Here is a 140,431-nt window from a genome sequence, read left to right on the forward strand (position 1 = left end):
GAAAGGCTTGTTTGGTGATAGTCGCCCAAGTAAGTCCTGGTTATTTCTCTTGTGAATCAGCTGAAGGCAGCAGGAAAATGTCACCATTGGGGGCACTACCTCCTGCCTGGCAACATGATGAATTGCAGACTCACTAAGGCCTTTCATGCATTGTTATCCAGAGTTTGTTCAGATTTATTGTTGGAAATGAGGGCTGAAATCAAGGAAGGAGACAGAGGAACTGATATTCCTTGAACTCTGCCAAGGGTTTTACCTGTTTTCTCCTTAATTTACTCCTCACAACAGTCTACAAATCAGTGCCACATGTTACAAATGGAATACCTAAGGGCTAGAAAGGTTAAGTGACTTGTGAAATTTACACTCTTAGTAAGTAATGGAGACAGCCACTCTGACTCTCATATCCCCAGAAGCCCCTAAATCATAATGCGGTGACTAAATGGATCTGCTGTATTTCCACATTAAGTTTTTAAAACACAGAATATTCAAACACAAGACAGTTATCTGTTGCTGAATAGTATTTTATTAGCTTAATAATTTGGGCCTGCCCTTAGCATTAATAAGCTTCAGCACTAATCACAAGATTTTCATTCATTGGTGGGGACATTTTCTTGTTTTAAAAAATGCAGTCAGAGAAAGGGCATCTACTTCTTGGGGGCTGCGGTAACAGCAGGCTTCTCTTCACGGGTGATGGGAATGGTGCGCTCAGGGCCAGAGGCCTGCTTCCTTGGTCCATTCACAGTGAGGACCCCATCAGATGACAGGGATGAAGTAATGGCGAGAGGGTCCACATCAGCTGGGATCCGGTATTTCCTGTGGAACTCCCGGGAGATGAAACCATGTTCATCCTAATCCAAGAGAGGAAATGAGGAAATGAGAAAAAGAGAGGTAAGAACAGGAAGTAGCACCAATTGCTGAGAACTCAGACATCCTTCTTCCCCTTAGGTGTGACCATACGCCTTTGCAACAAGAGAGGAAAACTTAACAGCTGTTCTGGTTGGGGCTGAGATAAAGTTGCCTAGGTGGTCACTCCTACCAAGGAGAGTCTGAGAAGTCAAAGAGCAAAACCTTGAAGGCTCTCCAAATTGAGGCATGGATATTTTTATGGGTATTTCCCAAAGGTTTAGATCAATGTTTGTTGGGCCTACAGGATCTAGAATATCGTCCATCATTGAAGATCTGAGTCCCTAGGGAAGCCCAAAAATTGTCCTGACTCTTCAGGAATGTCCCAGAATGTTCCAGACCAAAAGGACTGCTGCTAAAAACAACAACAAGAGCAACAAAACTTCACCCAGGGAGACAATGACCCAAAGTTAAATCCCATAAGCAAAACTGAAACAGCCTGAGGACCTCAAAACTTACTGTCTGATGCACAAGTATCAGAGTTATCAACAATTGGTCAGCAGCTGCCACATTTAAAAACCCTCCCAGAAATTAATGAGAATCTGTTCCATATTCTAGGATTCTGCTAAACACTAGCTGATTCTAATCTTTATACCAGCATGTAGGCAGACAGTCTCTCAATTAAGTGATTTCCACATGGCTGCAGGGTTTTAGCTGCTGAGTGTAGCTCTGAAACTTAGGCAAAGCAAGTTGATGAGCATTTAGATGGGCTAAACATGAGAGGATTCAGGAGCATATGAAAACAACGTCCCAAAGTCAAGGGTCTTCAGGGTACCTGCAATTCATATAGTGACGTAAAGCAACCACATGTCCAACAAATGCTATTCCTAAATCAGTGGTCCTCAACTTTGAATGTACGTTAGAATTACCTAGGGAGCTTCCCCCCACCTTGCCCCTTTAAAAAATGTTGATGCCTGGTGCCCACCCTTAAAAATTTTGGTCTGTAATATGCCTAAGCACTGGAACTTTTTCATTCCCCTAGTGATTCTAAGGTGGCCAAAAACTACGGCTTAAATGGGAAGTAAACATCCCATCTATCCCACCTAAGGCAATCAAATCAGAATGAACAACAAAGATCACTTCTCTGGCCCAAACAACAACAGCAGGTCTGTCCCTGCCCCAGACCTTTCTGGCTTAAGACTGGAGGTTGCCAGACTCAGAGGCTGATGGCAGTGTCTGGCATATAGTTTTCACTGAATGAATGAGAAGGGAAAGCAAGCTACGCACCTGGCGCTCTTCATGTTTGCCGTGCACCTCAATCACGTCTCCCAACACCTTGACCTTCAGTTCCTCTGGAGAGAAGTGCTTCACATCCAGGTTGACAGAGAATCTATCCTTCTCCAGACGCATCTAGAAATGGCAAGGGGGAGAAAAGATGGTAGGAATGTGGATTACACTAGTACAGTCTCATCATTCTGCAGACTTTATCTCCTTTTTTTTTTTTTTTGACTAAAAAAAAATCCCATTTTGAATAAACATGGCTCTCTGGTTCAGGGGAGTCACCACAGTGATACCCAAGGCATAGCACATGGGCATCAGATCCTAACTTTATTTACAGGGACAGGAAAGAAGACAGGCCACCCAGGCCAATCAAAAGGATGGGTCTGGGCAATGTTTCTGCTGCCTCTCTGACCCTGATGCCCGGCCTTGTCATTTGTCCATGAGACAAAGGCCCCTTCTTCTTGCTCAGACCTCTGCCAAGTTTCCCACCCACTCAATCTGGAATGTTCTCCTAGCCCTGATTGTCCTTCCAAAGCCCTTGCTCACTCAGCTCCTGTTTACTCATACTTGAATATTTTTAAACCAGTGTATTATCTGTGACAGCTCTGTTAATCTTATCTGTTCACCCCATTCTCCCACCTTCTTAGGACAAGTGAGGAGGGGCCCCAAGAATTGGCCTATATTCTTTTCTCCTTAGGTGTGGGCCCAGGTCAGTGCCCTGTCACAGCCCTGAGAAACCTGGGAAATCATAGACAAAGGAATTGAAAGGGAGAAAATAGTGGTTGCTGTCTCCAGCTCCATGCAGTGGAGATGAAAAACTCAGCATGAGGCAGGACTGTTTTCCTGATCTGAAACTTGAAGTAATAAAATTTATCAGGAGTATGAGGGATTAGAAGAGGTGAGCAAAGGAGTCTGAAGGCAGATCTTTCCCTGGATCTTTATGAATCAAACCAGAAAGGGGCATCCTACTTAGAAGTTAGGGGATAGAGGGTGATTTTCACAGCACATGGAAAAAATGTAGTAAAGTAGGATACAGAAGAGCATCTGATACAAACAGACAACTGGGTGAAAGAACCAGTAACCCAGTCTTTCTTCCCTGGTGGACACACAAGTGCCTAAAACACTTAGATGTAGCCAGATGTAGGCAAGGAGAAAAAGGAGAGCAGGTGGATAGGTTTCCAGGAGGTTCCAGGAAGAACTCTCCTGTCCTGGCAGAGGGAAACTTACCTCTGAGAGCCCAGTGTCAATCCAGCTGGGTGCCCGCAGAAATGAGGGTGGCCGGAGGTAGAAGGGGCTCAGGGAAGTAGAAGTTGGGAAAAGATCAGACTCCAACAGGTGCTCCCCGAAGAACTGGTCAAAGAGGCGGCTGGGGGAGTGGAAAGGAAAGAAGGGCCGGCGGATCCAGGGGTGGTGGATGGCGATGTCCATGGTGGCTAGGTGAGTGGAGGGGGTCAGCTGGCTGGTCAGCTCCTTCAGCCGCAGCAACAGCCAGCCCCTTATATACGCAGTCTTGTGAAGCTTCTGGAATGGTGATGTCAGGAGTTTTATTATCCCAGCTCACTGCCCGTTCATGGAGACTTGTGATCGGGGATTTGGCAGTGTGACACATACCCAGTACTCACTGAGCTAAGAAAAGAGAAATACAAACACGTCTGAGCTGGCCAGTGACTTGTGCTGGTCTTGTTTCACTAGCTTTCCGTCCACGCCCAATGGGCGCCCCCCCCCCCCCCACTTCTCTGGAGTTGGGTTGAAGTCAGGAATCCTAAGCAGGAGGGTGCTGTGCCCCTCCTCCTCCTCTGCAGCCTAGCATGCCAGGGGAATTGGGCCAGCGACTATCTTGGGCCTGGGCAGGAACTGGAATCTTCCTAGGCTGGGCCTCAGGGACATTAACTCTTTGTGGGTCCCTAGAGGAGAGCAGTGATCACCAACAAGTCAGTGCCAGGCATCTGTGTGGTGCCCGGGGTCTACCCGGGTTCAGGAAAGGACTCTGACATTGATCTGGGCAGGGGGACCCTTCCCTCCACCCCAAAGAAAAGGTGGAAAAGTTTCTTGCATCTCTCACCTTCCATAGCACACAGAACAGTTAAACCAGGAGAGCTTTATGAAGAAGGGTGCAAGGTGCCTGGGAAGGAGGAGGAGAGGAGGCAATGTGGAAAATGTACAAACTGAGGGTTTCAGCGAGGCCTCTCCAGGGCCTCCCACACCAGCCTCCCCATCCCCAGCTGGCTGCCCAGCCAGAACCCCCAGCTGTCCCTTCGGGCAGCCTGTGACAGCTGAAGGGTGTGAGGCGGGGGGGAGAGCACGGGGGTCCAGGCGGGGCTGGTCGCACACTTGTCACTGGCGCTCAGGGCCCCGGTTCCCCGCCCCTCCCCCGCCCCAGGCTCGACACTATTTTGGGTGGTGTAGACCCCGCCCCCACCCCCGACCGAGCCCCGGCTCTCCAGGCAGCTGGAGGGGTCGCTGCACCTCGGACCAGGGCCGCCGACGCCTCTGCAGCCATGTCAGGCCGCTCGGTGCCACACGCCCACCCGGCCACCACCGAGTACGAATTCGCCAACCCCAGCCGTCTGGGCGAGCAGCGCTTCGGAGAAGGTATGGCACAGACGCCACCCCCCTTGCTTCCCACCCCCACCTCCTGAAATTCTGGGCTGACCTCCCAATGGTACTGGCCTCCACCCCACTGCAGGCTTAACTGAACTCCTGGGGCGAGCCATCTCCCACCCCAAACTCCCCCTCCGTCCCCAGCCAAGCAGGGCTCGGTCCCCTTCCTACTGACCTCGGGGCAGACGCGGTGCCCGCAAGGCTCCCATGCCTGTCCCTGACCCCCTCGCTGTGCCTTCTGGTTCCCCTTCTGTCCACCCAGCCCCCTTTTGGTTTGCCCTCCTCCACCCCCCAGTCTCCTTCCCCATCTCAGTCCCCTCTTTCCAGTTGCCTCCTTCCAGTTGCTAATTCCCACCCCCACCCCCACCCCCGCCTCATTTTCCTACTTCTCCTGACTCCTCTCCTGCTTTCCCTGCTCCTCCTCTCCTGATCTCCCCATTTCACCCTTGTTCCCACCCCATTCTCCCTCATCCTGCCTCTTGCCTTCTTTCTCTGCCCCTCAGGCCTCCTGCCGGAAGACATCCTGACCCCCACCCTCTACCACGGCTACTATGTGCGGCCCCGGGCCACCGCAGCTGGGGAGGGCAGCAGGGCAGGGGCCTCGGAGCTCAGGCTCAGTGAGGGTAAATTTCAGGCATTTCTGGATGTGAGCCACTTCACCCCAGATGAGGTGACTGTAAGGACTGTGGACAACCTGCTGGAGGTGTCTGCCAGGCACCCCCAGCGCCTGGACCGCCACGGCTTCGTGTCCCGAGAGTTCTGCCGCACCTATGTCCTGCCTGCTGACGTGGACCCCTGGCGGGTCCGCGCAGCTCTCTCCCACGATGGCATCCTTAACCTGGAGGCACCTCGGGGTGGCCGACATTTGGACACGGAGGTCAACGAGGTCTACATCTCCCTGCTCCCTGCGCCTCCAGATCCAGAGGAAGAGGAGGAGGCAGGCAGAGTGGAGCCCTGAGTGCCCTGGAGCCAGCACCCAGCGAGCCCCTTTCCACCTCCCGCCGCGATAGGAGCAGCTGCCCACCGCCCCAGAGGTAGCAGCATCCTTGGGGGAAGGGAAAAGTGCATGGCCCACAATGTATGGTTTGGTCCCTTGAGACGTGTCAAAGTGTTTGTTTAGTCCTGGGTGGAGCTGAATAAACCCCAATCTCAGGGCCTTGTCTGTGCTTCTCCCTATTCTGTGGCCTGGACGATGGGATGGGCAGGGAGGGAGGAGGTCATAGCCAGCTAGACAAAAAGCTCCTCAGTTAGATGTACCCAACGTCACGGCACCCTGAGCTCACACTTGGATGCTGAGATCACACCCGGAAGCTGACACTGGCTCCAGATCAAATTCCTAGCCATAATTTTCTCACAATGCAACAAAAGAGAGAGTGATCCTGGGAGGGAAAAGGGATATGCCATCCAAACAGCCCAGAGGGCACTGTCTGAGCTGGTGATTAGAGACACAAAAACAAGGGTCTCCAGCCTGTCTGGCCTGTGTTGGGTAGGGGTTGGGGAAATCGTTTGAGGCTGGGGAGCGTTGCCTAAAGCCCTGTTTTCCTGTAGTAAGGTCTGTCTGCTGAAAATGGTGTCTAATTCTGAGCGATGGAGTATGCCTGTGCAGGGCACGGACACAGGAGCCTCTGCCACTCTCACCAAACCACAAAGTCTCTCCAACCTCCGCACAGGGGACACCTTTTGTTTCTAGTCTTGGACCATCCTAAAGAGAGGAATCACTGCATCACCCACCCAATCCGAGTCTAAATACAGGGGGTCTAGGATTACTTGTGTGGTGGTGATGGCCAGAGAACCTTCCTTTGGACGCAGAGTCTTAATACGAGGGATATGCTGTGTTCAGGAAAGCGTGCGTGCCTGACTTCTCAATTCCTCCTTGTAGTTCATTGCATGTGTATGATTTGAGGAGTGTCCAGACGAGCTCCCCTGCCCCCAAAAATATATGTTTTACCAGATTGTGGTGGACACCTCAAATTCTTCCATTACAGTGGTTGATTCTGAACTTTTTTAGGTTACAGACCCGGGTGAGAAATCTAGCAAAAGCAATAGATCCTGTTATCAGAAAAAATATACGTGCTCTCACATTTGCCCTACAATTTGAATAGGTTCACACAGCTCTTGAGATCCACTCATGTACCCCTTCGTAGGCATCTGTGAATTCCCAAGATAAGAACCCTCACTCAAAGAATTCAATTCTTGGTTAAAAGATTACCATCTATTAATAATGAAAGCATGCATCAGAGAAAAAACTATTGATATATTCTTTTGTTCATCCATTCATTCAACAAGTATTTATCAACCCCCAGGATATATACTATGGAGGATGTACATTACAAACATAAAATTTAAAAACTATGCTCTTTTATTGTCTACTCTGGGGAAACTTACATCTAGCTGTGAAGAAAAGGAGATTAGAAAGGATTCTAATTGGACTTCAGCCAAAATGACTTTACAATGATCTATTCTGTAATTGTTATTTTTACGGGAGCTTTATTTAAAAGAAAGGCTTCCTGGGACACCTGGGTGGCTCAGTTGGTTGAGCATCCAACTTCAGCTCAGGTCATGATACCAAAGTTCATGAGTTCAAGCACTGCGTTGGGCTCTGTGCTGACAGCTCAGAGGCTGGAGATTGCTTTAGATTCCGTGTCTCCCTCTCTCTCTCTGCCCCTCCCCGACTCATGCTCTGTTTCTCTCTCTCTCAAAAATAAATAAACGTTTAAAAAAATTATCAAAAAAATAAAATAAAAGAGAGGGTTCCTTAGCTAGAAAAAAAATTGAAATCTCTGATTCAGTCCGAATCCCCACACCATTCAAACTCTTTTATGACCATTAGTCAACTTCTTCCCGGACATTAAAAAAAATTTTTTGTATTCATTTTTGAGACAGAGCATGAGCAGGGCAGGGGCAGAGAGAAAGGGGGGCGGGGCAGAGGATCCTAAGCTGGCTCTGCACTGACAGCAGAGAGTCCAATGTGGGACTTGAATTCATGTACTGAGAGATTGTGAAGTGAGCCAAAGTCGGTCACTTAACCAACTAACTGAGTCACCCAGGCACCCCTCTCTGGGCATTTTAAGTGATGGGGAACTTTGTAAGTTCTTTCTCACAGTTCTTCATCAGAACTCTTTGGACATAATTCTTTTTTTTTTTTTTAACTTTTTTAGCGTTTATTTATTTTTGAGACAGAGAGAGACAGAGCATGAATGGGGGAGGGTCTCACAGTTCTTCATCAGAACTCTTTGGACATAATTCTTTTTTTTTTTTTAATTTTTTTAGCGTTTATTTATTTTTGAGACAGAGAGAGACAGAGCATGAATGGGGGAGGGTCAGAGAGAGGGAGACACAGAATCTGAAACAGGCTCCAGGCTCTGAGCTGTCAGCACAGAACCCTATGCGGGGCTCGAACTCACGGACCGCGAGATCATGACCTGAGCCGAAGTTGGCCGCTTAACCGACTGAGCCACCCAGGCGCCCCTCTTTGGACATAATTCTAATAAATTCTTCCTTCTATTGGCCCAGAATCTTCATTTCAGTAACTTCTGCTTATTGGTCTGGTTGTGTCCAGAAAATCAATGTAATCCTTCTTTCACTTGGAAGCCCCTTTTAGATATTTTAAAATAACTATCCCGTCCTCTTAAAGTTTCTCTCTCCGAAGTAAACATGCCTAATTCTTTTAACTATATCTTACAAAACTTTTTTAGAAAGTTTATTTTTTAAAAAATGTTTGTTTGTTTGTTTGTTTGTTTAAGCCATCTCTACACCTAACATGGGGCTCAAACTCACAACCCCGAGATCAAGAGTCACATGCTCCTCTGACTGAGGCAGCCAGGTACCCCTAAAACTTTCCAAACTATTTATCACCTAGACAACTTTCTCTAGAACACACTGCCTTTTGACAGTGTAACTTGGAATTCAACATGTGGATCAAAATTATTATTCTAGTCATGGACTGACTGATACAGACTTCAGTGGAATAATCAATTCCCTTGTTTATCACTGTAGACTTCTATTAATACTGCTTAAGGTAGATCAGGTTTTCTGGGTACCACAATACACTGTTGGTTCCTTTGGAGTTTCTGGTCATAAAATCTCTTTGATGTTTTCCTTAAAATTTTTCCTTTAAATTAGAGAGAGTGGCTGAAAAGGGACCAGGTTGTTGGAGGGCTTTGAGTGCCAGGCTAAGACGTTCAGATATCAGGATGAAAAGAATACTGTTGATGCTGGCGCATAGAAGGGCTTGCTAGGAAGAAGCATAGCCATGAAGTAAAATGCTAGTGCAATGATCCAGCACAAGATGATAAAGTGAGATGCTTTGCCATCTGACAATTAGCTGAGAAGAAGTGGTAACAATAGGCAGGACTTACTGAAAGCTTCCCATGTGCCAGGCTGTGGACTAGAACTTTGTATACGTTATCTCACGTAATCTTCACCCACTCCTCTATAACTCTCACTCTCATTATGCCCATTTCTCACAAGGAAACAGGATGGGGAGGAAGGAAATGTCCAGTGTACGCTCTGTGGAGTGCAGGGCTGAGTGGTGGGTCCTGAACATCCACAAGGGGCATACAAATAACAGGGCATCCGGGCAGTGTGGGGGTGGGAGCCCTGAAGACAAGCCTTATGGGTTTCGCAAATTCTCCCAGAGCCCACATTTTCTATGGAGGAATTTGCTCGACTGTACCCTGCTCGCTGGTGAGTGCAGAATGCTTCTAACTTTGGGTCATTGGAGGGAGAGTCTGCGTTGAGTTGGAAGCAGAGATTCTGTAGTTCTGTACTGAACATGAGGAAGTGAGCGGTCAAGATGTGCTGAGAGGCCATTCCAGTCATAGAACCATGTGATTTCTGACCAGAAAGGGGATTAGGTAATGAGTGTAGTCCTCCTCTCTTTCACCATCGTGGAAAAAAGTGATCTGCTCACATCAATTCCAAAAGCAAGGGAGGATATGAAAGGAACCCATTTCCCTAAATTAAAATTTCCTAGAGACTCCAGTATTCAAACCCAGATTCTTGACAGGGATAATAAGAAATTGATACTGATTACCTTGAAAGTGAAACTCCACTAAACCTGAGTAGTGCCGGGAAACACAAGGTAAGACCCTTGACTCCATTGTAGAGAATGTATTTCAATGACAGTGTGATGTAGTAGAGAAACATTTACTAAGGAAACCCAGAGCCCTTTGCCATCTCAGGTTTCTTTTCACTGAAGCTTGACGCTCAAAGTTATGGCTTCTTCAAAGCAGCTCCAAATCCCGAAGGTGAGATAGCTCTCACCTGGAGCCCACGTGTGTTCCTCTACCACTTGGCTGGTAAGAGTCACCTGGGAATCATTCCAGCAGGTGGCTTCCAAAGTCCAACCTGCTAGGTTGAAATCTGACACTGATAGAGACTCCCCGGGAGCTCTTACTGAAAGCTAAACCAGGAACCAGGAAATGCACAAGCCTCTTTATGTAGAAAAACAGCTGGGCTCCCTCCACGGCAACAGAGCACCATGGGAAACCGGCTTTGCTGCGGGGGACACTGGTGAGTAGGGGCAGGGGGTGGAGGGTAACATCTCTGTTCGTGGACACGCAGGCCAAGAGAATAAGAGAAAGAGTGCAGCTAGTTCTCTACCAACCTCCCACAGCCACCTCCCTCTGCCTGGCACACCTCCCGGGTGCCAACACCAGAGCATTACCTCTTTCTGTGCTCACGTCTTTCAGAGAACACAGCCAAGCCTGCTGACGGTAGAATGGGCCAGAGCAGGATGGGAATGGTGAATTGGCACGGTTTCTCTCTGTCCTTCTCTTCCTCTCCTTTCCTTTCTCTCCCTTCCCTTCTTCCCCAGATGATGATGATAATTAATTATAGCATTGGCGAGCTTGCTATGTTCCAAGCACTTTTCAAACAATCTCGTTTACTCTTCCCCACAATGCTATGAGGGGAGGTGGCCTTACTCCTCCTGTTTTTACAGCTGAGAAGCTGAGGTTCAGAGAAGTTGACTTGTCCCAAGTCACACGGCTAGTGAGCAAATAAATCAACATTCCAATCCAGGCCTGTCTGACTTCAGAGCCCAGACTTTTAACCACTACATAATTCTGCCCTCTCAAATCAAGGACATCAACTTTGGAGAAATGTTTGTTTAAAGGGGTAGAAGTGGAGAGAAGGAGAATATCCATGAAATATTTGAATATAGCTTTCACACTTGTGTGACTTTCGGCAAATCCTGTAACTTCTCTTTTTCCTCATGTGTACAATATAGATAGCATGACCTATGTTGTTTAGATCATAGGTTTGAAGAGCAGAGGATATGTGAAAGCCTCACAGCAAATTATTCATAGTGTTTTTACTGTTCTTTCCCAAAGTTGTAACCACTCCAAACTCCCGGACCTGGTTTTATCCTGTTCACTGTTTTCTTAGCTATACATTCCAAGCCTGGGTCAGTCTTGAGGATGTCTTGCTTGTGAAAAAAAAAAAAAAAAAAATCATCATTATATTTAGAAAAATAGATAAGGCACATTGAAAAGCACATATGATTTGGAATCTGTACATTGGATTCAAGTCCAGTTCTTATTACTCATTCATTTATCAAACAAGTATTATATTGAATACCTATATATACCACGTATAATGACAGATGCAGAGGTCGTAGCAATAATAGGAAATTTGGCCCCTCCCTCCTTGAGTAAGATACCAAAGTTCTAGGGCCTTAGTTGACCTCTCTGTAAGACAGAAACAATGATAAGTTTCCCAGAATTTTATCAGGATTGGGAGGAAAAAATTCACTTTTTAAACTCTCAGATATCCCGTAGACACAGGACATTTAGGAACATATAAGATTTTCTACAGAAAAGAGTGTAACTTCTTTCACTTTCTTTGTTCCAAGTTTTCATATTCTTCATTTTTAGTTAATTTTTCCTCTGATGGTGGTAATCATAGCAATCAGCTTTCGCTGATGCTCATTATATGTCAGGCACTTAGCTGAGTATTTTACATTAATTATTTTACGTAATTCTTATGACAATCCATGGGGTTTAGGTTCTGTTATTATCCTTATTAATAAGAAAATGAAAGCCTGATTAAGCTAAAAACTTGCTGAAATTCACACAGCTAATCTGATAACATCAGTCTGGCGCTAGAGCCTGGCTAGAAACACTACCCCCCTGATATTCTAACCAAAATATACTTTTTTCCTCTTAAAATATTAGTAGATATTTTAAGTAGATCAATATTAGTAGATATTTTAAGTAGATAAATGTTGTTTCCCTCTGTTTCTCATTATCTCAATAAACTTACAGAGACTGATAGTATGACAACTAAAAAGATTTTTATTTTAAATTTATCATTATTATTATTATTATTATTATTTTCTGATTACAAAAGTAATACATTCACCACAGAAAATTTGGAAAGTATCAAAGAGCAGGAAATAAGAAGCAATGATAAATATACTAAATATATTTATAGCAATCATAAGTGACAGAAACATTTTAGTATATTTCCATGTAATCCTCTCCTTCCTTCCTTCCTTCCTTCCTTTCTTTCTTTCTTTCTTTCTTTCTTTCTTTCTTTCTTTCTTTCTTTCTTTCTTTCTTTCTTTCTTGTGCACCTCACAGTTACATTTATTCATGCCACAAAGGAAACCACACGTCCACAAGTGTGCAGCAATGCTCCATGTTCCCATCTAACAGTTTGCTGAGATTTACAGCCAGACTGAAGCTCCACCTGACGCGTACTCTAAGTAAAGTGGGTTAATGATAACCATGAGCGGGTGCAGGACTGGAAGCTTTCAAAGCTTTACTTCTTTTACCCTGGTCTTATAAACGATGAAGCCTATGCACCCCATTCCTACCCAAATATCCTGGTAAAATTGGGTATAGTAGGGCTTTGTGGGGACCCAAACATTTTTAACAAGAGTTGGAAACATCTGGGCACAGGACCCCCTCCCGCTCCCGCTCAGCCCACCCCAACCTGCACAGTGACTCAGAAAGATCACCTCCATGCAATCCTTCTGAAATGTTTATGTGCACAGGTTTAATCCCAAAACATTATTATCTTTTTACTAACTTGACAAAGATTAAGATTTTCCATGCTATTGGGTGTTCTTCCAACATCTTTTTTTTTTTTTCAAATTTTTGAGAAAGAGGGAGACAGAGTGTGAGCAGGAGGGTGGGGGATGCAGAGAGACAGACACACACACACACACACACACACACACACACACACAGAATCCCAATGAGGGGCTTAAACCCCCAAACCACAAGATCACAACCTGAGCCATAGTCAGACACTTAACCAACTGAGTCACCCAGGGGCCTTTTGCACATCTTTCTTAAGTGGATGTACAATGTTCCATTTATAGAAGATGCCATTTATGTAGTCATTTCCCAATGTTGGACATTTAGGGTATTTCCTATTTTTTGCAACTGTAAATAATGCTACAATGAGCATCCATATTTGCACCTAATTATTTCTTAGGATATGGAATTGCTACATCAGAGGATACACATTTTATGTTTAAGCCTCCTTATACTTCTTGTCAATTGCATTCTTGGAAAATTGAGTCATTTTTTTTCATACTACCAATACAGGAGAGTGCCCATTTAGTTTCCTGAATTCTGAGCTAAAAATAAAATCCTGTCAACTGTGAGTCTAACTGAATATTCCATTTAGGTTGTGTCCAGGCATTATATAGTATCCAACTTGGGAAAAGGCTCCATTCACTAAAATTGGGTCACCCAAATCTGTGACTTTAAAATTTATATTCTCTTCATCCATTTAAGTAGAAGTAAGTAGGAGAACAGTAGCAACAAGGGGGAAAGAATTAGAGGCTAAGATAAGGCTATGACCAGGCAGAGGTAAAAAATAAATTAATTAATAACAAAAATATATAAAAAAAAAAAAAAAGAGGAAGAGCTGAAGTGGCAGAAGCAGAAAATAGAAGTAGAAAGACCTAGAAGTGGTTTCAGAGTTTTTTTCTTCTGAACCACCTGTAAAGTTCCACCACCGATGGTGACTCTATCTGCTCTCAACTCAGCAAGCTGCATTAAAACCAAAAGCCACACCAAAACACAAAGCTCTGTCAGAAGTGTGGGAAAATCCTGATTTTTCCACAGCAGTGAAATGGACATGATTTAGAAGCTTCCCTCTCTCTCTCTTTTTCTATTTAGTCAGCAAAAGAAGGAAATTTCATTAGGGAGACAGAGGTCAGAACAGATAGGGTTGGCGCTGGTGAGAGTTGGAAATGTACTAGCAAGAAAAAGCATCCGGAGTAAGCTTCAAACTATTCAGCCTATTTCCTCAGACAAGTGTTTTTCTCTGGCCATCAAACAGTTGACAATCACGTAGACACCCTGGCTCCACTAGAGACCCCAGGGGCTCAGAAATGAGGTTTGTCCTGCAGCAAGGGCAGGGGAGCTGAGTCACTCACCAAATTCAGAGCTCCCTGTGCTGTGGATGTTAAAGGTTAAATATCTCTCACTTTCTCTGTTAATTAAAAACAAGGACATGGAAACAGGGAGGGAGATTGCCTGTTAGAACAGGGCTTGGAGGGGTCCTAACTAGTTAACCCCGGTTGTAGCAGCTTCTGTGACTCCCAGAATGGGAACCCTATGTTAGCAGAGACTGTGGAACAAGAAAAATAATAAAACACTGCTGTAGCAAGAGGGTCTCTGAATCCAGGAATATCCCATTTTTTGGCAGGTTTCCCTTACCCTCTGCTGGGATTAGCCTGTTAGACAATCCCAGAATAGCCCTCAACCCAGCTATATCCCTGGCGTGTTGTGCCTGATTGCCTGCGGCTGTATTTTGGGTTTGGTTATGTCAGTTGTACCACTCCACCTTCCAGAACCATCCTTGTGGGAGAGATGTGGTACCCCTGATAAACACTTTCTGGCTGGCTCAGGGTGAATGGTTGTTAGAGGGAAGTGAGGGAAGGTCATCCCAGAATGGTAAGGAGGCACAGAACAAATGATAAAGGTGGGAAGAGAGAGGCCAGGACTCTTACACGTGGGTGATCTGTGTTTCACTTCACAGGAGCTGCCCATCAACTTCCCAGAGGAAAAAGAAAATGGGTAACTGGGCTTTGGGGGCGGGGGCTTGGAGTGGTCAAATTAGAGAAGAGAAAGTACTAGAACCAGTGTTTCTGGAAAGGGCATAAGAATGAAAAGGAGTCGCAGCCTTGGAAGGGATAAAGGGAGACAGTACACCAGAGAAAATCTTTTGGTTACTGGGTCCCAGATCAGCTCTGAAATTCTGGGTCTCATTCTTTCTGTTATCTTAGAGTGGCAAGCTTGGTTGTTCATTCTTTCATTCACCCAGCAAAAATTAACTGAACACTTACAGTGTATATGAGGTGCTCTGCTGGGTCCCAAGGAGGCAGAGGAGCACAAGAAGAGCTGAAAATCAAGTCCGAGAGACTTGTTTACACATAAACAAGAACTGCAATGTAGTCTGCTAGTGCTGTAATAGACTCATACTCACACCATGGGAGAATGAGGGAAAACACCAATGTCGAAGGAATAATAGCAAATTCTCAGGCTGGAGGAGGAGCAGAGGAAAGGGTATTTCAGGCAGTGCAATTATCTCATGTAGAAGGAAGGTAGGAAGGAAGGAAAGGAGAAGGGGAGGGAGGAAGGAGAAAGAGACTGACTTGATTGAAAGTGACCAACTGTTTGGTGTAGCTGAGCACTCACACTTTGCACTGTAATAGTCTGTATGATTATCTGTCTTCTCCAGCAGACAGTAAGCTCCCTGAGGCAGAGAAAATAGCCTGCTCATCCTTCATTGCCCAGAATGGGTCACAGAGCCCAGCATACAACAGGCTCTCAGCATATATTTGTTGAACTGTATTAGGGGTGGGTGAAAACTGAGGATGGAAGATATCAGTGGCAGAGTGTGAAAGGAGTTTGGATGTGGGGATGGTAGCAGTGAAAGGGGTGAACCCAGAGGCAGGGGGATTAGTTAGAAGCCCACTATAATAGTTTAACAGACATTCAAAGAGGGCAAGCTCAGGCAGCTCAAGAGATAATGGATTTAAGGTGGATTTCTGCCTCTCAGAAAGCCAAGCAAGACGGACATTGAAGCAGCAGCAGCAGCAGCAGAATGGCACCAAGGTAATGACAGGCCCCCGTCCCTTCCAGGGGGCTGTTCAGATAGAGGATCTGAGGTTCCCGCTTTTTCACCCTGGGATGCATCTGGGTCATCTTGAACCAGAACTTGCTGGTTCTGCCCTACAAAGGAGCAGAGTGAGGGGACAGCAGTATAGCTGACCCTGCTTTGCAGATGAGGGGCAAAAGCAAGCCAAGTACCTCCCTTAATGCTGTCAATTTCTTGCAGGCCCATGACACAACAGGACGTATGTATGAGCAGGTGTTAGAGAAGCCTGCGTCTCAGGAGAGGAGTCGAGGCCTTAGTTTGAAGGAGAACAGCTTACATTACGCAGACATTCAAGTGTACAGCTGTACCCAGCCACGCTCTGCTCTGGAAGTGAAGCATCTTCAGTCAGAAAATGCTACAGAATATGCAACCCTTCGCTTCCCCCAGGCCACGCCCCGCTACGACAGCAAGAACGGCACCCTGGTGTGAGCCTTGGGGAGGAAGGGCCTGTTTCCGTCGTTTCACCACTACTCCTGTGGGGAGACTTCTGCTTTGGGGAATTGGCTGGTGGCCCAGAGATGGCTGCCACGTTTTAAACTTAACTCCAGAACCCCAGTGAGAGTCCCCCATTCTTGCTCTCTCCTCTAGGCCTACCTTTAATTTGCCACCGTGAGCTTGGAGTTGTTTCGGGGCTGGTTAGGGGTGGATGGAGTTCCACAAAAGGAGGGACTAGGAGGAGCATGCCAAAAATTTTTTGACCCCTACCTTTGCTCTTGCTTTCAAGAAAAGTGAAGGAAGAACAGGTTACCTCAGCACTTAAGTTGATTTTGTTAGGCTTAATTTAATGGTGTCTCTTTTATACACCTTAAATCTAAAGCTGAAGAAGAAGTGCTCTGGAAACGCATTCTGAGTTCTCATACCAGCCCCCAGGGCTGGCTTGGGCAATTCCCTCAATGGTTGGGTCAAAGGTCTCAGAACCTAAAAAAGACAAACGAGGGCAGGGGTGAGGCGTGGAGGAAGCAATTCCCTGACCACCGGTTACACGTATTTCAAGTCACTGACAGCACTGCATGACCCGGAAACTCCCTTTGGCTGGACCGTAGGCTCTCGCAGGTGCAAAGTCTCTGGGATCAATAAATCGCATAAGGAACATGCCTGGTGCGTGTTGCGGGGTGGGGGTCTGCGGGCTCTACGTAAGTGCAGCAGGTCTCGCTTAGCCTAAGGGCGGCGGGGAAATCCAGACCCTTCGCGCCCTACTCCACAGGCCTTGGCTGAGCCGGAACTGGGATGAGGTTTGCACGCCCAGGAGGCGGGCTCTCATCTGCGGAAGGGGGGCGCTCCCTGGGCGGGATCCTGGCAGTCAGGAGGCGGAGCTGGCTCGGGCCGCAGGAGGCCGGTCCGGAAGGCAGGGGGCGGGGTCAAGACCGGCCGGGGGTTGTGGTCGGGGACGTTAGGAGGCGGGGCCGGACAGGCAGGGGGCGGGGCCCAGGTAAGCTGGGGCTGGCTCGCGCTGGCCGGTGGTGGGCGGGGCCAGGTCGGGCCCGGCCTCCGCGTCACCATGGCAGCGGGAACGCGGCGGCGGCGGCCCTGCAGCTGCAGCAGGCCGTGCTCAGAAGGGCTGGGGACAGAGATGTTGAACCAGACGGACCGATGAGTTAAGAGGTAGGTGGTAAAAGGTGGGAGGTGCCTGGGAAATAGAATTACCACTGGTTGAGCTTCCAGATCAGAAATGGGGACACACGGAGGCGTGAGATGGAGGCGGCTGGGGGAGGGGGGGGCGTTGAGGAGAAGGAGGCGGAAGTTTCAGGTTCTGAACCGCTCTAAGCCTTACAGGTTCTTAGGATGCCGTTCCTGATTCAGACTTTCAGAGCTTGGAGCCCCGAGTAGTAATGCAAATCCCCTTTCAGTCTGTACGCCATCCTGCCCAAATACCAATGCCCTTCAGTTTATCCCCGAGAGGGATGATTCCTTAAGACTGACACAGTACTGAGAATGGAAGCACAGCACGAGAGAGTTGTTAAATAATAGTACCAACTATGTAGAATGTTTGTAGTTAAAAAGCACTTGGAACAGTACATAGTATGTAATCAAATATCGGCTGCCATTATCATCAGTATCATCATTTTCCCACCCTGTTCTCTGGCACAGACCTAGTGCAAGTGGATTCAGAAGAAGTGACTAGAAAACTTCATCACTAATTGGCAGAGCAACTCCCTAGCCTGCTACTATTAACTGGGGGCAATAAAGTGAACTTTATTTCCAACGGTAACTTACCATGACGGTCAAATGTGACAATGTAGGTGATAAGACTTTGTAAACTTGAAGTACTACGTAAAACATTTCTCCCTTAAAATATAAATGCGGCCTTTCTACGTTAAAACGGAATTCCTGAGGGTGAATAGAAGTGCATGGCAGAAGCTGAGCTCCCAGTGTTTGTCCTGATTGTCTTCAGAATCCTTCCTATGATCGTTGACTGATAAACACAGGGAGGAGGGAAAATGCATCCTTGCTTGACTGATAGGAAAGCATTGCTCTTTACTTTATTACTATTAAGCCTAAGTGGGTAGTTTTTAAAATGCCCTTGGGATAGCTCTGTTGTGATTACAGTATCTTTGGCTGGATTTCTTGCTAACCAGGGTACTATTTCTGAAACTTCTAGATGGCATATGTTGGTAGATTTGGAGCAGGAGCCTGACCCTAATAGATTGGTTTATCTTTGGAATGTTTTTTTCCTGTTCTGTATTTTTGCACATTCTCCCTCTTCCTATTTTAAGGTGGCCCTGATCCGGCTTTTCTAGGCACTCTGAAGATGGGGACTCAAGTGGTTAGGAGACTCTGTAACTCCCTGCTGCCCACAGAGCCCTCTGTAAGTTTCTGGTGTACTGTTGAAAGGAGTGTGATGACATTAATGGAATTTTAGTACAGTTCTACAACTGGGGTTTCTCCATCAGGACTCAGATCCTGGAACAAAATTGTCATATATTTGCTTTCTTCTCTTGCTACCCCTTCTTGTGGAAATTCTAGCTCCCTTGATTCATTACTAATAAAATCAGGAAGATTTTATTGAAAATTATAGCAATTAGAATATATGCATTGTTTAAAAGATTTAAATGTTTGTTATAGAAATAATTCATGACAATTATAGAGCATTTAAGAAATATTGCAAACCATGATTTTAAAAAAAAAACAATAATGCTTCCATCCAGAAGCCCTCAATGTTAATATTTTAGAATGTAGAATTTTCTTCTAGCCTTTTTATATGTATATTACTTACATATTTAAGATTAAATTATGCACACACTTTTTGACTTTTGCTTTTTTTAACTTAATGTTTGTTAATAAGAAATTGTTAAAATGTTTGTTTTAGTAGGTCTACAAATGTTTGGTAAACATTATAATGATTCTAATTTTCTTGACCATTTTTCTGTTTGTTGGACTTTTAGGTTCTCCTCACCCATTGTAAATAATGAATTGATTTCCTCATTTAAGACTTCTTTTCCTTAGGGTTGAGTTCCAGAAGTAGAATCCCTACCTCAAAGAATGTGAACATTTTAAGTAATAAGTTACCTTTTAAAGGAAGAATCCTGGTGTCAAATTATATATACATCCTCCAGAAAGCTGAGAGATAGAAGGCTTCTTGGTAGAAATCTGGCTACCTCTTGCAATGAGATCTTAGGTTCTGAAGAAAGATGATTTCATCATAGTTATGAACCCTAACATATTATGAATGTCAGTCCAGAGGTATGGGGGCTTGTTGTAGTGTTTACACAGTAGAGAAATTCAAGGATTACTTTCAAAATATCCACCAGATGTCGCTAGTCTTAATCTAATTTTTACCCACAGGATTACTAGCAGATAACTTTTGAAACATGAATTTAAAAAATTCATGTAGAATAGATTTGCATGTCTGCTTAAGTACAGTTTATATTAAGCACTAGCATCTGGTGATTACTTTGGCAACATCCTACTCGTCTCTTACCATTCTGTCTCTTTTTTCCTTTTTCTACCCACTCAGTCTGTCACACTCACCCTGTACACTCTGTCCCCACATACTAATATTGGATTCTCAGTTTTAGTAGTCGTCCTTTTACTATTCTTTTTTTCAGTCTTGTTTCTTGCCTCTATGTGTATTCATGTATTTATGTTTAACTGTGAGTTCCTGAATTTTTGTCTAAAAGAATAGAACGTGGCATATAATGACATATAACAGATCCTCAACATATATCTAGTGAATGTTTACTGAAAAAAATGCATTGATGAAGGAGAAGAAAATATAGGAGGATACCAGGAATTATTTATATTTGTCTTGGAAATACACTGAAAGAGACAAAGATTCACACTTCTTTTTTTTTAAATAAATTTATAAATTTATTTATTTATTTATTTTTGATAGAGAGCTCAAGTGAGCAAGAGGCAGAGAGAGAGAGAATCCCATGAGGTGCAGAGAGAGGGACAGAGAAAGAGTACGAGCCCAGAGTGGGGCTTCATGCTTAATGGACTGAGCCACCCAGGCACCCTAATTCACACTTCTAAATTATAATTAAGTGCTAAGTGCTATAATATAGAACACGCTATTAATGTGATTTGAAGTCTGGGTCCGAGAGCAACGGTTAAGAAAGAATTCTTGAGACATTTTTGGTGCTAAAAATGTGTTTTTATTATAGCACAGGGAGAGGACCCTTGAGCAGAAAGAGCTGCCCTGTAATTGTGAGGTGCGACAGATTATATATTTTTAAGTTTGTGGAGGGAGCAGGGGGGAGTATAGATAGCATAGTTTCCAAGGAATTTCTGTATGCTGAAAGCAGGGACTACAGGACCTTGGAGATCTGGCTGTTGTTAAGATGAAGTTGCTTTTAGTCTCTAATAAAATATCAACATTAAGGCAGCCATCAGTTCCTTGATGAATGTCATGCTCTGCATGCCTCAGATATTTATCAGTGGGCTGCAAGTTGTAAGATTTATTTAGTTAAATTTTCTTGCTTTTGTTCTCATCATGATGACTTTTGAATTATATAGACTTTTAAAAAATGCTTATTTATTTTTGAGAGAGAGAGTGTGAGTGGGGTAGGGGCAGTTAGAGAGAGGGACAGAGGATCTAAAGCGGGCTCCACAGTGACGACAGTGATCCCCATGTGGGGCTCAAATACACGAACCATGACATCATGACCAGAGCCAAAGTTGGACACTCAACTGACTGAGCCACCCAGGCACCCATGACCTTTGGATTATAAAAAGAGGAATATTGATTTATTGAGCATCTACTTATGTGCCAGGAAATATTTTTGGTTCTAGAGATAAACCAGTAACAAAACATAACAAAATTCCCTGCTTTCATGGACCTTATATTCTGGGCAGGGAGAGACTGACAATAAGCAAATGAGCAAATAAATATAGACTATAGAGGACAGTGATGAATACTAGGAAGAAAAATAAAAATAAATCAGGCAAAAGAAGTTTGGGAGTGTTGTCATTTTAAATAGAGTGGTCAGAGAAGGCCAAAGAGATAAAGTGATATTTGAGTAGAAACCTGAAGAATGAACCATGGGTTATCTGGGGCGTGGGGGTTCCAGACTGATTAAAATCAGATCCATCCTGATTAAGAAAAACCAAAAGTAGTCACAGGAGTTTCATGAGGAAGCAGAACTTGAGGTAGGCATAATAAGGATTTGAGTAGCAGAAGCGTGGGACATTCTAGACAGGACAGTCGTGAAGGCATGGTAGGCAAAAATGAGCCCTGGAAATGTGGGAGACAGTGAGGAGCCTGCCAACCTGAGCATAGGCAATTTGGGGGACAGCCGTAAAAGCAGGGCATGAGGAATTTATATCTGATGGGAAAAGGGATTATTTGAAAACATTTGAGCATTTGAGCAGCAAGATGAATGCATTGTCTAAGGAAGATTAAGGGGTGTAGACTAGCAGAAAAGCCTGGAGACAAAGAGAGCAGTTTAGGAGCCAGGACACGTTTGTAGCCTTTGCCGGTAGATGTGAGCCCTTTTGTGTACATTTATGCTGATGTCTCTGAAGATAAATGCAGTAGAAATTGTAAACATACATTACTGCCAAGAAACTCGCTAATGTATGAAAGCAGAAAAAGATTAAGAAATTATTTCAGGGTCATTTAAAATATTTCCATTGACAATTTTAATTATTTGTTTATTCAGACTGCCTTTCTGCTTCTTTATAGTCATTAATGATTGCCTACAATAGATGTATTAAATTTACATAGGTATGAATTTCACACATTTTACTTCTACATAGGCAGAAGTCACAGTCAGTATTTTTACCAAATGACAGTTCTGTTTAAAGCTCAAAGTCTTACTTAGGCTAACATGTTATTATCTGTATTAATATAAGTGATGAATGAGTTTGCCAGTGTTTCCTCCACTCATTCATTCATTCATTCATCCAACTAAACACATTTACTGAGTACCTTTTTTCTTTAAAGTTTATTTATTTATTTTGAGAGAGAGAGAGAGAGAGAGAGAGAAACCCAAGCCAGTTCCATGCTGTCAATGCAGAGCCTGATGCAGGGCTCCATCCCACGAACCATGAGATCATGACCTGAGCTGAGATCAAGAGTCAGTTGCTTAATCCACTGAGCCACGCAGGCGCCCCGACATTTACTGAATACCTTTTGTGTGGAAAGCATCATATAAAAGTATTGCATAATGATTAAGCCAGACTTTGGTTTCACCACTTAGCAGCAATAGGATCTGGAGCAAATTACTTATCCTCTAGACCTTTCTTTCTTCATCTGTAAAATGGGGTTAATAAACAATTCCTACTGTTTATGGTAATTGTGACCATCAAGTGAGCTAACATATGTAAGCACTTAGTATTGGGCTTGGCACATAATAAAAGTTCAATTTTGCTATTATTATTGTTGTAGATAGATATTTGTGTAGCTTTTAGTTGGTGAGGTAAGTCTCTGCCATTATTGTTAAAATCATATAGGACTGAAGAGGTCTGGTATAATTTCAGAAATCAGGCAGCATGGCAGAGATATGCAGAAAGCAGCTTGCTTGGACCCTTTGCCTCTCCTCCCAGGCAGAGAGAATGACAAGCCAGCAGTGGTGGGAGTGGTTCCAGCTACCTGGACTGGCTTGCAGTTTTCCCCACACTCCAGCACTATGAGATGCAGATCATTGGCCTAGTTATTCCTGGTTCGTTTAGCTAACCCACTTACTCTCTCAGCTCTTCTGTTGATATCACAGCAGAGTGAGATGGGGGAAGATGGAAGGAATAGTAATTGTGAGTGCTGCTTAGAACAAGCTCAGTTCTTCACCTGGGCTATTTGGTTAGGTAGACCATGATAAATAAGGTGAGCACATCTTCTGAGCAAAAAAACCTTGAGATTACATGCTCTAACAGGAATTTTGTGCTTTTTCCAAGCATGAGAGGCAGACTATTTGTGCAAATATAATTTTTGGAACATCTCATTAGTTGTGTGGGGGAAAACAGAATATTTTGAAATGGTACTATCTAAATTTAAACGAATTAAAATTATGGGGCGCCTGGGTGGCTCAGTCGGTTAAGCGTCCGACTTCAGCTCAGGTCACGATCTCGCGGTCCGCGAGTTCGAGCCCTGCGTCGGGCTCTGGACTGATGGCTCAGAGCCTGGAGCCTGCTTCGGATTCTGTGTCTCCCTCTCTCTCTGCCCCTCCCCCGTTCATGCTCTGTCTCTCTCTGTCCCAAAAATAAATAAACGTTAAAAAAATAATAAATAAATAAAATTAAATGCTATTGAAATTTTAGTTCCACACTTGCAATAGCCACGGTTTTTTTTAATGTTTGGTTTTGAGAGAGAGAGAGAGAGAGAGAGAAAGAGAGGGAGAGAGAGAGTACTAGCAGAAGAGGGTCAGAGAGACAGGGGGACAGAGGATCCAGAGCTGGTTCTGTGCTGACGGCATCCAGCCCTGATGTGGGGCTTGAACTCACGAACCGTGAGATCATGACCTGAGCCCAAGTCAGATGCTCAACCGACTAGACCACCCAGGCGCCCCACAATAGACACATTTTAAGTGCTCAATAAACACATGTAGCCAGTGTCCACTGGCCACTGGATTGGACGTCACAGATATAGAACATTCCCACCATCACATTGCACATGACTACTGTAGAGTATGTGGTTGACATAATTACAGACTTCTAGGGAATAGTGTAACTGTGGACCGAGTGCCCTGTAATAAATCTTGTATCTATTCACCACAGTTCCCTCTAATTCCTCCAGTGTACTGGGGGGTGCAGGGCAAATAGCACAGGGCTGAGCATCAGAGGCATTTGGGTTCAGATCTTAGCGCCCATGCTGATTTGCTAAGTGACTGTAAATAACTCCCCTAGGCTTCATCCCTTCATGAGAGTCAAATGAAACTTCATCTTTTTAGCTTTAAAATCCAGGGATCTAATGAGTCTTTTCCCAGGAATATTGAGCTCACAGGTCCTACTTTGAAAAAGGACTTGTTCTTTGAGAAACAGGGACCTTTTGGTATATAACTATCCGCAGGGCCTCCCTCTGAAGTCTCAATATATTCGACTGTGTAAAAGCATGATGGGCTGTCAGAATCTATTTAGGGACCTACTGACTGAGTGTTTTGGTTTTGCATCACTATGCACATAGATGTATTGCCTACAATTTTACGTTGTTGGAAGTTTCATGCTTCTCTTTTAAAGGGGCCTTATTGCAGTAATATGGGTTAGTCACTCACCTGATGATATTACACCGTGAGCTGTGGTCATGGCAAGGGGAATTTTTGGTAGTTAAATTCCCCAGCTAGTTATGAAGGACGGTGGTCTTCTGACTTTTGGGCCGATCAGGTGCAGTTTGATTTGGAGTCATGGCTTTTCCCCAGCCTTTGCAGAATTGAACACACAGCATTCATTCAATCAGCAGCACCCACTTAACACCTCTGCTGGCCTTCTGCTTCCTGCTTGCTGCCATCCTAGAAGAAGTGTGTCTTTCTCAGAAGTATCTTTGTGTTTAGCAGCTTCAGACATTCAGGCAAGATGATTGAGGATGTTTGGGGTACAGATTTTCTTTTTCTCTAGTGACCTGAGGAGGAGGAAGTCTTAGGTTGAAAAGAGCCATTACTGACTTTTCTTGCTAAGGTACCAATGGGAATTTGGGGAAGGAATGTGGGCCTTCTGCAAAAGCATGAGGGTAGAGCCTAGCTCCTCAAACTGTCTTTGTCGCTGACCAGCTGTGTCCCTGGGCAAGGCCCTGACCTTTTCTGAGCCTTAACATTCTGTAAATCCTTCCCCTCCATCTGGGATCACGAGGTGTAACATAATATGGGGTGTTCTTTCAGCTTCCTGTTTTCCTATAGAAACAAGAATGTGCGCTGAAGAGTACAAAATGACTGGTATTCCTAAAAATAAATAATCAAGGCTGTGACTTGAATAACTAGCAACAGAGGGGAATAGCTCTCTGTTTCATTTGAGCAAGTTTTTACCTAACTCTTTCGAAAGCTCCAGGACATTTTTGTAGTGTTTATTTTAATTAAAATCCATTTAATTCATTTAAAGCTCACTAAAGATATGGGCTTTACCTTTTCGCGTCTATTTTTAAAAGAAAAAAAGAGAGGCTTTTTGGAGCATAGCCTTAGTGATACTTGGTTTTCCCTCGATGTTTCTGTTGTGATCCTGTGTGATTTGTTAAGTACTACTTCTATTAAATGTTTGCTGATACCATCAGTAACTAAAGTTCTCTCTATCCTCTTTTTTCCCCTTTCCTTCTGGCTGGTTTATCTCACTTTTTTTTTTCTGTCCCTTCTGCTTCCCCTTCTTTAGCCTAACCTCACTGCCCAGGCCCCTTGTGGAAAAAGGTTGCTGTTTTTAGCTAGTCTGGGGGAAAAAATCCTGATACACTCCCCTCCCCACCCATCTTGTGGTGGGGCACTTGGCCTTAAATCAGCAGAAAGAGTGTGTGTGTGTGTGTGTGTGTGTGTGTGTCCGCGCGCTCACTCCAGCATGCCTGCCTGCAGACCTGGTGGTATGCTAGTGTGTGATTGCAAGCACATGCACACGCCGGCACGCCTGATGGTGTGTCAACGAGTGTATGTGTGTGCGCTCACGTGTGTGTGTGCTCGCAGGGCGCGCACACACCGGCACGCCCGCCTGGAAGCCTGGTGTGTGTCTGCAGCGTAGGCACACACGCCCGCCCCCAGCCTGTTGTGTGTGTATTGTACGTTGTGTGTGTGTGTGTGTGTGTGTGTGTGTGTGTGCGCGCGCGCGTGCGCCTGCCCGCCCGCGCGCTCCTGTCCGCGCGCGCTCCCGCGGTGCTCCCCCTTACGCACGCGGGGCGGGGGGCTGCCAGCCAGCGCCCCTCCACCCTTTGCGCGCCCAGCTGTTTCTATAGGAACCGCCACAGCGCCCGGGCCCCTCCGGCAGAGGCCCCGGTTCGAGCATGCCCAGTGGAAGCCGCTAGTTTGGCTCCGGTCTAGGTTTCCAGTAAGTGGCCTGCGGGACTCCGGAGAGATCCCCGTGAGCTGAGCGGAGAGTCTTTGTGCGCAGAGGGAGGAGGCGGTGGCGGCGGCCGCCTGGCCTGGAGACCCCGCCCGGGAGCCCCCGCCAGGAACAATGCTAGCCTGCTTGACCCGGGGGAACTTACTGGACGTCCTGCAGGAGGGCTTCAATGAGGTAACTGTCTGCTCCTCCCACTCCCAGCTCCCCTCCCCCAGCGCCTCCCGCCTAATCTCTAGAAGGGGTTCTCCGTCCCCCCTCCGTCCTCAAGGGGATCCCAGATCAGTTCCCCTGCAGAGCCCTAAGGGGCTAAAGTAGTGGGTATGGTGCAGACGAGGTGGCTAACGGAGAAATCAGAAGGGCCCCCTACCTACAGCTACGCTGGGCGATGCCTTTCCCTGGCGGCTCACCTGAGCCCAGCAGACAGGACCACAAACTTAGAGGTCATCTCCTTTCAAGCGAGGTGGTCTCCACCCTCCCCGGGCATTCTCCCCAAGAAAGCCCCCCTTCAGAGGGAAGCCCCTGAATGTATGAAAGAAATACTCATTCTTCAGGAGCTTACTGGGTGGGCCAAGTTAGGGGTGGGGTGGAATTGCATTGGTAGAAAGTTTGAGAGAGGGCAGGGTGGTCCACATGAAGTGCCGCCTTCCTGTTTATATCTCTTTCCAATTCCCAGGCTGTAGGTTTCTCCACAATCAAGGGCATGGTTGGCAGAGAGGACCTAAGAGCAGAGAGGTTGCTTGAGTTTCTGGGCCCAGTTCCGGGAAGTGGGAATTCATTCCGTACTGTGTAAGAAGAGTGGGGAACTGGACCGCCAATCTGACAGGCAGTATGTGCTAGGACTCCGGGGGGGGGGGGGGCGGGGGCTTTTTCTTTTCACTGTTTTATATCAGAATTCTGTTGTTGTTTCTTCCATGCCCTTTTGTGACCCAGGGAATTCTGGATTAGGATCCTACCCCATTGTGATTTGCTCCATGTGTCTTCCATTGCTTCTGAGCCCCACCCCTGTGGGTCGCCTTATTCCAGCATCCAGGGAGACCTTTACAAGGAGACCTAGGCTGTTAGTTGTGTCTTTCATCCTTTCTTCCTACCTCTCCCTCACTTCCCTCTATGTCTCTCTTAAAAATAAGACTTTTTAGAGATTAGTTTAACACATGAATACATTGTCTTCTTAAATATGAACATTACAGACAAGACTGAGTGCCTTTGGCCACCCCTCCAATCCTGGCCTTTTCCCCAGAGGCTACCCTTCTCATGAATTTGCGCATGAGATTGTCTTTCTCCCTCTGCACTGTACGCTCTTTCCTCAATTCCTGTTTCTAATTAAGAAGCTCTGCAGCTCACCTGTCTCAGAATCTTACCAGCCCTGGCCCCTGTGCCCCAGCCTTGTTCCTGACACAGAGGAAAACTGTAGAAACGCTGTCCTCACCTCATCAAGGGAGTCGGAATTTTCCTCTGGCTGAGGGATGTCACACCCTTCCCCGAAGGGCGGGGCTTGCGTCCTGCCTGCACTGCAGGGCTCCTCATTGTGCACCAGCCCTCCCTGAACGGATTATTAGGAAAGATTATTAAGAAGGCTACACTCTGAGAGATGAAACACACACAAGCCAGGAAGCCACCTCTTTGAATGCTACCGGTCTTCTGGGTTCCTCTTCTCTCACTCTTGGCCTCTGAGCGTCTCCTGGTCTCAGGCTTCCTATCATTTGACTTATCCACTAATTGTGGCACAAGCTCATTAGGTCCTTGCATGGCCTCCCCCGCTTTTTTTTTTTTTTTAACTCCGCCCCCCCAGCCCCACCCCCAGTATCAGGTCCCACTGTCTTATTAGGAGGAGGAAAGCAGCATAGTCAGCCCTAGCCTTTTGCCTTCTCATCCTTTTTACCCCTGAACCTTTCAGCTGAAAAGCCGGGTAAACTGAAGAGGCAAAAGGCTTGGCTGCATTTTCATGCTTTAGTGTGCTTCCATAAATATCCTCTGACCTCCCATTCTTGTAAAACGTAAGGAAAAAGGACAGCGGGAGAGTTTTCTGCTTGTGGTAACACAGTCCCTTGGCCAAAACAACACACACAAATTTATGATTGACTCATCTAGAATAATGCAGCAATGCCTCTTGTCCCTCTCTGATGTTTGATTTTTCTGCCCATCCTGTCAGTTTCCCTGCACTCCTTTCACAGACTTAGGTACAATCCATCCCTTCTATTTGTAGATTCTTCTGTTTGTGGAATTCTGATAGCCAATAAATACTTATGGTTTCTCTCAGAAATTGACATCATCTAAATAATACTAACAGTGATTTGTTAAATCCCAGTGGCTCCTTAGAGTGTAAATAATTCTTTCACATACATAATAAGTTATATTAATAATTCTTTTCGGGGCTCCTGAGTGGCTCAGTCAGTTAAGCGCGGGACTTGGTCTCAGGTCATGATCTCCCAGTTTGTGGGTTCGAGCCCCGCATAGGGCTCTTTGTGCTGACAGCTCAGAGCCTGGAGCCTGCTGTGTCTCCCTCTCTCTCTCCCCTTCTCCCACTCATGCTCTGTCTCTCTCTTTCAAAAATAAATGTTGGGGCGCCTGGGTGGTGCAGTCGGTTTAAGCGTCCGACTTCGGCCAGGTCACGATCTCGCGGTCCGTGAGTTCGAGCCCCGCGTCGGGCTCTGGGCTGATGGCTCAGAGCCTGGAGCCTGTTTCTGATTCTGTGTCTCCCTCTCTCTCTGCCCCTCCCCCGTTCATGCTCTGTCTCTCTCTGTCCCAAAAATAAAATAAAAACGTTGAAAAAAAAAATTAAAAAAAAAATAAATAAATGTTAAAAATAATTCTTTTCACATAGAGAATCACATTTAGTGGTACAGAATAATGCTACAGTTGGTTATTTCAGAGTTGATGGAGGCCTGATTGATCTATTGCAGCTTCTAGGGTTGCTTAATAGATCCAGTAATATTCTATCTCTTTTGTTAGAGTCATGTGATAAGGATGTAAATAAGGACTTAAAAGCTGGTGTCAGAATACACTTTGATTCCTCTGGGAAACTCTTCCTACTGAGGCTAAGAATACCACACATGTGTCCAATCATCTCCGGGGAATGATCCAAGCATATCTGAAGCCATTCTTCATCACCCAGATGCTCTATAGATCTGTGTGGTTAGGGCTGTGACCTCATTCTGTGTGGCAGAGAAAACTGCCACAGGAAATGAAGCTTTGGCCTTAATTGGTTAATTATAAGGGAATCCTGCAGCAGAGAAAAACCCTGCCTTCTGAATCAAGGCTTCCCTCCACGCATTGTTGGCCTCTGTTCTCAGTCCATTTGCCACCATGCATGACCACTTTCTTCCACATTCCCTGGACAAATCCCTGGCTTCAACACACCTGACAAATTACCCACAGACTTGATCTATGTCAGTGCTGTGAATGCAGTTCCTTTCATTGACACGGTTAATCTGCATTGTGAATTATCCACAAATTTTGGCTGCTGCCATATTCTGTAGCCTACCCTGGCTGTCATCCCCTGTCTCCTGTGTTCTGGGCCTGGCCAGGCTTTCCATGGTTCACATTTTTCCCATTCTGCATGTGCCTTAAAGCTGTTTTTTCCCTCTGCTACTTGGTGTTGATGTCGTCATATGAGCGTTGTCTTTGGCTGATGTGCCAGCATTCGTTTCTGCAAGTGTTTTTTTCGGGCGGCTGAACTTACTTTTAAAAAGACTTCAGTGATTGTGTTGGAAGATTTTGATAGACCTGAGGCTCTAATATGGTTTGGCTAATAAACATTCACCCATTCAGTTGTCTGGTTCATTTACCGGGCAAAGGGATGGATGAAATAATTGAAGCAGGAACACCTGGTTCTTGCTTCCAAGGAAGTTACAGGGAGTAATTTGTAGGTGTACTGAAAAAAACCGTAATGGGATGCTTAATGTGGTAAGCATCCTAAAAGGGGTAGTGTTCATGGGAGATCATAGGGCTAGCTTCTACTTAATGTTATCCTGAAAAGCACCAACTATTTACCAACCTACCTGCTCGCTGAGACCAGACTTTTTTCCCCGCATGGTAAAACCATGCATGGAAGCACTCACTCAACAGACATTCACTGAATTGCTGTGTTTACCAGACACCTTGCCAGGCTCTGGAAATAGAAGTCAAATAACATCGAGTCTGTTCCTTAGTGGAGCTCATAGGTCAGTGAAAATAAAGTAAATATTCAGAGTATCAAACCCGGGGAAACTGTGGTGTTGTAGAAATCTTATTTGTCAGGCAGAGCGAACCTGAGCCTGGCTGTTGTGTAAATGGCCTGAGGGGCTGAAAGTTATGGGGAATGATTTATTAAAGGGTTGGTCAACTGGAAGTGACTTGTCTGAGCCTTCATTTTTAAAACGTGTGACCTGGAAGACTTTCCTTACTAGTTTCCCTCCAGGTAGAATAGTAGACATTTGTATTCCCACATGGAAATTCATCCACATGGTGGTCCCTGAGAAATTCAAGAAGAGCCTTTGTCTGGTGTTGTCCCCTAAGGGGGACGTAGAAAGCGTGGAACGCTGCAGCAAACCTCACCCCTCTGCCCCATGCTTCCATGAAGTAGGGTTTGCAACATGGGGCCAACCAGAGGCTTCCAGACATTTCCACAATGAATTCCTCTGTGCTTTGCTGTAGAAATTAAAAGGCCTGTTAAGTCTTCAATGTAACAAAGCACTGCACTCCCCAACCACCACCACCTCTTCCTCCTCCTCCTCCTCCTCCTCCTCCCCCTCCTTCTTCTAATCTTGACTGATTTCTCCTCTCCTCACCCAGGCTCATTGGCTTTGTTCCCACAGGAGTCAATGCCAGCTAAACAGATGCTCCCAGGCAGCAAGCTATCAGGCAGCTTTCTGTTCCTCATGGTGAGTGAAGGGCTGGCCAGGCGTGTGGAGCAGTGATAGGGTGCTGTTTGCCAAGTACCACTCCCCTAGGCACTTCAGAGAGACTGGGGAGCACCGCAAATGCTTCACTGGCCATTACTGGCCTTGTGTAGGCTGCAGGGACCAGAGTCTCAAAATGACACTTTACTGAATATATTTCCTTGTATGTTAACCCCCAACCAGGCCCCATTTAAGTGGTAATGAACATGACCTTCAATGGTCAGGGATGGTAAGGGAATAGGGAACCAATCCCAAAGGCTCTAAGAGTCGCTCCATGACCTGTTTCTAGGATAGGCGACACTTGTAGACTTATATAGTGATGTCCCATTCATTCATTCATTCACATTCATTTACTGAGCACTTACTTTATAACTTGTACTGAAGGAACAAAGTGTTTGTGGAACTTGCAACTAGTGGAAATTTTAAAATAAGGTTAGGAGGGGCACCTGGGTGGCTCAGTCTTTTGAGTGTCTGACTTTAGCTCAGGTTGTGATCTCGTGGTCTGTGGGATAAAGCCCTGAATCAGGCTCTCTGCTGTCAGTGCAGAGCCAGCTTTGGATCCTCTGTCTACTTTTCTCTCTGCCCCTTCTTCTTTTGAGTGTGTGTGCTCTCTCTCTCTCTCCCTCTTAAAAATAAATAAACATTTTTTTAAAAAGATAAGGTTAGGAGATGAAATCTTTCAGAAAATCTTTGGTTTTTGGGGCGCCTGGGTGGCTCAGTTGGTTGAGCGTCCAGGTTCAGCTCAGGTCATGATCTTGCGGCTCATGAGTTCAGGCCCTGCATCGGGCTCTGTGCTGACAGCTCAGGCCTGGAGCCTGCTTCAGATTCTGTGTCTCCCTGTCTCTCTGCCCCTCCCCAACTCACGCTGTGTCTCTCTCTGCCTCTCAAAAATAAAACTAATAAAAAAAAAATTTTTTTTTAAAAAAGAAAATCTTCGGTTTTTCACCTTGTGGAATATTATCCTTTGACCACCAGGCTGAACTCTAATATGAAGAGCGCTGCCTATATGGGAAGAAGAAATTTAATGGTATTTTTACTTGTGATCTTTATTTTTACCTAATTAGCCACCAGGTTCAATGAATAAGTAGCCTTTCCTGGCTCAGTAAAGGCCTGAAAGAGTTAACAGAGAAGATATACCATATTATGTTCTCTTCCTGGCAGAATTCAGGCCAAGAAGAACTCAAGGTTTCCAAACCTGCCTTCCCCCCAGTTTCTCAGCAGGGTCTCCCCACCCCCTCATCTTCTGTGGTTGGAGGGTCTCAGTTCCACACAGGAATCTGGTTTCACTGTGAAGCTGATTTCCTTCCTGAGCCAGTCAGATCTCCTCCTGAACTCTAGCCCACCACCAAAGCCCTGCTGCTTTTTTTTGTTTGCCTTTCTTGCTTCCCAGCAGGGAGCCACAGAGCTCACTTTTGGATGCTTCTACACGAGGAACAGTAAATCACAGACTTTCCTGGTAAAGCCCAGTCAGTGCCTTTTGCAACTCTAACCAAACAAGTCCCCTGCAGGAAGTCTCTTCGACCTTGAGGCTTAGAGGAGACAGAGAGGAGAGGCTGGGTTTGCAAACTTGTTTGGAAGGAGGGGCAGGTCCCAAAGAAAAACAGGAAAGAAAGTTACAGTTGGCACAAGAGTGGTCTCAAGGTCAAGATTCCTATATGAGTGAAGATGGTGAACAGAACTGTCTCTACTTGGAAGAGTTTTAACTTATATTGTAGGGCTATTTGGAGTGTCTTCGAGGGAGCTGATGGAGATTATGGGGTTGCTAAGGGCCGCCCACACCAGCCACTCTTTGGTGCTACTGCTGCTGACACAGCTTTACAGCCGTTCGGTCTCACCAAGCCAAAATCCTGCTCAGAGAGCTGAGAAGTGTTGCTGTATCTACTTTTCTTCCCCCTGATGCCCGACTCAAAGGACTGGCACAAAAAGCCTGTCTTTCTAGACTTCTGGATTACACAGGTATCTTTCCAGCTTCCTCAGAACAAGTTAGAGATGTTAAATCTGGACCAAGATTAGTTCTGTCACTGACATGGTGTATTTGATTGTCTTGCTTTTTTTATTAGTTTGATTGCAAGTGCCAAGAACCCAACTTGAGCTAGCAGAAATAGAAAGTGGAATTTACTGACTCATGGAATCCAAGGAAAGGCTGAAAAATTAAACCATGGAAAGGCAAGAATGGAGCAGAGTCCCAATGAAAATCAAGAACTCAAACACTGGAGGCTCCCTTTTTCTGCTTTTTGCCACTTCTCTCTGGTTCTTTCTGTGGGTGGCTTTATTCCCTTTCACTCTATATGGCTTTTCTCTCTCAGGTGGGGATCACGGTCTATGGCAACATCTAAGTTTTATATCTTACAACTTTGTCAAAGAAAGATGGGTGGGGAGAAGGAGACTGATTCTATTCCTGGAGGCCAGATAAAAAATTCCAGAGATTGGTTGGACTTGAACAGTCAACTCAACTGGACCAATCAGCTGTGGCCATTGGAGGAGGTGATGTCATACCAGCCCAGACCTAGGGCCCAACACTGTGTATGCAGAGGGTGCGTGTTTCTTTTTTTTTAATTTTTTTTTTCAACGTTTATTTATTTTTGGGACAGCGAGAGACAGAGCATGAACGGGGGAGGGGCAGAGAGAGAGGGAAACACAGAATCGGAAACAGGCTCCAGGCTCTGAGCCATCAGCCCAGAGCCTGACGCGGGGCTCGAACTCCCGGACCGCGAGATCGTGACCTGGCTGAAGTCGGACGCTTAACCGACTGCGCCACCCAGGCGCCCCAGAGGGTGCGTGTTTCTACAGAAGGGGAATCATTGTGACCTGGGCAGCTACCCCGAGAGCCGTTAGCTCCACCACCGTGTGGGCCTGATTTGAATCTGTTGTCCTGTTGTGATTCTCCACCTGTTGTTTTTGGAAATAGACCAAGAACTAGGGGCATGATCAAGATGTATATCTTCTTATTCCAGATATTTTCATTTTGCTGAACCTATTGGCATCTTGTCTTCACGGAATAATTGACTAATAAAATGATAGTGCTAGAAGTAAATGAAATCCAGTGGGTTTTTTTTCCCCACCTGTTGCAAGAACCCCTTAAGAAATTATCTCATGTGGCTAGGGTAGGGAGTTGGAGGTGGAGAAAAAGAGGGTTGGATGAGCTAGGCTCAGGATCCCTCACCCTGGCCCTAATCAGGGAATCTCTGCTTCTCCCTATTTTACATATCTGGCTTTCACATGGGTTGTAATTTGAGAAACGATTATGGGACCAAAAAAAGAAGGAAGAGGAGGAGGAGGAGAATAAAACTACTAGTCCAACCCCCAGAGAGTAACAGAGGAGAAGAAGGAGGAAGACAAGGACAAGGATGAGAAGAAAGAAAAATAAAACTACCAGTCCAATCCCCAGAGAGTAACAGCCTCTTGCAAAAGCATATGGTATTTCATCTGCTGCAGACGAACTCTAGTAAATTTTAAAGCCAAGCAGCATTGCTACTCAGGGCCTAGGCTTGCAACACAGGCTTCTTTTAAGATAAACATCTTTGTGGGGGAAGTGGGTGGTGTGGCTGGTTCTCCTGGTGTCTACTTTGTCCTTCAAATCCTTTTTTCAGAGCCAGCAGTAGGCATTTATAGCAAGAACAGGGTCTGGCCTTCCCCTTGGGTGTGAGGTACAGATGCCTTCAGATCAAAGAGGAGGTTTGGCTTAGTGCGCAGCTTCCCCGATCCGACTTGCTGGCTAAGCAGAGACCTAAAGCGGGGGCACCCTAACCTGTGGATGAGAGTGGCCCCACTCAGTTGTGATTCTGCGGTCACTTTGTTAGATGCCATTGAGGAGGTCTCTGTCAACATGCAGACATAGTAGTGACATGACATTTTTCAACCAAAAAGATTTTATCAAGGATTCAATCAATGATGATCAGTGATATTAATGCTTTCATTTTATCAATGATTTCATGCTTCTGAGTTTTTAAAATGACTTGAATCTGGGCAGAATAGGAACTGTGCTCAGCATTTGGATCCCTACCGTTCTCCTGGACTGCCTTCAGGCCCCGAGGTGAAGATAGTCTAGCCTCCCCTCCCCACTGCAGTGATTGTCCCTCTGTGCTACCACAGCAAAGCCACATCCTGGGACATATTCCACAGGAGGGTCCTACCCTTGACATCTTGAACTCTGAGACTGCGCTCTCCGCTCACAACCCCAATCTCCACACTCCTTCCTTCCCATCAAACCCGTTTTCAATCTCATCGGCCTTCTCTGTCCTGTCAGGTCCTCAGCGCTCCTTTGACTTCCTGTCCCCGGTGCAGATGCCACCATCAGTCACTTGAAAGACACTCTCACCACCTCCCGCACTCCCTTTGCTTTGGTCGATTGCTGCCTGTTCCGGATGAGCCCATCCCTGGTTCCCTCCGGCAGGCCTGCCGAGCAGTGTTAGAGGAGATCATCGTGCAGCCTCGCTGATAGATTCAGTTACAGAATCCTGGTCTGCAGCCCTGGCCGAGCCTTTGGTGTTGCCGGGACGTCTTTAGCAGTCACTGTTCCTCCCAGCTTCCCACAGCCTCCCTTCCCGAAGCCTCCTTCGTTCTGCTCCTCCCTCTCACTCTCCACAGCTAGTGGACCTACTGCCTCGTAGACCTGCCTAGACCCACCGATCTCTGTCCCACATTTTTTTCCTTGAGTTCTTCTTTCCAGTTTATCTCTTAACTCAGGCTAAAGACCCCATGGGCCTAAACCAAGAAACTACCCCTGAAGCAATACGGCCCAGACCAGTTTGAGCTTAACCCCTGACACCCCTGAGCAGATGGACGGTGGGTTGACCCATGGGATGCCCGACAGTTCCTTCATCTCATTATCATACTAAAATATCTGCCCAAGGAGGAGCACAAGCCTCATTTACATAACATGCAATGCCCGTATAGGCAAGTTACCTGAGGCTGCATGTGTGACCTTATGCCCACATCTACACACCGTGACAAAGGCTCCCCCTTCTAAATATTCATCCTAACCTTAAAGAAAAGGAACCCATCCGTCCTTCCTCAGGGAGTTTCAGCTTTGCAAGTTATTCCCTAGATCTCCTTAATTTGCTGCAAATAAAGTTTCTTTTGTGCGACAGCTCCACCTGCTGTGGTTTCTATATGTGACTCACCCATGAGCAAACTCACGTTAGTTACTTAGTCCAATTACACCTCTTTCCCATCTCATAACTTCCCCACATAGGTACCTGTTCCCGCCTCCTCACAGAGGAGGATGTAGTCCTCTCCTCTGAAACCTTGCCACATCACTCACCCTCGCCTTGAGTCTGTTTCTCCTTCACCAAGCCCTCATCTCTGCCTGCAGTGTCTTCCCATCCCAAAACACCCTTGTTCCCTCACCCCCCTTGCGCTCCAGCTCACACCCTCTCTCCTCCCCTCAATGCTCCTGCTTTCCTACTTCCTGGTGTCTTCTAGGTTCACTGGGTTCACTGCCGTCTGACTTCTCACCTACCACTCTGCAGTATCTGTGCTCAAAAAGGTCACCAGAGCCTGTTAATTATTCAACGAAATGGGCTTTCCAGTCCTTAGCCTGACTTCTTGACAGCATTTCACCTTCCTGACCATCCGTCTTAAAATTCTCTCATTCCTGGATTCCTACATAACACTTTCTCCTGATTTTTTTTTTTTCTATTCATTGGATCACTTATTCTAAAATTATTTTTATTTATTTATTTAAAGTAAGCTCTACCCCGAACATGGGGCTTGAACTCACGACCCTGAGATCAAGAGTCTCATGCTCTACTGACTGAGCCAGCCAGGCACTCCAATAATTTCATTTTTGCTCATGTCATTATATTCTTTGGAGTAAGGTGGAGTGGGTTCAAATCCCTTTTTTCATCATTCACCAGTGCTATGGCCTTGAGCAAAGTCTCCAATATAAGAAACGGGGCTAATAACATAGGCTTTAGCGATCGGGTATGGGGATTAAAGGAGATAGTACATAAAAAGTGCCTCATTCAATGACTGACAAGAATTGGCAGTCAGTACACTTTCATTTTCTTCTTTCCCTTTGGTGCTCCTTCCACTCCCTTTCTTGCCAAAAAGCTTTTTATAGTTCACTTTAATTTTTGGGGTGTTGTAAGATCCCAGGATTTGGAGTCAGCATTGAATTCAAATCCCTTTTCTTCCACTTAGCAGCCCTTTGACCCTGGGCATGTTGTTGCTCTAAACTTTGGTTTCCACATCTGTAAAATGAGGATGATTGTGTGTGTATGCATTGGGGGGGGGGGATGGTTAATAAATCAATATTAAATATATATATTGTTTATGTATATATAAATTAAAATATTTTTATATATTTATTTTTGTAAGTAAATAAAGTGGTAAAGTGCTTAGCACAGTCCTGGGAGGTAGCAAGCACTCAATAGGTCATAGTTACGGTCTTACTTGCACCTAGTCTATACCTGTCACACACAGATGCCCTCAAACATGCATCTCCCACCCCTCCCCCATCTCTTGTGCTCTAGTACCTGTGTTTTGCCAACTTGCTGTGGAACATCTTTGCTCTAATGCTTCAAATAGCTCAGACTGTTGTCAAAACTGAACTATTTGCTCTTCAAATATTTTCCATCTCAGTTAAAGCATCCCCATCCCTCAGGTATGACTTTTTGGACCTTCTCTTTTTGTCGCTGCTTTTGTCGTGTCAGTCACCTGACTTGTTTCTGGAATTTGTCCTTTTCTAATTATACTGCTTCAGTTCAGGCTCTCATCTTCTCTCACCTGAATTATTGCCTGGTCTTCTCACTGGTTTCTCCAAATCTGGGTGCTTCTTATTCTACCCCATGTTCTCCTCTGTGTCCAGAGTAGACCTTTCTGAGTTGCAGGTCTCACTGTTTCAGTCTCCGGTTTCAAAACTCCACATGTTCCTGTTGAAGGTCTTTGAGCTGAGAGTCTGAGCCTAGATAGGTCTTGTGCTGACCTGTTTCTCCATCATCGTTGCCTGCCTCTGATGGCTCTGCCCACACGCTAATTTGTTAACTGGCTATTCCTCCAGAACACCATATGCCTTCACTGTGCTTTTTTTTTTTTAACCACCCCTCTGTAGGATGCCCTTCTCCCCTTCTGTAACTGGCAAACATCCTTAGGGAACCACACAAATGTCTCCTTTCCTCTAGACCCTACCCTCATCCCCACATCCTTCCATCCTGTTGCTCCTTCTGTGCACAGATAGCGTTTGTTAGTATTTCTCCATCACCACTGTAATTACTTTGTATCATAGCCTGTAAGCTGGGCTTGGCACAATTCCTAGCAATGTTGGTTGATTTGAATGAATGAATGAATGAATGAATGCTTGAAATGATACCATCTAGAAGGATCTTGTGAGATGGAATTTCACGAGTGAAATTTAGTATAGGTAAATATGGATCAAGAAGACCAATTTTACAAGAACAAAGATGGAAGAGATTGGTTTAACAGTAGAATGTGTTAAAAATTACGTAGGGGTTTTGGTTGGCAGTACTGTATGAGTCAACAATGTGAGGTGGTAACAAAAAAAGAAAAGTGGAGGAGGAAGAGGAAGAGGAGAGATGGAGGAGGAGGAGGAGGATAGAATGTGAGGACAGAATGAGGAAGCTGAGTGTCTGGTTTTACACCCAGAGCATTGTGTTTGGTTCTAGGTATCATGGTTTTAGAGGAACTTAATAGCAACAATTCTTGAAACCATTTTATTTTTACGACTTCTTGAAAAAATCACCAAACTAGACAAACTACTAGTTAACACAATGAAGAAGAAAAGGGGAGAAAGCACAAGTATACAAAGTAAGAAATGACAAGGGAGAAGTAACCATTGAAACAAAAAATCGCAAGAGTCTTTGCAAGTCTGTGTAAAAAACATTTTAAAACTTTGATGAAATGGATAATTTCCTAGGGAAATGATGATGACCCAAATTGAAAGAGACAGAAAATTTAAACAGACTAATTTCTATGGAAGAAATAGAGAGTCTTATTAAGGAAGTGTTCCTCAAAAAAAGTACCAGCTCCAGGTTATTTCATAGAGGAATTCTACCAAACTGCCACGTATCATCAGATAGTCCCAATGCTCTGTATATCATATTCTATATCTATCTATATCGATATTGATATAGATATTGTACTAACATAGCACCGTTAAATAAAATCCAATACCACATTAAAAATATAATTCATGGGGCACCTGGGTGCCTCAGTGGGTTAAGCACCCAACTTCAGCTCAGGTCACGATCTCACAGTTCATGGGTTCGAGCCCCCCGGTTGGGCTCTATGCTGACAGGTTAGAGCCTGGAGCCTGCTTCAGATTCTGTGTCTCCTTCTCTCTCCGCCCCTCACCTGCTTGTGCTCACTCTCTCTCTCTCTCTCTCAAAAATAAATAAACATTAAAAAAAATTTTAAATATACAATTCACTATCATCACCTGGGTTTAATTCCAAGAATGCAAGATAAGTTCTTTATTAGGAAATCCGTTAGTATCATATACCATATTAATAGATCTCAAGAAAAATAATTATAGGATTATTACAATGAAGGTTGACAAAACTCTTATCGAAATTCAACATCCATTCCTCATAAAATGGTCATGAAAATAAGACTTGATTGATATAGTTAACATGATAAAATACATATACCTTAGTCCTAAAACTTGTATCTTCCTAAATTGGGAAACACTGCAAATGTTTTTTCTAGGGCTGGAAACATGGGTAGGATACCCATTCTCCACTCTATTCCATTTTTTTTTTTAATGTTTACTTATTTTTGAGAGCGAGAGCGAGCGAGCAGGGAGGGGCTGAGAGAGAGGGGGACAGAGGACCTGAAGCAGTCTCTGTGTGGGCCTCGAGCTCATAACCATGAGATCATGAGCCGAAGTCAGCCGCTGAACCAACTGAGCCACCCAGGCGTCCCACATTCCACTTCGTATCAAAGGTATTAACTGGCGCAACTAGACTAGAGAAGTTGGTTTAGAGGCACAAGGCTTACTAATGAAATAAAACTATTTCTTCTTGCAGACATGATAATAATCCTGGAAATATTTGAGAGAATTAGTGATAAATCTCAAATAATAAGCGATAAGGTAACAGTATATAAAATTAACATACTGAAATCAATAGTTCTATTTTTAAAAAAAAAATTTTTCACGTTTATTTATTTTTGAGACAGAGACAGAGCATGAACGGGGGAGGGGCAGAGAGAGAGGGAGACACAGAATCAGAAGCAGGCTCCAGGCTCTGAGCCATCAGCCCAGAGCCCCACGCGGGGCTCGAACTCACTGACTGTAAGATCGTGACCTGAGCTGAAGTCGGACGCTTAACCGACTGAGCCACCCAGGCGCCCCTGAAATCAATCGTTTTATATACCCAAAAAGTAGCCAATTAGAGCCCATAATGATACAGGAAAGCTCATTTGCAATTGCAACAAGGAAGACTAAGTACATAGAAATGAACCTAATAAGAAATGTGTAAAACCTGTAGGAGGAGGAAAACTTTAAAACACTCCTGGAAGAGGCACCTGGGTGGCTTAGTCGGTTAAGTGTCCGATGTTGGCTCAGGTCACGATCTCGTGGTTCGTGGGTTCCAGCCCCACATCGGGCTCTGTGCTGACAGCTCAGAGCCTGGAGCCTGCTCCAGATTCTGTGTCTCCTTCCTGCTTGCGCTCTGTCTCTCTCTCTCTCTCCAAGAATAAATAAACAATAAAAAATTTTTTGAATGCTACTGGAAGACACATTTGAACCAAAGGAATAACATCACCATTCTTGAGGACTATGATTTAACATTCTAAATATGACAGGTCTTCCTAAATTAATTTATAAATGTAATATACTGCCAATAAAAATTCCAACAGACTTTTTTAGGAAGTTAGGTAAAGATAACAAAATTCATATGGAGAAATAAATAGGCAAGAATATTCAAGAAAATACTAAAAAACGGAAATTTTCAGGGGGTGGGGGGACTAGCTTTACTGAGCATTAAAAGGTACTGTAAAGCCTCTATAATTAAAACATGAATGAATCAAGAAATATACGAGTTATGTAGGATGCAAAGTCCATAAACAGACCCAAGGACTTCTGGAAATTCGGTATATGATAAAGGTAGCATCTCAGACCATTGGGGTAAAGAGGGACTTTTTAATAAATGGTGCTTTTTGTAAAGGATGAATTGGATTTATTTCTCACATCATATATAAGAATAGACTCCAAATGGATTAGGGATCTGAATGTAAAAAATAAAACCAGACAAGAACTAGAAAAAAACAGAGGTGGAGTCTTCTTTCACCTCAGTGAAGGGAAAGCCTTTCTAACCATCACTCAGAATTCAGAAGCAATACAGTAAATGATCAATAAACTTGATTATATAAAAATAACTCTTTCATAGCCAAAAAGACAACCTGAGTCAAGTCAAAAGACAACTGAAAAGCTGAGAAGTCTCTGCAACATATGTCAGAGGCAAAAGGGTAACATTCCCAAGATACAAAGAGTTCTTAAAAATGGCAGGACAAAGGACCAGAAACTTTGATAGAAAAACGAGAAAAAGACATGAACAGACCAATCATTTAGATATGAAAAAAGTTATAAAAGGTAAGATATATAAAATGGATTATTAAACCTACAAAAAATTCAAACTCATAATGAATGAAATGAAAATTAAAACACTGAGGTACAGTTTCTCACTTATCACATTGGCAAGAATTAAAGGTATGACAACATATTCTGTAGGCAAGACTGTGGGAAAGTCGTGCACTCGTGCATTCCTCATGGGAATGCGAAGAGATACGATCCTTTTGGCAGGGAATTTGGCAATATCTGATAAAATTACATACCTGCGTCCCTCTTGGTCCAGCAATCCCACATCTTGGAATCTACCCTGAAGGCAGACCTGCATCCACGTGAAAATACCCAGGCCTATACGATGTTCACTCATTGCAGCATTGTTGGTAATTGCAAAACATTGGGAAAAACCTAAGTGCCCATACACAGGAGAATGGTTGTATAAATTATGGTATGTCCACATAATGGAGTGCTATGGTCGCTGTAAACATGAATAAAGAAAGTCTCTGAACCAGTGTAGAGTGATTTCCAGACTATGTTAAGTGAAGTGAAGTGCAAAGTCTAAGTACAAAAAGAATATCAGTACTGTGCTAGTTTTCACATAAGAAAGAAAGGGAAATAAGCAAGTATACACGTGTCCTTTTTCTGGATAAACTGGAACTCATGTGGTTGGTTACTATGAGGTGGATGGGAATAGATGGAAAGAACTGAGAGAAGGGAATGGAGTAGAAAGAATGACGTAGCAGTGACACTTTCCTGACTAGATGTTTTTGTATAGCTCTGACTTTTAGGATCATGCTAATCATGCAGTCATCCATGCACCTAATCATCCAAAATGTGGAGAGAACCCAAAATGGACTACTGATAGTACAAAACGAACCCCACTGTATTACAAATGAATAACATAACCACCCTGAAGGGACTGGAGAAGAAAAGAACTAACCTAAGTCACTTTTTGCATCAGCATTTTGACTCTAAACTCGAAAAGAACTATGCACAAATATTATATTATGGTTGGTAAATTAATTTTTCACAAGGTGTGAGTTAGCAAGTCTGACACTAACTTATATGTTTCTAGGATCAAGCAAATATTAGTAAATATATAGTGGAGAGTGACAGTTCTGGTTTCTCACTGGGAGAAAGGAGTTATAATAAAGAAAAGGGACAAAGAAGTGAACTCTGTGGGCTTGGTTGGAGGAGGGATCAGTGTAATTTATGCTGTAATTCATTGTATGTCTGTCTCACAAGGTGTATGTGCATATGTGTGTATACATACATGCATTTTCTTTGTTTTCTTTAAAATGTTTTATTTGTTCTTGAGACAGAGAGAGACAGAGCATGAGCAGGGGAGGAGCAGAGAGAGAGGGACACACAGAATCTGTAGCAGGCTCCAGGCTCTGAGCTGTCAACACAGAGCCCGACACAGGGCTTGAACCCACAAGTGGTGAGATCATAACCTGAGCTGAAGTCGGACGCTCAACTGACTGAGCCACGCAGGCGCCCCTACATACGTGCATTTTCTACTCTACTACTGAGAAGGCCAAGAATGTAACCCCAGTAACAATGAGTACAACTCATGCCCAAATTTTGGTTTCTAAAAACCAAAGAACTAGAGTTCTTTTGAGAAATAACTGATTCCAGAGCTGGGCAGAGAAAGCCTAAGACAAGGAGTGTGGAATATCTCATGATGCCAGGAAGTAAGGAAATGTTCAAAGAACATGATCAGGCCATATGAACCAGCAGTCCTACTTCTGGGTCTATATCCAAAAGAAAGTGGGATCTTGAAGAGGTATTTGCACACTCATTTTCATAGCAGCATTATTCACAATAGCCAAGAGGTAGAAGCAACCCACATGTCCATCAACAGATGAATGAATAGGCAAAATGTGGTATAAACATACAATTGAATATTATTCACCCTTAAAAAAGAAGGAAAATCTGACACAAGGGGCAACATGTATGAACCTTGGGGACATTACACTGAGTGAAATAAGCCAATCACAAAAAGACAAGTACTGTATGATTCCATTCGTCTGAGTTCTCTAAAATAGTCAAATTTATAGAAACAGAAAGTAGAACAGTGGTTGCCAGGCACCGGGAGGAAGGGAAATGGGATTTATTGTTTAATGAGCGTAGGGTTTCATTTTGCAATGTGAAGATATCTGTAGATTCATTGCACAACAGTGTGAATATACTTAACACTACTGAGCTGTACACTTAAAAATACTAAGATGACAAATTTTATGTGATGTATCTTTTTACCACAATTTTTAAAAAAGTGACTGGAGCATCTGAAAAGGATACAGGAGCCAACATTTGTCCCAATTTGAGCATCACAAGTAAATAATGATAGTAATGGATTAATATAACGAAAGTGAAATAAATACCCATGATCCCATACTGATATAAATAAGTAAATGGGGGAAAAGAAAGAGCTTTTCCTCATATTAGGAATTCCAACTAGTAAGTGTAGAAGGAATGATGGAATTAGAAAATCATCATTTGGGAGATGTCATAGTAATCAATCAGGAAAAGAATACTCAATGATTTTTAAGAAAGGAAAAATGGATGTTAAGTAAAGCGATGATAGGGAAAAGGATATTTTCATGGTCTCAAATCTTCCCACAAAATACTTATCAATTATAAGGAAAAAATGGCGACTTCACAGTAGAGAAACTTGGCAGACACCTACCTTAACTGTGTAATCACAATTAATTTCAACAATAATATGATGTATCAGCATCCTGTGTCTTTTGATATGATGCACAGAGAAGGGTATTGTATGTTTCAAATCCATAACCTGAATTTGATCACTAAGAAATTTTAGACAAACCCAAATTGAGGGACAGTGTACAAAATAACTGGGAAGTATTCTTCAAAATTGTCAAGATCATGAAAGACAGAGAAAGACTTAGCCAGATTGTAAGAGACCAAAGGGACAGGACAACTAAATGTCGTGTGAGATCTTGGACCAAAGAAGGACAGTAGGTCAATTGGGGAAATCTGAATAAGGTCTGGAGATTATGTAATAGTACTGTGTCAGTGTTAATGTCCTGTTCTGTTGCTATTATGGACGAAGTGAACATTTGGGGAAGCAGTTAGGTAAATGGGTATAGGGGAGCTCTTTGTACCATTTTTGGGAGCTCTTTGTACCATATAGGGGAGCTCTTTGTGCCACTTTTATGTAAGTCTGAAATTATTTCAAACTGAACAGCTAATGAAATAAAAAATAATACTTAGGGGTTTTGAATAACCCCCTAGTGTAGGTCAATAATGTGTTCTGGTGGCCAAGGAAGAAAGGAAAGAGAAGAATGAAGAAGGAAAGAAAAGAAAAATATCTTGAATGAGGAATCTTCATGTCTCCTTTAAACTCGGAGTATTGTGTTAGGTTCTAGATGTCTCAGTTTCAGATAGATTTAGACAGAAGATCAGTAATACTTGAAACCATTTTGGATAAGGAATGTGAGCTTGGCTTGCAACTCTGGATGTGCATAGAAGAATTTAAGGAATATTGGTATAACTGGGCCCCACCCTCAGAAATTCTAACTATTCTCTAGTGGGCCCCCGACGTTAGTATTTTTTTAAGTTTTTATTTAAATTCTAATTAGTTAAGATATAGTGTAATGTTGATTTCAGGAGTAGAATTTAGTGATTCATCATTTATATATAACACTCAGGGCTCAATACAGGTGCCCTCTTTCATACCCATCAGCCACCCAGCCCATCCTCTGCCCATCTCCCCTCCAGCAACCCTCAGTTTGTTCTCTATTTTTAAGAGTCTCAGGGTGCCTGAGTAGCTCAGTCAGCTGAGCGTCTGACTCTTAATTTTGACTTAGGTCATGATCCAGGGTTGTGGGATTGAGCCCTGAGTAGGGTTTGTGCTGAGTGTGGAGCCTGCTTAAGATTCTCTCTCTCCCTATGCCCTTCTTTCCTGCTCATGTGCACTCCTCCCCACCTCTCAAATTAAAAAATAAAAGAGCCTCTTATGGTTTGCTTCCCTGTCTTCCCCACCGCCATGTTCATCTGTTTTGTTTCTTAAATTCCACATATAGGTGAAATCATATGATATTTGTTTTTATCTGACTTATTTTGTTTAGCCTAATACACTCTAGGTCCATCCACGTCATAGCAAATGGCAAGATTTCATTCTTTTTGATGGCCGCATAATATTCCATTGTATATGTATACCACATCTTTTTTTTTTTTTTAATTTTTTAATGTTTATTTTATTTTTGAGAGAGAGACAGAGACAGAGACAGAGTGCAAGCAGGGGAGGTGCAGAGGGAGAGGGAGACACGGAATCCAAAGCAGGCTCCAGGCTCTGAGCTGTCAGCACAGAGCCCGATGCAGGCTTGAACTCACAGATGGCAAGATCATGATCTGAGCCAAAGTCGGATGCTCAACTGACTGAGCCACCCAGACACCCCTTATATACCACATCTTCTTCATCCATTCATCTATAAGTGGGCATTTGGGCTCTTTCCATAATTTGGCTATTGTAGATAATGCTGCTGTATACATCGGGGTGCATGTGCCCCTTTGAATCAGTATTTTTGTATCCTTTGGGTAAATACCTAGTAGTACAATTGCTGGGCAGATATTAGTATTTTTAAAAAGCTTCTCCAGTGACTCTGATGGGTAATCAGCATTTACAGAACCCCTTGGTTAAGGAATTGTGATGTTTAGCTAGGAGAAAACTCAGGTTAGCTCTACAAGAATCTTATGGGGGAACTTGGGAAAATAAAGCTTTCTGAGTTCTACCCTATGGAGAGAATTTGATGGGGGTAATGTCTACATGTCTTTGTTTTTTTAAAAGCTTTCTTTGTGATCTTGAAGCACAGCCAGGGGTGGGAACAGTAGGCTGGATCAGTGCGTCTCAAATTTTAATGTGCATATGAATCACTGGGAGATCTGTTTAAAGTATGGGTTCTGATTGAGTAGGGGTGGGGTGGAGTCTGAGAGTCTGCATTTCTGCCATGCTCCCAGGTAATGCTGATGCTGCTGGCCTGGGGGCCACCCTTGGAATAGTAGATAGCTACTTAGTGTAGATTATTACACAAGAGACCCAAACATTGGATGTGGGGGAGAAAGTGGTATAGACTAAGGGGCCTTCCATTCTGAGAGTTTGAGGAAGGTTCACTGAAACTTCAGGGATGCATTTATTTAGGTGATAGTGTGGTTGAGTGGAAAGAGCATTGGCTTGAGAATTAGAGTTTCATATTCATGCTTTACTGTCTGGTGACCTGGAACAAATGAGTTTACCTATTTTGAGTCTCAGTTTCCAATTAGCAAAATAGATATAGTAAAATCTTCCTGGCAGATTAGCATTAGGGAAAATGTGTTTAAAGGACCTAGCAGAGGGGCACCTGGCCGGCCCAGTTGGTGGAGCATGCGACTCTTGATCTTGGGGTCATGGGTTTGAGTCCCATATTGGGCACAGAGTTTACTTAAAAATGAATGAATGAATGAATGAATGAGTGATCTAGCATAACCCTTGACACAGAGTAGGTGTTCAGAATAGTGGTGACTATTATTATCATTTATGCTGTAGAATCCTCTTGTTGGAATCCAGAGGTGAGATTAATGTGCATGAAAAGTACTGTTAGAACCTCTCATCAGTTTTGCATCAGACACAACTTCTATTCAATAGCCAAAAGAAGGCTGTGGTTACTCAAGTAGAAATGATCTTGGTCTAACATAAACCATTTGTTCTTGTCTGCCCCTGCATTATTAGCTTTTGCAACCATTTTAAGTCTCGGCCTGATGAAATGTGACAAGTGATTCACTGACTCAAACAAATATTTGTTGTGCACCTGCTACCCTAAAGTCCAGTACTTCTGAGTTGTTGTGACTCCCTGCATAGAGCATACTTCGGACCTGAGCTCCTTTGAGCTCACTGTTCCCTTTGCCTCATTTCCTCTTTCAGGAACCACCCCCCACCCACAACCACAAAAGTGTGGGCTCAGGTTGGGCTTATGATCTCAGCACCGTGTGTGACACTGGACGTCCTCGGGGAGATCAGAGCTGGGCTGTGGGAGGGTCAGGGAAGGCTTCTTGGAAAAGGTGATGCTTGGGCTCAGCCTTAAGAGGAGACTGCAGGCTCAGGGAGGGAGAGTGGCTGGAAAGTGTGGTGCATTTGGGGCACTGCACATGGTTTGGACCAACCGAAACGCAGCAGGCAAATGGGAGGGTAGTGAGTAAGCGGAGCAGAGGCAGCGGCCAGCACATGACAGACTAAATGCAGCCAGGAAGGTTGGATTTTATCTTGACAAGAGAGGCCAGTGAAGGATCTGAAGCAGGAATGTGTGGAGGGTGGGTTGAGGATGATAGTAGATACAGGGAGACTGGTTAGGAATTTTATTATTTTATATATGTATATATATATATATATGTATATGTATACACACATGTATATGTGTATATATATACACACATATATGTTTTTTTTTAAAGATTGATTGATTGATTGATTGATTTTGAGGAAGACAGAGACAGCATGAGTAGGGAAGGGGCAGAGAGAAGGAGAGAGAGAATCCCAAGGAGGCTCTGCACTGTCAGCGCAGAGCCCCACATGGGGTTCAAACTCACGAAACCGCGAGATGGTGACCTGAGCTGAAACCGAGTCGGATGCTTAACCAACTGAGCCACCCAGGCACCCCTAGGTGTTTTATACCTAAGCCAGGGTCAGACCCCAACTGTTACCCTTAATGCCTTTTTTGGTCCTAACTCCTTTGCTCCAGAGCAGAGTGGTTTACTACAGAGGTACCCTTTGCCTCCCACGGTGCTTGGGCTGTGCAGCAGGAGCAGACCTTGGGCAAGGGTCTGGCCCACATTAGGCAGAAGGTGTGGCCACCCCTGTTATACCAAGTGAGTGGGGTAGCACGATGCCCTTGGTCAATGCTTGGACCACAGTTAGGCGTTTCCATACCAGATCTGCTGTGTCCTGGCTGGGGCCTTGGGGATGTTCCATCACTTCTCTGAACTTCATCCGTAGAATGGAGAGGATACTGACCCTTCAGTGTTTTTGTGAGGATTAATTAGATGGTGATAACGATGAAAATAATAATGACTGTTAAGCAAGCATCAGTTGCGTGGCAGGTCCTGTCCCAGGCACCTTCATTAATACGATAAAACACATATCAAATTCCAGAACTAGTGTTTAGTTCATGTAGACACTCGATTCCTTCCCCTACTGCCTGCTGATATGGCACTTCCTACAGTTTGTCAGCAGCTGATAGATTATTGCCTTAGTACTGTCTTTATAAAGGACTTCATTTATTGCCACAAATCGACACAGAGAAAATAACGAAGATTTAATTTAAGCTCAGGAAGCAATCAGTGGGTAATTTCCAACATTTTATTGAAGAAGTACTTGTGGCGTAGAAATCAACTATTCTTCAACCAGCTTGTAATATAATACCGTTAGCCCTTGAACCTAATGTTTAGGGTCAGGGTCTTGGGCTTCTACAGAAACCAGACAGAGCTGCTGATTGTTCTGGGATATTGTTCATGTGCTCTTTTGATATTTAAGTGTCCATCTTCAGAACAAATGCAAAATTAGAATAAACACCTGGATGCAAGCTTTGGTAGGGGACAAAATGGACTATGTAGGGGGATCCGAGGGCTGGGATGAGTTGTGTGTCCCTATCTGGGCCCGACAGGCTTCTGATGATACTGGGTTTAGCTTTGTCTGACAATAAATGAAAGCCCACCCCCCCACTCCTGCCCGCCCCCCGCACCACAACCTCTGCCCAAGTCTTCAGGGTACTGCTCACCAAAGCTTTTCTTTTTCCTTCTTTGCGCAGATTTTAGGCAACTAGATCCTCTTTGACAACATAAAGCACGGATTAACACTAACTCTGTAGCAATCCCAGGATTATGGACTCAGGAGAATAAATCTCGGGTTGACAGTGAGATGATTTCCATTAAGTCTCATTGTGAAGAACGTAGTGATGGGAGAGGTTGTTCTGAGCTGGCTTGCTGTTGTTTATTTCTGATTCCCCAAGACCAGCCTTATGAGTATCAGTGTCCATTGTGCATGTGAGAATGAGTGATTGTTCTTGAGAAGCACAATGGGTTACTGGCAGCAGTGATCACACCCAAAAACTGGCTGTGCTTCTCCACTGGCCCCCATCCATGGTCAAGGGAGCAAAACTCAAGGAAAGCAGGAGACCTACTCACTGAAACACTCATCTGTTTCTCTGTGTCTACACTGCCACCAAGTCAGCGGTTAGCTTTCCCTGAAGACTAACAACTAGCATAAAATTAGAGATTTTTAGAACATGCTCCATGTCTCACCATCTTTCTTCATTTCCTTGAAACCTCCTCCTCCCTCTGGATGTGGATTTCCCACCGTAGTCCAGTCTCAAATGTTGCCTCAGAGGGTGCAGGGCAAAGGAGAAGAATCATATTCCTTTCCCTTATTTCCACCTTTGATTTTCCAGCAACAGCTCCAGGCGTATGTGGCCTGGGTGAATGCACAGCTCAAGAAGAGGCCAGCAGTGAAGCCCGTGCAGGACCTGCGACAGGATCTTCGGGATGGGGTGATCCTGGCATATCTCATCGAGATCGTTGGTCAGTGGGCCCTGGACCGATGCCAGCACAAACCAGAACATGCCTTCTTTATCCTCCATGTGCCCTTCCGAGCAGTTTGCTTCTTCTTTATAACCTATGGAAATGGAAGTAGAGAAGGTTTAACATTCTTGTCCATCATTAACTCATTTATTTATTAGTCAATAAACAGTGTGCTAGGCACTCTATTAGGCTTTGGGAATGTGATTGTAAGCACAGTCTATGCTCTCAGGAGTCTCCCAATCTAGTTGGAAAGGCTGGAAAGTGAACTCATTCCATTAATGTACTTAGGACTCTGATAGAGTAAGGACAGATAGGAGCACCTGGGTGGATGGAGGTGCCAACCCAGTTCTAGGGCCTCAGGGGTGGCTTACCAGAAGCACCGATGTCTAAACCGAGGCTGGAAAAGGAAGTAGGAGTCAGGAAAGAAGAAGGAGGGTTCCCAGCAAAAGGACCCCTTCTGTGAAACTACCATCATGCCTCACAGAAGGGTTTCCATGAAGAGCCCTGTAACTATTGCCAGTCGCCCTTATTGGATGGTACCATACCCTTCTTTCTACAGCATTTGTCCACAGCTCTGTTATTACTATGTGTTCCCACACACTGAGCGGTGACTGTTTACCTCTCTCTCCCGTATAGACCGAGCTCTTATTTAAGAGCAGGTACAGTGTAACTTTTTTTTCTGTTCCCACACCTCCTACCAAGTGCCTGGCACGTAATAGGTACTCAGACATTACTGTTATATTCATCAGCTGACCCTGCTTAGAATCCTTGAGAGAGTCACTTGCTCCGTCCTTACAAGTGGTGCAGAAGGAGCCAGGTTTGCTACAGGCAGCCTCTCCGTGACTGCCTCACCGGGCCAGCTCACGGATTCATCAGGGCATTCGTTTCTAATGAAAATAACGATGGTAATAGAAATAGCTGCCATCTGTCGGACACTTTTTAATCTCATTTCATTTCATTTCCTTTGATCGTCAAGCCTTGAGAAGCACCTACTATCATCCCTGTTTTCAGGAAACAAGCTCAAAAGAGAACATTTATAGACATAAATAAATGAATTCCCTGAGCACTTAGAATAGAAGAAGCATTGCGCTAAGCATGCTACCTTGGATGGTTTATGCTACAGGTGTGATACAGGTACTACCATTTTATGCCATCTCTCACGAGGTTGAGAAGGGCTGGGCAATTGTACAAGGCCACATAACTGTACGTGGCAAAAGCTAGACCTGCTTTAATTCCAAAGCTCATTTTAAACATTATTTTTCACTTGCTGGAATAGATTATACTTGAAAATATAATCAGACAGAAAATGCAGAAGCTACAAAAGGATATAAAAGCCTTTTTTCCACCCGCACCAACTACGTGTTCTTTCTGGAAGCAAGTAGTGTTAGCAGTTTCTTACATTTCTTTTCAGAGATATTCTATGCATACACAAGCAATATGAATATGTATTCTTTGGTTTCCCGAAACCCAGATTCTTAAATGCTGCATTTTATTGTGATTTTGCTATATGGAAAAACCCGCTGAATTCACTGCCTTGTTCCCTGTTCTTTCTTTAACAAACCCTCACTGGGCTTTTGATCCCACCTCTCCACTTACACTGCTCTCGTCAAGGTCACAACCTTTGCCTTATCCAGCCCAGTGGCTCGGCCTCAGTCCCCATTTTATTCGACTTAGCAGAACTTGACACGGTCGGTCACTCCCTCCCTCCTTCAAACACTCTCTTTTCTTGGCGTCCAGGACTCTCCTTCCTTACTGGCTCCTCCAGCTTGCTCTGCTGGCTTTTTTCCTCCTTCCTGACCTCTAAATGTTGAGACCCTCCACATTCAGTCCTTATCCCTTGTGTTTTCTCTGTCCCCAAGTGATCTCCTCCCACATCTGCATCTTAAGCTCTAAACTTTTCCTTGAGTTTGAGACATGAATATCAGCTTCCTGCTCAGTATCCCAGCCTGGCTGTCTAAAATGCGACTCTACCTCCACATGCCCTAAGCAGAGCTTTTGATACCCTTCTCTCCACCAACCCCTCTATCCTCCAGATTTCTTCGCCGAAATCACACACGGCGGCTGTTAAAGTAGAACTCTTGGAAGTTGTCCTTGATTATTCTCTTTTCTGCCTGTTTTGTACCCAGTCCTTCACATGTGCTGTCTGCTTCGTATTAAAATTTTACCTGATACCTGGCTTTTCACCTGTCAGCCTTTCCCACTCAAGCCCAAACCATTATCCCTTGCCTTGACAAGTTTCATTTTCTAACTAATCTCCCTGTTTCTGCTTCACATAAATTAAGCCCATATAGAGCCAACTTTTTTTTTTAAGTTTATTTATTTTTTGAGAGAGAGAACATGTGCATGCATGCATGGGGAAGGAGCAGAAAGAGAGGGAGAGAGAGAACCGCAAGCGGGCTCCGCACTGCACTGTCAGCGCAGAGCCTAACGCAAGGTTCCATCTGTTCATGACCTGAGTCGAAACCAAGAGTCAGACGCTGACTGAGCCATCCAGGCGCCTGTAGGGTCAACTTTTGAAAGCACAGATCACATAACTTCCTTGCCTCAAACTCTCCATTGGCTGTCCATTACTCTTAGAATAAAATTCAAGTTCTTTACTTTGGTCCACAGAGCCTTAAATGATATGGCTTTGTTTACCTGTCTAACTTCTCCTAGGACTTGACTCCTCTCTCTCTCTCCACTCCAGCCATGCTGGGCTTAGAGCTGCTCTTCAGAGAAGCTGAGCTCATTCCCACCCTGGGGTTTGGACTTGTGATTCCTCAGTCCAGAATGCTTCCTCCTTGAATCTTAACATCTCTTACTATTCAAGTCTCTGCTTAAATATAGTATCATGATCCCACACTTTTTTGTTTTTCCTCGTAGCACTTATCACTACCTGAAATTCTATTAAACACAAACTGGTTAACGTGATCATCTGTTATCCCTAGAAATATAAACTCTGTGATGGAAGGGGCTGTGTCCGTCTTGTTTATTGTTGTTTCACTGTTGCCCAGAACGGTACCTGGCTCAATGAATATTTGTTGAGTGAATAAGGGGACACAAAGTAACTTCACAGGCCCCTGGATACAGCTTTGAAAATTTGAAAGCCCACCGAAAGGACTTTGCTCTCCTATTCCTCCATCCAAATTACAAGCACCAAGGCCTAACACACTTGCACATTTATATATAATCTGAGCATTTACATCGAATATTCCTTTTCTCAGTGTCTGGCTATTATGAAACTTTGGTATGGTTCCTCCCTATAACTTCACATATTTTCTCTCTTTGAACAGCAGGAGAAAAGCTGAATGGGGTACAGTTGAGTCCCAGTAACCAACAGGAGATGAAGAACAATGTGGAGAAAGTGCTACAGTTCGTGGCCTCCAAAAAGATTCGAATGCACCAGACTTCGGCTAAAGGTCAGTGCCTCATCACGTCTGGGTCAGCTTTACCCAGTGATTATGAGCCTCAGAAGGACCATCCGTTGTGTAGCCGAGGGTTCTGAGTAGACTGGAATAGGATTAGGTCTGTGGCCTCATATCATTTTTCCATAAAGAGAGTTACCCTCTTGGGATGGGGCGATTCTTAAAATCTGAGTGCTTTTGAAAACCTGGGTGGAGATAGACATTCTCTATTCATTTTAATTGAATAAAGGTTTGCTTGAGTGTGTGTACAAAAATTAATCGAGTAGAAATGGCAAGACCGGAGTATTAACTTTAGAATGTCTCATTTAAGGGGCACCTGGGTGGCTCAGTTGGTTGAGTGTCCGACTTCAGCTCGGGTCGTGATCTCATGGTTTGTGGGTTCGAGCCCCATGTTGGGCTCTGTACTGACAACTCGAGCCTGGAGCCTGCTTCAGATTGTGTCTGCCTCTGTCTCTGCCCCTCCCCTGCTTGTGCTTTGTCTCTCTCTCTCTCTCTCTCTCTCTCTCCCTCTCTCTCAAAAATAAGTAATAAAAACATTAAAAAAAAATAAACTCTAGAATATCTCATTTAAGTTATCAAATTGAAGATAGATGATGTTTTCCAAGTTACTTGGGTTTCATGCCCAAGAATTATTTCAAATCATATTAGCTTTATTTTTTTCCATCCAGTTTTCCAGAAGAAAAATATTTATGGCTTTTTTTTTTTTTTTTTTTTTGGATAACACAGAATATTTTGGGCAAGAGGAAAGGGGCTCTGGGACCTCTGCACATACCTTCTGTTATAGCCACACGACCAGAAGAGGACACTGCTCAATTCACTTTGAGCCCAGGCTGCAAGGAAGCAATTGTTTAGGGTGTCTTGAGAGAGCACAGGCTCCCTGGCCCTCCCGCCGTTTCTTTAGAACTGATTGTAGATCTGGTTCTGTTTCAGCTTCAGTTTCTGGGTCTGATGGCCCAGGGCTCTGATGAGAAAGGGGGCCAGAGGGAGCCTTCCTTCTGTGTTGGATTATTGGCGTTCTAGGTGTTGGGGTCATTCAGGTCGGCCGATTCTTACCATTGAGAGCACCCTGTAGAAGGTATCAATCAATCTTTTTCCAAGCCTTGCATATTTACAATGCTGTGAAACTAAAAACATGAGAGTTTTACCCATTCCCTTACGTGAACTTTCACCAGACCTATCACATTGGTTTTTTTTGTTGTGTGTGCATTCTTTTTTTCTAGGGCAAAATTTAGGGTGTCGTAATGTCCGTGCTCTGGTCCCCATGAGGGGTGGGCTTAGGGATCTGGCCCATTAAAGTCAGCTATTTTGAGGGAACACCGCCATTGAGGACATCATTGTCTTTTACCTGGAGAAGGGCAGCAGTTTCCTAATTAGTCTCACTGCCTCCCATCCATCCGCTCTCCACACTGTAGCCAGGATGATCTTTCTGCCAAGACATATGCCCCTACCACTGCTCTGTGTGTGCAGGTCCTTATGGGAGAATCCAAGGTCCTTCCTGGGGCTTGCCCTGCCCTTTCTGACCTCTAATTTCTCCCCTTGTGGCCTCACCCCCTCACCCTCTCCCCTTGCACTCTGGGCCCTAGCTGTGCTGTACTTCTTCCACTTCATCTGCCACAGTGGCATGCATAGAAATATAATGCAAGTCACATACGGAAGTTTCTGAGAGCCATATTTTTTTTAAAAAGGAAATAGAAGATAATTTTAATAATATATTTTAACCCCAAATATCCACAAAGTATTATCAGTGCAACATGCATTCAGTATAAAAGCTATTAATGAGATATTTTGCATTCTTCTTTTTTTGTACTAAGCTAATGAGATGTGTTTCAATCTGACTTTTTTTGTGCTAAGTACCACCCTTATAGCACATTCAATTCAGACTATACCTTTAAAAATTTTTTTTAATGTTTATTTTTGAGAGAGAGAGTGTGTGTGTGAGCGGGTGAGGGGCAGAGAGAGAGGGATACATAGAATCCAAAGCAAGCTCCAGACTCTGAGCTGTCAGCACAGAGCCCGATGCAGGGCTCAAACCCACCACCTATGAGATCATGACCTGAGCCCAAGTCGGACGCTTAACCAACTAAGCCACCCAGGTGTCCCCAGACTATATCTTTTAAACGCTCAGTAGCCACATGTGGCTAATGGCTCCCATATCAGATGGCACAGCTCTCGTAGGTCATGCTCTCTCTCACCTCTAGACCTTCACGCCTGCTGCATCCTCTTGGAACACTCCTCTCCTCCTTCATCTGATGAACCAATCAAGTCTCACTTTAAAACTTATTTCCCCTATACTCTCTCCCTGAGCCCTCTAGACTAGACAAGATGCCTCTACTTTGAGCTCCCAGAGAATCCTGTACTTCTACCGTAACACATTACCATACTTTGTTGTAAATGCTTGTTTTATTTTTAATGTTTATTTATTTGGGAGAGAGAGCACACATGAGTGAAAGCAGGGGAAGAGCAAAGAGAGAGGGAGACAGAGGATCTGAAGTGGGCTCTGTGCTGACAGCAGAGAGCCTAATTCGGGGCTCGAACCCACGAACTGTGGGATCGTGACCTGAGCTGAAGTTGGATGCTCAACCGGCTGAGCTATCCAGGCGCCCCTGTAAATGCTTTTAAATGTTCTGTCTTCCTGTTGAACATGGCTTTGTGAGAACAAAGACCTTGACTGCCTCGCTTACCTGTATCACTAGCAAATATGTGTTCAATGAGTGAACCCTCTGCCTCTGTCTTAGGACCTCTGGGTGTGTTCTGTCCCTCAGATATTGTGGAAGGAAACCTGAAGTCTATCATGAGGCTGGTCCTTGCCTTGGCAGCTCATTTCAAACCTGGCTCCAACAGGACAGTGAGCCAAGGACGGGACTCCAGAACCCCTCGGCAGAGTCACCAACCACACTGTGCCACTGCTGTGGCCCAGGGGGCAGCTGCCGCTCTGGCCGACGTGTGTCATGACATGTCACGGTCGGGACGGGATGTCTTTCGATACAGGCAGAGGTAAGGGTAGAAATCTGGGGCTGGGAACTTGTTTCTCTCTGAATTTCCTCCTTTAAATGATACTGTGCAGTAGACAGAAGGATCACCCAAACAGCCCCACGCTGCAGAAGAGAGCAAGGAGTGTAGGTCAGAGAGGACACTCCACGAGAGAAGAGCCCTTTAATTAATTTATGTTTTATTTTAGAGAGAGAGAGTCCATGCATGTGCACGCAGGGGAGAAGGGCAGAGAGAGAGAGAGAGAGAGAGAGAGATGTTTTTAAATATTTATTTTTGAGAGAGAGCGAGAGGGAGAGAGTGAGAATCCCAAGCAGGTTCCTCCACGCTGTCAGCACAGAGCCCGAAACGGGGCTCAAACTCACAAACCACAAGATCATGACGTGAGCCAAAATCAAGAGTTGGACGCTTAACCAAATGGGCCACACAGACGCCCCGGGAGAGAGAGAATTTTAAGCAAACTCCACACTCAGCGCAGAGCCCAACATGGGACTTGATCCTATGACCCTGGGATCATGATCTGAGCCAAAATCAAGAGTCGGATGCTCAATCGACTGAGCCACCCAGGCACCCTGAGAAAAGCCCTTTAATATTTTTTTTAAAATTTTTATATGTTTTTATTTATTTTTGACAGCGAGTGAGAGAGAGAGAGAGAGCACGAGCTGGGTAGAGGCAGAGAGAGAGGGGGACACAGAATCTGAAGCAGCTCCAGGTTCCAGGCTGTCAGCAGAGTCCAGCATGGGGCTTGAACTCACGAACTGCGAGATCATACCCTCAGCCGAAGTTGGAGGTTGAAACTCCTGAGTGACCCAGGCACCCTGAGAAAAGCCCTTTTAAAAGAGATGTTTATGTTGCAGTTAGCAGAAAGTAAAGGAATCACATTTGTAATTTTTTGCTCTGTTGCCCAGAATTTTAAATATATGCCTTTGGCACGGCGTGTTTTCTACACCGGGAGATATGTGGGAGCAGTGTTCAAGTCATCTGGGGGAGTCTCCCTAGAATGTATGCTAAAGCCAGCCTGTCCTGAAGGAAGTCATGGCAGGAAACATTTTGGGGGTTATATGTCTGCTGGGAGAGAGCAAGACCCTGAGGTGTTGCAGACCCTAGGGAAATCCATCTGTCTGTCTTCCCTGCTGGGTGTCGAGGGTCTTTAAGGCCGGGGCTTGGCCTTACTCCTCCTTCTTCCCCTGGCACTCTCAGAGTGGCCAGCTACCGGTTCTCGTTGAGTCGACCCGAACTGAAAGACTGATGCCCTCTCCTTTGCTGGCATCCTCCGGCTTTAGGAACAACAGTGTGGACGAGGAGATTGAGAACCCGTACTGGAGCGTGCGAGCCCTGGTGCAGCAGTATGAAGGGCAGCAGAGGTCCCCATCTGAGTCCAGCTGTAACAGGTAAGTGTGGCGCCAACTTCCCACCACTGCCGTCCTGGTTAAAGGTAGAATTCTTGGGGATTCTCGGCCTCAGGTAGCAGCACAACAGGCTTTAAGGCTCCTAAACCTTTTCTCTTTCCCTCAGTTTGTTTGACTTCAAAGGGGGCAGTCTTCGGCACTGCTTTGCGGTTTTGTGCTGGCAGGCAGGCAGGGAGGGTGGGGTGCTGGTAAATTTCCCACACAAGGAAGCTTTTTGTGCAGAGCTTCAGTGTCACTGCTTAGGTATGTCCACATGGGGGCCTGTGAGGGCCCAGCCCCTGGTTCTGATACTTGCGTATCAGCTGCCCCCGTTTATGACAGCCAGTTCCACAGAATGGCCTTTGCACCTGAGCTTAACTCTAAGCATGGCCCGAGAAGGCTGTCTAACATTTACAACAAGAGAAAAAACTGAGCAGAGTTGTCTGAGAGCATGAGAATGTTCCAAACTTTCATTTATAGGGCTAGGAATTGCAGCAGATTAGTGTGAATTTGAGTGGGCTAAGATGTTTGTGACTCTAGCAGAAAGGCCATCTGTATCTCTTAGAGCCAAGTGCAGAGACCAAAACAGGACACAGTGCTCTAATAAAAGCCTGATCGATGCCAAGTGCAGTGGCAGAAAAAGACTACTTTCCTAGCTCATGTAAATCATGCTCCATAAATACATCCCCAGAACATGTTAGCTTATTTACTAACTTCATTTCATAGCTGAATCATACTTAATTTATGCTCTTATGACCTTTTCTTTCCTACCCCAACCCAGCTTAGCCTGTTCTCATTACACCTAAGTGTTCCTTGTCTTACATGTATCTTATGTGCATTTGTCTTCTTCCTATTTCTTTTCCACATAAAATTCTGTCTTAGATTGATAGACCATTTCTTAATTTATTGCAGTCACATGGAATTCTTCCCAGCACTTCACTAAACTGATAATCTTGCTCAACTTTAATTTTCACCTTTAATAGATTGCCTTTTTATTTATAAAATTTACATAACATAAAATTAGCCATTAATCATTTGGAAGTGTACAATTCAGTGGCATTTAGTACCTTCATCATCTTGTGCAGCCGTCACCTCTATCCAGTTCAAAGACATTTTCATCACCCCAAAAGGAAACCCTGTACCCATTAAGCAAGGGGTGTGCTAGTAGGGAGAATCTGAGCCATTTCTTCCTTGCTTGCTCCTTAGACTATCACTTGGTACAGAATCAAAGGACGTTTCATTGTATAATGAGATGTATAGCTTCCTGCATGGCTACAGGCCTTTCACTTTGTTGTGCCTGCCAGTGAGAGAGAGAGAGAAAGAGAGAGAGAGAGAGCGAGAGAGAGAGAGCAAGAGAGCGCCAGGGGGGAGAGAGGGAGAGAGAGAAGTCTGCATTTCTTCCAGAGAACACCTGCTTCCTTCCTTTCTGGCAGAACTCCGACTGGGGCCGGGGCTGTGACACAGCCGGAACTAGGGACCCACTGGAAATCGGGCTGTAGTGGGTAGACAGTGACGGTTTTCTGGGAGGGGGTCAGATAATAGTTCGCATTTCCCTTTCACTCCTTCCTGGTTTTTAATTTTTTTTGTAAGCTGACCGCTCACTCACCTCTTGGGGAGGCTGGGTCAGCACCTTGCGTTTTCTTCCATGAGCTCCCGGACCCAGCAGGCTTTGGAACATTCTGCCCGCCCACCCCCTTCCTCAGGGTGAGGCCATCTCATGGCTTAGTGACCCCTGAAGGCCCGAGACCCCGCGATGTAACTCTGAACGGGGAGTGGCTCAGAAGATGGGGAAGGTGGCCCCCTGCTTCTCCAGATTCCCTGGCGGAGCCCTGACCGCCTGTTGCTCCGTAGACCTCGGGCGGGCCGGCCGGCCTCTTACTGTGTCCACGCAAAACGACCTCGGGCTGGGAAAAAAGAACACGCGAAACGCCTTTGGGAAGGTGGGAGATCGGCGTTCGGCGGGTTTCCGGGCGCGACCCCGACTCTACACCGCGCTGGGCGCCCCCTCCCTCGAGGAGCCGGTGACACCGGCCCCAGACCTCCGTGACCGCGAAGGGAGGGGTCGCGAGGAAAAGGCATTTCCAGCCCCGGGGCGCCCGCGGCCCCGCCCTTGCCCCGCGCCGGGCTCGCGCTCGCGCCCCCCCCGCCCCCAGCCCGCCCCGCCCCTGCCCGGTCCGAGCCCCGCGCCGCCCGTCGCGCCGCCAGCCTGGAAGCGGGGGCGGAGCGGGGAGGGGCGGGAGGCGGCGCGGAGCCCCGGGCGCCCGCGAGCTCGCCGCCGGGACCCGACCGCGCAGCCGGAGCCGCGGGCGGCGCTGCCCCGCGCGGGCTATGGGGTGAGATGCCCGCGCCCGGGGGCACGCCCGGAGTCGCGCGGCCGCCGCGATGCCGCCGGCAGGGACCCGCAGCTTGCGAGGGGAGGTGGCTTCCGCCCAGGCCGGGCTGCTGCAGCGTTTGAGCGACCGGGACAGCGCGCCTGAGACCCGGCAGCATCCCCGTCCCCGGGGCCGGGACGCCCGCCTCCCTGCGCTGCCGACTCTCTCCCGCGGTCGCGGCCGGCAGCTGTGGTAGCCGGCCTGCCGGTGGAGTGGTTCCTCGGGCCCCAGCGCGGGGAGACATGCCCGAATTCGGGAGCGCCGGGACTCCCAGCCTCGCGCTTCACCCGGGGAAGCAGGCTCGCTGAAGCCGGAGCCAGGAGGGGGACCATGGGAGGGACGCAAGTCAAATGGTGAGCAGAGGCCACTTTGGCTTTGGAGCTGGGGGGGAGCGGGCGGGCGCAGGGCCAGGACTGGAGGATGCTGTCGGCCTGAGACCGACCGGGATGGGTGGGGGCGCTGTACTGGGAAGGACGGGCTGCTGGTCTGGGATTGTCACTACAAAATACAGTGAGTGGGTGTAGGAAACTGGAGACGGCATAGGGGCCAGAGGAGTGGCCCTTTACCTTATCCTGTCTTGGCCGTGGGAGGGCACTTGAGGAGTAAACAGGACTCTTTCCCATTACCCGTTTTCAAAAAATTGATTTTACTCTAATTTGGACCTCGCTGGGGGGTTGTTTGTCTGATGTTAAGATTGGAGAGATGTTAGGCCTGTGGGAATTAAGAAATGTTATCAGTCACACCTGATTTGTAATCAGTTCCCTGATTTGCGGGGATTATGATGGCAGGTAGGGGATTGCTTGCTTACAAAATAGGGGTTTTGAGCTAATCGGGAAGAGCCTAGCATTACAATACTCTTCCTGTGACCTGAAGCAGAAGATTGGAAGCCTCATCTCGATGTGGCCCACATCTCGATGTGGCCCGTCTCTCGCAGCAATCTTGCTGCTCCCACATGTGCCCCAGGATTTTGCTTCCCCGGTCCTTTATTTTTTTGACCTGACCATCTAGTTTCCTGGTCTCCCCTCTCTGTGGCCTCACACACTGGCAGCCTCAAATTCAAGAAAGAGAAATGTTGTTTTTCTTTTGGCCGCACTGCCACTCCCCCAGTGGGGCTGGGTATGCAGACATCCTCCTCCTCCTGCCCTTATAAGGGGGACCGCTCACTTAAGAGGGAGAAGGTGGAGCTGAGCATGCGTCTCTGCTTTGAGGCCAGCAGTTTTCCAGCATCCTTGCTTCACACCCCTCTTCCCACTCTCCCCCCGCTCCCCCCCCCACCCCCCCGCCGCGTCTCACACATACCCACTGTGGTCCAGCCAAATGCAGACAGCGGATCGCGTCAACCATAACACCTTGTCAGCTAAGGAAGTGTTTTTATCGTTTCTCAAAGGAGGGCAGCTGATGCAGGCGTCTTTCTGAACGTCGATCCCCATTTCTGCAGGGAGGCGAATGCCGCGGCCTGAATGGTCAAAAATCTGTTGTCCTGTTAAATGACATAGTACTCTCAAAAGTATTATGTAAAAGCAAAGTACACTAATGCTTTTCCAGCAGCTAATTCATGTTGGCCTGGAAGTCAGATTACCTAAATGGTGAAAGATGGATAAGAGAGTTCTATAAAAGCAATTACCTTTACTAAATACCACTTCTTGCCACTCTCTACTTCTCTTGTCTGCTTGGACTATGGATCTGTAGTTAGGGTTCAGCGACGTTCTTTAATTTGAAGAAGGAAAAAACTTTACATTTTTTCTGCGGTTCTAATAAGGATGAGAATGTATTACTGGCTGAGGTCATTCCCGCCAAAGCCCTCAAACTCGGGATCAACGAGGAGGACGAGACACCAGTCCTCAGGCTGCTTTCGAGGTTTTGAAATCTCTGACTACATCCACTTGTGCTCAGCTCTTGCTTTTACTGGTTTCTAGGAAGACAAAATGTTAACTCCTGATCATGGCTGTGAGGATTAGCCTGGGAGACTTCAGGGGCACATTAAGTGGGTCAGCGAGTCCTAGACACTTTCACTGTTGTCTGGGTGATGGATTTGGAAAGAATTCCTGAGAGGGGGCTGGGCCTGGAGACCCCACAGCCCCTGAGATTGTTTCAGAGTTGATGTTCTCAAGGTACGGTGCAAAGAGAAGAGGCTCTTCAGATTCCTTTCCCCTATCAGATGGAAACATCAGCCTCCCATTCGTATCTTGTCTTGTAGATTTGCTGTTATTCTGTGTGGCTTTAAAATTCATCTTCCCTGACAATCCCAGCAGTCCCTCCCAAGGCTGATAGTTGGATCATAATTTAGGAGTTGCTGAGAGGATTCTGATGACAGTTCACAAATGGTGTAGCAGGGATCTAAGTAACTCTTTGATGGTACAATCAAGTAAATCCTTCCCTTTGCCGAGCAAGTCTTTTCCCGTTTTCCTTATCACGTCCCATCCTTGTTGATGTATCACTGCCCCTTTGCCCAGCCCCGCACTGTCCACACTCTGGCCTTTTCTCCCCCTGAATCACCCTCAGCATTGCCCCCTCCTTCGGGATCAGCCTAGGGCTGATCTGCCATGTTACTCTGCTGGTGATGCTTGTGTCTGTGGGACACCAATGGATTGGAAGTAGATTTTTCCTTCCAGCTCCCAAAACTACTAAGACACACGTTAACGTCAGTCTTTGAACCTGGGCCCAGGGACGGAGGTGATGGTAAGTAACAAAAAACAAAAAACAAAACAAACCTTGGGGGTTCTTTAAGATGCTACGTTATCCGTCCTTCCAGTAAATCTCTTCTTTATGAATTGGGCTTTGAGGCAGCCTTGCTGTGGCAAAGACTTCCTAGGACTGGGTCATTCATTCATTCAACATTCATTTCATTCCTTCAGTAAGTTCATCCTGCACTCATTCAACAAATGTCCATTCATACTGTGGGCTGGGGACTGTGTTAGGCACTAGGAGGAAGATGAGTAAGAACATGTCTCTGGGATAAATTATGAAAGTTGGCTTCCAGACCGCTGTTCACAGTAATCATTTCTCTTCCTTTTCCTTCAATCACAGCCTGACTTCACCCAGTCCTATCCACAGCGCAAAGAGCGAGTCCATTATAACCCAGTCGGAGGAGAAGGCAGATTTTGTGATTATTCCCTCTGAAGGGATAGAGAACAGAACAGGTACTGTCTGTCAGCGTGCCTGGGTTGGCTCAAGCCACAGCCCTTGCCTTGAAGGCTTGGGGGATCCTATCTACCTATAAACTTCCTGGCCTTCTCCCTCCCCAAAGTCCATGCATGCTAGGTTAGCTCTAGAGGGCTCTGATGTCTTTGAGCCAGTGAATGTGGTTATCCTCTTGCAGAATGTCACTTCTGATGTCACAGCTGTCCAGAATCTTACAGCAGGGGAGATAGGCCTTTCCTCTGCTGGCTGCCTATGAATTAGGAAACGACTGTGGGGCAGTCTGAAGCCTCATTCAAGTAAACAGTTTTTATTATTCCTGTGTTATGGAAATAATTGCAGTAACCCTTTGACTTAAGTTTGAACCAGGAGCATATAATATGGGCAGAGGTATCTGTGGGAGGCTAAAAAGCAGGTCTACATCCGGCTTTTGGACTACAGAAAGGACCACAAAGGGATCCCTTTGTTTAGACTTCTCCTTACATCTCAGTTGCTCTCCTTTTTCTTACATAAACATAGAGGGAAGGAAGGAGGCAGCAAAGCATGTGATTTCAATAGAGTTTTATTCATCTCTAAGGGTTGTAATAAAACTGAAGCCCTCAGAAGAAAACGAGTTAAATCCCTCCCACTATCCCTGGCATTAGCACCAAAGAGTCAGTCATGTTTTTGACTTGGAAACTCCTGGGACCTTGGGGAGGGAGAGCATTTACCGAGTGACTGCTCTGGGTCAGGCACCACGGAGTCCTGCACACAAGTTACCTCATTCAGTCTTCACAGCAACCCAGAGGAATTAGCTAATTACATTCACACCGACAAATGAAGACATTTACTCAGAGTTTATACCCTTCGGTATTCCATAATGCATTTTTAATGGTGTGCACACAATTAGATGGGATGAAACAGAAACCAGCGAAAAGAGACCATAAACATAGGAAAATAAAACAAAACCAGGGAGCAAGATTGAACAATTTATGCAAGTGTGTTTTCACTGGTTTGTTTCCTGTGTGACTCACACAGTGTTGTTTGTGAAAGGGGCTCAGGTACGAGGGAAGGGTCCAAGGAATATTAAATTGAAGTCTCCCCCCTGAAGCTCCACAACAGCCAACAGGAATTTGGTTTTCCAAAGCTCCTGTCTTTGTACCTGGCAGAATCCAGCTTTGGGATGTCAGTTGTAGAGAATTAAGAGTAGGGTCTATGTGTCCCATACCAAGACTCCCAAGGAGGGCGTCTTGTTACTTCTTAAAGGTTCTGAAGGGGACCAGTTTCCCCAGCAGAATAAGTGATGCCTCCAGCCGGCCCAGCCTGGAGTCTGAGGGAACAGTGGGTTCTTCATGTCTCACAGCCCCACCTAGCGGAGAGTCCAGTCTGTGCAGTGAGGACAGGTTCAGAAGGCCAGTGACCCAGACCTGTGAGCGCAGAGGCTGTGAACGCTTTCTGCCGGCAACCGTTTGCTCCAACATGAACTATACGCCCCCCTCTCATTTTGTAGAGGAGACAGACTCTCCGTTTTCCCGAGACTGGCGACCAGGCAGCCCCGGGACCTGTCTGGAGACCTCATGGGAAGAACAGCTGCTGGAACAACAAGAACATTTAGAAAAAGAAATGGAGGAAGCAAAGAAAATGATATCAGGATTACAGGTAGCTCTTTCCTGCATGGTTTATCCTTGGTGTGACAGTTGATTATTTAAGTCACCAGTGTCCACTGAAAATACAGTGACTCCGTTTTGCATGAGGTCAGGGTTGAATGGGGAGTTCAGACAGAAGGAGAAGTACTCAAAGAGCGGAACATTCCTCGGGTATGAGGACTCCTAAATGGGCTGTACGGATGCACGGCTGTTGGGATTTCTGCAGGCATGGGGGCCATCATGGACCCCTACCAAACCCTCTTTCTCGCTTTCTGCCGGCAGGTGGGTTTCTCCCCTGTCCGCAGCTACAGACCTGCAGTTGCCGGCTTCACCCAAGAATGGCACTGTGAACAGTCAGAAATTTTTCCCTAGGAATTCTCCAGCAGGAAGAGTGTAAGCCAGTAATACCACAGGTCTCCCTTTGAGTCTAGATAAGGGATTTAACTCCCTCCTAAAGCATGTGCAAGCGGGTGCCGAGCCATAATGATCAGGTAACGGAGGTTTTCCTCGAGCAACAAAGCCCTTCAGTCTTTTCTATACCTTCTTGCCAGCTCGGCAGTTCTCTCCCAGAGGCCCACTGACCCACTTGACTTAGTTCCTACCCTGAATGACCCCCGATCCTCTTTCTTTGTGCGTCTGTCCCTGTGTTGGGGAGCCCTTGTAGTGTGCTGGTGACCCTGAAATTGCCTAGGAATATTCCTTTCTGTTTGTGCTGGGAACTGCACCGCTTCTGAATTGTCAAATATTTATGGATACGTAAACAAAGGCCACATTATGTGAGTGGCTCTGGCAGCCGGCAGGCGGTGGAGGGCGTGCTCCCAGTAGCCAGCCATGGGGTACAAAGGGTTCCTAAAGAAAAAAGGAGATTGGTGCCCGGTGAAACAGTTTGCATAATGTATGCCCCAGGAGCTGAGGAGGGCTGGAGGAATGCTTCCTGCCTAAACATTCCCAAGGAGAGTTGTTGATTTTTCCCCATTTGCTTTGTTATTTTTTAAATGTTTGCATTTGAGATCCCTTATCTGCCACTCCATTAAGGGCTGGTTTAATTAATGGAATTTTTTTGTGTGTGCTAACTTTGGGATTATGCCCAAGTGGGTCTTTCCCAGGATAATTTGCATGATATGAACATAGATATCCATCAGTTTGGCTTTCAGTTTGGTTTGCATTTTTCAGTCTGGGAGAAATCCGATGGCAGGTTGGACAGAAAAAGAAGAGATTCGACAGGCAGAAAGTCAGCATCCCAATATTCCCTGCAAACAGAGTTGTTTCATTCACAGCCACATGATCACAATGAGAATTCAGTTCCATTAATAGAGTACAATGGGGCTTACAGCATCCACTAGGCTTCTTAACTCTTTCATTGATAAGCAGGTTGCATGCTAAGCCACGTCCAGGATTTCTGACTCACTGTGTGCCTCAGTTAGAGCCTGCTGAATACGTGGCCATGGGAGTTAGTATTTCTGTGATGTTGCTCTCCCTTCACTCCCTGCAGCCCTGTGGCTTCTTAAACTTGTCTTCTTATACCTCTGGCCACGCTCCGGGGGATAACCGAACTCGTTTGATTTATTAAATAAAATCTTATTATTAGTTAGTGCTTGGTAGACCAACCAGTGGCTGGATTTCAAACAGTTTTTATATCCCAGCATTTGTGATGCAATTTGTGTTCTGTTTATTGAAACAGGACTTAACCTCTGTAACTCTTTGGATTGAATAGAGACAGAATTGAAATATAAAATGGGGACACATTCTTAAATCTTTCACTAAGCTGACAGGTATCAAATTACCTACCTGCATAGGTAGTTCCAAGTTCTGTGAGTGCTAAAGAATACAGTTTGGGGGACTTCTTTAAAAATTAGATTACAGACTATGAGTACAATTCTCTTTGAACAACTCAGGGGTGGGGCGGAGGGGCACCCATGCCCTGCACAGTCGCAAATCTGCATGTAACTTTTGACTCCCCTAAAACGTAATTACTAATAGCTGACTGTTGATCATAATGATGCATTTTTGGAGTGTGGGGCAGGGGGGAGTCCAGAGCTGATGGCCAAGAATTTTTGAAACATCTATGGAGCAAAAGGTGATTTTATTAAAGCACGGGGACAGAGCCACTGAGCAGAAAGAGCTGCACTGGGGTTGTGAGTAGTGATTGATTACACACTGGAGTTTGAGGAGGTAAAGGAAAAAGGGTGTGTGCGTGTGCGCGTTGTAGGGAGAGAGAGAGAGAGAGAGAGAGAGAGAGAGAGAGAGAGAGCACACGTGCACAAGCAGGGGAAGGACAAAGAGAGAGGGAGACACAAAATCTGAAGCAGGCTTCAGGCTCTGAGCTGTCCGCACAGAGCCCAATGCGGGGCTGGAACTCACGAACCGTGAGATCATGACTTGAGCCTAAGTCAGACGCTTAACTGACTGAGCCACCCAGGTTCCCCAAGAAGACTCTTAAGATACTGGAGGCCTAACTATTGTCAAGCTAAGGTTGTTTTTCCCTCTACTAAGGCATTAACATTAAGACAGGAGGGAGTTCCTGGAGAAACGTTCTACTCAGCCTATCTCAAGTATTTGTCACTGGGCTGCAGGTTATAAGGAAACTTAATTTTACCTGCCATTCCCTTCTTGCCTTTGTTCCCCACATCACTGTGGAGGGATGGGTAATGTTGGGGCTCCAGGAAACTGAGTCTATAGATTTCTGGACATTAGGCTAATGATAAGGTTGCCTTTTCCTTTAAAAAAAAAATTTTTTTTTAAGTTTATTTATTTTGAGAGAGAAAGAGCACAGGAGCAGAGAGGGGGAGAGAGAGAGAGAGAGAAAATCCCAAGCAGATTCCGTGCTATTAGCATGGAGTGTGATGTGGGGCTCGAACTCATGAACCGTGAGATCATGACCTGAACCGAAGTTGGACACTTAACCAACTGAGCCACCCAGGCACCCCACACTTGCCTTTTTCTTATAATTTTACTAAGACATTTATAAACTGATGGAGACTCCTGTCCTACACGACTGTGATCTCTATCAGTTATTTGGTTTTTCCTTTCCTTTGTTCTTGGGCACCCAGGAGTGCCTGAGGAATATCACACATGTGCCACCTGGGTGGAGGGTGGGGATGGGGTCTTTGCGGGGCGTTAGCTTGCGCCTTGCCCTCAGCTTGCCTGTGGCTCCCTCATCACATAAGCTTTACTAATAAATATTTGGTTAATACATATTTTGAATGTTATCTGTATTATATACTGTGTTCTTACAATAAAGTAAGTTAGAGAAAAGAAAATCATAAGGAAAAAACCAAATAATCAGGTTAAGAAACAGGTGGAAGACATGAATAGATATTTCTCCAAGGAAGACATACATCATAGGTGGCCAACAGACGCATGAAAAGATGCTCCCCATCACTCATCATCAGGGAAATACAAATTAAAACCACAACGAGATACCACCTCATACCTGTCAGAATGGGTAAAATTAGCAACACAGGAAACAACAGGTGTTGGTGAGGATGCAGAGGAAGGGGAACCCTTTTACATTGTTGGTGGGAATGCAAGCTGGTGCAGCCACTCTGGAAAACAGTATGGAGGTTCCTGAAAAAGTTGAAAATAGAACTACCCTATGACCTGGCAATTGTACTACTAGGCATTTATTCACCCAAGTGATACAAAAGTGCTGATTTGAAGGGACACATGCACCCCAACGTTTATAGCAGCATTATCAACAATAGCCAAATTATGACAGTCCAAATATCCATCGACTGATGAACAGATAAAGAAGATGTGGTATGTATACATGTATATACACACATACAATGGAATATTACTGAGCCATCAAAAAGAATGAAATATTGGGGCATCTGGGTGACTCAGTCAGGTAAGCATCCGACTTCGGCTCAGGTAATGATCTCATGGTTTGTGAGTTTGAGCCCCACATCAGGCTTTGTGCTGACAATTCAGAGCCTGGAGCCTGCTTCGGATCCTGTGTCTCCCTCTCTCCGCCCCTCCCCTGCTCACACTTTGTCTCTCTCTCTCAAAAATAAATAAACATTAAAAAAAAAAAAAAACTAAAAATGGTCCACATTTGGTTTAACCTTGTCTAATTAAAAAAAAAGAAAAGAAAAAGAATGAAATGTTGCCATTTGCAACACTTCATGTTGCCATCCACAACGTGGATGGAGTAGAGTAGATTATGCTACACGAAACAAGTCAGGCAGAGACAAATACCATATGATTTCACTCATAATGTGGAATTTAAAAAACAAAACAGATGAACATAAGGGAAAGGGGGGGAAAGAGAGGTAGGCAAACCAGAAGAGACTTAAATGATGGATACCATATACGGTTGATGGAGGGGAGGTGGGTAGGCAATGGGCATTAAAGAGGGCACTTGTAATGAGCACTGGGTGTTGTATGTAAGTGATGAATCATTAAATTCTCCTAAAACCAGGGGCACCTGGGTGGCTCAGTCGGTTGGGCGTCCGACTTTGGCTCTGGTCATGATCTCACGGTTCGTGAGTTCGAGCCCCGCATCGGGCTCTGTGCTGACAGCTCAGAGCCTGGAGCCTGCTTTGGATTCTGTGTCTCCCTCTCTCTCTGCCCCTGCCCCACTTGTGCTTTGTCTGTCTGTCTCTCTCTTAAAAATAAACATTAAAAAAAAATTTAAATTCTACTTCTGAAACCAATGTTATGCTGTATGTTAACTAACTAGAATTTAAATAAAAACTTTTAAAAAAATCATAAGGTGGAGAAAATATATTTGCAGTACTGTACTATGTATAAAAAAATCTGCATATAAGTGGACCCAGGCAGTTCAGACTCTTGTCATTCAAATTCAACTGTACAATATTAAATATAGGGTTTTGGAGGGGCAGTGCATATGGGGGGGCCCTGGGGTTTGAGGTTCCTTAGCTTTAGGGTAAATCTGCCCTTCCTTCATATTCTAATGAAAACAAAGCCTGGTGTGGGGAGTGGAAATGAATGAGGACATCTCTCTGTAAATGATTTCATTTTTGTTCTATACAGGTTGCCCTAGGGAGTAAAAATGCACAATTATTAAAACAAACAAAAAAATCAAACAAACCCAAGTCAGTGCTGTAAATGTTTTATTAAGATTTTTTTTTGTAAGTAATCTCTATACCCAGTGTGGGGCTTGAACGCACAACCTTGACATCAAGAGTCACATACCTAAATGTATTTTAAGTAATTCATTATAATAAAGTTTTCCTTTTTTTAAAAAAAATTTGATTATTTATTTTGAGAGAGAGGGGCAGAAAGAGAGGGAGAGACAGAATCCCAAGCAGGTTCTGTGCTCTCAGCTTAGAGCCCGACGTGGGGCCCAAACTCACGAACTGTGAGATCTTGACCAGAGCGGAGATTAAGAGTTGGATGCTTAACTGACTGAGCCACCCGGATGCCCCTATAATAAACTTTCTAAACTGGGATAATTCAACACTACTTTTAGTTCACTTTTCAGCTGGTAGAATTCAGTTGGAGCAGCTGTGGTTTGAAATGTAACTTCTGAGAGGGAAGTTCTAGATTTTTGAGGATTTACTAGGACCAAGGAGCAGAGGATCCAGGTGCATCCAGAGAGATGAAAGAGGCCTAAGCATGGGACTGACAAAAGGAACTCTCCATAGTTCCAAAATGAGCAATAGGAGGTATCTAAGGACCTAAAATTACCAAGGAGGTCACTAGAGGAAGCCCAGTTGTGATTTCAATTTGGGATAAGCTTACCAAGCTCAACCCTGCACTCATTCATCTGATGCAAGTCTGGTTTCTTTCTACTTTTGTGGTTATTCAGGCCTTACTGCTCAATGGATCCTTACCTGAAGATGAACAGGACAGGCCCTTGGCCCTCTGTGAACCGGGAGTCAATCCTGAGGAACAACTGGTGAGCTCTTTCTCTTGTGACTGGACCACAGATAATCTGCTTTATGTATTTGATTTTCGTTTAGCCTTTGACTCTGTTGTCCATACCGTCTTGAAATGCTCTCTTCCCTGACTCCAGCTCTCCTGGTTTTCCTCATAAGTTTCTCAACTACTCTTTGTTCCATCTTTCCTCCATCCCTCATCCACAAATATTTATTGAGTGCCAGCTACTGTTTTGAGGTGCTAGAGATACGGTGATCTCAAAGCAGACCTAAGACCCTACCCTCACAGCGTTTACATTCAGGTTCCCTTTGAAGCTTCTCTTTCTCTGCCTATGCCTGAAATGTTGGTGCCCCTCAGAGTTCCACTGGTGACCGCCTTCTGTCTTAGACATCGACCTGGGCAGTGTTACCTGCCTCCATGGCAGCACTCACTTCCTGCTTGACTCAGATGTTGCTTCTCAAGTATTTATCTCTGGCTCAGTGCTCTCTACGGAGTTGGGGATTTGTATGTGCAGCATCTAACTACCTGCTGATTATCTCCACTTCTGTGTCCCATAAGCATTTCAGTTCAGAGTCCTAAATTAAACAGCTTTTCTCTCCCCACCACCAAAACTCCTTGCCCCTTTGGATTCTGTCTATCATTATCCACCCACCCAGATACCCAAAGCAGACATCTCAATATCATCCTTGAATCCTTTTGGCCCTTCTGTCTGTACCTAGTCAGTCACCAGGTTCTGTCAGTTCACTTGCTATATATTTCTGTCTACTTCTCTCTATTATCACAGCCCCTACCTTAACTCAGGCCCCAATCCTGGATTCTAGCAGCGTTCCAGTTGGTTTCCTCATTCCTCTCCTGTGTTCCTCTAACTCATTTTCTGCAAAACAGCAGCCATAACTTACCTATAAGGCAAACTTCATTTTGTCATACTTTTGCCTTTTCTCTGATGCCCTGTGCCCAGTACACACACACACACACACGTGGGTAAACTTCACCCGTAGTCACTACTTGTACTGCATGTGTACATACTTCCATTAGAGGGGGAGGGACTGCTTCCTGTCCTCTGTGTTCATAGTACTGGGCTAGCCCTGGAAAGGTGCTCAGGACATATCTGTTGAATAAATGACCTCTGAATTTCACAACATAGCTACATAGTCATCTCTTTTTGCCTTCTATTCAGATTATAATCCAAAGTCGTCTGGATCAGAGTATGGAGGAGAATCAGGACCTAAAGGTATGTCAGAACATGTGCATTTTACTCTTTGAAAAAAATTATGGGAATATTATACAGCACTGTTGGAACAGTAATGGGTATAGGGGAAGGGATGCAGACTTGGGACGTCAGCTGTGTCTGTTTTATGCCTTTCATTGAAAGAGAGAGATATGTCCTAAATATGGCAAAAAGGTACTGTCTCTTCAGTGTTGGTGATCATGATAGGTATCTGTGTCATTGGTTCTACTTTTTATGTTTTAAATGCTTCATACTTTTTCTTTTTTAAAAAAAATTTTTTTGGGGGGAGAGAGTGGAGGGCGGAGGGACAGAGAGAGAGGGTGACTGACAATCCCAAGCAGACTCTGTGCTGTCTGTGCAGAGCCCGACGTGAGGCTTGAACTCACAAACCTTCAGATCATGAGTTGAGCCAAAGTCTGATGCTTAACCAGTTGAGCCACCCAAGTGCCCCGTAATTTTTCTTTTTTAACTAAAAACGGATCTAATATTAGTACGGTCTTTTTTTTTTATAGTTGACATACAACATTACATTAGATTCGGGTGTATAACATTAATTTGATATATGTATATATTATGAAATGATCACCAGTATAAGTCCAGTTAACATCCATCACCACACAGGTACACATTTTCTTCTTTCAGTGAGAACTTTTAACATTTACTCTCTTAATCAACTTTCAACTACACCATACAGTATTATTAACTATAGTCTAGTATGGTTTTTTATAATGATGTCTTCCCAGAATGCTTTTAGTTCAGTGGGTTTTTAATTTGTTGGTGTTCTAGGTATATGAGTAAAGCCATGAACCCTCTCCCCAGGAATATGTATGAGTGCATACACACATACTTGCTGACTTGAATTTTTAATAGAGTAACTTTGAAGCCCATCTGTGGAGCACATGTTACGAATCCCCATTTTAGATATGTTAATTCCAAACTCTTGATGTGATGCAATAGGAAAAGAAGAGGGTAGGGTCTCAGTTCTAGGTATTCCTCTCCTAAAATCTCTTTCCTAGTGACAATTATGTACATACATCTAATCTATTATAAGGGAGGGATAATTAGTATTTCATCATTGGGCTAAATGTGTTTTTGTTGAGTTTACAAAGAATAATGCCTACTTGGGGAATCAGAAGCACTCTGACCCTTTGCTGAACAAATGACATTGGGGGCAGGCATGTTAAGATATGATTGTATAGGTCAGTAAGGGGGATTTAGGTTGTTATGATGAAGTTTGCCTGACAGTGAAGAGTGCTAACTGTAGGAATGAGAGCCTATGGGAATGGACGGTGTCTTCTCTCTTGGAGGACTCTCCTCGACCTGCATTTGAGCCTGGGTACCTCAGGGAAGAATGGAATAGGTCTCCTTCTTGTCTCTATGAGTCAGCCTTTACTACTGACTGGAGCAGACCTGCTTTCTGCTTCAGTAGAGGCTTAATTTTTTGTGGACTGGTTATCTGAGTTTTGTGTTCTTACTGACAGAATGAGCTAATGCTTCTGAAGCAACCCAGATGCTACCATCTGATCTAACTATATTTGGTTTGCAGAAGGAGCTGCTGAAATGCAAACAAGAAGCCAGAAACTTACAGGGGATAAAGGTAAAAAGGAAGACATTTCACTCTTTAAATAAACTCTACCTGGTAAAGTTGTGTACTGCTGAGAGTAGGTAGTAGGAGGGTAGTTGGGTCCTATGGCCTTATATACATTTGCTGGAGCCTTTAACGGGCTGTGGGGTATTAGTAAGGCCAAGTGCTTTGTGGATGGGAAGTGAAATGTTGAGGAAAATACCTTTGTTTTGTTGAGGCTTATTTCTGGTAGTCAGGACCCATGGTGCTGTGCCACCCTGGTAGTTTTATATGTAAAAACAATCAGTTTTTACAGTTTTCTTCCATTCTAAAGAAAACTGTCTTCTTAAAAATTTAACTTACTTCATTTTTGAATAGTAAATACTATATTTAAAATTTTTTTAATGTTTATTTTTTGATAGAGTGCACATTCACGAGCAGGGAGGTGCGTGAGCAGGGGAGGGGCAGAAAGGGAGGGAGACACAGAATCCGAAGCAGGTTCCAGGCTCCGAGCTGTCAGCACAGAGCCCAGTGTGGGGCTTGACCACGAACCGTGAGATCATGACCTAAGCCGAGGTCGGACATTTAACCTACTAAAGCTGCCCAGGCACCCCATTGAATAGTTAATACTATGACATGGTTTAAAGTGAGGAAGGTATAAAAGGATAATCCTTGGAAAGTCTGTCTTCCAGCCCTGTCTGCCCCAGTCACCTAGTTCTCTTTCCTGGAGGTAACTTACCAGTTATCAATAAATATGTATGTATATAACCCCCCCCCATAACAGTATACAATACATACATACAGCTTGAAACGTTGCTCTTTTTCCATCTAGCAGCGTACCTTGGAGATCATTCTGTTTTAGTACGTAAAGACCTTCCTAAGTCTTTCATGGCCACTTAGTATGCCAGTGTATGTATATATGATAATTTAGTCAGTTCCTGTTGTTGGTCTTTTAGGTTATTTCCAGTCTTTGGTGATACAAACAGTGCTCTAGCTAACAGTCTTGAATAGGTGTTGTTTCACCCCAGTGGGAGTGTGCCTATTGAAGAAACACCTAGAAGTAGAAAAGGATGTTCTTAAGCTGCTGCTTTTCCCCTCGTCCCTACACTCCCATCCATAGGCTGGGCTAGAGTGCAACTCAGCTGCATTTGTCAGAGTATGTTTTGTAGCCTTAGTCCTTTGAGATACTTCAGAAAAATGTGTTCTGTGCTTAAATAAGTTTGAGAAATGCCCTGTAGGCTTGAAGAGTCCCAGTGAATAACAGCCTATTAAAGGACCTGAGAAAATCTGTCATAAAAAGGTTGGAGTAAAAAGAGTTTGGAATTCTTTTTTTTTTTTTAAGTTTATGTATTTATTTTGAGAGAGAGAGAGAGATAAGCTGGGGAGGGATAGAGAGAGGGAGAGAGAGAATCCCAAGCAGGCTCTGCACTGTCAGTGCAGAGCCCACTGCAGGGCTCATACTCACAAACCATGAGATCATGACCTGAGCCGAAGTTGGATGATTAACCAACCGAGCCACCCAGCTGCCCCAAGAGTTTGGAATTCTTAACCACAGAAGTGCCTTTTCTCCCCTGCAGCATGTACTAACATCCCATAGAGCACACTTTGGGAAATGTTCCTCTGAACTGCTGATGCCCGGGGCATCTGGGACTACCTTTGCCATGTACTTTCATGGCTGACAGCACAGTTAAGGGGCTCTCACGGGGTACCTGGGTGGCTCTGTAGGTTAAGCATCCAACTTGGGCTCAGGTCATGATCTCATGGTTCGTGGATTCAAGCCCCGCGTTGGGCTCTGTGCTGACAGCTCAGAGCCTGGAGCCTGCTTCAGACTCTACAGACTCTCTCTCTCTCTCTGCCCCTCCCCAGCTCTTTCTCTGTGTGTGTGTGTGTGTGTGTGTGTGTGTGTGTGTGTGTGTGTGTCTCAAAAATAAAAAAAATTTTTTTGTAATTTAAAAAAAAAGAAAAAAGAATGGGCTCTCACATTCTCCAGAGCCTGCACCATTTCTTTGCAGTCTGTAAAGAGAGAAAAGTCAGGGTAAATACACTGCAGTGCATTAGTTCCATCTGAAGTCATGATGGTTGGAGAAATGTGTTCTTGCTGACCCTTTTTTTTTTTTTTTTAATTTTTTTTTTTTTTTCAACGTTTATTTTTTTTGGGACAGAGAGAGACAGAGCATGAACGGGGGAGGGGCAGAGAGAGAGGGAGACACAGAATCGGAAACAGGCTCCAGGCTCCGAGCCATCAGCCCAGAGCCCGACGCGGGGCTCGAACTCACGGACCGCGAGATCGTGACCTGGCTGAAGTCGGACGCTTAACCGACTGCGCCACCCAGGCGCCCCTCTTGCTGACCCTTTTAAGTGTGTACAACCAACCTTTTCTTAGGCTTGGTAGGAAACAAGAGGGTCCAAGTTGAGAGAAAGACACCCTAAAGCTGGTAAGATTGTAGGACACTGGGAAGAGAAACCATCAGTCCCAGTGATAGTTCTGAGCATGGAAATATAATCCCAATCCCAGTCCACACTAGGAATTGGAAGGCAATGGGAGCAGGGCTCTGGAAGGCAAGGTGGGAGTGATTCCAGGGGTGCCATATGAATAGGGTAGGAGGCGGCAGTAGGGCCCAGCCCTCTAGGGGATGGCAAAGAAGGAAAAGAGCTCCTTAGTAGTTATGTGCCCAAGAAATGGATTTGAAAGCCAGGGTGGAAGGAAGGAGAAGGCATTGTCCATGGTCACTGTCGTGAAGGTGGTGGACTTGAAATTTGAATCTAGATCTATCTGATCCCAGAGGCCACTGATTCTCTAGGACAGCATGCTGTCAGGATTGCAGTGGCGGGTAGGGGTGAGTAATGGGTGGAGGAAAAATCAGGTTTTCTTCAGCTAGGTAAGACAGTGGTTGCTAGCATCCCGGGAGGGGACAGAAAAATTCCTCTTCATCTCCTGGTAGCAAGACCCCTCTTTTTGTCTCCTAGTTTTCCAGAATTAATGCTGGATATGCAGTCAGGGGGTTAAAGCTTAGAGTGACAAATGGCTGACTGACTAATTGGGACCACAGTAATAGTGAGTGTGCTCTTTTCCCCCAGGATGCCTTGCAGCAGAGGCTGACTCAGCAGGACACATCTGTTCTTCAGCTCAAACAGGAACTGCTGAGGGCAAATATGGACAAAGACGAGCTACACAACCAGAATGTAAATTAAATGAATGAACTCTGACCTCACTGAGCCCCAGTAGCAAAATCGGATACTGCATGAAGTCTTATTACATCTGCCATCCTAATTAATCTCTCTTATCTTATTTCTGGGATGCCTGCCCTCAGTGTCTGCAATTATTTTTATTTCCTGTCAGACTCATCTCTGTTCCTGGCTGAAAGCCCATACTACATTGGCCTTGAGCCTTTCAACTTTGAGGACACTGAGAGGCTAAATTGTGGTTTGAGAATTTGATTATCTCACTCAAGACACGGAGAGCAGCTGTGTGTTTTTACCATAACCTTGCCCTCTCTGTGCTGTGTACTCTAATTGCCACATCCACTCTGGTTACTAAGTAGCTGGTTTCCTACTGGGGTTGGTAGACCATATCTCTGTGCCAGTTAATTCTTTTCCTTCTTGCAGGTGGATCTGCAGAGGAAGCTTGATGAGAGGAACCGGCTCTTGGGAGACTATAAAGTAAGAACGTTTATGAGTTTGGAAATGATTTCCATTAGACCTTTTATGAACAGCCTACTGTTGGCTGTTGTTCAAAGAGTTCTTAAGTACTGTGTTCTCATTGTTGCTTTTTCGCAAGGAAATCTTCTGTGTTCCTTTGATTCAGTCACCCTGAGGAGTAGATAGCAAGGAAATCTTCTGTGTTCCTTTGATTCAGTCACCCTGAAGAATAGATAGCATGTCTAAGAGGAGTCCAGAGCTAGTTGTCTGCAAACTTCAGTCTTCACCTTTATGCCTAACTAGCACGGATGGCACGTAGTGGTCCTCCTACAGATGGTAGTTTCCTTCCTCCTTACTTTTCCAAGAAGCCTTTGCACTGGGTAAGATTACTACGGTGTGCGATGTCTTCTGTGTAGCTTGGGGGGAAAGACTCCTCCCCCTGAGGCTCGACTTTGCTCAAGTGAACTTGCGTGGCCAACAGTGAACTGTTGGGCATCCTTGGCTTTGCCACACATCTGCAAGCTCTGTCTCTATTGCAGAAAGAGCTGGGGCAGAAGGAGCGCCTCCTTCAGCAGCACCAGGCTAAGTTGGAAGACGCACTCCGGAAACTCTCTGAGGCCAGTTACCAGCAGGTGGGGACACAGTCAGCCACTGGCTTCCTTCCCCTTCTGCCTGAGAAAATCCTTTTCTGATTTAGTTTCTGATTTGCAGGTGGATCTAGAGCGGGAGCTAGAACACAAAGACGTCCTTTTGGCTCACTGTATGAAAAGAGAGGCTGACGAGGTAACCCCCGGCTCAGGGTCCCCCCTCCTGCATCTGCAAGGGCAAAGAGGGAGATACTCTTTCTGACTCAGGGCTGAAACCAAGGCTGCAGGTTGGTTTGTTAGGAGGCTGTTTGTCTGGTGAGAGGGTTAAGAGTGGCAGGTTCCAGAGGCGCCTGGCTGGCTCGGTCGGAAGGGTATGCGACTCTTGATCTCGGGGTCGAGAGTTCGGGCCCCATGTTGGATGTACAGTTTACTTAAATAAACAAAACTTAAAACAAATAAAAAGAGTGCTGGTTTCACACTAAGAAAATCTGGTTTCAAATTCCAGCTTTACACTCTTTTTACCATTGTGTGACCTTGCTTTGCTTAGCTTCTGAGCCTTAGGAATAAGACTCATCTGGAAAAAGGATAGTCATGATAGATCCACCTGGCACAAAGTCAGGCTCAAAAAATATTAGTCACTGTTCTTTTTTTTAATCACTAAAGTGAAGTCTGGAGGTGCTGGACCCCATTCTCAGGCCTTCCGGTGGCCAGGCTGAGGCTAGCTTGGGGCCCTCCGGGATGAGGTTACTATTTTGCTCGTTGTTCATTCAGCACTGCCTACGAAGTGTCAAGCACTGGGGTTACAGCAGTGAACAAAAGGGGGAAAACGTCTTTGCGCCCATTCCAGGTTTACATTCTGAGAGAGACATGAACAAATATACCATGATACACTGTCAGGAAGTGATCAATGTAAATCAGTATAAGACAGGGCATCTTGGTTTGCAGTGTCCCTTATAGCAAGCATCATGTCTTCTTGCTGCTATAGGTGACCAGCTACAACAGACACAACTCTCAAAGCAATGGTTTTTTCCTTCCAGCGGCAGGAAAAGGAGCTGCTTCCATCACTCACAAAGGGGTAGGTTCTTAGGATTTGAGTGCAGACCTCCACTTCCAGCTAAAACCACAAGAGTAGCCTGGCCATTGCCAGCGCACTAGGCCTTTGGTACCCCAGTTCCCTAAGTCTTGCATCTGTTGGGTGTGTGAAGGTGTGAAGCCCTAATTAAGAATTAGTGGGCAAACTTCTGTGGAGGAACATTTCTTAAATTCACACCTCCTCCCTCGAAAATAAAAGATCTATCCTGGAAGCCTCTCTCCTCTACCGTCCTAAGCCCGGCGGCTGGGACACGGTTAAGAATACGGCACTGCACCACGTCAGTGTGACCTCCTTTCTGCCCACAGACCAGCGATCTGCAGCTGGTTCGAGATGCCCTCCGAAGCCTGCGCAATAGCTTCAGTGGCCACGATCCTCAGCACCATACCATTGACAGCTTGGAACAGGGCATCTCCAGCCTTATGGAGCGCCTGCATGCCATGGAGAGCCAGAAGAAACAAGACAGAAGGGTAATCCTCTTCCTGTGGTGTTTCTCTTAGGCAGGCTCCCACAGAACTCAGTTTCATCAGGTTTAATTGAGATAAAGGCAGGGCTAAAGACGCTGATCCTGTCAGAGTTTGTGGCTGCTTTTTCTTTGGTTTTCCTCTCAGTGGAGTGGACTCTTCGTCATGGTGTGACTCTCCAGGAAGGGAGTTCATGATTACTCTTGCTCCTAGAAATTGCCTAAGTGTCTAAGGAATGGTGGTTCTTGACCCCACAGGGTCTCTCTTTACTGCTTATTCCCCTTCCCCTTTTCCCCTGAATGAGCTCAGCACTGGATGTGGAAATATGTGGGAAAATGCACTGGAAACTAGAAAGCCTGTTACAAATGTACATCATTAATATTAGGCTAAATGTGTCTAATTTGGTATACTGTGGAAGATGTGGTAGGAAAGTATATATTTTAGATGTACTTTTATGATTTAAATTTCTTGGATAAATTCTCCTGCTGATCATTTTAGGATTTTTGTGTGGCTCCTCAGGTTCGGGGCAAGTTACCAAGAACTCAAGCAGGTAGTGAATACCGGGAATCCTGGCCCCCTAATTCAAGTAAGTACACCTTATTGTTCAGTAAGGACTCGTAGCATATTAGATCAGAAATTCAGTATTTTTCTTGCTGCTAACATGTTGAGAACAGAATTTTTCTTGTAGTACTTCACTCTTATGTTGTTGCTATACCAATACAGTCGAATCGAGTTACTTCTAGAACTCTGGAGACACATACCGTCATCATCACTACCATCACCCCAAGTACCATTTAGCCACGTGCAAGATGCTACTGACTCAGGCTAAAATCTCTTTGGAAAATATACACGATCAAAACATTTACATTGAACAAAGAAAAACGTAAAACAACAAAAACACACAGTCCCAAATAGCATAGGAAATTTCCAGTTCTTCCTGGAGGCAAGATGTTTAATTTCTTTGGAGATTTTCCTTAACACTAGGTCCTCTGGTCTTTCCGTTTAAGTCCCACAAAGGATTTGCGCCATCTAGTGGCCCTGCCTAAGAAGTAATTTAACCTGCTCTAAGCCCTGTCGTTACATTTCTTTCCCCGTTCATTCATTCAATTATGTTGGTAATGAAACCTGCCTGGTAATTTCTTTTATCGTGTATCTTACCTTTTGGTTTAATAAAGCTCACCTTTTATTATCTTTTATAGTGTATTCAGGCCAAATATAAAAGTAAATAATAATCTACAAAAACCAAATAGTGAAAAGCTGACCATAACCAGTTTTGTATGTTACACACACACACACACACACACACACACACACACACATATATGTATATGTTTTGAAAACCAGATGAATAAACAACACCTAAAGTAAAACACTTAAAGATATTTGCAAAAATATGAAAGGTAAAATATTTTTTGTAGAGTAAATAAAATAACATCTAAGCCTCCAGATATCTAATTATATTAGTACCAAGATTACTTGGTACTAACTTCTTTTCTCTTCAATTTCTGTTTCAATTTCTTTTGCTAGCATTGTTTTGAAACAGTCATTTCTGTTTTCTTGAGAGACTTTTTATTTTATTGTTATCCTCTTCAGTACTTTCTTTAGGCTAATATAAACTCCCAATGTAGACAAGTCTAAATACTTGAAAATTATTTTTTAAGTCTAAAAAATTCCTCCCTTCCTGGAAAAACCCTTTTGTGTATATGCAGTACTTATCCCCTGCAAATAAATCCCCGGCTGCTCGTAAACCAGGGCGTTAATCTAATTTCTGTATTCACAAATAAGCTAAATAGTCTCTTCTTGGAAAATACAGTGAGTGTGTAACTCACTAGCCCTCTAGCTACTGACTTTCTTCTTTTATTCCCCTACATCAAACCTTGAAAGAACAGTCTACACTTGTTCTTTTTCCATCCTTTCTTCCTATTCACTCTCAAGCCATCAGCTGGACTTTTACTCTCTTAATCCACTTAATGTTCTTTTTATTGACTTACTGTTGACTTTCTTGTTGCCTCATCAAAGTGGTTACTTTTCAAACCTTATCTTCCATTGACTGCTCAAAAGCATTTGCTATTCTTGAATAGTCTCCTTCTGTAAACATTCTTCCTCTTTAACTTCAGTGCCAACCAATTATGCATTCAACAAATATTTATCGAGCATCCATTGTGTAGCACCATGTTAGATGCTGGAGGTACAGGAAGAAACAAGATAGACTTGGTACTTGCCCTTTTGGCGTGTGCTGTCTAGTGAACTAGATACAATCTCCTCTTCTCTTCTCTGTCGAACTGTTGAATGTTGGTGTGCCCTGGGATCCATAGGAGGTCTAGACCTCGGCTTTTTCATATTTTCTTTTGGTGATCCCTTCCACTACCATGGCTTACATACTCTTATGTGCTGATTATTTTTAAACTTTAATCTCTAACTCCAGCCCTTTTCTGAACTTCAGAGCTATATTTTTGAATGACAACTAGGTATCTCCCTGTAGGTAGAAGGGCACTTAAAACTCATGTCCAAAACTGGATACAAAACTATAGAGTGGGAAAAATATGGCGTATGAAGTCCAACAGATCTGGGGTGCGGTTTTGGCTCTCAGCAGGGTATGTGACCACAGGCAAGGGTATTAAATTAACATGACTGCATTTTAGTTTCCTTGTTCATGAATTGGAGAAAATCTTTAAGGATGATGCACATAAAATGAAATATTGTATGCAAATAATCTGGTGTAGTGTGTGGCATGTGAGAGGTGCAAGGCAAATGTTAATTGTCTCAAAATACCTTCCAGGTATTCCCCTCTGGCTATACCCTGTCTTTCTCCTTTTTTTTTTTTTTTTTTTTTTTTTTGGGACAGAGAGAGACAGAGCATGAACGGGGGAGGGGCAGAGAGAGAGGGAGACACAGGATCGGAAACAGGCTCCAGGCTCCGAGCCATCAGCCCAGAGCCCGACGCGGGGCTCGAACTCACGGACCGCGAGATCGTGACCTGGCTGAAGTCGGACGCTTAACCGACTGCGCCACCCAGGCGCCCCTCTTTCTCCTTTTTTATCACAGCCAAATCTCCTGAAAGAGTAATCCTCTCTCTGAATTTACTTCTTTTCTGAACTTTCACTCTTAAGGGAAAACAATAATAATTATTTCAAACGTAAACAGTGATACAATAGACTAGTGGAATAGAATTGAGAATTCACATAAAATCTTTAAATCTGTGGTCATTTGACCAGCAAAGAATCTCTTCAACAAATGGCGCTAGGACAACTGGGTATCCACATGCAAAAGAACAGAGATGGACCCCTACCTCACACCATGTACATAAAGTACATGTACAAAAAGTAACTACAAATGGATCATTGATACAAATATAAGAGCTAAAGCTATAAAACTCTTAGAAGAAAACATACGGAAAATATTCATGAGCTTGGGTTCTCAGATACCAAAAGCATGAGCAACAAAAGGAAAAATAGGGAAATTAGACTTCATCAAAATTAAAGACTTTTTTGCATCAAAGGACACTATCAAGAAAGTGAAAAGGCAAAGAGAATAGGAGAAAATATTTGAAAATCATGTCTAGGATACAAAATATATAAAAAATTCTTACAACTTAACAACAAAAGACAAATTCAGTAACAAATAAGCAAAGGACTTGAATAGTCACTTCTCTAAAGTCATTTCTCCAAAGCATCCAAAGATGCTTAAAAGGATTAGTCACTGGAGGTGGGGGGGGGGTGGGCGAGGTGCCTGGGTGGCTCAGTCGGTTAAGCTTGATTTCAGCTCAGGTCATGATCTCCCGGTTCATGAGTTTGAGCCTTACATCCAGCTCTGTGCTGGGGTGTGCAACCTGCTTGGGATTCTCTCTCTCCCTCTATCTCTGCCCCTACCTGGCTCGGCTGGCGGGTGCGCTCTCTTGCTCTCTCTCCTTCTCTCTCTCAAAATAAATAAATAAAAACTTAAAGAAAAACAAAACAAAACCAAAAACCATTAGTCATTAGGGAATGCACATCAAAACTACAGTGAGATACCACTTCACGCTCACTAGGTGGTTCTAAAGAAATGGAAAATAAGTATTGAGGATGTTGAGAAATTGGAATGCTCATGCATTGCTGGTGGGGATATAAAATGATACAGCTGCTGTGGAAAAGTTTGGTGGTTCCTCAAAAACCTAAATATAGAATTACTGTATGAGCCAGCAATTCCATTCCTAGGTGTCAATACTCAAAAGAATTAAAGGCAAGAATTAAAAAAAAAAACAAAAAAACTTGTACATAGCATTATTCACAATAGCTAAAAGGTAGAAACAACCCAAATGTTCATTACTCAAAGAATGGATCAACAAAGTCTGGCACGTGCAGACAATGGAATATTATCCGTCCACAGAAAGGAATGAAGCACTGATAACATGTTGTAACATGGATAAACCTTGAAAACGTTAAGTGAATGATGTCAGACACAAAAGGATAGAAGTTGGGTGAATCCTTTTATTTTTATTTATTTTTTAAATCTGTTTTTAAATAAACATAACTCTAGAGGAATTTAAAGATGGTGGTACACCAAAAGTAACCTTAACAAAAATCCCAATCCCAGCTCAATTCCTGTCTAGATTAACAATCCCTACTAATGGCTGGGGAACAAGCAGTGTGCGCATTTCTAAACATAAACATTTTGTAAGTCACTCTCTACTGTCTTACATATGATGTCTGACATTCAGTAGTAAATTAGGAGACATCCACAAAAGCAAGAAAGATGCAAGCCACTCTTAAGAGTCCATCAGTGTCTACGTGAGAGTAGACTCAGATATGACAAGGATGTTGAAATGCCTAGAATAAGTTAAGAAAATATGTGTAAGTGGAATTGCAGGAGAGATTTTAGGATTATAACAATTACATTAAGTAGATTATAAGATACAACAATAATTGTTGTTCGTTCTTATGATAAAAGTTTCTAATTAGTCTTTTCTCCTATTAAAGTCATAATCATAGGTACTTATTAATTAAAAATTTTCCTTAAGTACCTATACAAAGGGTAGAGATAAGATGTGGACCAAGGAATTTGAGTTAAAAACCATGGGACCCACACATATAGATCCTGTGTAGCCAAGAGATAAGGTAGGTCTTGTACCTTTATTTTTATTTTTTTAAGTTTATTTATTTATTTTGAGAGAGAGAGAGCATGCTAGCAGGGAAAGGACAGAGAAAGAGAGGGGGAGAGAGACTCCCACGCAGGCTCTGTGCTGTCAGCACAGGTGGTCACTTAACCAGCTGAGCCACCCAGGCACCCTGGTCTCGTACCTTTGGTACAGGAAGCATAAGGCCCCTTGGAATCTCAGTTTCTAACGTTACTGTGCTCCTGTGATTCTCGTCCCTGCTCATTTCTCTGTCCGTGGATTGCATGAGCATTTTCTCCCGCTGTCTGAATGTTGGCTGTGTCTGTAGCTCCTGCTATTGCGTCCATTCTTCCTTTGCTGAAATCTTGCCTGGCTTCTTTGACCTCTTTTGACTCTGAGCAACAATGCCTGTCAGGAAAGTTCCTGTTCCCTGTTAGAAATAACCTGGAATGGGTGAGAAATGGCTTCATGATAGTGTCCGTGTCCGAAGCACCTCCTGGCTTTGTGGCCTCAGTGGTGACTTCCTGTGGCTCACGCCCTATGGACGTGGTGTTTTGCAAGGGTGTGAAAGCTGTGCTGTGACCTCAGGCAGCTTCCTTCTCCTGGGACACTTGGAATAACTGGAAATGTGGGATGGTTGGGAGCACATTCGGTTCTGACCATAGAGTCTTTCTCTGATTGCAGAGTTGCCTCACTCACAGAGCTCTCCGGCTGTCAGCAGCACCTGCACTAAAGTGCTCTATTTCACTGACCGGTCACTTACACCCTTCATGGTCAATATACCAAAGAGGTGAGATTCTGGGATCGTTATTCCTCTTTTAAAAAGGACAGGAGGCAGAATCAGTAGTTACTGCCCGTGCAACCATCTGAGCAGTGTTTGAGAATCGGTACCGTGCAGTAAGAATACAGGATCAGGATTCTAGTCTCATTGTTACCACTAACCAGCGGCACTACAAGGGACATGTCTTGATCTGCTTCTGGGTACAGACACCGTAATAGCGCTTCCAGTCCTGATACACAGATATGTTCCAAGTTAGGAAAAATAATTTTTTTAAGGGCTCATAAAATAGCTCCGCTGATAGCCATAGATCACACACTAGCCCTCCAGGCTGTTCCTCACTGATCTTGGTACTGTCTGATGACTGCATCTGAGCAGTTGAGAATTCACGTTAACAGCCTTCAGACATTCATTTATGCTCCCTTGTAAGGCAAATGGCTTTGAAAGAAAGATTTTTTTTTTTTTTTTAACTCTGGAAACAACTACTGAGAGAAGGAGTAGGCTGCCCCTTTCCTAGAGAGTTTGCTTACTTGTTGTGGGCTAGAGGGGAGCTTTCTGAAGCTGGAAGGAGGAAGATGGTGAAATGGAACATTGTTGCAGAGAAGGAAATCAAGAGAACTTAGACATATTGATGGCTCAGCAAATTAGATCTCCGAGACCGTATGTCTTATTTCCAGAGTAAAACAGGGAAAAGTGCTTTGGCTGCTGCTGAAACAATACATCTCTTTTAAATTCCCAGATCACCCCAGATGGAATGCCATTCTCATTCCCTCATGGTGACTGGCTCCCTCAGCTCTGCTCTTGTAGAATTGTCTGGGTTATCAGGGGCAGGGACCTAACAAGGCCATGCTGTTTTTTCCTGGAGAGTCTTTGGCAGGGGCCTGGGTTTAAAGCTAACGTCTCATCTTTCCAGCCTATTGATGAACAGTCTGTTTTAGCGCTCTTGCCTTTTGTTGCAGGTTGGGGGAGGTGACACTAAAGGATTTTAAAGCAGCCATTGACCGGGAGGGGAATCACCGGTATCATTTTAAAGCGCTGGATCCTGAGTTTGGCACTGTCAAAGAGGAGGTACAGAATCCGAGGGGAGTCTGGGTGGTGTGCTGCTGATTCGCAGAGCCACCTCCTCAGGGACTGATACCCAGCAGTACCCGAGTTCCCTAACCAGGTCAGCGGAATTTCCCAGAGCCTCAGACCACAGTCTGATTACCCTAGACCTAGATGGTCAGGGAATTGCACAAGGAGTTGACAGCTTCTTCGGTTCAAGGACTTAACCACTTTGATCAGACTTGGATACAGTTACTGATTTTAAAAAGGAAAGGACCTAAGCTTGAACAAACGCCTGGTTTGGGGGTCCCTTTTCTATGTGCAGTCAAATCTTAGAAACCTTTCTGCTTCCTACGTAGAGTAAAATAGGTATGAATATATGGAACTGTACATTGTGATGGTAGTTTCTCAGATAATGAAAATGAGGAACTTCTAGAAAATCACCTATGCTTATTCTCAACTCCTTGACTATATTCTTAGCCTACACCTCTCTTTATAATCCATCTGCCATATACAGGGAAGAGAATTCTGGGTTCTGACATATTACAAGTGGTTGCATTGTGATTAAAGCTGATGTTTTATTTCATAAATATTTCCTCAACATGCTTTAATAGCCCTGTTGTATTGGTGGCTTAAGAAATTAAGTGAATGAATGAATAAAAAGAACTGCACGTTCTTTTGGTCTTCTTTCTAACCCTTTCTTTATAATACTTGGGACCGAAATTTTTCCCTTTCTCACTTGTGTAATGCTTATGCTACTGCTTTCTCCCAAGGAGCCCAAAGTGCTTCATGGTTAGTAATATATTAAATCTTATTGATCTCCATGAGCAAAGCAGAGTTAGGAATGCTTTTACCATTTCATAGATGTAGAACTAAGAATATATAGTATATAATAACATATAATAATGTATTGCATGCATTAAAAATATTAAATACATAAATATGTAGTTATAACTTTAGGGACAGAACCAAAGGGACGTAGCCTCTAGCTTCAAGCTTTTCTCTATATTTTCTTATCCTTTATGTTTGAGATCTTACTTTTAGCAGCAGCAGTTGTCTAGTGAGAGTCACTGTCTTATCCTGTTATTTTTTCACTGTGGCTTCTTTTTCTTCCTCTAGGTTTTCCACGATGACGATGCCATCCCTGGTTGGGAAGGGAAAATTGTAGCCTGGGTGGAAGAAGACCATGGAGAGAATTAATGCTGAGTATTAGACTAGGGGCTTGTGGAACTTGGCGCCCCCTGGCTGTTTCACTCAGGAAAGAGGACTAAAACCAGAATACACTAAGAAGTTTCTAGTTAGTGCTACCAAAACAGAAGCTTCTCCAAGTGTAACAGCCCCAGGCCAGTGCTGTTTCTGTGCCTGGTATATGTAGTACATTTTTTAAAACCCCTGTCAACTGTAGACCATGGGTCCATCTGGAGTTCCTTGTCCGTGGGAACACAGTGTTTTATTCTACTCTGAGGACAACAAACCAAAGGCCTTAACCAATGGGAATGGATGATCCCGCTCCTGTAGGGGCATGGCTGCTATTATCTGGAACCTGGGAATTGGATGCATCGCTCCTGTGTGTTACAGTTTTATTTTAATTGGCCTCAATGGTTGCAGCAATCAGAGTCCCAGCATTTGTACTCACAGACAAGGCAAAGGTACCAGCTTTTTTGCTTCTTTGCAGCTATTGCAAACCAAGAATAACTCATGAGGCGGTACCAAAGATGAAAACCCACTCTTCAGGAATTTTTTGGACCGGACATGGATGGTGCTGAACTGTTGACTGGATGGAAAAAGCCCATATCGTGCTATACTTGCTAAAACCACGATTGAGGAAGACCTTTGGCTGCCTCTTGTGTCTTAACTGGTTCTGCAACTTGTCCTTTAGCCCATGGAGGGCATGTTTCATGTACTGCCAGTTTTCTCTAGGGACTCTGTCACTGTAGAGCCATGTTTTCCCCTTCCAACTGATGAACTTTGTGTTTGAAAGGAAAAAGGAGTTTAAAGTCTCCTTAAAAATCCAGGCGGGTATGGAAAGGTGCTGCTACCCATATTTTCTTGACTTTCTTTCTCTCATGACTTCCTGTAGCTCGTGGCATCTCCTCTGCAGTCAAAAGGAGACAGACCATTAATTTTGGTATTTGTGATTTATGAGTACTGAGCATGAGTCACTGGTCTGCCCCTCCTCATTTCAAGGCCAGAGTTATTTTCTATTATATATTTAGTCTAGGTTGATCCTTTAGGGCACAATAGGAACCATGGGGCATGGAGCATGAGTTGTGAATGGCAGGGTTGATTCTGGGTAAAAAACCTAGAATCCTTTCTCATGTGCAACACTGTCCAGTATAGAAGCTAAAAGAAGAGTTAAACTTTCAGAGATTACTGAATAACTAGGGTTTTCTCAGTCACTTACCAAACACCATCAACTAATCAGCCATATGTATATATATGTATGTACACACACACACACACACACACACACACACACACACACACACACATTCATTCCCCAAAGCAGTCAGCCTGTGACCACTGCCAACCAGAAGAGTCAGACATGTCAGTTCTGGGTTCTTGATCTGTCTGTCTCTATTTCATCTCCCTTTTCCAACTGTTTTAACAAACTACTCACTGGAGCTCTGAAATGACATTTTGTTGTTTTATATAGATGTGTCTTTTAAAAATAGTTCATGTTTGGAGAATTCTTTTGTACTCATTTGCCTTTTGTCTGAGAACCATGTCTATTTTTGTAACTTGAGTGTGAGTTCTGTATCTTCTCACATTCTGTATACTGTATCCATTTTCTAGAGAACCCAGTAGCTTTTATACAGGCTCTTCTCTTAGCCCTTGTGGTTTCAGAACAAGCTTTATTTTGTTACAAGTATGCTGATGACAACTAACTCCTGGTTCTAATTCTACCTGCCATTTTCCTTGTGGCGGTAGTTTTATGTTGTGGAGGTAGTTTTACATAATCTATTTGATTGCTCCTCTAGCAGATGGAAGGAGCTCATAAGATACCTGATATCTTTCAGTAAGTTCACTTGATCTTCTCCTTTTGAAGAATTTCTCATCAAAAATGACTGGGAAAGTTTGGGACAGTCAGTCAAAAGCAAGAATAATACATTATGAAGCAAACAGAAGAACACAGTATATTCTGAGTGTTTTTTTCCCCCAGGAAGTCTGGAGTAAAAGTCCTCATGTCACCAATTTCTCTGTTGCATGAATTTTAGTGTTTTACTATAAGACAGCATGAGAGTTGTCAGGCCAAAATCCGTTACTGTATTTCCAGTACAATTGATCTTGAATGTCTGTTTCTTTAGTTTTTACTTGTCAGTTTTCTTTGAGCAAACGTCCTTACCATTATGGAGAATTTAACTTTTCAGAGAAAATTGAGTGGAAGAAAAATGCCAAAGTCTTTCACCTTATTTGGCTTTTATAGCTCTGTCCTTTGGAAGAGGAGATGCATGGCCTTAGTGCCTCTATAGAAATCTGAAGTTGAAGTCAGGGGAGAAAATGAGATAATTTTTTCCCCTTTAGCTCATGAATCTCCTATGCCACAGGTAATAACGAAACACCCGGATTACAGGATGTCACCTCAGTAATTCTTGTGTACAGTGTATTGGCGATCCTCATTCCAGTTTCTGAAGACCAGAACCTTGTGAGGAAGTGTTGTGCTTTGTTTCCTTCTGGTTTGAACTGATTCCTGTTTGTTACTCTGGCTGCACTAGAAGCCTCTTGATTTATTCAGAGAACTGTCCCCTAGTGACATTTTTGAGGGGTAGTCCATCCTGATACTGCTGAAATTCTCTTTGAAAAAACCAAGGGACTAGAATGTCTTGAGCTCACATAACCTCTAAATCCTGTTAGATTAAAAAAAAAAATGATCCTCTCACAAAAACTAGTTTAGAAGAAAGCTCAGTTCCTCAAAAGTCATCATTTAAAAATTGACAACTATTCTCAGTTCCCTAAATTAGCTGGAATTGGAACACTATATAATTTTGTACCTAAAGAATTTGAGTTAAACTCTCCTTATTGGCATTCCTACTTACTACCATTTCAGCTCCTTTTGACCAGGATAGTTGAAAATTAGGGAAAACACATCAAATCCAAGAGGACTCTAATAATTACTGAAAAGCATTTATGGCATAATTATAATTTTCATTTTTTCCATAAAATAAGCATTATGATTGCACACTCCTATTGTCTGAATTTATGTAAGAGGTATAGCTTGCTCAAAATATATATGTAAAATTATATTTTTCTTAGAAACATGGATGTTTGCAAGCATTGCTTTCAAAGAGATTACCACCATGCATTCTTCCTGTTTTATGTTTTCATGAAGACTGTGTTATACCAGAGGCTTCTGATTATCAAAGTGATAACCAGTTTTTTAACTGCCTGTATGTACCAGATTTGTGAACTAATTTTTAAAAAAGCAGAAAAAACCATGAATAAAATGGAGTTTGCAAACTAAATACCATTCATCATTTTCACTTGTGTTTATTGACCGAAATTAATCAGTAAAGCCATTTACATTTAGTGAAAGTCCATTCCCTCAAGTGATCTCCTTGGTAGCATGTTTACTCATTACTTGGGGAGTGGAGATAAGGATTACTTCATTGCTATAGATATTTTACTGTTGTTATTTCAAATGTAAGCACGAAACATTATTATTGTCAAAGAAAATTCATTGACTTAGCACTTCTTTTGAAATTATATGTAAATGTGCAAACAAATAAGAACCTGAGCATCAACTATATAACAAAAGTCTTTTTTTTTTTTTTTAAATGTTTATTTTTGAAGGAGAGACAGGGTGTGAGCAGGAAAGGGGCAGAGAGAGAGGGAGACACAGAATCCGAAGCAGGCTCCAGGCTCTGAGCTGTCAGCACAGAGCCCGACGCGGGGCTCAAACCTATGAGCCATGAGATTATGACCAGAGCTGAAGTCGGACACCCAACCGACTCACTGAGCCACCCAGGAGCCCCTGTATGACAAAAGTCTTTAATGCAAAAGAGACATTAGAGACTTTCAAAAATGTGTATTTAAAACAACCAGGGGCACCTGGGTGGCTCAGTTGGTTAAGCGTCCAACTTCAGCTCAGGTCTTAATCTTGCAGTTTGGTTCATGGAGTTCAAGCCGGGCGAATGGCTCTGTGCTGACAGCTTAGAGCCTGGAGTCTGCTTCGGACTCTGTGTCTCCCTCTCTCTCTCTCTCTCAAAAATAAATAAACATTAAAAAAATAATAAAATAACAAAAGAAAACCAAACTTCATTAAAAAAACAACAACAACCAACTATTCAGTCCACTCAACAACTGCATCTTTCTCTGCCATCTCATTTTTTACTTTTTACAGTTTCCTACTTGAGTATGAAATAGTACTGTCTTTAATTTTCCAAATGTTTAATTACTAGCAAAGGTTGACATATTTTCAAATGTTGGTTTTCCCTTTTTTTCTTGTTCTTGGTGTTCTATGACCATCTGTACACTGGGGACTTAGAGATCTAAATACAGCTCAGAAATGAGGTTTTTTTTTTTTTTTAAATTACAGGATGATAATCCTACAGAAGCGTACCTAACAAATGTTGTAGGTAACTTCATTTATTAATTCAAACCACACGAACTCAACCTGCACTATTTACCAGATACTATACTAAACTCCGGGGATACATCAAAGAACAATATAGACATGCTCCCCGCTCTCACGGGGTTATAGTTTAGTTTCGGTATGAAATACTTCAAGCATAACAGGGGCACCTGGGGGGCTCAGTCGTTTAAGTGTGGGACTACACCTCAGGTCATTATCTCACAGAGCGCCTGAGCCCTATAGCTCGGAGCCTAGAGCCTGCTTCAGATTGTCTCCGTCTCTCTCTGCCCCTCCCCGTCACGCTCTGGCTCCCAAAAAAATGAATGAACATTTTAAAAATTAAAAAAAAAAAAAGAAATATGTCAAGCATAACGAAGTTTTTTGCGATCTAAAGGGATTCCATAGATTAGAAACGCAAATCTGTTTTGTAACCTTGTATCTTCCTACGCTTAGTCCCGTTACAGCACAGCTGAATGGGGAAACTAACCTTCCGTTTGGCTGCCCTTCATTTGGTTGGAAAACCTGTTCACTGGGATTGCCGGTTATGCTACAAACGCGAAACTAAGGCTTTGTAACCTCCCGCAGACTGCACCGAGCGAGGCCCACACCTGAGCACGGAAGGGTCGGGAAGGGCGGGAGCGGGGGTGGGGGAGGTTACACCACAGAAACGACCTGACCCGCTCCGCTCGCCAAACCTTCCCCAGCGCTCCAAGACCGCGCCCTTGGCCTCGGGCTCTCAGCATCAGGCGCGTCCTCCCGCTCACCACTCCGCTTTTCTCAAAACTTGGCCACTCCCCTCAGCCCACCTCTCAGACCATTCTGCCTTTAGTAGCCGACTCTTGCCGCCTTTTTAGGCCCCTCCCTGGCGGCTCCGTCTTACCCTGAGATGCCTTAGAACCCTTCCACCTTCCTACTCCTCCCTGCGTCTCATTTCTCCCAAACTTGCCCCTACGTTGCCTCCGCTGGAACACCCCTGCCCCCGTGGCTCCAAAGTAGTCGCCCCTACCCGCTGTGGGCCACCCGTTACCCCACTACCGGGAGAACAGCGGACGTTCCACCCATTTCTGGTCTGGGGAGGGGTGCCGCCAACCTTTAGGAGCCCATTTTACGACAATGTGCGGCTGCGCGGTGTGGCTGACGGCAACGCCGCACTGCTCTTGGAGAGGTCACTCCGGAGACGGCTTTGGTTTTGGGGTGTGGGGGTCGCTGGCAGTATGTGGCGAGTCTGTGCTCGACGAGCACGGAATGTGGCCCCAAGGGCAGGATTCGGGGCTCGGTGGACGGCCTTGCGAGAGGACCCGGGAGCTCCGTGCGTGACCCCGCGGGCTGGCGCGGCTCCGGCTCGTTGCAGCAGCGGGACCGCGGGGTATGGCAGGGTCCGCGCACTCTGCGGGTGGAGCCCCAGCTCGTGGGCCACACCGAGGAATCGCCTCGCGCTGCAGCTTTTGGGATCGCCTGGCCGCCGCTGTTACAGCCTGCCCCCGCATCAGAAGGTGAGCCCCAGACCTGCCCTTCACGGGAGCCAGTTTGTCCTTCAGGGCAGACTTCTTGGCGTTGGAATCTTCTCTCTGAGTCCTCAGTGATCCTCCACCCCGTTCCTAGTATGTTATCATTTGTCCGTTCTCCAATACCCAGCTTTGTTCTGGCTGTTGAGCTTATCTTTCTGATCTGTTTATTCTATTGAAGGGAAAGAATTCAAGGCTTCCCTCTCCTGATCTAGTCCATTGAAAGAAGGGTTCCAAACCTGAAGCTATTTGTGCAGTGTCTGCTGAATTAGGTGCTCTGTCAGTCCCACAGGATTGTGGAGCAGGAACCCTGTCACTGGAGAACTGGTGGCAGGAACTCCCTTTCTGTCCCCAGTGCCCGGCATGAGATGAGACTCAGTACACTCTTCGCATTAAGTAAAATTGAATGAAATATTAAACCAGACTGAGAGATAACATTTTTAAAATTTATTGTTTCTCCTTTTTTCCTCCAGGTTCCATTGCCCTCTCTTTCCCCCACAATGCAGGCAGGCACCATAGCCCGTTGGGAAAAAAAGGAAGGGGAAAAAATCAATGAGGGTGAACTAATTGCAGAGGTAAGTTGTTTAAAATATGGAAATGAGTCAGAAGAAACTGGCTTCGCTACACTGAGTGTTCGCTTTCCGGATAGGTACTTATTCTTTTTGCTTAAGACACTTAGATGGTTTTTACAACCTGATATTAGAGAAGGTTGATTAGAGATGCTGTCAGCAACTAGCCAGACTGATTTTTAGCTAAGGTGTTTTTTTTAAATAATTCCTTTCAGATCTATAATAGAGGCTTTATCTTCACATCTTCACCAGACTGTTGAACTGTGTGATTCTAGGCACAATCTAATAAATTTCATACTGGTAGCACGAGCTTAAGCTCCTGCTTTGTGTTAAAAGGTCGAAACTGATAAGGCCACTGTTGGATTTGAGAGCCTGGAGGAGTGTTACATGGCAAAGATACTTGTGGCTGAAGGTACCAGAGATGTTCCAGTTGGAGCAATCATCTGCATCACAGTTGAGAAGTGAGTAGTACTTTGGTAATTTGTGGAACTTATATGCTTGGTGGAGTATTTTAACCCAGAATTGAGAAAATAGGAGTTAAAGGTTTCTAAGACTACTTTTCTAGGAGCTAAATTTGCCTTATAACTCCCTGTATTTACCCATTCCTTCTCTTCCTTAGGCCTGAGGATATTGAGGCCTTTAAAAATTACACACTGGATTCCGCAGCAGCACCTACCCCACAAGCAGCCGCAGCACCAACCCCCGCTGCCCCTGCTTCACCACCCACACCTTCTGCTCAGGCTCCTGGTAGCTCCTATCCCACTCACATGCAGGTGAGCCTCTGCCTCTGGGTGTTTGCTCTAGAAAATTTATTGTTCGTTATTTTTCATCGATGGCTATCCCATCCTGGACACTGGTGTTAAATATGGCTAGCTGTTGTCATTTGAAAGTAAGTTGAGATTGAAATATGAAAATTGAGTTTTACTCCTAGCTGTTATTTCCAGGTATATGAACTAGGACAATTCCTTTAACCTTTCCCAACCTCCATGTGGTAGACAAGATAGTTCTTGGCAGTGTTCGTTCAAGAACATTATAGAGTGTTTAGTAGGCCTCACACGTTATCTATTGAATAAAAGTCATCAGTTGATGTTTTTCTTTGACATATGGTGTTTTTTTCTAAGAGTGGGTGAAGTAGTCCAGTAATATTAATAAATGAGGAAACTGACAATAAAGAGTCAGTGTAAAATAAACATATAATGGCATTGCAAAAGAGCTGAAGGGAATAAATAGTAATCACTGTTGGTTCTGTTAAATCTGTTTCTAAGAGACTAAAGCAGTTTATTAGATACTAGGGTTATCCCATGTATATTTGTGTTTTGAATATTGGAAATGGGTAAAAAAGCAGCTGGCCTTTTTCTGAAGGTTTAAAACTAAAACTTTTCTTTCACCTAGTGTATTTGTAGAAATTTCTGTATAGGAATCATTTTCTTTTTTGGGCGTGATGTTCTTCTCCGTGGTCTGTTGTTAATAGACGTTTTGTGTGGTGACGTTTTGTGCGATGTTCAGTTCACACATTTATTTCATCCTGTTTAGCAAACTGTCTCTCACTACATAAGACTCACTCATTTTTCTCCATATTCTGTGTGTAGCTTTGTGTGCAAAGTGTTACAGTTGTGTCTTAATTATCCTTTAAGATACTGTGTAGAGATTATTGGCCTCACTAGTTTTTAAGAAGTGGGTGGAGATGACAACTTCTGAACAGAAAAAAACATCTAAAAAAGTTTGTAATTAGCATTCTAAGTTTGTGTTTCTTCTTTTTCGTGCCTTCCTGAGGCTTTATTTGAAATGATTTTTCTCTCAGCGTAATCCTGGTGTTGAGAGGAAGCAAACAAAACCCATAATAACGGAGTAAAGCGTCCAAATTCAGTGGACACACAAGCCATATGAATGTCAAAGCACTTTTTCATTTAGGTCAGCCAATCTGATGTTTAGATTTTATTGGAGCGGAAGTCACTGTTGTAAGAACAAGTTCTTTTATTTATTTTTCCTGCAAAGAGTGAAAGTTTTACTTCTTCCTTACCAATTTGGATACCTTTTGTTTCTTTTTCTTGTTTGTTTGTGGCTAGGACTTCAGGTATTGTGTTGAATAAAAGTGAGAGTAGACATCCTTGTCTTCTTCTTGATCTTAGAAGGAAAGCTCTCAGTTTTTCACCATTGAAAGTGATATTAGCTGTAGGTTTGTCATATATGGCCTTTACTATGTTGAGGTATGTTCCCTCTAAACCTACTTTGCTGAAGGTTTTTATCATGAATGGGTATTGTACTTTGTCATGTGCTTTTTCTGCATCTGTCAAAATGATCATATGGTTTTTATCCTTTTTGTTATTAATGTGATCTTTCACATTGATTTGTAAATGTTGAATCATTCTTGCATCCCTGGAATAAATCTCTTTGATCGTGGTGAATGAATTTTTTTTTAATGTATTGTTGGATTCAGTTTGCTAATATTTTGTTAAGGAGTTTTGCATCTATGTTTATCAGATATTGGCTGTAGTTTTTTTTTGTTTGTTTTTTTTTGTTTTTTTTGTTTTTGGTGGTTTAGGTATCAGGGTAGTGCTGGCCTTGTAGAATGATTTTGGAAGTTTTTCTTCCTCTTTTATTTTTTGGAATAGTTGAGCAGACTAGGTATTAACTCCTCTTTATTTTTTTCAAGTTTACTTATTTTGAGAATGAGAGCATGTGTGTGCACAAGCAGGCAAGGGGCAAGAGGGAGGGAGAGAGAGAGAGAGGGAGAGAGAATCCCAAGCAGGGTCCACACTGTCAGTGCAGAGCCTGAAATTGGGCTCGATCCCACGAACTGTGAGATCATGACCTGAGCTAAAATCAGGAGTCAGATGCTTAACCAACTAAGCCACCCAGGTGTCCTGGTATTAACTCTTCTTTAAATGTTTGGTAGAATTCATCTGTGAAGCCATCTGTGGACTTTTGTTTGTTGGGAGTTTTGGGTTCAGTTTCAGTGCTAGTGATTGGTCTGTTCAAGTTTTCAGTTTCTTCCCAGTTCAATTTTGGAAAGTTATATGTTTCTAGTAATTTATCCATTTCTTCTCAGTTGTTCAATTTGTTGGTATATAATTTTTCATAATATTCTTTTTTTTCTCTTGGTAAGGTATCCGGAAGTTTGGGAGAATGAAGTTTCCTCTGAGTAAAAGGATATATGCTCATAGAGAGCACAGCAAAATTTTAATGAAATACTCTAGACCAAGGTCATTCTGTGGAAATGAAAAATTCTAGCTTAACCTATGTAATAAAAAAGAAGAAAAGATATTCTGTGTTTAGAGATGTAATTGAATTAATTTTGACTATCTAGGAAGAAATCTTTCATGTATACCCATTGCTTTTAACTTTGGAGGGGGAGGAATCAAAGTATGAGTGATAATGTAAAGCTTGAGATTTGAAGGATGATTTAACTGGTGGGACATTGAGGCATTGAACTTTTACTTTAGGAAGGCATTAGACAGATGGGAATTTGGATCATCAGAGTCACTATCATTCCATAAAGCTATTGAAGCTTGCTTGAGTGCCATTGTTTCCAAGTCTTCCTCATATTAAGCAGTAATGTGTGTTTATTTCTGCAGGTGGTTCTTCCTGCCCTCTCTCCCACCATGACCATGGGCACAGTTCAGAGATGGGAGAAAAAAGTGGGTGAGAAGCTAAGTGAAGGAGATTTATTGGCAGAGATAGAGACTGACAAGGCCACTATAGGTGAGATTTCTTCAGCTCTTAATGGTTGAGGCACTGAGTTTTCCAATGAGGGAAGAGGATTGCCGTCCTATCCTATAATGAGTGAGTGATAACATGAAAAATTTTAATTTTGGGGATTCATTTCCTGGAACAGCATATGTCATAACAGAAGTGTATGTAGTGGGATTTGTCAGTTCCACACCACACTCTAAATGAATCAAGGATATGTCAACTTAGAGATTATTTTTAGGTTAGAGTTTGCTTCTTAACATTCTTATGTTGCTAAGAAGCTACATCAGAACCACCATTCTCTAAACTGGGCAAGGGAAAAAAGAAGAAACATGAGAAAAGTACTTCTAAGGCAGGAAAATACCAAAGAATTTAAGATGACTGTGAGGAAAAACTAAAACCAGGGTTTGGATTGGTTTCATAGTTTGAGAACGACTGATAGAGTGTTTATATACCTGTTCGGGTATCATGTCACATTTCCATGTATTCCCTTTCTGATTCATTGTTATGCTCAGAACAAAACCCACCTAGACAATTGCATATTTGTGATGGTATTTACAGATAATTAGTAGACGAATCTATTTCCTGTCCAGTCCTCAAAGATGCAGTGGGAGATTCTGGGCATCCTCTGCAATGGTGGTTTTTAGATTGTGTTCTTCTAGCCCCCTGAGTCCTTGATGGTACCTTGGGGCAAGGAGACTTCATGACAGCACTTTGTTGTGCCCTGCCCCTTTTCCCAACTTCCACCAGGGCAACCACTTTTTTATCCTTTTGTATATTGTATTCCTCCCAGAAGATTTTATTAGAAGAAAGGATTCTGTTTGTGAAAAAGAAATAAACAAACATCTTGGTAACAATAGATGAGCTTTGCATTTTAACTTGAATACCAGTATAGCTATGGAGATAGTATTCTAGAGACTCTAGGCACTGGAGAAGTATTACCTTGGTCCAACTCTATTGTGGCTCTGAAGTCTTTTTTTTTTTTTTTTTTTTTAAATCTCTTAATGGATATTAATGCTTAACTGGAGAAGGGAAAGATTCGTCAAAGATGTGTTCATCAGGGAGAGGCACAACACAACAGAAAGCCCAGATCTGCAAGGCAAAAATTGTTCTCTGCGATGGCTTCTTTTAGTTTTACTCTTGAAACACTTCACATTGGAGTTCTTTCCAAGAGCAGTAGCTGAATAAAATGTTAAGTTGTAAATTCCTTAGAAACCCTAGTAATACCATATTCTTTACATTGGAATAGTTGAATACCCAATATAATCTCTTTGAAAAACTCCAAAGGTGCTTTTAGGGGCATAATTTATCCCACATCACTGTCAAACCTAGTAGTTCCCTTAATTTAACATCCATGTGGTTCTTATTTTTAGCAGTATAGCTGAGGTCATACTGGTACAGTTGATGCCAGCTTGGGGTCTTATGGGTCTGTGTAGGGGCTTCCCTTAGAGATGTTTTAGAAAAATATTCAGAATTAACTACTGTCTGTAATCTCTCAGAGTGTTATTTAACAGCTATTTATTTAGTATTTACTTTGTATCAGGTACTGTTTCTAGGTTCTTGGAAAATATTAATTCTTATAACGTCCCTGTGAGGTAGGTATTATTGTTACCCCATTTTGTAGTTGAAGGAGCTGTGACATAGAGAGGCAGAATAGCTCACCACAGGTTGGGTAGCTTGCTTGAAGGAGAAGAACTTTTTACTTAAAACTGCTTTGAGTTTGGTGAGATAGTGGAGTCCCTTAAGTTCCATAATGGTTTTTCTTTCTATTCAAGGTTTTGAAGTACAGGAAGAGGGTTACCTGGCAAAAATCCTGATCCCTGAAGGCACAAGAGATGTCCCTCTAGGAACCCCACTCTGTATCATTGTAGAAAAAGAGGAAGATATACCAGCATTTGCTGACTATAGGCCAACTGAAGTAACTGATTTAAAACCACAAGCACCACCATCTCCTCCACCCCTGGTATGTATGCTTCTAGAATTGAGGAAACATTACCTTGTTCATCTCTAAATTAAGGGATTAGACTGGATAATATCCTGGGTTCCTTCCCGCCCTAAGTCTCTACGAATAAAGAAGGAGATAGTTAGGGGCACCTGGCTGGCTCAGTTGGAGGAGTGCGTGACTTGATCTTGGGGTTGTGAATCCAAGCCCCATGTTGGGTATAGAGATTACTAAAAAAAAAAAAAAAAAATCTGAAAAGAAAAACAAAAGAAGATGGACATAGTGAGCATTTGTGGAGATCTACAGGTATGTGGCACTGCACTGCCCACCTAATAGTTGTTTGACCTGTGTCTGTTTCTTTTTTCCTACTGTCATGAGGTCTGCTGAGAACAAAGCTGAGATGACATGTTCTTTTTATGCTTTAGGTGTAGATATGTATATGGAAGTTAATACTTCATTCCCCAGTTTCTGCAGAATTTATTATATATTGTTGACTCATGAACAACACAGGGACTGGGGCACTAACTGCGCCCTTGCAAATCCGTGTGTAACTTTGGATTCCCCCCAAATTTAACTGCTAAGCCTGCTATTGACCAGAAGCCTTAACCAACAACGTAGACAGTCCATTAACATATATTTAGTATATTACATAGATTGTATGCTGTATTCTTAAAGCACACTGGAGAAAGAAGATGTTATTAAAATCATAAAGGAGAGAAAACACATTTACAGTCCCATACCATAAAAATCTGTGTGTAAGTGCGCCTGTGTAGTTCAGACTCATGTCGTTGGAGGGTCAACTAATCTTTGTTACTGTCAGTGCTCTTGGTATTTGCTTATGATAGTGGGTCAGGTTTCTGTTTATAATACATTAGAACCTTGATGTAACATGGCTTGTTTTGCTTAGAATTTAGTCTTGTTGCTATATGCTCTACATTATATACTATATATCTATTATGTACTTGTGTGAAGTCCAGGCATAGATAACATTATCACCAGCCTTCTGTAGATGTTAGAATCATGTGAGTTTAGATTACGTACAATATTTTTGTCAAAGGAAACTTGATTTCTTACTGCCCTACGTTTGTGGGGAGCTGGCAAGTAGTAGTGCTGGTTTATTAAGATATTTTCAACATGGAACCTTCCAGCATAATTTATTAGTTTGAAATGACGTTAACTGAAAACAAAAACCATGTTGGTCATGTAAGAAAATGAGAATAAGAAGCAGCAAGAGAGTAAAGTGAAGAAAGCCTATGAAGATATTATATACTGGATAACAGTATTAAATTTCCTGCCTCTCCATGTTATCACAAAGATAACTTGGTACTGTCTTTGACATAAAGTATTGTTGTTCCTCTTCATATTGTTATATTAAGTTGGTTAAGCAGGGGAAATGTGCATTATGATCTTTAAGAGAAAGATAAAAGTTACTTAATATATCTTGACTTCTTAATAAAATGTAAAGTCCTTATCTTTCAGACCAGCCTTTGCAGTGGTGAATTAACAATCTAACTTTTTTCAAAAGGTGGCCCCTGTTCCTCCAACTCCCCAACCTGTAGCCCCTACACCTTCAGCCACCCGCCCTACTACTCCTGCTGGACCAAAGGGAAGGTTGTTCGTTAGTCCTCTTGCAAAGAAATTGGCAGCAGAGAAAGGGATTGACCTTACACAGGTAAAAGGTAAGTCTGTCTCTGTGGAATGGGGTTGTAAAGATAAAACTCACTTGAGTTTCCTTCTTAAGACTAGCGAGTACAACTATACAGTCATCTTACATGGAACAGTGGGGACAAGGATGAGAGAGTGAAATAATCTCCTTTGTTGCCACCACAGATAGGGAAACTTGTGCTGTATTCAGTCCATTTAGGATCTACCTATATAGTATAGATAGCCTTTTTCTTTCTCGGTTCTTGGGAACTACTTAATTGTTGGTGAAAGTATAATGTGCTTGTGCAGCAAAGTTGAATTTTATGACTTGACCTTGTATTAAGAAGTCTCTGTTAGTGAACAAAACCTAAACCTGGGGTGATTTGAAATGACTTTGAATAATAGAATTCATATAAAACTGAACTAAAGCTCCTTGAGGGCAAAGGGAAATGTCTTACTCCTATCTTTCTCTCCCCAAAGAGAAAGTATAGCTTCGTGGTAAGAGTATGGGGTCTTGAATCAGACCATCTGGGGTTTACTCCTGGCTCTATCATCTTCTGTGTAATATGGCTTTAGATGAATTACTTGTGTATGTCTATAGATGAATTACTTAAACCATCTGCTCTTCCATCTGTAAATCTGAAATAATGCGTACGTTAAAACAGGCAAAGGGCTTAAGACAATATCTAGAGTATAATAGGTACTCAACAAATGTTAGTTCTGTTCATATTAATATTATTGCGTGGCATTTAAATAAATGTCTTTGAGCTAAAATTAAATGTAAGGTAATTAGTGTACTTACTTGAACAAAGTGGAAATTACTAATCCTGAAGCCTGGTTTGATGGCTTCTGCTATGAGCTAGTCACTGAATTACCACATTTAGCACTTCTTTTCTTGAAATGAGAATTCTCATTCACCATTTTTTGGATAAGAAGATACTTTTTTTTTTTTTTTAATTTTTATTTATTTTTGAAGGAGAGAGAGAGAGAGAGAGAGCGAGCGAGCATGAGCAGGGGAGGGACAGAGAGAGAGGGAGACACAGAATTCAAGGCAGGCTCCAGGATCTGAGCTGTCAGCACTCAGCCTGATGCGGGGCTCGAACTCACGGACTGTGAGATCGTGACCTGAGCTGAAGTCAGACGCTTAACTGACTGAGCCATCCAGGTGCCCCAAGAAGATACTCTTAAGGGATCTCCCTTTATGTTATGTTAAGTAGTAAAGTTGCAATATGAGTCTAGATACTGGTTATTTCCCCAGTTGTCTGGCTGTGGGCATTCAGTGCTGGTTATCATCTGTCTGCTGGCTTTTGTTTCATGCTTGGAAGGCAAGCCAGTCCCCAAAGAATAATAGAATGTTGTAAATTTTTTGGACCTCAGAGGATTTTTATAATATTTTAAGATGCTTTTTTCCGTCTTCATGTTGTTTCAATGGCATATGGCCACTTTTTTATGTTATTTGGGACTAGAATTAGCAAAGTAAGTTGGAATAGATTTTAAGGGGAGGAGGGGCTGGATTAATAATTATATCTGAAGAGTTTAGACAAGTGAAGAAGGACCGTTTATGAGATACTTAGCAACACTGGCTGCCATACACAAGATGTGAGTGGGGAAATCCCCATGTTCTTAGCTGTAAAAATGAAAATAACCTGTTATTATTACATAAGATGAATGCCAAGAAAGAAACCAAGTGATACACTATTGAGTGACAAGGTGAATATATGTGCAGTCATGACTGCTTTTAGACATGGTGGTTGGGAAAGATCTTTCTGATGAGGTGAAATTTGATACGACCTGAAAGATGAGGAGTCAGCTGTGAGCCACCCATGTGAAGAACTGGGCACAGAGAGACCAGTAGTACACATCTGAAGTGGGAGAGAGCTTGGCACGTCTGAGGAACATAGAGGAGGCCAACGTACATGGAGCATAGTGAGCAGAGGGTTTAGTGGAAGGAGGTGAGGTTGGAAAGAAGTATAGGGGCTAGAAGCAGGAGCACTTTATGGGTCATTGTATAATTGGAATTTTATTAAAGCATAGTAGGAAGCCACTAAAAGATTAAAATAAGGACAGGTTTTTGATTTCTGTGTGTGTGTGTGTGTGTGTGTGTGTGTGTGTGTGTGTATGTTTTACTTTTAGAGAGAGTGGAGCAGGACAGAGGGGCAGAGGGAGAAACAGAAAGAATCCTAAGCAGGCTCCATGCTCAGCACAGAGCCTGACATGGGGCTCGATCCCACAACCTCAGAATCAAGTCCTGAGCTGAAATCAAGAATTGGGCACTCAACCAACTGAGCCACCCAGGCGCTCCAATAGGGAAATATTTTTAAAAGATCATTTTAGCTGCTTTATGCAGATGGGTCAAGTGAAAGCCAAGGTCCCTGTTAAGAGGCTTTTGCTGGAGCTGACAGTGGTGACTTTTCCAGCATGGTGACAGTGAAAATGGAAGGAAATGGACAGCTTCAAGATACATTTTTGACAGAATCAACAGAACTTAGTCAAGGATGGTACATGGGGACTTGACAACAGTTACTTCAAAAGAAAGGTGTGGTGGAAGTCTGAGTAAGCCGAAAAGCAGAATATGGATGGAGAAGTGGAGATAGCTTTGTGGACAAGTCATTTAAGAAGCTTCACTATGAAGGAAGGCATAGAAATAGGACGTAGCCTAGGAGAATATGGGCTCAAGAGAGGGCTTTTGAGAGTGAGTGATAGTAGAAGAGGTCTAGTATGGAGTTTCTCAGCTGTGGCAGAGTTGATATTTTCGACCAGATAATTTTTGTTTGGGGGAGGGAGGTGTCTTGTGTTTTGTAGGATGCTCAGTAACATCTGGGGCTTCTACCCACTATGTCATAGTAGCATCGCCCACTTGTAACAACGGAAAACAACTTCAGACATTGCCACATGTCCCCCGGGGGGCAAAATTGTGTTGGTGAGAACTAGTGGTCTAATAGAAAGGGATAAATAGATGGTGAGGAAAGGGCAGAATAATTTGGCAAGAAACAGTTTTTGAAAATGTAGTAAGGAAAGGATTGGCTTTTGATAGGAATTAAGGACATTTTGTGTTATTTTTATAGGAGAGAGGAGAATATGGGGTGGATTTATAGGCTTGGTGGTGGAGGACAAGGAGAATAACTCTGATTGCTGCAGTTTGATCAAGAAAGGCTGAAGTGAAGGTATCGGCTGGAGACTGAGTATGGGGAGGTTTGCAGTTAGAGAATTTGTTAGGTAGTATTCTCAGGGAAAGTGAATTCGAAGGAAATATAACTTAGTTTCTGGGCAGTTTATGTGTCTATTTCAGGTTTGTGGCTCTGAATTTAGAGTATAATCAGTCACCTAAGTGTGTACTTTTTTTGTCCCCAACAGCATTAAGCTACTCTGATGCTGGCACTGAGAAGGCAGACCTTTTTTTTCAAGTTTTTATTTAAATTCTAGTTAGTTAACATACACGGTAAAGTTGGTTTCAGGTGTAAAATTTAATGATTATATCACTTATGTATAATACCTGTGCTCATCCCAACAAGTGCTCTCCTTAATACTCATCTTGCATTTAGCCTATCCCATGGCCACCTCTCTCCATCAACCCACAGTTTGTTCTCTATAGTTAAGAGTCTCTTATGGTTTGCTTTCCTCTTTTTTTCCCCTTCCTCTGTGTTCATCTGTTTTGTTTCTTAAATTCCACATATGAGTGAAATCATATGGTATTCGTTTTTCTCTGACTGACTTGTTCTGCTTATCAAAATGCACTGTAGCTCCATCCACGTTGTTGCAAATGGCAAGATTTCATTCTTTTTGATTGCTGAGTGATACGCCATTTATGTATATACTATATCTTCATCAGTAGATGGACATTTGGACTCTTTCCATAGTTTGGCTATTGTCGGTAGCGCTGCTATAAACATCAGAGGGCATGTGCCCCTTCGAATCAGTATTTTTGTATCCTTTGGGTAAATACCTAGTAGTACAATTGCTGGGTTATAGGGTAGTTCTATTTAACTTTTTCAGGAACCTCCATGTTCCTCCAGAGTGGCTACACCAGTTTGCATTCCCACCAACAGTGTAAGAGGGTTCCCCTTTCTCCACATCCTTGCCAACACCTGTTGTTTCTTTTGTTGTTAATTTTAGCTATTCTGACAGGTGTGAGGTGGTATCTCATTGTGGTTTTGATTTGTATTTTCTTAATGATGAGTGATGTTGAGCATCGTCTCTGTTGGCCATCTGGATATCTTCTTTGGACAAATGTCGGTTCATGTCTTCTGCCCTTTTCTTTTTTCTTTTTTTCTTTTGAAAGAGAGAGAGCATGAGCCGGGGAATGTCAGAGAGAGAAAGAGAGAGAGAGCGCATCCCAAGTAGGCTCCACACTGCTAGCGCAGAGCCCGATGTGGGGCTTAAATCCACGAGCTGTGACATCGTGACTGGATCCGAAACGAAGAGTTGGACACTTAACTGACTGCGCCACCCAGGCTCCTCTCTTCTGCCCATTTCTTAACTGGATTATTTGTTTTTTTGAGTGTTGAGTTTGATAACCTCTTTATAGATTTTGGATACTAACCCTTTATCAGATGTCATTGGCAGATGTCTTCTCCCATTCCATACTTGCCTTTTAGTTTTGTTGTTTCTTTTGTTGTGCAGAAGCTTTTTATCTTGATGAGGTCCTAGTAGTTCATATTTGCTTTTGTTTCCCTTGAGCCGGCAGACATTTTAGATTTTGACCAGGGAGTGACTATAACCGTGATCCATCCATTCCTGGGTGAGGAAGTGTAGGGGATAGGGAGATGGTAGATGATGGGAGCGGTCAAGTCAGTGGAGTGGGGGGTCTTGGTGAGACTGAAGAAATTTTGCAGTAGGAAGGAATGGTCTAGAATAAGCGAGTTGAGAGGATCAGTGATTGCGTGGGGTTTTCTGACACCTCTCTGTCATCAAATGTATGTTTTTTTTCCACACCAACAATCCATTCTCTGCCACCATTTGGGTATCCAACACTTCAATCCTGTTCTGACACTATCTAGAGTTAGCATCAGGCCCCCCAGGCTTGAGGGCTCAGCCCCACAAGACAGCCCCACTTCTGATGCCAGTTACAGGTCCCAGGGACCACCCATACTTCAGACCTACTGGCTGTAAGTCACGACTTCCCAAGACCCCACTTTAGGTATGAAAATTCACTAGAACGACTCACAGAACTCAGGAAAGCACTGTACTTACTGTTACTGATTTACTGTAAAGGATGTGCAGGGGCAGTCAGTAGAAGAGATGCATAGGACGAGGAGTGGTTTGTGGTGGGGGGGTGCAAAGCTTGCATGCCCTCGCTCAGAGGACTGCCCTCCTAGCACATTGATGTGTTCACCAACCCAGAAGCTCCAAATCTTGTTAAGAGTATTTATTTGATAGAGATTTCAGTAAGAAGGCATGGTTATTTAAATCCTTGGCTGTGAACTGTTGAACTCAACCTCTAGTCCCCCCCCCCCCCTTCTTGGAGGGACAAATGACTTAGCAAATATGACTACTTGTATTCATTTGGGGAGAAACTTTCTTTTTTACGTTTATTTTTATTTGTTTTGAGAGAGAGAGTGTATACATGCTCAGGGGAGGAGTGGAAGGAGAGAGAGTCCCAAGTAGGCTCTGTGCTGACAGACACCACCCAGGTGTCCCAGTGAGAAACCGTTTTAAAGCCTAAACCCTAGTGTCCAAGTTTGATTTGTCTCCCAGGTCCCCGTGTTTGTTTTCTATTTCTTTGAGGCAAAGCAGTTTCACATCACTATCCCATTTGATCTTCAGTGCTCACACATTCCTTTGAGCAGGGGCCGGCATTATAACCTGTGTCCTACAGATGAGACTAAAAAGACCAGCACAGAGGCTGTGTCTAATTTTTATCTGACACAGCCCTGCATTTTTCCTCCTAGCCCGGTGTTCTTCCCTTTATACCATATTGCTTTATGATGGCCTGTTGTGCCTCTGTAGGGAGATGGACAGAAACATTTAAAAGATTTCAGCTGACTCCTAATGGGAATTTCTTGAGGGTGGCTGAAGTCCAACCAAAGGCAGGTGATTCTGTAGGTCTCTTCCTCTCAAGGGGCTTTGGTGTCCAGATCAGCCTTGGTGGTAATGGGAGGTTATGGGTTCTGTCTTTTATAAAAGAGGAGAATCTAATAGGGGTACTGCTACCTCTGTTCTAGAGCTCCGGGTGAGGATAAGCACAATCCTAGCCAACTCATTTTTCATAATGAAGGAAAGGAGTTGGGACGAACTGCGTACAACAAGAATCCTTTTAAAAGTCTGCCTTGGGGGAAGATGAATCAATTTGACCAAATTTTTTCTAGAAGTGGGCCAGTATAAAAGGTATTTTAAATAACTAAATTCTGAATCTCCTTAGAATTAAGGTTCAGGAATCTGTTTGGGTCTAAAGTTAAAGCTGATTGGTTGTGGATGGGAGGAGGAAGGAAATTGAGTGAAAATAAAACTCAGCCTGTTGTGAGAGGATTTTAAAGATTTTTCCTCACGTGTGACATTGCACACACTTCACTCCCAGGCCTCTGACATAGGCCGGGTTAGAGCCTTGGCAAGTGTGACAGAGCTGTGAGTGATGGAGCCCACACGAGAAAGAAACAATTGTAGAGATATGATCATTGCAGCTGAGAGTTATTCAAGCTATTTTGGGGTGAAAAAATTATCTGAAATAGTTGTCCTGTCAACTCTGTACAAAAGGAATTCTTTACGATCAAACGAATCTAGAACTCAAACGAGATCCATTTCAAGATTCAGAAAGGGGTTTTTTTGGAGCTGCCTAGGAGAAGAGGCAGCTAGACTTTGTTTTGGAGGTATCAGCATTAGCCATACGCCAGTATTTCCCAATTTAAAAGTAAAGGACATGAAAAAATGAAGAACAAACTGATACAAAACTCTGAAAGAGAAATACTTAACAAAGAGCATTTGCTGCCACAGGGTTTCCGTAGTGTAGCGGTTATCACATTCGCCTAACAGAGCATTTGCTGTAGTAATTAAGAAAAGAACGGCTACAGCTCAAACAAGAGCACTCTGTGAATCAAAATTAATAATTGCATAAAAGCTGCTATTGTTTTTAGAGAGAACTTTAAGGTGCAGGAGTAGAGCAGTGACCACTTCAGAGGGTCTTTGGTAGAGAACCCTTAGGAACTCGCACTTCAGGATCACAGTGTCGATATCCCGGAGGAACCAGTGGTGTGCTGTCACATGTGTGATATTTATGCATCTCTTCCAGGGACAGGACCAGAAGGCAGAATCATCAAGAAGGATATCGACTCTTTTGTGCCTACTAAAGCTGCTCCTGTGAGTTACATTTGGCTTTTTTTTTTTGGCACTTTGTTCCTACAAAATGTTTTGTCCAACCTGTTAGACCCTCTCATACATTATTTATGAATGAAATAGCTTGACCAGAATTGTGTTTTGCCTAATTTCACTGGCTAGCACTATATAGATATGAATGTGCTATCATTCAGCATACACAAGGAAAAATGAGGGGCGCCTGCCTGGGTGGCTCATTCGGTTGAGCGTCCAACTTCAGCTCAGGTATGATCTCACAGTTCATGAGTTCGAGCCCCACGTCGGGCTCACTGCTTTCACTGCAGAGCCTGCTTCAGATCCTCTGTCCCCTTCTCACTCTGCCCCTCCCCTGATCGTGTGCACTCTCTCTCAAAAATAAACAAACATTAAAGGGAAAAAAGGGGCGCCTGGGTGGCGCAGTCGGTTAAGCGTCCGACTTCAGCTAGGTCACGATCTCGCAGTCCGTGAGTTCGAGCCCCGCGTCGGGCTCTGGGCTGATGGCTCAGAGCCTGGAGCCTGTTTCCGATTCTGTGTCTCCCTCTCTCTCTGCCCCTCCCCCGTTCATGCTCTGTCTCTCTCTGTCGCAAAAATAAATAAACGTTGAAAAAAAAATTTTTTTAAAAAAAAAAGGAAAAAAAGAGGAAAGATGATAATGCTACATTGACACTCATTCCAATTTTTTTTTCCAGTGGTACTGAATTTTTCCTAACAAACCCTCCTTCTCACTCAGGCCCTATTTTAATTTTTTTTTTTAACGTTTTATTTATTTTTGAGACAGAGCGAGCGAGCGTGGGGGAGGGGCAGAGAGAGATGGAAACAGAGTCTGAAGCAGGTCCAGACTCTGAGCTGTCAGCACAGAGCCCCACACGGGGCTCCAACCCACAAACCGTGAGATCATGACCTGAATTATAGTCGGATGCTTAACCGGCTGAGCCACCCAGGCATCCCTGACTAGCTCTGTTTTTAAAAGCATGCTTACAAGTTGGTTGAATAGAGTTTGAATTTTATGTGGTTAATTATTCCACACAGGGATTAAATCCACATAACCAATCAACTAATGTTTAGTTGGTTTAAATTGTTAAGAATATTAGCTAAAAGTAAGGAAAATGATTTAGTTATTTAGATGTTTGTTTTAAAATGAAAGATTTGTCATTGTTTTTTAACACTGTCCAGAAAAATAATTACATTGTTTATGTTTATGTCTACTTCTTTCAGTTTAAGAATGCTTTGATTGCTTTTCTTGAAGGTAATTTTGCAGATACAAAATTATTTTGATAAACTAATCATTGAACAAAGAAAAATGATACTTAAGACATGATTACAGAATTCTAAGTATAAAAATTAAAATCAGAACTGTTGTGTAAGCACAGTACAAATATGAGTCCCTTTTGCTCCCTTGGGATAGAAATAGCTATTTTCTGTAAGCCTTCTAATTTGCACTTTGCCATCTATAGAGTCACTGACTTGCCCCAGTTGTATATGCCAGGATTGAATCAGTTACTAAGAGCTTTTTTACTTCCCCATAGGCTCCAGCGGCTGCTGTGCCTGCCCCGGGTCCAGGAGTGGCACCCGTTCCCACAGGTGTCTTCACAGATGTCCCAGTCAGCAACATTCGTCGCGTAAGAATATTACCCTAAATCTGCAACCAGCACCATAGGGGGCGTCTTTACTCTGATTGTTTAATTGCATTCATGGTTTGAAACACTAACAGAGACTTTTTTTAGTTGGGAATCATAGATGACTAGTTTAAGATGTTTGCTTTGGCCAATTAGATACTTGGGAAAAACAAACATTATATTGATTAAACACCACTAGAAGGGGCCCAGGTTACGGTGCAGTCCTCCATATTCCAGTTATAATGCTTGAGGTAAGCATTACCAGGGAGCTAGTAAAGGGGCAAACAGAGTCCTGAATTAGGTAATAAAGAAAAGAACCACTTAAGACAAGTGATGTTTTAATGTCTTTGATTCTAGGTTATTGCACAGCGGTTAATGCAGTCTAAGCAAACCATACCTCATTATTACCTTTCCATTGATGTAAATATGGGAGAAGTTTTGTTGGTACGGAAAGAACTTAATAAGGTAAAAGGTCTGGAAATTCCAACTCTGTAAATTCTAAAATGTTTGTATTTCCCCACTAAACATATACGTTTTTGCCCATATTTTTTGTTCCAATATGCCAGTTGATGTTGGAAAATGGTGTCTTCATAATTTTAACTTGCCGAGAGAATATCTTGGACAATTTTCATTTTCTAATCCTTGATTAAAGCTTATTATTTAAAGTTGATTTTGCCTTGGATCCATTGTAGCCTAGCTCAGTCACTATGATCCCATGAAGCTAGATAAGATAAGGTAGATAAGAGTATGTTTACTCTGTGTTTGCAGTTAAGTACCTATTACCTATTTAGTGTTTAGTATAAGGCACTTTTGGGAAGCTAGAATAAGGTATAGTCCTTCTCCATGAGTTTCAGTTTATAATCTAATTGAGATAATGCATGTGAAAAACAGAGAAGGCAATTTTTATTAAAATAAAAATACTTATTTGTACATCAATCTCTTTATGGTAATGTCCTTTGTCTGCTAAATTATGTTGTATGGGTTAAGTGTTCTAGGAATTCAGAGGAGGAACCCAGTAAAAGTAGTTGGGGAATTCACAGTGGTGTAAGAAAAACTTGGTTAAGCCATGTAGAATAGTATGTGTTTGAATTGCAAAGAAGTTGTAGAGAGTTCATTCTAATGATGGAATACCATAGAGGTAAAATGCTTTCAAGAAAGGAAGTAAGTATTGCAGATGTGGAAGAGAGACTACCTTTTTCTAGGGTGGGTATGCAGTTGTTGGTTTAGGGAAGACCTTGTTTACAAGCAGAACAATTTGGACTTGATGAATTAGACATGAAGAAACCAGTAATAGTGACATGATGATAGCAATATTTTAAGTAAGTTTAGTCTAAATAGATATATAGTGGTGTGCTTTAATGGCAGAGACTAGTTATGCTTATCCTGTAAGCATGATAAGGGTCTGGACTAGACGGTTGCATTAAGAATGGAGTAGGAGAGGGATATGAAAGATGTTTTCAAAGAAGTGAAAAGTAAAAGCCAGTGGCACTGAGGGCATTAGAACAGCATTCAGCGCCTTACACAGGTTATCTGTAGCCTCTCTGACCTCCTACTACTTTTCCCACTTGTTCACTCTGCTGCAAAAACAATGGTTGCCTTGCTGTTCCTTGACGTTCCACCTGTGTACTCCTACTTGAGGCCCCTTGCACTTGCTGTTCCCTGTGCATGGAATATTCACCCCCTAGCATCTACCTGGCTTCCTCCTTTACCACCGTGAGGATCTGACTCAATATCACCTTCTCTAGTCTTTCCTGGTCACCTTATTCTAAAATTAAGGGAAGAGGATTGGGGTGAGTGGTCACTTCTCCCTCTAGTTCTTTTCCTCTATTTTTTTTTCTTTATCATGTAACATTATTTTACATGCTGTATGTTTATTATCTATCCACCCCTTTAGATTGTTAAGTTCCCCGGGGCACCTGGGTGGCCCAGTTGGTTAAGCGTCTGACTTCAGCTTGGGTCACAAACTCTCAGTTTGACAGTTTGAACCCCACATTGTGCTCTGTGCTATCAGCGCAGAGCCTGTTTTGGATCCTTTGTCCCCCTCTCTCTCTGCCCTTTTCCCTTTTGTGCACATGCATTCTCTCTCAAAAATAAGTAAACATTTAAAAAAAAAAAAACGTAAGCCCCCTGAGAGTAGAATTTTTACCCATTTTTTTCACTGCTTTATATCCAGGGCTTTAGAGCTATATGTCTGAACGGAGTACTCAAATATTAGATGCATGAAAGAATGAAGCAATGAAGCATTAACAGAGCTTTTTATTTTTTTTAATTTTTTTTTTTTTTATTTTTTTTTTTCAACGTTTATTTATTTTTGGGACAGAGAGAGACAGAGCATGAACAGGGGAGGGGCAGAGAGAGAGGAAGACACAGAATCTGAAACAGGCTCCAGGCTCCAAGCCATCAGCCCAGAGCCTGACACGGGGCTCGAACTCACGGACCGCGAGATCGTGACCTGGCTGAAGTCGGACGCTTAACCGACTGTGCCACCCAGGCGCCCCTTAACAGAGCTTTTTAACTGGCACAGAGGTTAAAGTTGATTGCTTACTTTCATTGTCAAAATGTTAAAGCTATTTTATAATTTATTTGAAAATCAGGCGTGAAAAATTTATGTCCAATGTAATATTTTATTCATTTCTCTTAAACAGCTTTATTTGGATATAATGCACATATAATACCATTCACCCATATAAAGTTTATAATTCAGTGGCTTTTAGTATATTCAGAATTCTGTGACCATCACCACAATAAATTTTGGAGCCTTCTTATCACCCCAAAATGAAACCATTCTCTCCTTAGCCATAGCCCCCACCCCACCCCTCTCATCCTCCCCAACCCTAGACAACTTCTTACCTACTTTCCATCTTAGATTTGCCTGTTTTGGATATTTCCTATAGGGATAGGGACTTCATGGAATCGATAAATCAACTTAGGGAGTATTGCCTTCTTAACAGTGTCCCCACTCCGTGAACAGGGGGTGTCTTTGCATTTATTTAGGTCTTTCATTTCTTTCAATCATGTTTATAATTTTTTGAGTGTAAGTTTTTGTACTTCTTTTGTTAAATTTGTTCCTATGTATTTTATTCTTTTTAATACTATTATAAATTTCGTGTTCACTGCTATTGTATAGAAATACCATTGATTTTTGTATATTGATCTTGTATCTTACCACCTTATTTTTTATTTAGTGTGTTCCTTAGGATTTTCTATATACAAAATCATGTCATCTGCAAACATAGTTGTACTTTTTCCTTTCCAATTTGGATACCTTTTCTTGGGCAACTTCTCTGGCTGGCTTCTCTGGCTAGCAAAATGTTGACTGGAAGTGGTAAAGTGGACGTCTTTGTTTTGTTCTTGATCTTAAGGGGATGTAAGTCTTTTACCACTAAAGTATGATGATGACTATGAGCTTTTGTAGATCTGTTTTATCATCAGGTTGGGGAACTTCCTTTCTATTCCTAGTTTTTATGAAGTGGTGGTTGAATTTTGTCTGCTTTTTCTGTGTCTGTTGAGATGGTTGTGTGATTTTTGTCCTATATTCCATTAGGACATTATTAGATTAATTGATTTTCAGGTGTTAAACCATCCTTGCATTCCTGGGACAAATCCCATTTGATCATGGTGAATAATCCTTTTCTTGTATTGCTGGATTTGGTTTGCTAGAGTTTTTTTGAGAGTTTTTGTTATCTATATTCATAAATTATACTTGTCTGTAGTTTTGTTTTTTCTGGGTTGTTTTGTTTTTTTATTATATCTTGGTGTGGTTTTGGTATTGGATTAATATTGACCTCTAGAATGAGTGGGGAAGTGTTCCCTATTTTGGAAGAGTTTGTGAAGAATTGATACTAATTCTTCTTTAAATGTCTGGCAGAATTCACCAGTTGGGGAAGGCGTCTGGATCTAGGCTGTCTTACGTGGGTAGTTTCTAAATTATCATTCAGTCTCTTTATTGTTAGCTCTAGATCTATTCAGAGGTTCTATTTCTTTTTGATTCAGTTTTGGTAGTTTTTGTCTTTCTAGGAATTTTTCTCAAAGTTAGCTAATTGTGGCATATAGGTGTTCATAGTATTACCAGTAATCTTTTTTATTCCTGTAGGGCATATAGTAATGTCCTCTACTTCATTTCTGATTTTGGGAATTTGAGTCTTCTTTTTCTCTTTGTCAGTCTGGCTAAACGTTTATCATTTTGTTGATCTTTTCAAAGAACCAACTTTTGATTTTGTTGAGATAAGTAAAAAAGGCGGCCTTTTTAATATACCATAACTTATGGGACATAGCTAAAGGAGTGCCCAGCGGGAAACTTATGGCTGAAAAGACCTACGTTAAAAAAGTTGAAACAACCAAATTTAGTTTCATTTCATCCTTTATACCTCAGGACATTTGTGTTTGCCCCTCTCACATCCCCTGCCAGGTGATATAGTTTCAGTCTTCAGGAAGAGAATTGAAGAAAATACAATGGTTTCTTGTCTTTGCAGATATTAGAAGGGAGAAGCAAAATTTCTGTCAATGACTTCATCATAAAAGCTTCAGCTTTGGCATGTTTAAAAGTTCCTGAAGCCAATTCTTCTTGGCTGGACACAGTTATAAGACAGTAAGTAAGATACTGCTGGGGAAGGTGTATATCCATCAGCAGTTTTCTCGTGGTTTCTCATGTAGAACTAGGAGTATAGGGGGTGCGAAGAAATGGAATACAGGAGGGAGATGACTTCCATAGGCAAAACAGATTGAAAACAATGTAAAACTGTTGACGAGGTAATGTTCAGTTAGGAAGGACTACAAATTCTTGTAGTGTAGGAAAGGAAGGTAAATTTACAGATATGAATAATTAAAGTTGATAACAAACTTTAGAAAGCAAGGTTGAAATGGTTTTTATTTACCAGTTAATTCTGCTGAACTTTAATGAAGGCAAATTGAAAACAGTACCAAGAAACATATTTGTTAATATTATGTGGGGCTCCTGGGTGGCTCAGTTGGTTAAGCATCTGACTTTGGCTCAGGTCATGATCTCACGGTTCGTGGGTTTGAGCTCTGCGTCTCAGGAAACTAATATTGTTTCCTGAAGTGCAGAGCCTACTTCATATCCTCTGTCTCCCTGTCTCTGCCCCTCCCCTGCTCGTGTGCTCTCTCTCTTAATCTCTCAAAAATAAAAAAACATTTAAAAAAAAGTATATGGTAGCATGTGACTGGCATGGTGCTTTCACATGTTGTCTCATTTTAATCCTTATGGCCACCTTATGAATTAGGGACTTTCACTTCCATTTTACAGATGAAGAAACTGAAGCTCAATGAGTTAAATAACTTTCCTTGGATTAATTTGTTAGGAAGTAGCAAAACTGTGACTGGAACCAGGATTCTGACTCCTGTGCCTAGGCTTGTACTATGTAGATTCTTTTATGTTATTATTTAATTTTTTTTTTTAAATAAGAGTGTATACATTAGAATATTGCTCCCTGAGTGGCTCAGTTGGTTAAGCATCTGACTTTGGCTCCGGTCATGATCTCACAGTTTGTGAGTTTGAGCCCCATGCCAGGCTCTGTGCTGACAGCTCAGAACTCTCCCTCTTTCTCTACCGCTCCCCCACTTGTACTCTGTGTGTGTCTCTCTCTCTCTCAAAATAAAACATTAAAAAAATTTTTTTTTTAGAATATTGTTCCCTGGCTTACAGTGACCTACTCAACTTTTTTTTTTTTTTTTAATCCAAGTTAGTTAACATAATGAAAGAATGGTTTCAGGAGTAGAATTTAGTGATTGATCACTTACATATAACACCCAGTGCTCAAGCTTTGTATGGTAAAAAAAATTTTTTTTAATTTTTATTTATTTTTGAGAGAGAGTGAGTAGGGGAGGGGCAGAGAGAGGGAGACAGAGGATCCAAAGCAGGCTCTGTGCTGAGACCAGACAGCCTCATGTGGGGCTCGAACTCACAAGTTGCGAGATCATGACCTGAGTTGAAGTCAGATGCTGAACCGACTGAGCCACCTGGGCACCCCAACCTACACAACTTTTAATCTGAGGTCTACTCCCAAGAGGCAAATACAACTTTTAAACTGTTTTTTTTTTTTTCCCCCCTGGTATTTACTTTTGTATTTCTAAAAAACATTTTTCATTTGCCTTTTATGGGTTTTTCATTTTCTTTATCAACTTATTGGTATTAAGGAAGGCTAAGATTTAGCTTTGTTATGCTTTCCGTATACACACACACACACACACACACACACCATTATCCTATCAAATTGATTACAGCACAAATATTGGATAAATCGGTATTCAGTATTAATATTTTTATGCCCATAAAAATATTATTTATGACTAAGAGATGTAATATGCTGTGAATAGTGACCAGGCTGATCTTAATGGTTCCCTAAGAAGGAGCTAGTTTTCTCTGTACTCACCATCAGTTCTTTCTGAAAGTTCCCAGAGAACTCTAAGCCATTTTTCAGTCCTGTCAGATGTCACAGTAACCTACTCATGCTTTTTCATTGGCCATCCCCCTCTGGGAGGACATCTGAGGGTCTTACTATGCCTTATAGACTATATTAGTTTCCTAGGGCTTCTGTTACAAATGACTACAAAATTGGTGGCTTAAAAGAAAAATTTATTCTCTCATAGTTCTGAAGGCCAAAAGTCCAAAAGTAAGGTGTTAGCAAGGCTGCACTCCCTCCATAGGCTCTAGGGGAGAATCTTCCCTTGTTTTTTCCGGTTTTGGTGGCTCCAGGCATTCCTTGGCTTGTGGCTGCATAACTCTAACCTCTGCCTGCATCCTCACATGGCTTTCTCCTCTGTGTCCATGTCTTCTCTTCTGTCTCTTACAAGGGTACTTGGCATTGGATTTAGGGCCCACCCAGATAATCCAGGATGATTTCATCTCAAGATCCTAATTAAATCTGCAAAGATCTTTTTTACTAAATAAGATCACATTGATAGATTCTGGGATTAAGACAAAGATGTATCTTCTAGAGAGCTGTTATGAACATATGTGTATAATTCTTTGTGTTGACCTACATTTTTATTTTTCTTGGGTTCATTCCTTGGAGTAGAATTGCTGGGTCATAGGGTAAATTAATGTTTCACATTTTAAGAGTATTTGAAGAAAACACTTCTTTGAAGAACAGATCAAGGCTACAGGGCAAGTTCTCTGAATTGTTCATTGATTCCTACCAAATGCCCTTCATCTGTTTGTTTATATAGCCATTCAACAGATATTTATTGAACATGTACTGTTGGCTATATTCATCAGTGAACAAGGTGAGAAACACCATGCTTACTCGCTTAGGAGGACAGGGTAGTTAAGAAAGGAGTGTTCGTTATGTCATTCCTTGGCTAGAGCCCAGTTGTGATAGTCACACACTATCATTAGAGCACATCCTTATGTTTACAAGTGACAGTCCCACTGCCCTGCTCAGCTTGGGCACTTTGAGGGCTCAGCTTGGGCACTTTGAGGGATTTGGTACCATACCATAATATTCTAAAGCTTGTGCCTAGAAATAGCTGGAGTTCTTCCTGTGAAGTTTTAACTTTTTCTCAATTGCAGAATACATCAGCACGGGCCCTTACACAGACCCCAAGGAGGCTGTGGATATAATTTGGGAGTTTGGGAACTTGGCTGAGGGGGAAAAAGTCATTCCTTTCCACTAACCTCTAACTGAAATTTGGCATTTCCTCTTACCGTAAATGTAGAGAATAAATCAAAGAGGTATTAACAGTACTTGTGCTGGTGACCAGTAAAAATCACTTATTTTCATATCACAGCTTTGTTGCAGGAGTCTTAAAAGTGGTTTTTGCTTATCACTACTTCAAAATTGTAGCAATTATTAGACCTCTTGCCTGATCTTATTAATACAGAAGCACATGTGTCACAATTTTTAAAAAATGTTTTAATGTTTATTTATTTTTGAGAGACAGAGACAGAGCTCAAGTAGGAGAGGGGCAGAGAGGGAGGGAGACAGAATCTGAAGTAGGCTCCAGGCTCTGCACTGACAGGCTGACAGCAGTGAGCCTGAGCTGGGGCTCAAACCCCTAAACCATGATATCATGACCTGAGCCGAAGTCGGAAGCTTAACCGACTGAGCCACCCAGGCACCCGCAGTTTTGTTTTTTGAATAGTTTGGTAATTGAATTTCAGTGTAGTTGGGGCTTTTTGTTTGGTTGTGTTTTTTTGTTATTTGTAATTTGAGTATTTTATTTTCTGTGTTAAAAGTACATACTCTGAGAAAGAACACAGATGCAAAGGTACCTGTGGCATAATACAGATTGGGAATCCTATTTTTCTGTCCTGAGACACCACCATCCTGCATCCTAAGCTCTGATTCTCCCATGGTGCAGTACACTCCCTCCACTCTTCCTTCCATCTGCTCGAGCTCTGCCTGGAGGCTCAGCTCCAGCCAGTCCACTGCATCTCAAAATCCAGGGAGTTCTTTGAGTTCTTGTTTAATTCTCACTGAATGCCGGGCATTTTCCACCTGCCAGTCAAGGCAAGTGGGAGGCAGTTACAGGTTATGTGTAACCAACCCCATTTCTTGTCCATTTGCAAAAAGTCCAAGTTAGGGAAAGGGCATAGCAAAATGTCAACACCAGAAGAGATATCTCTCTGGCTGAACAGTAGGCCAAACTGAGATAAATATCGATATTCTTGCTTAACCTGACACATAAGCTCTTAATATTGTTGATTATTGAAGTGTCCTTTTCTTTTTTCTTTTGCAATAGAAATCATGTAGTCGATATCAGTGTTGCAGTCAGCACTCCTGCAGGACTCATTACACCTATTGTATTTAATGCACATATAAAAGGACTGGAAGCCATTGCTAATGATGTTGTTTCTTTAGCAACCAAAGCACGAGAGGGTAAACTCCAGCCTCATGAGTTCCAGGTACAGTATTACTTATTTACCTTCTGAATGTTAAGAATTACGTTATTTTTAAGGGCAGCATAATGCTTTTATTGCATTTTCCACCTTTTGATTATGCCTTGTTTTCTCATGGACACAAGGCCCTGAAAATAAAAAGTGAATAACCTGTCAGAAGCTGAAAATAAGATATTTTCCAGCAATTTGCAAAAGGCACACAACTGACTTTTGTTCATATTGTAATGCTTGTATATTTTCATTAACGTGTATTCCATTCAGGCCTTTTTCCCCACTTTCAGCTTTATTGTATTTAAATAGCAAATAAGAGGGGCGCCTGGGTGGCTCAGTCGGTTAAGCGGCCGACTTCGGCTCAGGTCATGATCTCACCGTCCGTGAGTTCGAGCCCCGCGTCGGGCTCTGTGCTTACAGCTTAGAGCCTGGAGCCTGTTTTGGATTCTGTGTCTCCCTCTCTCTGACCCTCCCCCATTCATGCTCTGTCTCTCTCTGTCTCAAAAGTAAAATAAACGTTGAAAAAAAAATAAAAAAAAAATAAATAGCAATTATATACATTTAGGTTGCACAACTTGATGTTCTGGTATGTGTATTCATGCGCTTATCATTTTCCTTTCCTTTTTTTTTTAAATGGTAGTTCATAGGCCTTTCTTAAAGATGATCTTAAGGTCTTTTCATGTAACATTTTGTCTTTTTTTTTATGTTGAGAAGCAATTAACATCTGTTTTTAATCTCTTTTCTTCTAGGGTGGTACTTTTACAATATCTAATTTAGGGATGTTTGGAATTAAGAACTTCTCTGCTATTATTAACCCACCTCAAGCATGTATTTTGGCGATTGGTGCTTCAGAGGATAGACTGGTTCCAGCAGATAATGAAAAAGGGTAAGTACCAAAATAAAGAGGGAGTTGGAAGCTCATTTTCATTCCATTATACCTGTTTTTGAGTCTCAGTTTTATAATTATTGGCATAGCCTGTTGGAGCTTCAGGTAGAGTCAGATACAAGTCTAGAATGAAGTTTCTCAGAGCAGCAATTCTTCTTTTACTAAATGCAGTTAATCCTATATGAGATGGGAAGGCTGAGTTATCACAGGTCAGGGATCAGCATACGTTTTTGTGGAGCCGGGTTGTAAATCTTTTAGGTTTTCTGAGTCATATGGTCTCTGTTGCAAATACTCTGACGTGGTAGTGTGAAAGCAGACAGAGGCACTACGTAAATGCATTTGGCGGGATTTGGTCTGTGAGCTGTAGTTTGCCAACCCATGCTCCAGATGGCTGTTTGGTCTGTCAAACTGGAGGTTGAGCTAGAGGTGTATAGTACATAACGAGTAAGTGTAAAATAATAGTATCTGGTTGGAATTACAGGGTAGGAGTTGGCATTTGGGCTGGTAACTGGCTAAAAATTAGCAATTGCTTTCAGAATACCTAATAATGTTTTTATCTTTTTCTAGATTTGATGTGGCTAGCATGATGTCTGTTACACTCAGTTGTGACCATCGGGTTGTGGATGGAGCAGTTGGAGCCCAGTGGCTTGCTGAGTTTAGAAAGTACCTTGAAAAACCTATCACCATGTTGTTATAATTAACCCAAGAATTTCTAGACTCTCCCAGGTCACAGTGGTTCATTCTTATCAAGATACAAATATGTTATTATGTAAGTGGTTCTTTTTATTTTGAAGTTAACCAGTTATTTTTGAGTCTGTCCAGATAAGTTATTTGTAATGGGCATTACTGAATTTTTTAAAATGCCAATTACACCTACATATTGTACACATTTAATAAACACCAGATTTTGAGCTGTGTATTCCTAGTCAAGAGAACATGTGGCCTAGCCCTTTGGTGAGAAGTACTTCCATTGGAAAATGCAGAGGTAGAATTGTGGTTCCCTACTGAAACAGATCCATAAAAGTAATCTGGATGAAACCTTGAGGTTTTGAAATTTAATTGCCTCATGTTTTGCTTCATTTGAGGGAAAGAGAAGTCAAGGAAAGAGAGAAGTCCTTTCTCTTAGAGAAAGGGTTTGAATTAAAGATTGATTTTGGAATTTAACCCTGTTACATGATCTTGGTTTATCGTGGATGGGAAGGGTAGAGAACTTTAAGGAAAATAAGTGACATTTTAAAAGTTAACATTTTCTTACACTTCTGCAACTGAGTGTTCTTTGTTTATTTTTCTATGAATTCCAAAATGGTTGTTTTCACCTCTTAAGATGGAAGATATAAATATAAACCAGCTACTTGGTATAAATGAGAATTTGTGTGGGTATTTATTTAAACAACTTACATGTGTAATTCTGAGAGCAGAATTTACAATTAACTCCAAATAAAAGAATATGCTTATAGAATTTAACAGAGAGAAGTTGTGAAAGTAGAATTCTTCCTCCATGATTAACTGGTGGTTACTGACAAATGAACTTAATTGCCAGAATCTGTTACTCAAATAATATTGGAAAATTATATCAAGTAACTATGGAATAGTGTACATATGTAAAATATGGTTTCTAGTGAGATGTGTGCCAAAGTCCATTTATCACCAAGACCTGTCTGAAAAGAAGAGGGAAGAGATACACTGGTAAGCAGTTGGGAGTGCTGAAAGGTTAGAAGCCAAGTGGTCACTTCTACTTGGATAAAGTAAGAAATGTTCAGTGTGTACAAAAAAAAGTGTTCTGTGTTTTTCCACCCAGTGTTGTCTCATGTACAATATGAAAGTCCTAAAATCCTATTGGAGAGAAAAAAAAAAATTGTTTAGGTTGCTTGCTACCCGATCAGCCTAGACATTTTTTTTTCCATTTTGTTATGATTTGCCTTTCTTCTTGTGGGGGGGTAGAGTAGGAGGTGATATTCAGGATAATAAAAATGAACTGGGAACATTATCACAATTCCAGACTTTCTATTGAATTGATGTGTTTTAATAAATATTTAGAATTGTTTATGATAATTTAAAATCAATCTGATCAGTGTTCTCTTGTGTATATGTGGAACAATCCCCAAAATTTAGGTCTTTTGGTGTTGAATTTATTTCTAAATGTTCTTGGTTACATGGTGCACAAGTAACACTGCATATATTCCAGAAATATTTCCCTTGCTGTATTATTATGAAAACAATTCATTAATCTGATTTTTCAGTAATTAGTAATGTTAGCTTGAATTGAAGATTTTGCAGAAGGAACAAGTTTATCACAAGGGACCATCAGTATGAGGCACATCTGGTTCAAATACATGAAACTTCAAAGATGATTCATTCTTGGCAAATGTTTATGGCTCTATTGTTCCCTTGAAAGAAAAATAAAAGGTTGTCTTCTCATAAGAATTACTGAGTTAAAAATTAATCTGAGCTATAACCTAAATCTGGACTCAGTCTATTTCTCTTACCAGAATTGAAAGAAAAAAAGTTAAAAGTTTTGGTTGAAATTATTTAAAAATTAAACTATATGTTTTCAATGCGTCTTGTCTAATTTTTGATCTGTTGGTAATTATTTTTCACATTAAATGATTAAGGCCAGGGATAGCTATGTATGTGTACACTCTTAATAGCAACACATTTTAAGCATACAGTATTGGTAAAATAAAGGACTGAGTTTAGCAGAATATAATCTAACACTTCAAGCTCAAGGAGTTCTAAAGCACCTCGTGGTGGGGTGCAGCACATAGCAAGGTGAAAGCATAGTCTGGCCCTGTTAGATAGTTGACACCGATCCTGAGGTTTGTGAGTGAAGTTACAGGAACCCTAGGCCTGGTCTGAAAAAAAAGTTAACCAGCCGGAGAGATGATATGGAAAGGTAAGGTGGGAAGCATTCCAACTTTTTTTGAAGGATGGAAATATACTAGGTGTGTTAACTTTAGGACATGATATTATACAGCTCTAGAAAATTTTCAGACAGTAAATTATCCTATTGCTGGGAGAATTCAAATCCAACCAGGTTTAGGAGAATTATATTTGTTTTTAAATATCACGGTATCAACTGTTTATATTACATATACTATATTCGTGTTTTTATTATTAAATTTATTTTTGAGAGCGAGCAGGGGAGGGGCAGAAACAGAGGGGACAGAGAGAGACTTCCAAGCAGGCTCTGCACTGCACAGAGCCCCATATGGGGCTTGAACACACAAACTGAGCTTATGAACTGAGCCAAAACCAAGAGGTGGACACTTAACCTACTGAGCCACCCAGGTGCCCTGACACTTTATTAGTGTGTAAAGTTAAAAAGCTTTAGAGGTGCCTGGCTGGTTCAGTCAGAAGAGCATGTGACTCTTGTTCTTGTGAGTTCAAGCCCCACGTTGGGTGTAGAGATTACTAAGAAAAATACTTAAAAATAAATAAATAAAAAGCTTTAAAATTAACCAGGACTTTAAAGACCTTATGTTGAACTAGAAACTTACAAGGAAGATGTATTTATACAAGATGATCAAGGATGTTTAAAGTTTGATGTGAACATTGTTGGGCTATAAATTGGAAAGTTGGTATCTTTGTGTTGAACAACCATATGACAACTTAGATGCATGGAAGTTGAGAAACACATCACTTCTGTCTTAAAATCATTTTTTATGTTTATTTGGGGACAAAGGGGCAGAGAGAGGGAGAAAGAGAATCCCAAGCAGGCTCTGCATTATCAGTGCAGATCTCCTGAACCGAGAGATCATGACCTGAGCCGAAATCCAGTCGGATGCTTAACTGGCTGAGCCACCTAGGTGCCGCTTAAAATTATCTTCTTAGGAGAAAGGCACATGTCCCGAAGTCAGCTCCTTTTTCTTAAGGTTAGATTATTTTGCGTCTTAGGTGCAGTAACACCCAGCTACTGTTACTGCATCACTGTATCCAAGACAAGTCCTTTTGATGTTAAAAGGTCTGAGTAGCTTGCACTCCTACCATCAGGGCTATTTTATAGAAGTACAGAGGTTCACAGAAGCATAGGTTTGCATATTTTTACATTGGCCCTGTATCTTTTTTTTTTTTTTTTAATTTTTTTTTTTCAACGTTTATTTATTTTTGGGACAGAGAGAGACAGAGCATGAATGGGGGAGGGGCAGAGAGAGAGGGAGACACAGAATCGGAAACAGGCTCCAGGCTCTGAGCCATCAGCCCAGAGCCTGACGCGGGGCTCGAACTCACGGACCGCGAGATCGTGACCTGGCTGAAGTCGGACGCTTAACCGACTGCGCCACCCAGGCGCCCCATGGCCCTGTATCTTTATAGCTGGAGGAACTGCTTCAGTTCTTGGTAATAAAAAATTTACATAGTCTGGGATTTCTTCCTGATGCAAACATTTACTAGAGACCAGAAAAACAAGTAGACCAGAATTTCAACCAGTAAACCAGGAATTCTCACAATTTACTTGGAAACAGGATTTTCCTAAATGACAAGTTTGTTACTTTTAAGACCATTAGAAATAGCTTCAAAACAAGTATAGCAATACTGTTTTAATAGTTTCTGCTTCTAGCCAAGTGTGAGGGGAGTTAAAAAAAAAAAAGTATAAAGATGATGAGAAAATCTCATTTCATCCAAAAGAACTCTTAGGAAACATGAAACCAGTATTGAAGATAAACCGCTACCTCTTCACCCATAATGAAGGTCCTATCCTTCACATGCCTGTAGCACTGAAAACCCAAAAGGAGATGATGCTCTTGACTTATACCAGTGGCATTATGATGATTAATGTAGCTTTCTCTTTGATAAATTTTGCTGTAGTCATCTCAGTATCCACAGACTCTGGAAGATTCAGATATAATCTGTACTTCTCAGGGACCTCAATCAATAAGTCATCCTAAGAATAACAAAGATGAAAATAGAAAGGATTTCTTGGTTAAAATATGTGTTACTGGGGATTATTCCCAGTTATTCATACCTTTCCTATAAAATGAGGATCCCATTTACTGCCATGTGACTTGGCAATAAACTGTAAAGTTGCTGTTGTAGCTCCCTGAGGTTTTGGGATTATTTGTTATTGCTCCTCGATACATCAAAAGTTCACTGCTATGGTGCCATAAAACAGCTGTTGCTGTCCCCAGATTGTGTGGCATTGACTTTGTGACTGACCAGGAAACAGCAAGGAAAATTTATCAGCGATAGGAAAAACGGTGATCCAGGTTTTAACAGTGATGATAAAGGCCTTAGTAAAACTATCACAATAATTTGAAAGACAAGTAACGTGTACCTGGTTTGTGTCTTTAGGTAAAGAAGTTGAAAATAGAATGTTGGTAGCATGCATTAGTCTTACTGGCTACATTTAATAAGCTACTACAAAAAGAGATGAGCTGAGAAAAGAATTTCCCAGTTTGTAAGTAGGATTAAAAGAGAATATACAGAGCCCAGGAATTCTAAAACGTCAGGACTGAGAAATAGGACTAAGTTTTATTTTCAACCAATTATTTCTCTTGTTAGAGGATTATACATCCTTGCCATTTGAATTCCTGTGAGAATATTCTTACTAGTCCTATTGATGTAGGATTTGGCCTTGTGACCTGAGTTTGGCCAACAGAATGTGGAGTAAAAGTGATATATGCTATGTCTGAGAGAAAGTTTTAGGAGCCATTGCATGAGTTACCCGTTTGTATTTTCCCTCTTCCATGAGAATGGCGTATCTCAGATGGGACCTACCCCTTCACCTGTATCTTGAAATGTGCAAGACCCTGGAGCAGAGGCCTAGGTGACATGTAAGCTGAGTAAACTGCTGTAAACCACTGAGATTGTGCAGTTTGTTACTAGAGTGCATTATAGTAAATGTTGACTGACACAAATTTATAGTATTACCTACTCGACTTACCTCAGAAACACTAAGGTCACAGAGAGATGCGGAATTAATACCAGGTAATTCAACTTTTATTTCAATTTTCAGAGGTTTCTCATTCTGATCAGCCACAATTTTTAATTCATAGGCTGGTTCCTTCATCTCTACCTGGCTCTCTGTACTGGAAATCTCCTCTATCAGACACCTTGTTTTGCTTGAAACTTCATCTTTTGGCAATAAAAGTTGGAAGTCATCTGGATTGCTCACAGCACTACTCATCTGTTCAAGGGTTAGTTCTTCAGGAAAATAAAAGGCGGGGGGGGGGGAGATGAAATTAAAAAAAATTAATCAACAACATAAAATACTATGAGCTTTAGTGTGTGTGGTGTTAGCCAAAATGACAGATAAAGCTGAAGCTAAATTAGTTTGGGAATCTTAAACCAAAGAACTTAGTTAAAAAGTTTGCAGTACTGAAAAATCTTTAAGGACATGCTAATATTTCTAATGCCCAATCTTCCTATTTTTCTATCTTAAGTTTCTCTTTTAAAAATCAAGATTTCTAGTTTGCAAAATGTACACAGGATGCAAAAACAATTTTAAATCAGTTAAATTTTCTACTTACATTTCTTAACTTACCCTTTTTCATTTTCTCTCTTAAATCTGTGGGGTCAGTTTGCATTCTCAACAGATTTTGTTTCATCCTTTGAATGCTTCCTTTTATTCTAAAGTTAGTAATGCTGTAAGAGTGTGAGAGAGTGAATTGGAGTTTTTCCTCAATGCATTTCATGGCCATCTGTATTAATTGATCTTTTTTCACTTGGTCCTTTTCTGCTGCCTGGAGAACATCAGGATTGTAGGCCACATCGATGACTGTATAAACATCTGTGTGTGTAATTCAGAGGGTGTGAAATGAAGACAACTCATTTCACTAATGGTACTGTCAGTTAATTTATTAAGCCATAATCCTGATAAAACTAGAAAGTATAAAATATTCCTGTATTTTTCAGAGGTAATCACACAGTTGCTATATACACAAATTTTCAATTAGGGCATTTCTGGGCATTTTATATGGATTATTATTAGAAAAATTGAACCATATTTATATAAATAAAAGTGCTTATTAGTTATTAACTACATTACAACCAAATACAATATTTTACTTATACTGCCTTTTACCAAGTAAAATCTGGTACATGCTTATTCCCAATAAAGTTTTTAAAATATGCTTAATCCCCCATAATTCTATGTACCTGATGTCTCAGACCTATCTTCTGGTCTGCCAATACTTAGAGGTACTGGATGAGTGTTTGACTGGGGAGCTGGGATCCTTTTCCACTGACACAGGTTGATGAAAAGTATTTTTTCCTTTGGTTTCTAAAAAGCAAATAATTTTTCATATCTCAAAACCTAGTTGTTTTTTTAAATCATAGCCTAAAGGTAACTCAGATAATTTTATGCTCTAAAATAGCCATTCTGTGTATTAAAACTGTGTTTGAGCCCTTTCACGAAGATGGCACCTAAGGTGAAGAAGGAAGCCCCTGCCCCTCCCAATGCTGAAGCCAAAGTAAAGGCTTTGAAGGCCAAGAAAGCAGTACGGAAAGGCATCCAGGGGCATTAAAACAAAGGAGATCCGCACATCACCTACATTCCAGTGGCTCAAGACACCGCGTCTCCAAAGGCAACCCGAATATCCTCGTTAACAGAGCCCCCAGGAGAAACAAGCTTGACCAGTCTTTCCCCGTGACTACTGAGCCAGCCATGAAGAAAACAGAAAACAACACACTTGTGTTCGTTGGGGATGTCAAGGCCAACAAGCACCAGATCAAACAGGCTGTGAAGAAGCTCTATGACACTGACGTGGCCAAGGTCAACACTCTGATCAGGCCCGATGGAGAAAAGAAAGCATATGTTCGACTGGCTCCTGACTGTGATGCTTTGGATGCTGCCAACAAAATTGGGATCATCTAAACTGAGTCCAGCTAGCTAAATCTAAATTTTTCACCATAAAAAAATAAAACAAAACTGTGTCTGAGAAATTGTACTGTTACCTGATTTCCTCCAAGCTACCGACTTTCCTTCGATATACAGTTGCCACTGCCAGAGGAACTGGGAGGAAGGAGGGGGCACTGATCCAAGCAGCTATTCCAGGTGAATTTGACCTTATTTCACCACTTCCTTACCTCTCAGCCAACTAAGTTCTCTTTAGGTGAAAAACCTCCAACTCTAGGATTCTCTGTTAAATCATTTTACTTTTTTTTATTCTAGTAGAAAATGGCTTATTGTGAGATCCCCAAAATGTATCCAGTGGGAACTTCCCATTCTTACTCCTTCAGCACGATCCTCCACACTGTTTCACTCTCCATTTAGAGCGGTAGTTTCCCTCGAGTTTTCTTAAAGTCGCAATAGCTAAAGGTAAGTTATTCTCTGATTATTCCAGGATTATTTCAGTCAAGACCTCCCATCCCTGGGAACCAACTCTACATACCAGGATCCTGGTTTGTAGACAGAGCCATGGTTCTGGGGCGGCACAGAGCTGTTCCCCTTCTTTCAGCTGCTGTTGAATAAACTTCTCGTAGCCCTCAGGGTTGCTTTCAGCCAGATCGTCTAGGAGGTTCCAGAACTGAGTAACTTGGGTGAGCAGACCCTTTGAGGAAGACTCCATGATTGAGGTGAATAGGCCTCTTAAGTCTGTGGAAAGATATGACTTAAGGGGAAAAAGGTCTGTGTAGTGATTCATTTCTTCTTTTGGAGAAGGAAGAGCAGGTCTTGTTTGGGTGAAGTCCACACGTGTGTCTAACAAATTGTGGATCAGCACCACTTTTCTTTTCCTTATTCTCTAATTATCTAGCACCCCTTCTTAAAGTTCTCAGGTTGTCGTCTCAGATATCAAGTCCTTACCTCTGCCTAGACCCTCTCAAGTGCTGAGGGTAGTCATCGAAAGTCTGGATTACGGGTGATTTTCTTGTTCCAATACCTGGGTTTTGGCTGACCGGTGCCTGTCCAGTCCTGAAACTGCCAGAGGTGTGTGTGGGGTGAGGGCCACAGGAGACATCCTCATAGCTTCCTCCAGCTTACGCAAAGCTGGAGCTGGAATGCCTAGATCCCATTTTAGCTTTATCACTTAACTTAGGTGTGTGACCCTGAGCAATTAGGTTATATACATCAGTTAATTCTCCTCAAAATGACGGTAATACCTATGTCATAGGTTATTGTGAGAATTAATTAATATGGAGAAACTGGGACACTTCGTTAACACTGTATGAGAGTATTAATACACCATCTGTGTCTAGAGATCACCTCCCTTGCCCTCCTCCCCCACTGGAGAGGCGTCCCACAGCAGCCACAGAATGAGGCAAAGAGGAGGTTTGGGTTCTCCGAATACTATAGTAGGGTTAAACTATTTTTTTTTTCTTTTTTTAGTAGGGTTATACTAAATGGGAAGCTTAACTAAAGGACAATCACTCCAGAGGTCGGCGAACCCACCTCCTCTCTCGGTTCCTTGACAAACAGCGACACCTGTTACCAGGGTAACCAGACCGGGTCCAACATCTAATTGGGTCCGGAAAGCTCCAGGCAGAAAGGACTTTTACATCTAGTTCCGGAATCTCCTCCTTCTTGCTTTTCAGTTGAGCCCGACCCACTTCTTTTCCAGGAAGGCGCCCGCCTCCCTTTCGCACCTTTCGATCTCTAGAGGATCCTGGAAACTCTCCTTGTGGGAGTCTCCGCGTCTCCTGTTGGTGGGAAGAGTTTCTCAGGAGCACGACTTCCGGCCTGGAACGGAAGTCCGCTCCCTTGTCTCCCAGACCTCCCCCTCCCCCCTCCCCAAATCCCCGCCACGCGAGGCTGCGGCGCACGGTATGGGTGTGTTTGTGTGTGTCTGTATGGGGAGGGCGTTTGGAGGGAAGGTTACCGGGAGCTCCGTGGCCGCTGGGGGGCAGGGATCCCGGTGACAGAGATGGGGGTATTTTCTCTGACTTCCCCTTGGAAGCTTCAACCCCCCCTTCGGGCACTCTAGGTATTTCTTGGGGCCCAGTCGAGGATTGTACCCGTCCAGAGCCTCCCCATCCTTTCGGGAGAGCGAAGCCCAACCCCCGGGTCCGTCCCAGAGGAGCGTGAGCGGGGAATGCCCCGTCAACCCGGCCCTCCGGATTCCGCGCCGGCGCAGACTCCGGCCTCAGTCCGGAAAGAGATCTTCCTGTCGGTCTGGGCTGGGGGCAAGGCAGCGGTGGCCTGGGCCGCGGGTGAGGGCAGAATAACCGGTGGGAAGGCTGCGTTTTCACGAAGGACTCGGGTGAAGCTGCAGAGCTGCCTTTGAGCCCTGACTCCTTGGCTTCCTGGGTCGGAGGAGATCTTGTAATGGAGTGGTTCTTCGTCTCACACTAGCAAGATGCCTGATTTCCTCAGGATCGAGGGGTGAGTGAGCGGTGGGGTGGTTGCACAAAACCGCTGCTAGCTACACACTGGATACCCTTGTCATCTGTATGTTGGAGGCTTCTGTACAAATTAGAAAGTAAAATTCTCCTGAGTGGAGAAATTTAGGGCCTCTCTGCATTTGATGTCAAATGTTGACATTTGCTGGTCCCTGATAGTCTCAAATCTAGATATTTGCTTCATGACGAACTGATTTTGGGATTCCACAGTTGATTTCTAATCTGCACCTGGTTTGCCTTGGGCAATCTGGCCTGGGGCAAGTTATGGCTTAAGGGAATTTCACCTACAAAATAAGAATGAAGATGCTTGCCTCATATAAAACATAGGATTGTGTTGAAGATTAAATAAAATGGTGCTCTTGAAAGCACATAACTTTGTGCAGTTTAAAAGAACTTCGACGTACATTTATCTCAGTTACATTCATCTTCATATTAGTGTGGTCAGACATTTTTCTTCTTTTAATGTAAAGGGAAAACTGCCCCTTAGGACTTCTGACTTCTTGTTCAGTGATCTTTTCTTTACCTCGTGCTTCCTTATAATATTGTAATAAAAGAGAAGGTAATAAAGGAAATTATTTTTATTAAGTGTTATGTCTTGATTAATTTCAGATTGAAGAATGTCCCGGGTTCCATTGGGGAAAGTCCTCCTGAGGAATGTCATCCGGCATACAGATGCTCACAATAAGGTAAGAGGTACAATCTGGTTATTCCTCAACATTTATTGAAGGCATACAGTGTGCCAAGCATTATTTTGGCAGTTTGGAGATACAAAGGTGAATAAAATCGGTAATTATAATCAGTTTGATAAGTACTGTAATAGAGACATACACAAAGTGCTTCAGTGCACTGAGGAATGAATAATGAAATCTGCCTTGGGAAATAAGGAAAGGCTTCATAGAATGGGTGGTATTTGAGCTGCTGATGATATTTGAATTAGTTCTCGTTTAACAGGTTAAACTTTACCATGTGTAAAAGATCATTCCATACAGAAGGAACATCATGTACTCACATGGCAACAAAAAGGAGCATGAAGCACTTGGGGCTTGGCAATAAACTGCATTCAGAAAGTAGGGAGTGGGGGGGGCGGGGCCATGGGGTAGTGACGGAAGATAAAGCTTGAGTGGTAAGTTAGAGTTGGCTTGTGACGCTTTTTCCTCTAAATTATAATGAAACCATCAAAGTCTTTAATTTGTATTTGTATCTTAGATGATTAATTAGCTGGGTAGGGGATAGATCAGATGGAGTGAAACAATAGAGACACCAGTTAGGCAATTGCAGTGCTACAGGTGAGAGATGATGAGCCGTTCGCATGAAAACAGTGACTGTAGGGATGAAGAGGAATTTAGGAGATAGAATCCCAAGAACTTGGTGACTAATTGAAACAGAAAGGATTATCATTTGATAATTGCGGCATAATTGCAAAATTAGTAAGGTGATAGGTGTGTCTGTGCAGGGTTAAAAAGTTCTCGTGTGGCTGCAGAACATTTGAGATTCACTGGGTCGGATTATTTAACCACTCTAGAAATCCTGAATTTGTTTCCCAGGTTCCTGGTTATAACCCAATCTGTAATGCAATAATTAGTGCAGAGTGTTTTGTCAGTTACTTTTCTTTGATGTAAAATGTTATTTTTAGTTATTTATTTGTATTTCTTTTCTTTAAAAAAAATGTAGATTCAGGAGGAATCAGATATGTGGAAAATAAGAGAACTGGAGAAACAGATGGAAGATGCCTACCGGGGAACCAAAAGGAAAATGTTACCCAGTAGTTCAAGGTGAAATTGCAGCTCTAAGAACCAAAATAATTCTGATCTTCTTTAGAACCATTAACTTTCACTTAAAAGCATTTTAGTATGCTAAAGATAGATGAGTTCAGTTCTGTGAATCTTTAAGCCTTCCTTCTTTCATAAATCTAGACCCACACATAAAGATAGTGGCTATGATACATATGGCTTAATTCTTGGTACTGAATTCCAAAATTCTACCTTGAACAACTTTAAAAGTTAAGGATTTTGTGTATTCTGACCTTGCTTGGTGGCTTTTAAGATTTACTGTTGGTAACTTACAGTCACTTAAGCTATCATTCACTCCTTTCCTCTGTTAGTCTTAGATTCTCTGTGAGCCTTTTCTTTACCCCATCTCCTTGTTGTGTTCACCAAGTCACACAGCCTTTCACATTACCTTCTAAATAGTTTCAGTGTTGAGTATAAAGGATAATACAGGCTTAGTTGTCTTATCTATGGAGGTATAGGAATGTCTGAGTATTGGGAACATCTCTTGGGCTTCATATGCCTGTTAGTGTAGAGCTGTGTATATGAAAAATGACTATACTAATAATGCTAATTTCTAAAGCCACCCGGGGAAACAATATATGAGATATTTAAGGAGAGTGAGCGTGCCTGCGGAGTACTCAGGCTTTGGAGTACATACAACTCAGGATTGGCTGTATGTGAAGGACTTTAAACAAGAAAGTATTTGGGGTCTCCAAGGTAAAGAAGGCATGGTCTCAATATAAAAATAAATATCTTTGCAGATATTTGCAGATAAAATGTTTCCTTTCTAAAGATGGTCCTTTGAGAATTTAGAAGTTAGTGCAGATGATGGTTTGTCTTGTATTGCTTGTTCAATTCCAAGAGGCATTTCCAGGAACAAAATACTATTTTTAGAGTGAATTATTAATACCTGTCATGGTCTAATAAATCTTTAAATCATAATCTCTTTAGGGGCAGGATTCTGATTGTCTCATTTGCTATTACATTCCTAGCAGCTAGAACTGTGCCTAGCATATAGGCGGCCCTTAAACATTTTTGATAATTAGTTAGCTTGCGGAGTGACTTGTTAGTGGACCTTGTAAGCACAGGCTGTGTCAATGGTTCTCAACTGGTTTTCTACCCCAGCATCCTCATGGGTTAGGCCTTGTTCCTACTGTTACTACGACCTCAGTGCAGAAGGTTGCTGGTTTTCGAGGAAGGGAAAACCTTCCCTGGAGATTCTGAAATCTCCACAGTAGTTGGAAATTGTCACCAGCTGTGATTATTCTCAGCATCCTTCTTTGCATGCCCTCCTACTTGAGAATCAGTGAGCGAGCTACAGCGTGCCATAGTCCATAAGTCATTTTTGTCTGTATTCTGCAATAGGATGGGTAGTAATGGTCAGATTTTCCCTGGATAAGTGTACAGGCTTAGACAGTAGAACAGATCATGACTTTTTACATTTTTTTTTTTTTAATACTAATTATCAGGTGGTTGTTTTCCCCTTAGCTTGTTCAGTGGGTTTTGTGTATGACATTCCATAAAGGAACCTTGCAGATTGCTTCCAAATATAAAAGTTCTTCTGTTTTCCTTATAGCCGGATGCGTAGTGATGGTTTTGATGAAGAAAGTCAAAGAGACTATTGGAGGCCAAAGACTGAAATTTCTGGGGCACTGGAAGATGACTTTCTTAAGGCTAAATCCTGGAATAAGAAGTTATATGATTATGAAGCTAATATGCCAGACAGGTTTGTAACTAAATTCTTGTGACCATTAATGATATCTGACTTGAGAGTATATACTTTTAAAAATTAATTATCCCTACAAAAACTTGCACACAAATGTTCATAGCATAATTATCATAATGGCCCCAAAGTAGAAACCCAAATGTCTGTCAACTGATGAAGGGATAAACAAAATGTGGTACAGTAGTCCCCACCCTTATCCATGAGGATATGTTCTGAGACCCCCAGTGGTTGCCTAAAACCGTCAGTAGTACTGAACCCTATATATACTATGTTTTTTCCTATACATACATACTTATGATAAAGTTAATTTCTTTTTCTAGTTTTTAAATATTTACTTTTGAGAGAGAGAGTGAGCACGAGCAGGGGAGAGGCAGAGAGGCAGGGCAGAGGATCTGAAATGGGCTCTGTGCTGACAGCAGAGAGCCCGACCCCAGGCTCAAACTCACACACCATGAGATCATGACCTGAGCTGAAGTCGGATGCTTAACCGACTGAGCCACCTAGGTGCCCCTGATGAAGTTTAATTTCTAAATTGGAGACAGTAAGAGCTTTACAATAACTAAAAATAGAACAATTGTAACAATATACTGTAATAAAATTTATGTGAATGTGGTCTGTCAAATATTTTATTAATACTGTATTCATCATTCTTCTTGTGATGATGTGAGATGATAAAATGCCTATGTGATGAGATGAAGTGAGGGGAATGATGTAGGCATTTTGATGTAGCGTTAGGCTGCTGCTGACCTCTGACGATATGACAGAAGGAGGGCGATCTGCTTCCAGAAAGCAAAACTAAAGATAAGGGGGGACTAATGTGATGTTCTTTGACGGTGAAAGGAATAAAGTACTGATATACTGTAACATGGATGAAGCTTGGAAACAGGTGGAAAAAACCAGACACAAAAGGCCACTTATTACATGATTCTATTTATATGGTATGTCCAGAATCAGCAAATCCATAGAGACAGAAAGTAGATTCGTGGTTGCCATGGGCTACAGGAGAGGGAGGAATGGAGAGTTAGTGCTAGAGGATGGAGTTCCTTTTTGGGTGATGAGAGTGTTCTGAAATTAGATAGTGGTGATGGTTGCACAACTCTGAATATACTAAAAGCCACTGAATTGGACACTTCAAAAGAGTGAATTTTATGGTATAGGAATTACATCTTAGTAAAATTGCTCTGTAAAAAACAATTGTCCCAATATAGACCGCATTATGTTAAGAGTTGTTTTTGGAGAAGTATTTCACAGCTAAAGAGCAGAGTAAAAGAGTTCTTGAGAATGGCAAGTTCTCTTACAAATGGACAAAAGAATCCTTTGTGTCTAAAATGATAGTGTGCAATACAGAAAATGTAGCCAGTTAAGTTACTGAGCTCGAAGATGGGGTTGGCTCTATGGTGTTTTCTTTGTTCTGTATGCCTGTCTGTGTATGCATGCACTCGTAAGTCTGTCTAATTTTTTTTTAACTTAAAGAAATGTATGTATTGCCTTAATAATACATATAATATCTGTGTCATCTTACAGATGGGGTCACAGCGGTTACAAAGAGTTATACCCTGAAGAATTTGAAACAGACAGGTAAGGCAAATAGGCTTACTGAAAAAAAAGTTAGAAACCAAGTGAACCAATACCAAGTAATACTATTCCAAATCTGAACTATAAATTGGGCTCCTAATTTTATTTATTTTAAAAATGTTTTTTATTTATTTTTGAGACAGAGAGACAGAGCATTAGCAGGGGAAGGGTAGAGAGAGAGGGAGACACAGAATCTGAAGCAGGCTCCAGGTTCTGAGCTGTCCGCACAGAGCCCGACTCGGGGCTTGAACTCACGGACCGTGAGATCATGACCTGAACCAAGTCGGATACTTAACCATCTGAGCCACCCAGGTGCCGTGGGTTCCTAATTTTATAAAGGAGATAACATTTGCCATTAAAAATGTAACCAGAAAATAATAGGCAATTTAGTTTGGAGATACTTGGTATTTTGCCGTTTCCTGATTGATGTTCTGCATATACATAGCATTTAGGTTCTTCAACATAGTATTCCATACAGTAACTCAAGGTGACAGATGAGAATTTATCTTTAAGAAAACAAAATGAGGAAACAAAAAGAGTGATAGTCTCATAGTAACCCTATGTCAAAGCTCTTATTTAAAATTCAGATGTTGGGGCGCCTGGGTGGCGCAGTCGGTTAAGCGTCCGACTTCAGCCAGGTCACGATCTCGCGGTCCGGGAGTTCGAGCCCGGCGTCGGGCTCTGGGCTGATGGCTCAGAGCCTGGAGCCCGTTTCCGATTCTGTGTCTCCCTCTCTCTCTGACCCTCCCCCGTTCATGCTCTGTCTCTCTCTGTCCCAAAAATAAATAAATGTTGAAAATAATAATAATAAAAAAAAATAAATAAATAAAAAATAAAATAAAATAAAATTCAGATGTTAACCCCAACTTTCTATCTAGAGTGTAGAATACTAAAAGATTAATAGACTTTTTATTTCCTATAGTAAAGCAATTTCTCTTTTTGATTAGTAGTGACCAGCAAGATATTACCAATGGAAAAAAAACATCTCCCCAAGTAAAATCATCTACCCACGAGTCTCACAAACACAAGAAGTCAAAGAAATCCCACAAAAAAAAGCAGAAAAAAAAGTCACACAAAAAACAGAAGAAAAGCAAAAAGGAAGCCACAGATGTAACAGCAGATTCCTCAAGCGAGTTTTCAGAAGAAACGGGGGCTTCTAGTACCGGGAAAAGGAAACAGCCACATAAGCGCAAGAAAAAATCCAGGAAAAAGTCGCTCAAGAAACCTGCTTTATTCTTGGATGCAGAAAGTGATACTTCCCAGTCCGATGATTCCGCATCCAGCAGTTCTGAGGAAGGCGAGGAAAGAGACACTAAGAAAACCAAAAGGAAAAAGAGAGAGAAAAAAGTCCATATCCCTGTAGTTAACAATGAAATACAGGAGAGGACAAACAAACGCACAAATTGGAAAGTGGCTACAGATGAAAGGTCTGCAGAGAGTTCAGAGGATGACTAAATGAGAAAGAAACATTCTTCATTTGCCCATCTGACTGGTTACTTGCAGCTCTGTCACCTTGGGGTTTTGCCAGTGACTCTATTGCCCAGCACAGGGGCCCTGAGGTCAGAGCTGTCCTGTGCCATCTATATATGTTCTGACAGACTTGTCTTGTTTTGGCCTGTTAAACTTGATCCTCTTACTGTTAATAGGGAATCTGGTATTTTGTTATGAAGTTTTCTCGAAGAGATTATTTTTTGCAATTAATCACATTTAGGGTAGAGTGCATATACAGCAAATTAAAGGACCCAGAAAGCTGAACCCAATAATGACCTGGATACATCAGTTGGAATGTTGAATCTGGGGAAGGGCAAGGGTTGGGATCGAGAGGTGGATTGGAACCGGTGCTGTGTAGAATGCTGTAAGGGAACATCGTGTTGCTATCTTTATATAGCAGGTGCCAGGACTTAACTTTTTGTGTCTTCAGCCTTGGTGCTTTGATCTTTCTGTATTTGGCCCCTTAGATATGGTCCAATTTATTTAATGAGAAAAAATGTGTAAGAACAAGATATTTTTCCTTCATAACATCCATAGACCGCTGTTATGAGACTAGGGTTTTTTGGTCAAATTTCTCTGCTGGACAGGGTCTGTGGCTACACTCAGTATACCCCTAAACATGGTAATTGGATAGTAAATGGTTTTCTACTTCCTTTGTTGTCTATTGCCTAAATGGCCTTGTGTTCAAAATTCTTTCTTCGGTTGTCTTAATCCTCAACCAAATGGGATAAAGTTAGGAATTGGTCATGCTGTTTAATGGTGCTCTGAACAGGATTCAGGGTTGCAACTGCCATTTAAATGTTATCTTCCTTGTTCATTTCTAAATCTATTAATGAACTTTAGATTTTCCCTGAAGTTATGTTGAATCAGTTCCAAAATGAAACAGGCTTCTCAGGGATGCACCCACTTCTTCCCAGTCAGCCTTCTGATTAAAGCACCAAGCAGAGACCGTATTATTTCCCTTTGCTCTATACTGTGATCCCTACTGTTAATTCTTAAAAAAAACAAAATATCACTGAAAAAAAGCTGGTAGAACACAGGTGAGTTTTTTCATTATCACGGAATGTCAAGTGACATTGTTTTTCCTGGTTGTCACTTCATCGGCTGAGTAGAAAACTTGAAAACCCAGACTTTTGGTCTTGTTTCTGCCACTAACTAGTTATGAGGTCTGAACAGGTAAGTTAACCTTCCTGGCCTTACCTTCCCCATGTAGAATACAGAAATACTTCATGGTAGCATGACAGTGTAAGACACCAGCAATAGAATAGAACTATAACAACATTCCATGAGGTGGTAATACTTTGTGGTTCTAACTACTAAATTTGTTCTTTCCAGAACAGATTTCTAATAAAGTGCTTAGTCACAAAATACATGGTTGGCTAGAGGTTCTCATCCCTTGATTATAAGCAGGTGCTACCTTTGAGGATATTTACTTGAAATATTAATACTTTGGTACTCAACTGTCATTGTTCCATGGCGTATATTTTTACCTTTGGGATTAGTGGGGGCCCACGGGTGGGAGGGCAGGACGTCTGTAATTACTACCTCTTAACCTAAAGCAATTGTTTTGTTCTTAAAGTAAGTGAAATCTTTGTTGGAAGGAGTCTTCATGTATTTTTTTGAAGCATTGTTTCTGTGCTGTAAAAGTATTGATTTTAGCACAGACTCAGGAAGATGGGCCAGTGGAACAAGGCATCGCCAGGAAGTTGGTTCTGTTTTGGGCTTGACCTTCCCTTTCTCCCATACTAGCAGGCCTATTTCTATCCCAAGAATACACATCTTGCCTGTTTTGTTTTTTTTGGTTGTTGTTTTTTTTTTTTTTTGCCATGTTTACCTTTTCTTGGTCATGTATAAGCAATAAAGCTGTTTTCTGTTCTTCACCCTTCTCAACCCCAATTTCTCTTCTATACCTTAGGCTAAGGTTTTGATGGTTCTTCTAGCCCCCTTAATTAGTGGTTTAGGATGGCCCTTCGAAACCCAAGATCTCATTTGCACTACTGGTCTTGGAACACACTTGTTTCTAGTGTTCCTGCCCATCAGAGATCTCTATATTAAATCCTAAAATGGGGTTAAAAAAAAAGAGTTGGAGAATTCACATTTATTGAGCAACTGTTGTGATACAACATGGAATTTCTGAATTCCAAATAAATAAATTTCACTTTTTGAACATTTGATCTGTGACTTTTTAAGCACCAACAGGCTTGGTAACAGCCTCAAGTTCACCTGACAACGGGCTGCCGACCTTCCCCCAGTGGCCCATCAATCTGCTCTAACAAGTCCTTTGTTTCTTCAGTCATTCTCCCAAGGGATGGCCTATTGCCCTCCTTTCTGTACAATCTGGGCAAAGCGACTGGTGATAGCAAGAGTAGTGTCAATGAAGCGGTCCACACAGCTAGAGAGGCAGTTTTCAGTGCGAGAGTCTAGGCGATTCCCTGGCTTCTCCACACATTTATCCCAGCATAGCTCCATGAAGTGATGCACCTAAGAAGAAAGAAAATAACCACTGATGTCTGCATATAGGTCTAACTCTGCCAACTTTATTTCCTTCCCATTCTTCTCATTTTCTATCACCTGATGGAATCATTCAATCAACAAACCATGGGCTCCCCTCTTTCCTCACTTCATAACTTGTCACCAGTATGGCCCAGATCCTTGTCCTTACGTTGCAATAATCCTTTATTCTCTCCATTACTGTTTTTAGTGATTAAAAATTACTTTCCATCACGTCACCCCTGTGTTTGCTTAATGCATCAGTTCCTCTCAGCCACTCAGGGCACTCCCTTATTTAACCACTAACCTGTTGTGCTTCCATGAAGTACATGCATAGCATACTCGACCCTTAATATTCCTGGAATGACCTCCCTAAAGATTTTTCCCATTCTTCAACACAGTTCAAATTTTTACCTCCTTGAAGGCCACGGTCTATTTTTTACAACTGTGTTAAGTCCTTAATCAGATTGTAAATTTTCAGGCAGGGTGAGTATCTTTTATTTTCCCAATTAGCTCCAGTGTAAGCTGGAAAGGTATGGTACCAATGAATGTCCCCCAAACCACTGCATTCATCTCACTCCAAATCTATCCCTTACAGAGCAGTTCTTTAACCATTTACTGAGGGCGTCATTTTTGGGATGCTGAGTACTCAGTCAATACTGTCTGCGGTCCTAAAGTGTGACTGTCCTCTCAGTCTGAGACGTGGTTAAGCAATAAGCCATACTGGGAGTGGTCCTGCTGCTAGTAAGCGACCAGGCCGGGTTTCAAACGGTGGCGAAAGGGCTCCAAAACACTTGTTCTAAACTACAGTCCACACTGACTACTTCAGAGTCCACCTTTCTCCATTAATGTTCTACTACTTTGTCGTTTTCAAATACGTTATCGCATATGGTCTCTACAATCCAGTGAGGCAGCAGGCGACTGCAAAACCAGGACCCATATGGGTGGGTGTCTTGCCTAGAGGTACGTGGCCTGTAAGGGGCAGAGGCAGGATCAGAACCCAGACCTTCCGAATGCCAAGCCCAGAGAGCTCGCCGCCAAACTAGTTTCCGGTGACCTTGGCGTCGCCCGAACCTTTCTC

General features: G+C 42.9%; 8 protein-coding genes and 1 pseudogene across 20 annotated transcripts in view; 5 read left to right on the top strand and 4 right to left on the bottom strand.

The window, feature by feature from the left end:
* Positions 1–497: 497 nt before the first annotated feature.
* Positions 498–3,787, bottom strand: CRYAB (crystallin alpha B). Its single transcript, XM_030333924.1, has 3 exons — positions 3,349–3,787; positions 2,128–2,250; positions 498–845 (listed from the first exon to the last, which is right to left on the bottom strand). Exons 1-3 carry the CDS (start codon positions 3,547–3,549, stop codon positions 642–644), a joined length of 528 nt encoding a protein of 175 aa, XP_030189784.1. The 5' UTR covers positions 3,550–3,787; the 3' UTR covers positions 498–641.
* Positions 3,788–4,577: 790 nt separating this feature from the next.
* HSPB2 (heat shock protein family B (small) member 2) lies at positions 4,578–5,680 on the top strand. Its single transcript, XM_030333923.2, has 2 exons — positions 4,578–4,713; positions 5,226–5,680. Exons 1-2 carry the CDS (start codon positions 4,620–4,622, stop codon positions 5,678–5,680), a joined length of 549 nt encoding a protein of 182 aa, XP_030189783.1. The 5' UTR covers positions 4,578–4,619.
* Positions 5,681–10,055: 4,375 nt separating this feature from the next.
* On the top strand, positions 10,056–16,943 carry CD1H11orf52 (chromosome D1 C11orf52 homolog). The gene is made up of 4 exons (XM_030333925.1): positions 10,056–10,236; positions 14,728–14,765; positions 15,751–15,806; positions 16,030–16,943. Exons 1-4 carry the CDS (start codon positions 10,205–10,207, stop codon positions 16,276–16,278), a joined length of 375 nt encoding a protein of 124 aa, XP_030189785.1. The 5' UTR covers positions 10,056–10,204; the 3' UTR covers positions 16,279–16,943.
* On the bottom strand, positions 12,091–12,874 carry LOC115526525 (annotated as a pseudogene).
* Positions 16,944–17,358: 415 nt separating the features above from the next.
* DIXDC1 (DIX domain containing 1) lies at positions 17,359–90,941 on the top strand. 9 transcript variants are annotated; one of them, XM_030333902.1, is made up of 21 exons: positions 17,359–17,451; positions 18,564–18,655; positions 50,094–50,223; positions 53,496–53,621; positions 56,390–56,621; positions 57,899–58,006; positions 63,403–63,515; positions 65,003–65,151; positions 70,915–71,004; positions 72,163–72,216; positions 73,760–73,810; positions 76,856–76,960; positions 77,384–77,437; positions 77,956–78,048; positions 78,128–78,199; positions 78,989–79,078; positions 79,402–79,563; positions 80,056–80,143; positions 85,334–85,439; positions 86,387–86,495; positions 87,591–90,941. In XM_030333902.1, exons 2-21 carry the CDS (start codon positions 18,599–18,601, stop codon positions 87,669–87,671), a joined length of 2,070 nt encoding a protein of 689 aa, XP_030189762.1. In that variant the 5' UTR covers positions 17,359–17,451; positions 18,564–18,598; the 3' UTR covers positions 87,672–90,941. The 9 variants fall into 9 exon arrangements, with proteins under 9 accessions (XP_030189762.1, XP_030189768.1, XP_030189769.1 ...); XM_030333901.2 differs by lacking the exons at positions 17,359–17,451; positions 18,564–18,655 and adding an exon at positions 26,159–26,424; XM_030333903.2 differs by lacking the exons at positions 17,359–17,451; positions 18,564–18,655 and adding an exon at positions 26,159–26,424 and having other exon boundaries at positions 53,499–53,621.
* A 2,240-nt stretch (positions 90,942–93,181) lies between these two features.
* DLAT (dihydrolipoamide S-acetyltransferase) lies at positions 93,182–122,448 on the top strand. Its single transcript, XM_030330953.2, has 14 exons — positions 93,182–93,536; positions 94,022–94,123; positions 94,454–94,578; positions 94,737–94,890; positions 97,693–97,819; positions 99,583–99,770; positions 101,275–101,428; positions 108,616–108,683; positions 110,204–110,296; positions 110,651–110,758; positions 114,766–114,881; positions 118,994–119,156; positions 119,891–120,027; positions 120,595–122,448. The coding sequence occupies exons 1-14, from the start codon at positions 93,258–93,260 to the stop codon at positions 120,722–120,724; spliced, it is 1,944 nt and encodes a 647-aa protein (XP_030186813.1). The 5' UTR covers positions 93,182–93,257; the 3' UTR covers positions 120,725–122,448.
* Positions 122,449–124,274: 1,826 nt separating this feature from the next.
* PIH1D2 (PIH1 domain containing 2) lies at positions 124,275–129,574 on the bottom strand. 2 transcript variants are annotated; one of them, XM_030330961.1, is made up of 6 exons: positions 129,353–129,574; positions 128,355–128,557; positions 127,120–127,243; positions 126,506–126,751; positions 125,906–126,165; positions 124,275–124,906 (listed from the first exon to the last, which is right to left on the bottom strand). In XM_030330961.1, the coding sequence occupies exons 2-6, from the start codon at positions 128,529–128,531 to the stop codon at positions 124,772–124,774; spliced, it is 942 nt and encodes a 313-aa protein (XP_030186821.1). In that variant the 5' UTR covers positions 128,532–128,557; positions 129,353–129,574; the 3' UTR covers positions 124,275–124,771. The 2 variants fall into 2 exon arrangements, with proteins under 2 accessions (XP_030186821.1, XP_032450856.1); XM_032594965.1 differs by lacking the exon at positions 129,353–129,574 and having other exon boundaries at positions 128,355–129,342.
* Positions 129,575–129,632: 58 nt separating this feature from the next.
* On the top strand, positions 129,633–138,740 carry NKAPD1 (NKAP domain containing 1). Of its 4 annotated transcripts, XM_030330963.1 has the most exons (7): positions 129,633–129,724; positions 129,885–130,282; positions 130,909–130,985; positions 131,971–132,071; positions 133,645–133,794; positions 135,319–135,372; positions 136,317–138,740. In XM_030330963.1, exons 3-7 carry the CDS (start codon positions 130,917–130,919, stop codon positions 136,822–136,824), a joined length of 882 nt encoding a protein of 293 aa, XP_030186823.1. In that variant the 5' UTR covers positions 129,633–129,724; positions 129,885–130,282; positions 130,909–130,916; the 3' UTR covers positions 136,825–138,740. The 4 variants fall into 4 exon arrangements, with proteins under 4 accessions (XP_030186823.1, XP_030186824.1, XP_030186822.1 ...); XM_030330964.1 differs by lacking the exon at positions 129,885–130,282 and having other exon boundaries at positions 129,635–129,724; XM_030330962.1 differs by lacking the exon at positions 129,633–129,724 and having other exon boundaries at positions 129,731–130,282.
* A 198-nt stretch (positions 138,741–138,938) lies between these two features.
* Positions 138,939–140,431, bottom strand: part of TIMM8B (translocase of inner mitochondrial membrane 8 homolog B) — a 1,901-nt gene continuing 408 nt past the window's right edge. Inside the window, exon 2 of the mRNA XM_030330967.1 lies at positions 138,939–139,341. Within this exon, the coding sequence (XP_030186827.1) occupies positions 139,174–139,341 (168 nt within the window). The 3' untranslated portion in view covers positions 138,939–139,173. The remainder of the gene's footprint in view (positions 139,342–140,431) is intronic.

This window comes from Lynx canadensis, chromosome D1 (assembly GCF_007474595.2).
Source record: "Lynx canadensis isolate LIC74 chromosome D1, mLynCan4.pri.v2, whole genome shotgun sequence".
In the NCBI taxonomy this organism is placed as follows: Eukaryota; Metazoa; Chordata; class Mammalia; order Carnivora; family Felidae; genus Lynx; species Lynx canadensis.

Bases quoted from the DNA above. Each gene is read 5' to 3' on its own strand.
- CRYAB (XM_030333924.1), bottom strand. From the start codon at position 3,549: ATGGACATCGCCATCCACCACCCCTGGATCCGCCGGCCCTTCTTTCCT. The intron at 2,251-3,348 runs GTAAGTTTCCCT...TGCCATTTCTAG, and splicing joins TTGACACTGGGCTCTCAGAG to ATGCGTCTGGAGAAGGATAG. The intron at 846-2,127 runs GTGCGTAGCTTG...CTCTTGGATTAG, and splicing joins GCAAACATGAAGAGCGCCAG to GATGAACATGGTTTCATCTC.
- HSPB2 (XM_030333923.2), top strand. From the start codon at position 4,620: ATGTCAGGCCGCTCGGTGCCACACGCCCACCCGGCCACCACCGAGTAC. The intron at 4,714-5,225 runs GTATGGCACAGA...TCTGCCCCTCAG, and splicing joins CGAGCAGCGCTTCGGAGAAG to GCCTCCTGCCGGAAGACATC.
- CD1H11orf52 (XM_030333925.1), top strand. From the start codon at position 10,205: ATGGGAAACCGGCTTTGCTGCGGGGGACACTG. The intron at 10,237-14,727 runs GTGAGTAGGGGC...TTCACTTCACAG, and splicing joins CTTTGCTGCGGGGGACACTG to GAGCTGCCCATCAACTTCCC. The intron at 14,766-15,750 runs GTAACTGGGCTT...TCTGCCTCTCAG, and splicing joins CCAGAGGAAAAAGAAAATGG to AAAGCCAAGCAAGACGGACA.
- DIXDC1 (XM_030333901.2), top strand. From the start codon at position 26,365: ATGCTAGCCTGCTTGACCCGGGGGAACTTACTGGACGTCCTGCAGGAG. The intron at 72,217-73,759 runs GTATGTCAGAAC...TTTGGTTTGCAG, and splicing joins AGGAGAATCAGGACCTAAAG to AAGGAGCTGCTGAAATGCAA. The intron at 80,144-85,333 runs GTAAGTACACCT...CTCTGATTGCAG, and splicing joins ATCCTGGCCCCCTAATTCAA to AGTTGCCTCACTCACAGAGC.
- DLAT (XM_030330953.2), top strand. From the start codon at position 93,258: ATGTGGCGAGTCTGTGCTCGACGAGCACGGAATGTGGCCCCAAGGGCA. The intron at 93,537-94,021 runs GTGAGCCCCAGA...TTTTTCCTCCAG, and splicing joins GCCTGCCCCCGCATCAGAAG to GTTCCATTGCCCTCTCTTTC. The intron at 99,771-101,274 runs GTATGTATGCTT...TTTTTTCAAAAG, and splicing joins CACCATCTCCTCCACCCCTG to GTGGCCCCTGTTCCTCCAAC.
- PIH1D2 (XM_032594965.1), bottom strand. From the start codon at position 128,606: ATGAATCACTACACAGACCTTTTTCCCCTTAAGTCATATCTTTCCACA. The intron at 126,166-126,505 runs GTAAGTTAAGAA...ATTTTCCTGAAG, and splicing joins AAGAGAGAAAATGAAAAAGG to AACTAACCCTTGAACAGATG. The intron at 124,907-125,905 runs GTAAGTCGAGTA...TGTTATTCTTAG, and splicing joins GTGACCTTAGTGTTTCTGAG to GATGACTTATTGATTGAGGT.
- NKAPD1 (XM_030330963.1), top strand. From the start codon at position 130,917: ATGTCCCGGGTTCCATTGGGGAAAGTCCTCCTGAGGAATGTCATCCGG. The intron at 132,072-133,644 runs GTGAAATTGCAG...TTTTCCTTATAG, and splicing joins ATGTTACCCAGTAGTTCAAG to CCGGATGCGTAGTGATGGTT. The intron at 135,373-136,316 runs GTAAGGCAAATA...CTTTTTGATTAG, and splicing joins GAAGAATTTGAAACAGACAG to TAGTGACCAGCAAGATATTA.